This window comes from Chrysoperla carnea, chromosome 3, assembly GCF_905475395.1.
Source record: "Chrysoperla carnea chromosome 3, inChrCarn1.1, whole genome shotgun sequence".
Classification (NCBI taxonomy): domain Eukaryota; kingdom Metazoa; phylum Arthropoda; class Insecta; order Neuroptera; family Chrysopidae; genus Chrysoperla; species Chrysoperla carnea.
Genome location: NC_058339.1, coordinates 4,106,412 through 4,250,590, shown reverse-complemented (window position 1 = coordinate 4,250,590; position 144,179 = coordinate 4,106,412). Strand labels below are relative to the sequence as shown.

Here is a 144,179-nt window from a genome sequence, read left to right as displayed (position 1 = left end):
TGTACCTTATTTTCTACTTTGATGATGAATTTTTTAACTTCACAAATGTAAACAAAAAATGAGACTAAAATTTTTCGATATATGCCTTGGGTTTTGTCCATCTATCGTTTCTCCATAAGAACAATGTTAAATATGCTGCATTTATGTTGTCCCAGGGCATTTAAAAATAAGTATTTAATTTCAAGATGGGTATGGGTATGGAGGTTAGCGGGTCATTCTCGAGCATCGCGCCTCGAAGCAATGGTTCAGAGCACCTAGCCAAATAGACCCTTGTACTCTATCCCCGCTACGCTTTTCAGTGGCTATTATAACCAACAGATGTACTGAAACCCAGGATCTGCCTAGCGCTGAGTTTCCTAATTTCTTCTGGTTCGACTATGGCCGGACCAAACCATTTCCTTCGCTGCTGTATGAGCGCCGGGCAGTAACAGAGAAAGTGGATCGATGTTTCTTCTGAATTTTCTCCGCATCTGTCACACGCGGGAGATTGTCTTTTTCCAATCTGATGTTGGAACTTGTTCAGGTTATCATGCCCTGTGAGTAACTCTACGATGACACTAATATCAGCTCTGTTTAGTTTCAAGATCTCCTCTGCTCTGTTACCGAGCGAGTTTCGTTCACCCAACAGGCTTTTGGCGATTCGCCCTCCCTCGTAGCTGGTCCATGCCTTTAATTGTTGGTTTTTCAGATTATCTTCTAATCTGTTAAGACCTTCTTGGTATGGCATCCTCGCAAGCTTTTCTTGATTGGGAGCCATGGTGGTTCCCAGTTTGGCCAGCTTGTCTGCTCGCTCATTACCGTTCCAACCAGAGTTCCGGGGATCCAGGTAATATTGACATTTAAAAATGAGTATTTAATTTCAAGATAAAATAATTGGAAAAAAATTTCAATAACTAACGTTCATAGTTACTTCATATTTTTAAAAACTTTTAAATGTGGCGCCATGCTTATCACGCGATTGTGGAAGGGTTAATTCAAACATTCAAACTATAGTAGGTATAAATGATTTACCACAATATGTAGAATAATAATTATGAAAGTCATTACAAAAGAAATTATAAAAACAGTAAAACTACACAACCATTAACGACGACACATTTACTCAAACGAAGTGCAAAAAAATAAAAAAAAACTAAGAAACTATGGGTATATAATTATAATTATAATTATACAAACAATTTGCCAGTAAGTTATCTTTTAATTTTATTTTTTTTATAGTTCTTTTTATTTGTAAATATTCTTTACTAGCTTGATCCCCGCAAGCTTCACTGGGCTTAAAAGCTAAAACCATCACTTTATAGCGATCGAAGGGATTTAGTTGGACACAGCTAAAATATATGCAGTTTTCAGTTTTTCTAAAGTGTAAAATAGTCAGAATTCATTGAGTATATCAGAAAAGAAGGCCATGAATTGTTTGAAATTTACTATTATTTATAAGTTTCTACAAAAATCTTTAATTTATGGTTTAAAATGATAATCATAGATGTAGCAGTAAATTGTCAGAATTAATTTAATTTATTTAATTTAAAAAACAAATATATCTTTATAAATTATAGTTCATGTGTTAGTCTGATGTATAAGCTATATTGTTGTACAGTTTCGTTTAAATCCATCCGCTAGTTTTTGTGTAAGAGTGTAACAAACAACGAAACAAACAAACAAACATGCTTTCTTTCACTTTTATAATACATGGGATGTAAGTTTCAAAAAAAATATATTTGTTCGGACAAACAATCCTTTATCTCTTCATCTTTTTTATACAGTGTGTTGCATTTAAGATGAAGACACCCTCCATCTTCATCGCGTTTTCTAAGGATCATATTTAAATTGCATGATCATGAATGCCTTTTATAAGCTATTTAAGTTTGCGTTTTTATTATGTAATTCCTATTTTGAAGTGCTTTTAAAGGTATGCTTTATTATGTCACAAGGCTAATTTGAAAAAGATTAATTTGAAAAAATAATATTCACTAGTTAAAAGCACTACAAATATGTATTTTCCTATCAAGAAAATTATAACAAGCGACATTCTTCAATAAGTATTATTTATTTTATGAGTGATTTTCTCTAAATCTTTAGACATCAATTTCTTAAAAACTTTGGTATTTGCCCAAACATTTTACTCTTAATTTTCGTTTAATTCTCCCAAGTTTTAACAGAACCCACTTTCCAAATTTAAGTCTTAAATATTTTCATATATTCGTATAAAAGTTTCAGGAACGTTTAGACTAATAATATGAACTACTCATACTAAATAAACAAAAAGAATGAAAAATAAAAACGATATTTGTATGAAGTCAGTCTTCAAACATCCTATTATAGATAATATAAAAAAACAAGTGAAAACAAACAATTGACTAAGTTAATTGTTGAAATACCATGCATAGTCAGTGTTGAATTCTTTATCACATAACACATACAAACATGTGACACATACATAACTGATAATCAAGTATAGTACATATTATAAAATTTCCGCCTAATTGGCGCCTTCACAGGTAAACAGTGATGTTTACGAAAAAATGTTTCAAACAAAAGTAGTTTAATTTTTAATAAGGAACATTTTTTATATTTAAACTTTTGTTCTATCTCTAACGGTTTACAAGATGGGTCCTACGGACCCAAGACCCAATTGACCTACGATGCTCATTTGACCTCACTTTTTACGTACTTAGTACGCTGTAAAAATTTCAGCTCGATATCTTTTTTCGTTTTTGAGTTATCGTGTCCACAGACGGACGGACAACCGGAAATGGACTAATTAGGTGATTTTATGAACACCTATGACAAAATTTTTTTTCTAGCATCATTATTTTTAAGCGTTACAAACATGGGACTAAACTTAATATACTATGTATATTTCATATATACATGGTATAAAAATACCACAAAAGTGATTGTATTATAATCTTAATTTTACACCAAAAAAATTCAAACACACATTTGATGCTATTTAAAAAAAAAGTCATCTAAAAACTTCATTTGAATATTATTCTGTGAAAACAATATGAAAACTAGGTCATTGCAGAGTATGAATGCAGATAATGGATATTTTCATTACTTTTTTTTTGAAAAAAAAAATTTAACGATTCTAAATATTTGTTCTTTTTTATGTGGATTTATTGAATTTATTGAACAAAAAACTGGTGTGAACGTTACTCACTATTTATATTCCCACGCAAGAAAAGTGTACAAAAGTGAATTTTTAATTTTTTCGAAATTTCAAAAAAGTTTATCTGATCGAAAAATGATTGTCCAACAAAGTAAAATAGACATCTTTCACATTAAACTACTGTATCTCCTCAAATAATGACTTTACAGAAATAAAGCTAAACTCAACTACGATAAAAGATACAACTTGAAAAACTTTAGTCATAAATAACATATGACTAAAGTGAAATTATCAGCTCGCATGATATTTCTTCCAATTCAATATAATATAATTGTATTATTGAATGCTTATTATATGAACCAACACATATACAGATATGAATATTTCAATTTTCGTCTTTTTAGGCGTATTTTTATGAAAATATAGACTTATGGTCATTTTATTCTTTCTTCTAGCTATATTAGCAATAGATATGACGTTGGCAATAACAGCCCAACCAAACCAAACCCAACCCAACCCAACCTACATTAGAGTTGGGACATTAGAGTTGCATAGAAATAGATGAGAAGTATCTAGTAAATTTGATGAAATTTGATAAATCTCCGATAAAAAAGTTCACAACTTTGAGTTGACTGAACTGGTTTTCATGTATCACCTTGCCCTTTCATTTGACATCAGACTTGGGTATATTTGAAAATATTCTATTTTTCAGTCTTACACTCACGACCCACCTTTCCACTTTACGAAGGATAAAAATGGATAAAAAATTTGTCTATAAAACTACGTGGGTTTTCAATCTAGATAAAAACTATGCTCAAAGCAATTGAGCTCAACCGATGCAGAACTTTTTGAGTCTATAAGCAATACACAACAAACGAACAAAAAAATTTACAGATTTCAAATTTCCATAGAACTAAACTAGACTGACACTACCATCACTTTTCACTGCAAAATAGTTGTATTTTAAAAGAAACCTTCAAAACCATTTTAAAGATATAAAAATATACTAAAATGCTATTTTTAAAAACTTAAAATTTACGAAGAAAAAGTATTAATTATGTACCTAAGATACTGAAAGCTGAAAGTACTACAGTGTTCGCTCGATACCAAAGCATTTTTACCATGGTACACTTTTTCATGGAATCACCCAGAAGACAAATATTTCCCATTTTAATACAAAGCATTTATGAGTAAAAAAACTTTAAATGAGGGAGAAATATGACTTTAATGATGGAATTCTGTTACTCAGAATTTTTTCCTATAATATTATTGCTTCCAGTGAGCTTTCGAAATAACCACACACAAAAAAATCAAATAAATCTTAATAATGTGTTTCTTTCGGATGTTTATAGAAAGGAAAGTATATATATATACCTGTATTCGAAATGCACATGTACTAATATACCGCAATTTAACTCACTAGGGATTCTCACCGCTATTCTAATAAAATTTTACCAAAGGTATATAATATTATGTGCTATGTGATTTATAATTCTATCACTGTTGTGCTGTGTGAGTGTGTGTACACATTTAGGTCATCGGCTCGACTTTATTTGCAGTAGGTACATGTTTATACGTACCTATGGACGTGCATTTCACAACGCAAGTATATACAATAGCAAATCGATATGATCGAAGATCACACATGAGTGTAAAATATAGTAAAATACGAATTACGATTTTATAATTCTCATTTGCTGTCGGAGCTACTAAATAAATAAACAATTGACTGAGTTAATTGTTGAAATACCCTGTAAAGAAAGTGTTGTCTATGTTGGATTTTAATGCTGTTTATGTCTAATAGATAGAGTGATGTGGACTGAAGACTTTGACCTATGTTGCTCATTGACGAACTCAAACTCACTGATTATGTCCTGAGCAAGCATTAAAAATTTTACCTTGATATGTTTTTTGATTGACAGAGAGGCAGGCAAACAGTTGAACAACCGGGAAAAGACTGTATAGGTTATTTAAACGCCTATACCAAACTTTTGTTCGTAATATCAATTATTTTAACTATTAAAAATTTGGGACTTAACTAATCCTTGATGAACCTCAAGTTTGGATGGATGGACGATGTTTGTCACTCTTTCACGCAAAAACTATCGAACGTAGTTGGATAAAATTTAGCATAGATTATAGATTACAGTCTGGAATAGCACATATACACATATGCTTTTATCCCGGTAAAATATATGGTTCCTGTTGGATAGATTTATTTTAATTTTTCATGGAGCAAAGGATCGGCGTGATTTTTGCATAAGTAGTGGTAGTTAAGGGGTTAAAAAATGACATACGCTAATTTTTATCCCAAAAAAAATGTACTGTTTCTATGGAATAGCATACAGGAAGTGTGCTTTTTAAAGAGTTTTGGTCATTGGTCTTATGGGAAAACGGTAGAAGGATGATATGTTTTCATACATTTCTCCAAAACCAGTCGCAGGATATTAAATAAAAAAGTATCATCATCAAAATTGAAAGTAAGGTACAAATAATTTCATACATAAGTCTAAACATACTTTGGCGCGTGAACTACCTTAAGAAGAAGTAACTATGAAAGTAATTTGTATCAATCGTAAGTGATATAATTAGAAATTCATGAGTATTATGGATACAAATATAAAAATAAAACAAAGAAAACCAATAATAAATATATCATTGAATTCGGATAGTTAAATTTCTATGTGTTTCTACAATGATTATACCATTCACTATCACATCATACATATTAATGCTGTTATATTCTTATTCTTTTTTGTTTCTGTACGATGGTTTTGTATCCAAAAAATCTCATTTGTAGAGGCTTTTTATGTATACGTGATTTGTATTGTTATTACAAATTTTAGTCTATTTTCATAGAACTGTTATTGAGTTGTTAATTCTATAAAGGTAGTAACGTTGAACCAGGGAGATACCTAGTAATAACTTAATTTTTGTGTCGTTCTAATTCCCAAAGAAGTAACAGATTTAAGAAAATGAAATATAATGTTAAATTTTAGCTAAAACCTGATGGAATGTGTTTCTTAGGTGTCAAATATCATTCGTAAACCTAACTCATGGTTTACGAATGATATTTGAGTCACATTCTATCCCAATTGCATTAAATGTCGAATTTTGAAGTTTGAGAACAATTGTTCCCTTTGAGAACAGGTCTATTTGACTTTACGGAAAAATGTGTCAACGAATTTTTTTGGGAACAGAAAAGAATACGCTTAGAAAAATTTACAAAAGTATCCGTCCACATTTACAACTAGTATCAAGCACTTTTATTTACAGATGTGCATTTCGTTCGAACACACAGATAACATTAAAAATATCCAAATATTTTAGCTAGACTAATAAAAAAGTTGTTGTTTTGGTAACGAGCTCTTATACTACAGTTTAGAAGAGATTTGTTAAACAAAGTTTCAAACTCCACTATTATCAATTTAATAATGTTGTTATTCACTTATTTTTTGTAAATTTTTCTAAAAAACAATATCGTCATCGTTTTACAACATTTTAAGTTATAAAGCTTGTAAACAACTTTTATTATTAAGGAAAGTTGTCAAGATAGGTCCATCACAATTTATTAAGTGTATACCAAAGTTTTAAATTTATTTATCTTTTTTAAAAAGTACCACCTAAAACAATAACGAATATTTGCATATCAAATATTAATATTGCATCACATATGTGGTGGCTACTTTGTTGCATACAAAACATCAAAGAACTTCGTCACATATGTGAGATATATAACAAATATTTGTTATCAGACCAGTATTCGTCATAAAAAACAAATATTTGTCATATACGAATTCTTTTATATTAGTATTCTTCGATATCATATCGGTATTTTCAATAAACAGTGAAGTAAATGAATCTATACCATTAGTTCGATTTATATCTAGGCATATAACTATCACAAGTGTGACAGAGTACATGCGTTAAGCAGTGCATTTAAGTAAGAGGTATTATAGATGTTGTATAAAATTGCAGGAGTCACTTGAATCGTGGCTTCGATGTCTTTTAAGCTACACAACAGTTCTTCTGTTGTCTGCCTGCAGAGAGTAGGGGTCAACACATGTATATAATTCCTCTCCCTTAGATGCATTGCTTAACGCATGTATTCTGTCATACTCGTGATATTCTGTCATACTCTTGATATATGCCTAGATGTAAATCGACTAGTGGTATATATATAAAAATGAACCCCTATTTCTTGAGTTAATCGAATCATGCTTGAATGGATGGGATAATTTCGCTAATTCTTTTTTCTTTGTGTTAATTATTGTCAGGAGACGGTTGGAATGAAAGAAAAAATTGAGGAAATTGAGCGGAACATTAGAAAATTAACAAAAACAAGTGAAAACAAACAATTGACTGACTTAATTGTTGAAATATCATGCATAGTCAGTGTTGATTTCTTTATCACATAACACATACATACATGTGACACATACATAACTGATAATCAAGTATGGTACATATTATAAAATTTCCGCCTAATTGGCGCCTTCACAGGTAAACAGTGATGTTTACGAAAAAATGTTTCAAACAAAAGTTGTTTAATTTTTGATAAGGAACATTTTTTATATTTAAACTTTTGTTCTATCTCTAACGGTTTACAAGATGGATCCTACGGACCCAAGACCCAATTGACCTATGATGCTCATTTACGAACTTGATCTCACTTTTTACGTCCTGAGTACGCTGTAAAAATTTCAGCTCGATATCTTTTTTCGTTTTTGAGTTATCGTGTCCACAGACGGACGGACGGACAACCGGAAATGGACTAATTAGGTGATTTTATGAACACCTATGACAATGCTTTTTCCTAGCATCATTATTTTTAAGCGTTACAAACTTGGGACTAAACTTAATATACTATGTATATTTCATATATACATAGTATAAATATATAATGCAATAAATGGTGGAAACGCATATAACAAAGGCATTATATTACATATTACTATGTTATATGTATTTATTTGCGCTCCCACCATATTTATCTAATATTATGAACAGGTATTTGAATAGTATTGAGGAATTATTCCTTTCCCTCGAAAACTTTGCAACAACAACAATGTGTTTGATTTTTCCAAATTCCACAAAAAATAACCGATCTTAACAACCTTCCCATAGCTATATTATTTTGAAGTAATATATGTTTTAAAGGGCCGATGTTGTTATGATGAAAATGTACATAATACATATACGTGTGTCAATATTTTCTGTATTACAAACATATTTTCCGTAAAGAAAATGTAAAAATTACTCATTGGAAAAACAATTTATGTTTTCTAAAATTAAATTGAGAGGTTCAGGAATAAAATGCGGAAAAGGTTTAAAATGTTTCATAAACGTAATATGTAATGTTTTATTATAAGTATCGTCTATAATAAAAATCTTTTATTATTTATTAAACATTTCTTTGTAGGTATAAAGTTCAAAAAAAAACTTTTTTTTCATGAAGAAACACTTAAGGAAAAAAAATGAGTGTGTGAAAATATTAAAGACTTATATTTCTAATTTTGAAGGTGGATTCTGAGACAACATTCAGCTTATTCCATTAGATTCCGAAGTTCACTCTTTTTTTTTGACAAAGATGATCGGGTTATTACATTATTTATTGTAGCTTGTAGTCAATCTCTTTAAAATTTCATAAAGCTTTTAAACTTCGGACTTAATCAACTTCGGCTTCGATCAGAAATCGACTTTCGATCGGACACTAATAATATTTTAATAGTTTTAACAGAACAAATGATATTGTCAATAAATTCAATTTAAGCATTCCATTTTCAAATACAGAAAATAACTTCTTAAATAATTTTCAGTTTATATAAATTATATAAATGACAATATAATTAAATAGGATATGTTAAATCCGGAAATGTTAAAATTTGGGTATAGTTTGCCATTTTGATAATATATTAAAACTTATAGTACAATATATTTTATATTATTATACAATGTGTTGCATTTAAGACGAAAACAGTATCATATTTTCGTATACTTAACCGAAATCAGAACTTTAAACTCAGCCTAATACAAATTGACAAATGGGTCCGATTCTTAATATTTTGCCTAACGTCAGAAAAGGTTGGAATTATCGAAAAAATTATTAGAGACAGTTGCTTCGAATATTTTATCGATTTTCATGACAAAATTTGTATGGGTATAAAAATATATTCTAAAGAACTTTTTTTAATGATTTTTTTCTAAAATATTAACAATGGGGCCGCTATATTTGTCAATTTGTAGTAGTCTGAGTTTAAAGTTCAGATTTCGGTTAAATATTTTAAAAAATTATCCTGTATGACTGCGCAAAATTTCAAATCGATATCCCTTTAAATAACGAAAATATGAGGGTGTCTTCATCTTGAATGTGACACCTTGTATAACTTACATGAAGGAAATATGATCATTATCACGATTTTCTGTTTATTGTGACATTTCAAATAGCTATTTATTATTATGGAACATTATTTTCAAGGCAATTGTTATTTGGTATTTGCAACAGACTTAATATTAAACGTGGATTAGTATTGGCAGGTAGCACGGTAGGTGGAGGGACAACTAAATCGATCGCAGCGATGTTATCTTATAAAATTTTGTAACAAAACGCGCGATATGAGTAATTTTTTGTTTAAATAATTACTTATTTAAAATAAAACACGAGAAAAAATTTTCAGATTATTGAAATATACATTTTTATACCATGTATATATGAAATATACATAGTATATTAAGTTTAGTCATAGGTGTTCATAAAATCACCTAATTAGTTCATTTCCAGTTGTCCGTCCGTCCGTCCGTCTGTGGACACGATAACTCAAAAACGAAAAAAGATATAAGGCTGAATTTTTTAGCGTACTCAGGACGTAAAAAGTGAGGTCAAGTTTGTAAATGAGCATCATAAGTCAATTGGGTCTTGGGTCCGTAGGACTCACCTTGTAAACCGTTAGAGATAGAACAAAAGTTTAAATGTAAAAAATGTTCCTTAACTAAAATTAAACAACTTTTGTTCGAAACATTTTTTCGTAAACATCACTGTTTACCCGTGAGGGCGCCAATTAGTCGGAAATTTTATAATATGTACTATACTTGATTATCAGTTATATATGTGTCACATGTTTGCATGTGTAATGTGATAAAGAAATCAACACTGACTATGCATGGTATTTCAACAATTAACTCAGTCAATTGTTTGTTTTCACTTGTTTAACATGCAATTAACCCACCATATCTTTTTCAGACGCGCTCGAGTTAATTCACCTTTCGCATGTTCTCTTTTATTAATCTGATCGTTTGACCTACGAGCGGATCCCTATATTTAGGGCTTTTATTTGGTGGAGGTACTAAGGAAGGTCCTGACGAGCTCGTGTTAGTACACATATCCCTTCTTGGGTTTCCCCTATTATTATTACTTTAGCCTGTTTTTAGCCTCGGATACTGATTCGGTAGAACTAATAATTTTAATTTGCCATGTTCAAAAGACTTTAAAGGTTTTATTTTTATCAAGAAGACTTTATTAAATACTTGATAAAAATTTCTTTATTTTATTTTATCTTTTTAAAATAAACCAAATTATATGCATAGTTGTCGCGCATGTTACTATAAAATCGACATTTATGTTAATTTACATATTTGAGATCGAATAAATATACATACATACTAAAACCCATCCAAGCTTTTTATGTAGGTACCAGATACCAAGATACCAAGATACCAACCAACGAACCTATAACATTGAAGATAATAAGACTTGACAAGGACTAAGACTTACTTATACAAAATACGTCATCATACCTTTCGTATCGTAGCTTTAGGTAGTAGGTAGTAGGTACCTTTCATCCATCCATCCATTCAACATTCATTTGAAGAACATCTTGTTCCACTCTTGTTCTTCATATAAATTATTTAAATTGTGCTCATTTAAATAAAAACCGTCTGTCACATTACTTTTTATTTGTTATTTTTTGGTATATTTTTATTAGATTAAAATTGTACTCAATAAACTAGAAAATTAAATTTGTATTATCTTATTGTATGTTAAATAGTCTGGTGAAGTTACTTTTTATACCATATATATGAAATATACTAAGGTATACTAAGTTGAGTCCCAAGTTTGTAATGCTTAAAAATATTGATGTTATGAACAAAATTTTGGTATAGGTGTTCATAAAATCACCTAATTAGTCCATTTCCGGTTGTCCTGTCTGTCTGTCTGTCTATTGTCTGTCGTCTGTCTGTCGTCTGTCTGTCGTCTGTCTGTCGCCTGTCTGTTGTCTGCCTATCGTCTGTCTGTCGTCTGTTTGTCGTCAGTTTGTCGTCTGTCTGTCGTCTGTCTTTCATCTGTTTGCCGTTTGTGTCGTTGGAGGACGTAAAAAGTGAGGTCGAGTTCGTAAATGTGCAACATAGGTTAATTGAGTCTCCTTAAAATGTTCCTTATCAAAAAATAAACAACTTATCTTTGAAACATATTTTCGTAAACATCACTGTTTACCCGTGAGAGCGCAATTTGAATAGTATGTATAATATGGGAATATCAATTATATATGTGTGACATGTATATATGTGTAATGTGACAGAGTAATCAAAATTATCTATACATGGTATTTCAACAATTAACTCAGTCAATTGTCTGTTTTCACTTGTTTTTCAAAGAAAATTTATAATAGACAAAGACCCGGTTAAAAATGAAGATTCCAGATTCCCTCGGGGTCCTCGATATTCGTTATTAGTGACTCCAAAAACACCCAAGTAACAAGTTTGGAATGAATTTTATCACTATTAATCGAATTGTGAATTTAGTATTTACGGTTTATTTAAAATGCATATTATTTATGCAAATTTTTAATTTTTTATAAATCAATTTAGGTCACAAAATTTGCTGGCGCTCTAATGAATCGAATGGCGAAAATCACATTCAAATCCGACTTAGGTACTGATAATATTTTTCGAGCTTTGACCGTTTTTAGTAAATCTTTTCTGTGACTATCTATGTGATATTTGAATATAACTTTCTAAGCTGTTTCCTTCACAAATATACATAAATTTGCTCCCAATGCATACCACATAAGTACATAGATTAATTAAGAATTCCACAATTTTTGGCACTGATAATATTCTTGATATATTAACGAATACAAATGCATGCCTCAAGTGATCAAATTGTAGTTTTGGATGAAAATCAAAGAGATAATGATACCATAGAGCTGTATAAACTTAGAAAACGCAATAAGTGAACTCTGGCCCGCAGAGAAAAAGACCCTCTTCGCTCTGCAAGCAAAAATGTTTGCAATTACAATCAAACGCGCAAACTACAACACATATTTTGTACATAATATTATGGAATTGTTATACTTTATATTTTAAAATATTTTATTTTAAAATACATTAACAAAGCTGTAAAATAAATTTAATTGATATCGCAAGTTTATTTTTCGTGTTCAAGCATAATTTGTGAAAAATAAAAAAAAGTACAATACTCTGTGTCATAAAAAACGTGCCATTGATTATCCATATATGTATTATAATACTAAAAATTCTTAAGTTTTCTTGATAGGTGTATATATATATCACTAAATAGTTGTGATACTTTTGAAGTAGTTTAAAAGAATTCTAGAATGCATCTTTTTTTTTCTTTCTATTTTACGTGACTAAACGTGTTCCAAATGCATTTTTAGCGTAATCACAATTTTATAACAAAATATGAGTGTGTCTTAAAATATGAGTGTGTGGTAATCTTTCAGAAATCATACGAACGAAATAATTCACTTATGTGGTCACTCGACACGAACAGATAGATACGTTTATTTTAAGCAACAACACTATAAGATATATTTTTTAAGGAAATGTTAAGGCGTGCGTTTATTATGACACAGAGTATACATCGTAAATATCCTAAATATGTTTGTTTTTAATTTACTTGATGATGTTAACGTTTTTTTTTTTTTTTTTTTTTTTGTAAATGATTTAATTTATTATCCTACAACAAAAAAGCGTAGGGTAAGTACGTAATCATATTACAAACATTACAGGAACTGAAATATTGTATTTTTACAGTTTTTGATTTGTTTTAAAATGTGTTAAAAATGAGAATTATAGGTATATAAGGCGTAACAAGTAAAAAAATTTACAAAATTTAAAAAACCCCGGACAAATTTTACGGGTACAGAATCCTAAACTTGTACTTTAAATAAGTACCTTTCAAAAGAAACAAAAAATAGTCTGAGATATACGCTTTTTTATGATATAACAACAATATTAAAACGACACCAAGGACCTATTTTCAACCTTAAACTAAAATTATAAATAATGGAGATAGACTTCCGGAGTTTTTTATTGGAAATTTACACCTTTTTAAGAATATATTTAGAAAAACGAAATACTTTTTTTCATCTTTAATTTTTTACACCTTTTGCAATTTTTGATGTGCTGAAAAATGCTTTTGACACATTTTTCTATACATCGTTCTGAATTCAACGAGTTATCAAACGTATTTTCACGGCCAGTATTTCTGTATTCACCAATCTGAACTAGCTGCTTGGACTTTATAAGTAATACAAACTTTTGCGCAACTTACTCATGGTTAAAGAATGATATTTGACACCTAAGAAACACATTTCACCGGGTTTAAGCAAAAAGTGAGCTGAGTTTATACTTCATTTTTCCTTAATTAACTGATTTTTGTTATATCTTTTACTATTCTATCAGATTCGTTTGTTTGTTTGCAAATACTTAATACTCATCTTGAAAGTATTTCATTTACACATTTACTTGTAAACTTAAAAGTAAACAGGTTTTTGCGGATAACTCGGAATATAATACCTACCTATCTTTTTGCTAATTACGGTGTACGTATGTCTATATTTGATGTAAACAACAAACATCGAACATAAATGAAATAATGCAAATACAGATGTTTTTCAGTGGTGTAACAAGGTTTTGTTGCAGTTTAAAATATTGAGGACAAAACCAGGAGCTAAAACTATACTATAGTAGTAACTACAACTGTAGTACTGTAGTACTATGGTACTGTGGTTCTTGTTCGCATTATTTGATTCAGGGCAGTAGCAGAATAGGTAACCTAGTTTAGTATTATCATAAAGTCTAGAATTTTGTATGTACTATTATGCTAGAGGTATGTTACTACGTACGTAGTAACAGTAGTACATACAAATTATACTATAAATATTTGTTTGCGCGGCCTGCGTTCGTTTCATTTGATTATATTACACGTATATAACACATCCATAATACAAGGAGACATTTTCTTTGAAACATTTGGGTATGGGTATGGGTATGGAGGTTAGCGGGCCATGCTCGAGCATCGTTTCTCGAAGCAATGGTTCAGCGCACCTAGCCAAATAGACCCTTGTACTCTATCCTTGCTACGCTTTTCAGTGGCTATTATAACCAACTGATGTCCTGAATTCCAGGATCTGCCTAGCACTGAGTTTCCTAATGTCTTCTGGTTCGACTATGGCCGGACCAAACCATTTCCTTCGATGTTTCTTCTGAATTTTCTCCGCATCTGTCACACGCGGGAGATTGTCTTTTTCCAATCTGATGTTGGAACTTGTTCAGGTTATCATGCCCTGTGAGTAACTCTACTCACAGGGATGACCCTAATATCAGCTCTGTTTAGTTTCAAGATCTCCTCGGCTCTGTTACCGAGCGGTTTTCCTTCACCCAACAGGCTTTTGGCGATTCGCCCTCCCTCGTAGCTGGTCCATGCCTTTGAAACATTTACAACATGTCAACGTAAAACCGGCATCTATGTTGTCGGGTATCTAATACCGCTTTAACTTTAAAACAAAGTAAGCGCGTTATTTGCCGCTCACAGTAGCAGTCAGTATATTGCGTGCAGGTAAGTCATACCCGGCCACAATGGCTACGTAACATGAATATAGAATGTCTACTTAAGTTGTCTACATATAGAAAACTTGTTTATTATAATTTTTACGAAAAAAAGTTATTTTTTATAAAAATCTCTATTTTCGAAATTATTACCATTCAGCTATTCACTTTTGACATCAAATGTACAGTGTGGCCACAAATTGAGAAAGTTTCATAAGAATCACTACCGCGATTTGTAGGAATGTTTAATCTATGTGTAAAAAGATTGTATGCCAAAATAAGCATATTATCTAAGGTGTTTCGATACCAAAAACGAAAATGTTACCGACAAACTGAAATTTTGTGTGTCAGTTGAGTATTTTATACGCCTTCTATACGGTTTACGAGAGATTAATTATTAAAAACAGCCCTTAAGTGCTTTTAAAAATGTTTTACCTTTTACATAAAAAAAACTTTTATCAATATTCCTGAATTTTTAAGCTTTAAAATTAACCCAAAATTAAGAACTGTGCATAAAAATGAATAACTTTTTTTTGGTAAAAACACCGACTTTGATAGTTTATTTCTCTTAAACCGTTCAGAGAATCAATAAGAATTTTTCACAAAAGACTTATAATATGATGATTAATTGATAAATAAAATTTAAAATTTCTTAGATCTCTGTTCTTACAAAGTGGGACAATAATAATTTCAAGAAAAATTCATCGTGTACTTATATGCGATGATTCGTTAACAACTCATATACTATTTGTGTCGTGTAATGGTGTAATTTCTCTCCCATCATTTACAAAGGAAAAACAAAACTATATCTACATATTGTGTTAGGTGTATGTATATTCATATTTGTACACAGTGTTTGAGCACGATGAATAAAACTTACTTACCTATCCAGTGAACACATACACACACATCATTTGAATGAGTTAGAATACTTCACGTTTAAAAGAATGTGTAAACTCTACTTTGTGTGATACAAAATAATAGTAAAGCAATAGTGGAAGTAATATACAGAACGTAGCAATTAAGATTATTTCTCTCTACTAATTTTACTACAAATAATATATATTAAACAAAATTTTCCACGCGAAAAATGTCCTAAATTGTTCTGTTTTCGATTTTCTGAAATTCTTAAACAATTATAATAGACCCATTGGATCCCCGGACACTCTGGTTGGAACGGTAATGAGAGAGCAGACAAAGTGGCCAAACTGGGAACCACCATGGCACCCACTCAAGAAAAGCTTGCGAGGATGTAATACCAAGAAGGTCTTAACAGATTAGGAGATAATCTGACAAACCAACAATTAAAGGCATGGACCAGCTACGAGGGAGGGCGAATCCCCAAAAGCCTGTTGGTTGAAGGAAACTCGCTCGGTAACAGCGCCGAGGAGATCTTGAAACTAAACAGAACTGATATTAGAGTCATCGTAGAGTTACTCACAGGGCATGATAACCTGAACAAGTTCCAACATCAGATTGGAAAAAGGCAATCTCCCGCATGTGACAGATGCGGAGAAAATTCAGAAGAAACATCGATCCACTTTCTCTGTTACTGCCCGGCGCTCATACACCACCGAAGGAAATGGTTTGGTCCGGCCATTGTCCGACCGAACCAGAAGAAATTAGGAAGCTCAGCGCTAGACAAATCCTGGGTTTCAGTACATCAGTTGGTTATAATAGCCACTGAAAAGCGTAGCGGGGATAGAGTACAAGAGTCTATTTGGCTAGGTGCTCTGAACCATTGCTTCGAGGCGCGATGCTCGAGCATGGCCCGCTAACCTCCATACCCATACCCCATACCCATAATAGACCCATAGAATAACGAAAAAAGATATGGTTTAGGTGTTGTTTTCGGTTACAGGACAGAAGTTGTTTTAATCTCTGGAGGGGAGTACTCACACAATAGACCTGCCAAGTCCACTCACCCGGGACCTGGAGACTGCAGTTATTAAACAAATTCGGCTGGAAATGTTGTTTTGCTTCCTTGCAAGCGATATAACTCGATTAAAACAACTTCTAACCAAAAACAACACGTACAATCCGTAGCTCTATAGATATACAACTTTTTATAGGCATAGATTTTTCGGAAACCCTATCAAATTTGATTCGTTTTTTAACCGAGAAAGCTTTAAGGTCACATTTAACAGAAATATTATATCCAAAAACACATACAGAGTAGGCCATTTTAATCTATACAGCTAAATATCTCGTTGTAGCTAATTAATAAAAAAATAACTTAAACAAAAGTTCTAGAGTTTGATCATGTTTTGACATCAGATCTAGTATCTAGTTTTTCGAGTTTATTTAATAGCCAATTTAAAACGGTAAGAATTAGAACAATACTTTAAATTAGAAAGTTAGAAAGCAACCTGAAGAACTAAGTCCAATCTGATGTCAGAACATGATGTCCTCAATCATATTTTGCAACTTTTTCGAGCTATTAGCCATACTTAAATGAAAATGGTCCATCTTATTTAGAATTTTACAATCCTATTATGTATCCAATAATTATTTAGATTTTCTATGTAATTAATATTGTTAAATCATACATACAAACCCATCAAGCCATCTGGTGATATAAAATACAAGTAAAGAAACATGTAAAGCGTATACCCAGATGTATACATGTACTTTCCATCTTAAACAAATCAATAATAATTATACAGCATGTTTAGTATAAGTTTAGATAAAGTAAACATTAATAAAACCCAATTATTATTAATTAAACATATTTTCATTTGCTTAAAATCCACGTTATTTTAAGATCTTTTTTGGTCTAAGATCGTTAAAATTATTCCTTAAAAAAGACATAAGCAAATAAATATAGATAAAAAAATCACAAAAAATTCCTGGGTCATCGGTTCAAAGTTGGCTGAAAGAAAAAATCCTTTCCAATTCGATATTTCTATATCAAAAAATCTAGAGAGTGTGATAAAACTATCTAAAATATTTAGACAATCTTGTAGTCTATAATAATACCATCAAAATATAAGATTGCCGATGAAATAAAAACAAAATTTTAATTTAATTATGAGTTTATCGAAGATCCATCATTTGATGAACAGAGACGACTATAGTTAGAGTATTGATGATTGAAGAGCGACATCTGTATTATCAAATTTATAAGCACCACTTACACACAATATATTATATATTTTTGTAGTTCTGTAGTATTGTAAAGCTAAAATTAACACATTATTTGACAACAAAGCATGTATTTGGTTTATATGTATGTACCGTTCAATAAAGCAAAACTCTTTTACAATACTGAAGGTTTACAATCACCTTAAATATCTGAAAAAAACAAGTGAAAACAAACAATTGACTGAGTTAATTGTTGAAATACCATGCATAGTCAGTGTTGATTTCTTTATCACATTACACAAACATGTGACACATGCATAACTGATAATGAAGTATAGTACATATTATAAAATTTCCGCCTAATTGGCACCCTTACGGGTAAGCAGTGATGTTTACGAAAAAATGTTTCAAACAAAAGTTTGTTTAATTTTTGATAAGGAACATTTTTTACGTTTAAACTTTTGTTCTATCTCTAACGGTTTACAAGATGGGTCCTACGGACCCAAGACCCAATTGATCTATGATGCTCATTTACGAACTTGACCTCACTTTCTACGTCCTGAGTAGGCTGTAAAAATTTCAGCTCGGTATCTTTTTTCGTTTTTGAGTTATCGTGTCCACAGACGGACGGACGGACAACCGGAAATGGGGTAATTAGGTGATTTTATGAACACCTATGACAAAATTTTTTTCTTAGCATCATTATTTTTAAGCGTTACAAACTTGGGACTAAACTTAATATACTATGTATATTTCATATATACATGGTATAAAAATTTACAACGAAACAAATTTATGTTACGCATAAAAAAAATTAAAATTTATAACTATTTCATCAACGCATAAAAAAAACCCCATACAAACAATTTTAAAACGGACATATTTCATACAAAAAAAAAATTAATTAAATTTTAATATTTTTAAAAGTTAAAAAGATATTAAATTTTATTATATCAAATATAATATGTTTTTCAACACTCAGATTTTACTGTGTTAGTGGGTATACAAAAAATAAAGTGAATGCCTATCATTTTACATAATGTAGTAGATACCTTTCCAACAATCTCATTCAACCTTTGTTCCTGCATTAAATAAATTGATGTGCCAAAAATAAAAAAAAGATATGCAACGAACAAAAAGGGAAAAAATAATCTTTCTGTAAAAAAAAAATAAAAGCATGCAATATTTGCTATCAAAAAAAATAAATTTTAAAAGATGTTGGGTATTTAGGCGTACATCTTACACAAATATTAAACTTGACCTTGACTTTCAAGCTCAATGAAAAGCTTACTTTACTCCATAACTGGTAATCGATAGATGAAAACTTTAAATTTTAAATTTGTTATTGATTTAACAAGTAACATTTACAAAATTTGAAAAGCCCCCGACAAATTTTTCGGGTACGAAACCCTAAACTCGGATATGAAACATATCATAGAACACTCTCCATTAAATTGAATTTTTCCTTAAAGCCTTTTCCAAAAGCCTTTTTAGTTTTTTCGAGTACGTAACCCTAAATGGATGAATCGATTTTGATTTTTTTGGTTTTATTTGAAAGATAATTAAACAGAGAGTGTCCTTAGGGTTTCCATACCCAAAAAAACTAAAAAATTGGCGATGATCTTCAAAATCGATTCAGTTTGTAAAAGGCATGACATATAATTTTAACATATAAATAATTACTATGGAAATGAATGGTCAAATATACCTGACTTAATTCATTTTCAAAGTGAAATGCTAAAATAATTACGTAATTTGAAACAATAATTCAAAAGAACAAACTCAACTCAAATATCTCAATTTCAATTAAAATATTTTCAAAAATTTGTCCCAAAAAATGATAGCTTTCTAAGTATCCGTTTCATCTCATCTGATGTCCTTGACCATCACCTTGATATTGATTTAAGAAGGAGTGCTATAAGTCTTAAGTGTTTATCTGAGCGTTTGTGTGTTTCTCAGTGGCATCGTAGCCCCTAAACGGTCGAACCGACTCGATCCAAAGATCGGTTAACAAGGAATAAATGAACGCATTTGTCAGGGGTTTTTTTAAATTTTGTAATTTGTGTACCGTGTACATATTATTACTACGGCCACATAAATTGAAATGCTTGATTTTTTTTACTTTTCTAAATAGAATTTAGTAAAGTTTTTGTATCGAACATATGCAAGCATTGTTATGATGTTACCGATCATATAAATATATAACGTGTCGCTTGTTATAGGTAAAAGTAGCTGTCATACATTTTATATACATTTGTGAATGATATCAGTTTGACATGCCATGTTACATAACAACCAAACCGTCTACTGCTAAAATATATATCAAACGGATGTCAGTTTTGTTCCTTCCGTATATAGAATCACCTATGACCAAACTGTGACAGCTAAATAAAGTGTACAGTCACGAATATATTGAGGACCTAGAGCTTATCTTCATATATGTCACATCACTATAAAATGGATATACCTACCTCTAAATAGGTGTATTGAAATGGTATAAAGGTTGTTACCATAAACTCTTTAAAGATAAATAAATTTGGTCTGTCCATAATATATTAAAAAATCATTACTATATAGGGTGAACCAATTTAATAAATTAATAGATCGTTTTATAGTTAAAAAACCCCCGATAAATGCGATTTATTCCTTGTAAACCGATTTTTGAAAACTTAAATAAAATCTTCTCAATCAAGTCGGTTCGACCATTTAAGGGCTACGATGCCACTGAGAAACACTATAACACTCCTTCTTAAATCAATATCAAAGTGATAGTCAAGGACATCAGATGAGATGAAAAGGATACTTAGAGAGCTATCATTTTTTGGGACAAATTTTTGGAAATATTTTAATTGAAATTGAAATATTTGAGTTGACTTTGTTTTTTTGAATTATTGTTTTGAATTATCGAATTATTTTACCATTTCACTTTTCGAAATTAATTGAGCCATCTTATATATTTAAACGAGTAATTCTTGGGGTCATCATTGGCCATGTTATCTTATTTATATTTTATTTTGTAAGTTTAAAATCTGTATAGAGTTTAAAAATAGATGATGCAATGTTTTATGTCACTATATGTATAAAATCTGTATACATTTTAAAATTTATTTTTACAGTTAACTGTCTATGAATTATCGATGCGTATTCGATGAGCATGACTTTGGGGCGCGGTGCATTTATTTTATCAATCGCCAACATATATTGCCTATATATTTGAAAACAACACATTAAACTCTTTCGTAACATAATAAACAAATTATCCAATCAGGTTAAAATACACATAAAGGGTTTGAATATAGTTAGTAATCGTTTTATATAATCAAAGTGTATGAATTCTTTACCCTCATTATTGTAAAATTATTATTACATAAAGGAATACACAAATTAATTAACCAACCCTTGTATTTACATAACTATCTTACAGTAGACAGTTTTCCCTTATCTATACGCATATTTAAAAATAACATTATAACTAAAAAAACTTTTACCGATTCAGTTACAATAAACAAATGCTTAATCAATGGGCTTGTTCAATATAGTCTAATCAACAAGTTCAAATTGATGAAATACTGGTCGTAAAAATACGTGTGATAGCAGTGGCGTAGTTAGGGGGAGTAAGGAGGTGCGATTATGTCCCGGGCACTACCCATAAAGGTCGCCAAATGGTCTGCAAAAAAAATTGCTGATTAATTTTTATTATAATTAATTTCTGGGAAATATATTTTAAAATTTTCGTAAATAAAAATGAAAAAAGGAACACTTATAGTATATATCAAACTGTAATAATATATTCATAATAGAAATGGCAAGACTTTTCTACTGACAGGGCTGATTCGATCTGAGCCTGTCAGCCTTATGGCATCTACGATGTATGGTTACATAAATTATTTCCTTTCTTGATTTGTCTGATAAAGTAGAATGTTAGATTCGACCTTGAATCATTAGCAACTGAACTAACCGAAATTCGAGACAAGCTCTGTGAAGATGCATTTGTGGAGTTCTTCGACCGGTTTCATTCTTCGTGAACACACTGTATATAAATGAGTAGGATATTGTACATAATATGGTATTGGATTTTGTTGCATTTATTATTATTAATTATTATTAAATTATGAAACTATCAATCACTTTGATGTTCAAGTATAATTACGTAACAGGAATTTAATAAAATATTATAATTATTGAACTTATAGTTCAATAAAAAAAGTGTAGTCATTAACACTTTTCGATAGGCAAGCTATCATAACAGTGAATAAAATTTAAAAAAAATATGTGTCGCATCTGATTATCAGATAAATGAAGTTTGAAGTTTTTATACCGTGTCAGGTACTAGTAGGTCTTAAAATGATTTTGGAGGTTTGAAAATGATTTTTGAAGGCTTTAACCAAAAGAAGAGAGACGTGTTTTTGAATGACGTATGATTTAAAAAAGAAAATAATTTGGCGCATTGGAAAGAGAAAGAGTTTATACATAAATTTCAACAAATGGAGGACACATAGTACATTAAAACAGTTATGCTTGACTTTGCTCTTAGAAATAAAAGTTTTAAAATATAAACTAAATACGAACCATCAATATCAAGTGTCATAATACAATATGAGTATAATACAATATTGTATATGTCACCGTAATATTGTAATTTCCTTCAATAAACTGACTAGTACACAATAGTAAACGTCAAAGCCTTTCGGTTAAAAGTGATGTTTATTTATGATACAGTGGCGTAAACTATGAAGACAAATAATTTGTGGAGTAATCTTAATTAAACAGAATGGAAAAAATTACACTGTGTGCTTAGAGCTTGTATGGCTGAAATGGCCTAGGAGCTTTACATGAATCCAAGAAGTCCGGATTCGATTCCGATGCAAGCGTTATTTTTCAACCCTCGTTAATTAAACAGAAGAATTATACTGTGTGCTTAGAGCTCGTATGGTTGATATAGCCTAGGAGCTTTACATGAATCCAAGAGGTCCAGATTTGATTCCGATGCAAGCGTTATTTTTCAACCCTCGTTAATCATGACTAGTAAAATTGTGAATTTGACTTCGAAAACATGGTAAAAAAACCACCTCAATTCGTGCTAACTCGACCCAGATCAACTAAAAATAACAAAATGAGTAGATTTTTGCTAACAGATATTAACTTTCCGTTAGTTAGATTGGTTTATTGTATTCAGTTTGCAATCAGATGGAAATTATAATATTACGGCAACATATAAATTACCATAAAATAGACTACCTACATCTTGTGTAAAGAGAGCATAGTTCAGCGTTACTGTTATCCGTGTGCTGTCAGTTGGAGAGCTAAATAAGTTTCGTCTCGATACACGTTTCATTATTTGAGAAGTTGGCTATGAATATGTTACACCATGGATGATGATCCTTCGATGCAATAATCTATATTCATCTACAGAATGTACCATTCAATCTAGCAGTCTTTTATATTTAGGTAAAAACGAGCAGTACAGATAGCCTCGAAAAATATATATTGATGGACAAAATCAGCCTTGCTAACAACACACAAAATAATTTTTTTTTATAAAAGATAAGGATTATTATTATTTTAATAAAATTTTAGTAAAATTAGATATTCAGTCACGTGACAGCAAAGATCATTTGGAAAGTATTATGTCACGCCATATTAAACGATATGTAAACAACATTTCATTTTAATAGAACGAAGCAAGTTATTTGATTACAACTACTTCAATTTGCATAGACAAAAATGATTTTTCGAAGTAAATTTGAATTGGTTTTAGAAAATGCAAAATACATCATGCAAATAGTTTTTCTTCAATAATACTTTTTTGATGTAAATCAGAAACCAGTGTAACGTATAACCAATTTTTCAGAACAGAAGCGTATTGTAGTACTTTGTGAAGTTTATTTTAGAACACTTGGTATCTATTGTTGGTATTTTAATAGTGGTGTGGTAGGTAGAATCTATTGATGGTGAATAACCGGACCTCTTTCTTATGATAAGCAGAGTTATCAATGTATTCAGTAACACTTCGTAAATGTCGGTAATATTATCATCATCAAATTTTCATTGAATATTTAGGGTAAGTATAATATACATCAAGTATAGATTTCAATATAAACATTCATTCAATATTCTCAACTATAGACGATATCCAACATAGTTACAATATACAATATTATACAAATCACTCTTATTATTAGCCTTAATTAAGAGACAGATATCAATCAAGATTGTATTAAACAACTTTATTGGTGTTTTAATGCAATATAGGGTGTTTCAAAATGTGACTGACACTACATGTTATCCAAAATGCCACATCTAAAACAATAATATAATTTTTTTCCATTCAAGTAAACTTTTTCATGGAATCACCCATATGTAAAAAATAGTGCATATTATATTAGAATATAACATTTTTATTAAACCCAGATATGTAAATGCATTAAGTAAGGTATGTTAAAAGGTATGTAGCGACTCGGAGTGCTGTATACATGACTGTTTGATGTTCTTCTGTTATTGTGATCTAGAGGCTCATCAGTGGTTTTGTTTTTAACGTTCCTTTTCAAATATACAATTATTATTCGCTCTGTGCATGAGTTTTATTTCAGGAAGTTACCAGACTAACGACATACTATTTTATTAATATAATTGTATGGATGGACATTTAAGTCTATGTATTGTCTATATGCCTTACATTGCAAAAATACAATTTTCTTTTTCCAATTTATGCAATTCCATCTTTTATTATCACAATTTTTAATGCAACAAGATTAATTAGGTAGTTGTAATTTTTTCATCATTTTAATTTGACATTGACTAGATACTATTTACATGTAAATAATTGAAAAATAATCATATTTTAAATAAAACGAACGATTTTTGGCAAGTTTTATAAGATAAGAGCGCTGCAGTCGATTTAGCAGTTCTTTTATACTCCCTGCCAATAGATTACATTTACCTACATTATATAGTTACTTCCATATATAAGTACAATATGTGCCAAGCTATTGGGCAAGTTGAATTTTTGAAAGTTTTATACAGCTTTTAGACAAATATTACGCGGCTATTTCTCGAGAGTGATCTTAAACGAATTCTCTTTTTTCCCACTATTCTGAAATGATCCATGTAAAAGTTGACTTAAAAAATTAATAAATAGGCAACTTTTATCACGTAAATGTAAGTGTTTGTCAAATAATCGAAAATCAATGTACATATTACAACATATACGTAATACAAGTTGCCTATTCCATTTAATAAACAATTTACGGAAATAGAAACATTTGTCCAATTAACTCATAGTTGACGCATGATAATTAACATATAAAAAATGTATTCCATGAAGTTTTAGCTGTAAGTGAGCAGTTTCTTTTTCTTTTCCTAAATCTGTTACATCTTTGACTGTACTATTGACAAAGCACACACAAAAATATTTGAAATTGAACACTCAGTACCCCCAACCACAATATTGTAAATAAATATTAAAGTTATATTATTTTGTTTATAATATAACGAACCACAACCAAGTTAAAAGTAAGCTCAACTACTACCGCATTGAGATTGGATGCACATCGACATTTATTGTCATTGATAATAGTTGTTTTTAGTAATAATAATAATAAAACTTATTTGTTAGTAGTTTTTCCACAAATTAATTCTATCAATGAAAAAGTAGACCTTTACATATCGTACAACTTTAACAGTACAAAATTAAAAAAAACTCACTAAACAAAAACTTATGGTCAGTATAGAATAAGTTTAAAAACATTTCATTGATTGGTTGCAATTTTTAGCAAATTGCCGACGGAAAATGGAGCTATTGCTTTCGTACTGATGATGGAATTTTGAAGGGGTCTCTTTGCCAGTTCTCTAGAAACATAGAAACATAACCATCGACCAGAATTTTTATTTTGGTATCGGTAAGTGTCATTTTCAAAAGTCTATTGTGCATAACTTGCGCATAATTTCAAAACTATGTCCCCTTTCGAAGTATATTAATCTTTTCTATTGTTAATATCATTTATAAATAAATTTTACCTGCATCGTTTAACTTTATATACCAAGTTTTTTGTCTGTTCATTGGTATACAAAATCATTGTGAAAGAAGTGTACTTTTGGGAAACACAATGAATAAATTTAATTTATATTTAAAGAAACAGTTGTAATACTATTAAGTTAATTAGCCTCCTGAGAAATATATAATTCAACTAAGTACCTATCTTGTCTGCTCAGATGTATATAACTAAGATTACAATGTACCTACGTATGTATTTTTGTTTAAACTACAACTTCTTGACAGATATTGCTATATGCTTCATATAAGATAGCAATACGAAATATTCATAATTTTTTGCTCAATTATGAAATAAACAGCCGAGAAGAATTGTTTTTCGAAAAACTATAAAAACCATAAAAAGATAAAAGCCATTAAATGTTTTTAAACAGAATCTAGCATGGAGTTCTTATGGCAAACATAGTATATGACGTCACATTCTATCTCCGATCTCTCTGTAAAATATCAGTTTTATTATACCATGCATATATGTAACGCTTAAAAATATTGATGCTACCAACAAAATTTTGATATAGGTGTTCATAAAATCACCTAATTAGTCCATTTCCGGTTGTCCGTCCGTCCGTCCGTCCGTCCGTCCGTCCGTCTGTGGACACGATAACTCAAAAACGAAAAAAAGGTATCGAGCTGAAATTTTTACAGCGTACTCAGGACGTAAAAAGTGAGGTCAAGTTCGTAAATGAGCATCATAGGTCAACTGGGTCTTGGGTCCGTAGGACCCATCTTGTAAACCGTTAGAGATAGAACAAAAGTTTAATGTAATAAATGTTCCTTATCAAAAATTAAACAACTTTTGTTTGAAACATTTTTTTGTAAACATCACTGTTTACCTTTGAAGGCGCCAAGTAGGCGGAAATTTTATAATATGTACTATACTTGATTATCAGTTATGTATGTGTCACATGTATGTATGTGTTATGTGATAAAGAAATCAACACTGACTATGCATGTTATTTCAACAATTAATTCAGTCAATTGTTTGTTTTCACTTGTTTTTAGTTTAAAATGCTTATATCATCTGTATTTCTTGGCTGGTTATAATTTTAATTTCACTTTTTGAAATTTTTTTTATGTTATATTCATATTTTGTTATACATTGCGGCAAAAACTTCATAAATATTCCCTACTCATTAAAAAATTCATAGCGCAGGAGCTGCGTTAGCTAAGCGAATACTCTATTGGTTTTCCAATTTTTTATTTCGAAAGCAAAGTGCCAAAGGAGAAAATCGCCAAGAGTATTTTTTGCTTAGAACTGATTAAAAAAAAATTTATTATTTGTTTTTTTCATTAGGGAACTTGACCATGATACCAAATTTGTTCAAATCAATGCATATGTATACAAACACATATTCCAAAATGGCCATAAATTTTAGTAAAGTTAATAAACTTAAGAAAAATTATTATCACTTTAGTTTGTTGATAAATATTATTCAATTAAGCAATAATAAATAACATATCAAAGACAATTTATTTTAATAACATAAAGAATACTTTATCAGTTTGACATATGGCTAGCTGTGTCTGTGTCTACACTCAAAAATAGTTTTCTAACAAACTCAAAATGAAACGTTTGTTTGTAATTTTATGTGTGTTATGTCTAACGATTTTAATTGAGTCAAGAAATCTACATAAAAAATATTCTACGGTCAATAAATATGGTAAGAATTCATTTAAAATAAACTTTTGAGTCAGATAAAATAATTTAATCATTTAAAATAAAGTTTTTTTTTTTAATCAATAACAACTTTGAAATTAAAAGTGTCCATCTTTCGATAACCAGTTATGGAGTATAGAGTGAGCTTTTCATTGAGCATGAGTAGAGTAAGCTTTCATTGAGTGGAACAAGGGAATCGAGAGAACCGTTCTCGAGTTATGATGAAGAAAAGTTTAAGAAAAGTTTTGAGAAAAATGCGACTGAACTTGCCAATATCTGTTTCTTCTAACTGCTGTGTCTTTATAACGACTACGAATTAAAAAAAAACACTTTACTAATAATTCGACCCTTATTAAGAAATGAATATATATAATTTTTGAACCCATCATACAGGGAACCCTCCTTAAATAAATTATGAAAAACAAACTAATAATTATTTATTTATTTTTAGAGATAATTCGAAAAACAGATTGTACATCAAATGCAAGAGGTTCTGTATTTCATAATCCAGAAAATAGTTGTGAACTGTGTCATTGTTTCAAAGATGGATTGGCAAAATGTTTTGTAATTCATCGTTTATGTGGTCGTTTAAAATATAAAATATTATTAAATGATAAGGATAAATATGAAACATAAAGCATATTGTTTAAGTAAAATGTCAAATGTTATCTATTTCAATTTTTTATTCAAAAATTTAAAATAAAAATTATATATTTTAATAGTTTATTATTTATTTTTCATCTGATGCATCTATTTATGAATTTTCTACGTCGTTAGTATTAAAAAAAAAAAAAAACGTCTCGATTATTTTTCTACCATGTATATGAAATATATATCAAGGTATACTAAGTTTAGTCCCAAGTTTGTAACTGGTATATAAGTGTTCATAAAATCACCTAACCACGATAACTCAAAAACGAAAAGAGATATTAGGCTGAAATTTTTATAGCGTGCTCGGCGCGTAAAAATGAGGCCGTGTTCGTAAATAAGTACCATAGGTCAACTGGGTCTTGGGTCCCAACTTCCCAGCTGATAATAGAGTCATCGTAGAGTTACTCACAGCATGATAACCTGAACAAGTTCCAACATCAGATTGGAAAAAGACAATTTCTCGCGTGTGACAGATGCGGAGAAAATTCAGAAGAAACATCGATCCACTTTCTCTGTTACTGCCCGGCGCTCATACAGCAGCGAAGGAAATGGTTTGGTCCGGCCATAGTCGAACCAGAAGAAATTAGGAAACTCAGCGCTAGGCAAATCCTGGATTTTAGTACATCAGTTGGTTATAATAGCCACTGAAAAGCGTAGCGAGGACAGAGTACAAGGGTCTATTTGGCTAGGTGCTCTGAACCATTGCTTTGAGGCGCGATGCTCGAGCATGGCCCGCTAACCTCCATACCCATACTGAGTTTAGTCCCAAGTTAGTAACTGGTATAAGTGTTCATAAAATCACCTAAACTACGATAACTCAAAAACGAAAAGAGATATTAGGCTGAAATTTTTATAGCGTGCTCGGTGCGTAAAAATGAGGCCGTGTTCGTAAATAAGCACCATAGGTCAACTGGGTCTTGGGTCCCATTTTGTTAGCCGTTCGTAAAAAAAAATAATATTGGAAATTTGCTTTCTAAATATTTTTTTTTTTTTGGAAACTTTTTAACCTGAAAATGCTTGAAATCAGGTAACAAAAATTGTGCTCTAGGAAAAACGAAAATTTGCTCTAAAAATATGCAGAAGAATCATTTGAAAAAATATTTGATCAAGACTATGCCACCCATATAAAAAAAAACTAAATACAATACATTCACTCCGATAAGAATGTGCTGATACTTTTTTTGGTATTTTTTGTTTTTCCGTTTCATTTTCAAAATATTAGGGTGTACAATTTTCTTAAATCACCCTACATACTAATTATCAATATTGCAATTAAAATTATTACAATTATAATGAAATACAACTGAAAATGTATATGCATTCATTCAATTGCCAATGTTTTTTTTTTAATTATTCATTAGTATTTTTACTAATTTATTTATCATGTACAATTATTTATTGTAATTAAATTTTAATTAAACGAATAAAGTGGGTGTGATACAATTGAATGATTATGCAAATATTTTTTCTATTACTTTATTTAGCATATGTTCGCTTAAGGCAATTTTTGTAATAATACAGTACAGGGTTTTTTTTTTTTTAAATTTGCTGTGATTTGTTTTATAAAATTAATGAGCCTCGTATAACCGAGGAGTTCGAATTATTTGAAACTAGCCAACCCGTTAGGAATTTCGCAGTGTGGTTCCGTTGCTAAATAGATTAGAGAAATAATATACAAGTGATACAAAATAGCAATTGTAGTTTACTTACTTTTTTAATGTGTAATGTGTATAGGCAATTTTATTACAGATGTGATATACAAATTACATACTAAACAAAATTATGTCTTAAAAACCAAATTATGAGATTAAATTGTTTCAACAATTTGGCATTTCAACAATTAATTCAGTCAGTTGTTTGCTTTCACTTGTTTTGTTAATAAAATTGAACGTAAGAGTTAGTTATATCAATTCTACTTATATGAAATTTAAGTCGAAAAACAATAACAGCTACACAAACTACGTAAAAAAAAAGTTTTTGTTTTTAGAATCGACATGTATCCAATCAATCATGACCATTCTAACATATAACCAACCAGTTTAGTTTGTTGTTGCTTGACGAAGCTCATGGTCTATTAATCTTTATTTCTTGTTTCATTATAGATTACCATTTCGTTGATGTTATGTTCGTTCAAATAAGAATACATACATACATATAGAATGTTAAAATTTCCTTCGATTTTTATTTTGTTAGCTTTCGAACTTGTTTTTACTACGTTCTTATTTTCGCTATAAATAAACTTTTTTTTTTAAAAACAACTACGTAATTTATTTGTAATTGTGCAGTTTGGAACAAAATTTATCGAAAAACAAGTGAAAACAAACAATTGACTGAGTTAATTGTTGAAATACCATGCATAGTCAGTGTTGATTTCTGTATCACATTACACATACAAACATGTGACACATACATAACTGATAATCAAGTATAGTACATATTATAAAATTTCCGCCTAATTGGCGCCCTCACGGGTAAACAGTGATGTTTACGAAAAAATGTTTCAAACAAAAGTTGTTTAATTTTTGATTTTTTTACATTTAAACTTTTGTTCTATCTCTAACGGTTTACAAGATGGGTCCTACGGATCCAAGACCCAGTTGACCTATGATGCTCATTTACGAACTTGACCTCACTTTTTACGTCCTGAGTACGCTGTAAAAATTTCAGCTCGATATCTTTTTTCGTTTTTGACAACCGGAAATGGACTAATAAGGTGATTTTATGAACACCTATGACAAAATTTTTTTCCTGACATCATTATTTTTAATCGTTTAAACTTGGGACTAAACTTAATATACTATGTAGGTATATTTCATATATACATGGTATAATAATATGTTTTTGTGTTGAAACAAATATTTAACGATCAAATCCAAAGTTTACAACATATATTTTCGCCGTTTTTTTGGAACTATGTTCCTTGACGCACGTTAAAATTTGTTTGCGAGTTGGGAGAGAATTACCAATTCAGAATTACCAATTCCGACGATGTTATCTAGGAAACTAAAACTTTTTTAATCGATTCACCTTGGCATGAATTTTGAGAATATTTTGAAAATAATTTACAATCTGTCAATTTATATTTTTTGTCCAAAGTTTATGTTTTTCATTCAAAACAATGAGTTGTGAGTTATCAGAAGAAGTTAAACATAATAAACATATTTTAAAGTAAGAACAACGTAATTTTATGTTATATCATATTAAATATCTTGATCAAGCCAAATGAAGGTAGGTAATGTACGCGCATATTGGGTTGACTACTAAATCAGAAGTATGTCTTTTTAAAACTAATTTTACAATTAATTCATAAAGTATAGAGTTAAAGTAGCTTTAATATTTAATTCTATAAACAATTAAAAATTCAAATTCAAATTTTCAGAATTACCAATGCACAGAAACGCAATCATTATGGTGAGAGAAAAAAAAACCATTAGACTAAACCTGCAAGGTAACGTAGCAGTAAACTAATATTTATAATTAATAACTAATACAGTAATTTGTATTTCCAAATAATTTTTATCGTGTTGTGTATTTTTCATTTTTATGAAATTGTGTTTTTTTTATAGTAAATCGATTACAAATCACACTGACTATTTAAAAAAATAGACTGAAGAAAATAGCAAAAAATAATCTTACAAAATTGAACATGTGCATAACCAATCATTCAAACCAAGAAAAAAATCAAATCATACCTGACTAAAACAGTAAGCGCTACATTTATAATATACAAAGATGCGATATGAACATAGTTCCTACCGGGTGCCCCACGACACATCTTTTTTTTTAAAAATGTTTTTAACAAAATCATAATACCCATTCACTTTTAAAAGCTTCGATTTATATATAATTTTTAACGAAATTCTACATGTATGAAATCGTGTTAGTTTTTTTTACCAAAATTCTGTCTATGACGTCGAATGGTTTATGGTTAAAATTGTATTTTATGTCATATAGATAGGTAGGTACTCATTATCTTTTGTTTTTCAAATATCTGTTTTCATATTTTATTACATGTTATAATTACAATAATTCTACCCATCTATATATATATATATATCTATCTGACGCAATGTGAAATGCTTTTATCATAAATATTTTTTAATAAATTTACAGTGAATGTCATTTGTAACGTTAAATTGTTTATTATGTGGGCTACCAAAGTTAATGACTGATATAACAACTTCCATATAACGTCAAAATCATGCATAGATTTTATCTATAATCAAATTTGACTCTTCTGAGATCGAGTCACACTTTTTTCCAACATGTTTTTTGTTGTTGCGGAAAATGGTTCCTAATCCACATGAGAATGACGCCACGGGTAAATAGTGATGCAAACGAAAAAAATATTTCAAACAAAAGTTTTTTTATAAGAAAATTTTCTTAGATTTAAACTTTTGTTCTATACCTAACAGCGTAAAAGATGGGTCCTATTAACTCAAGACCTTGATCTAAGTTGCTCATTTACGAACTCGATCTCACTTTTTATGCCCTGAATACGCTATAACAATTTTAGCTAGATATCACTTTCCATTTTTTAGTTATAGTGTCGACAGGAAGACAGACGGATGGACAACCAAAAATAGGCTAATTAGGACATTTTATGAACAGCTATACCAAGATTTTGGTCATAGAATCAATAATTTTTAGTGTTATACTTGTCGTAAAAATTATTATTTGATTCCGCCAATATTCCGATAGAATATTCCTTATGATGTACTTGTTACAGGGCGAAATTTTTGTACTTGTAGATGGAGAAAAAAATGCGACATTTTGCTTCCATCAGATATATTTGGTGGCATTATTGTGTATTTTTCAACCACCCAATATATCTGATGTACAGCAAAGTGTCGCATTTTTTTGTACACAAGACACATACGTTTATTTTTGTTTTCGTTTTGGTATTTTATTTTGATTTTAGTTTTAAGGATTTAGTGCTACTGAAAAGGATTGCCAAAGCAATCGAAAGCGGTCTATCATATTAATAATAAATTTAGCCAAATTTTTTACGGTGGGTCCTCAAATGGACTGGTATATTTTATCAAAATTAACAAGTTTGATTAATTATTTTTACATGGAAAATTAGAATTGATGGCATGCACTGCATTATACACAATCAATGGTAACAAATAATGTGTTAATGGACATACAATATATAATTATACATTAATATATATTTGTATTTATATGTACATGTGTGTTATCATTCTGACAGACATAAATTCTGTATAACATTTGTTAACTATATTTTTGTTTTTATCCATCCATCCTCTATGTATAATATTACGTTTAAGGATGTATGAGCATGGTAGTGGGGGCACAAATTAGATATATTCAATTTTGATGATAAATTTTTGATAATAGATATTTTCAATTTTGATGATAAATTTATATTATTACTTGACGATATAAGACGAAAAGTAGGAATAAAATTTTTCGATATCTGGCTTAATTTTAAAAATATCGAAAATTGAAAATTTTGTTTAATTATTTAGCTTTCGATATTTCGAAAACCAAGACACATATCGAAAAATTTTATATTTATTTTTCGTCTACATTCATGAAGTAATAACAAATTTCATCATCAAAGTTGAAAATAAGATAAAAATAATTTCAACCCTTAATCTACCCTGCTCTTACATCCCTTATATGGACGGTGACACTTAGCTTTTTTCTTTTCTAATTCATTGCTAATATGTTTACTTTCTATTAAAAAGTTTTTTTAAAATTTGTTTTCATTCATTCCAAATGAAAATTATCAAAAACTTCCAAAATATGTCGGTTTTTGAGATTCCTCCATAAGAGCCAATGTATTTTATATCGATTTTTAATGACTTTTTTCTTAAAAATTTGCACGGATACCTAAGCTGTAATTTTAACCACATATTCTTTGAGTAAAAGACTACCTACAAACAAATTTTGAGCCTTTAAATCAAACATTGTTGTCATGCTCATACATCCTTAACAGAATTATAGGCCTACGATTATATTATTTTGAATTTTTTTTTTGGCGTTTTATAAATTAGTATAGAAATTATTTATTCAAAACTTTTGCTCCATATTTGGTGTAATAATAAAACCTATGGTGTTGACCAATTTTGATTACAATGTGGATGTTGGAAAAAAAAAATTTGTCTTTTTTTTGACAAAAATGGAAAAATCATATATAAGTTTTATAACAAAAGTGTTTTTATTTTTTATTTTTTCACGATAATTTTAAAGTTACAGACTCTTTTAAAAGAACTTTTCGAAAGAGAAACGAAAACACCCCACAAAAAAATGTTCGTAAAACATCGTTGTGACGTAATAATGTTAATTAAATAGTATATTATTAATTATTATTATGACGTTACACAATCTTTTACGAACATTTTTTTTAGGGCGTTTTCGTTTCACGTTTGAAAAGTTCTTTTAAAACTGTCTGTAACTTTAAAATTATCATGAAAAAATAAAAAATAAATACAATTTTGTTACAAAACTTATATATGTTCTTTCCATTTTTGTCAACAACAAAAATTTGGTTCATAATCCCAATTCACGTCGAATTTTAAGCTTAATTAGAATCACGAAGGTGTCTTCTTCGGTGACATACAAGTATTCATTCCCAACTTCAGATGAAGTGTGCCGATTAATGAGATTATTTCTGTATATGGAGGTTATATAGAGTGTTTCTCCCAGATTATACTTTTACGTTTTAGGTTACAGATGATATAGGGGATGTAAATGAAATGGTTTTAAGTTTGCTTGGTTGGTTGTTTTGGAATGTTTGGTTATTATTGATTATTGATATCCAATTAATACACTGTAAACAACTAACTACACTACTCATATATGATGTATTTAGTTTATATTTTTATGTATACATATCATATTTTATGGTTATTTATTGGTTTACATTCGCTATATAAAGATTTTTATAGATTTATGATGTTTGGTTATGTTGTATAATGTTTATCACATTAACTGACCGCTATCGTTATTAATTTATTTAAAAGCAAAATATAATTGATAGACTTTTATATGAATGTAAGAACACGTTAAAAAAGCACGAGAGGTATCGTGGGACTCTCGATAGGAACTATGTTCCTTTCGTACCATCGAACATTATAAACGTAGCGCTTACTTTATTTATATACAAGATATTTTCTGAAAATTTAAGATAATTAATTAAGATTTAATAAAAATCTTTAAGAAATTTAAATTTATAGCTTCTTTAACTTCTTACTGTATGAATTAATTGTAATAATAGTTTAAAACAGACATACTTCTTTAGTAGTCAACCCAATAAGTGCGTATATTACCTACATTTGGTTTGATCAGAATATTTATTATCACATAGCACAAAATTTCCTTGTACTTACTTTGAATTATCTCTATTACCTTTAACTTCTGATAACTCACTTTCACAATTAATCTTTTTATACCATGTATATATATGAAATATACATAGTATTATAAGTTTAGTCCCAAGTTTGTAACGCCTAAAAATATTGATGCTACAAAAAAAAAATTGGCATAGGTGTTCATAAAATCACCTAATTAATCCATTTCCGGTTGTCCGTCCGTCCGTCCGTCCGTCCGTCTGTGGACACGATTACTCAAAAACGAAAAGAGATATCAAGCTGAAATTTTTACAGCGTGCTTAGGACGTAAAAAGTGAGGTCAAGTTCGTAAATTAGCAACATGGGTCAATTGGGTCATGGGTCCGTAGTACCCATCTTGTAAACCGTTAGAGATAGAATAAAAGTTTAAATCTAAAAAATGTTCCTTATCAAAAATTAAACAACTTTTGTTTGAAACATTTTTTCGTAAACATCACTGTTTACCCGTGAGGGTGACAATTAGGGCAGAAATTTTATAATATGTACTATACTTGATTATCAGTTATGTATGTGTCACATGTTGGTATATGTAATGTGATAAAGAAATCAACACTGACTATACATGGTATTTCAACAATTAACTCAGTCAATTGTTTGTTTTCACTTGTTTTTAAATTAAAAAACATAAAATTTATTAAAAAAATACAAATTGACAAATATTTTTGCATATTCTCAAAATTCATGGCAAAGTGTGAAAAGATTAATTTCGCGAATAAGTAAAATCAGATTTAAGGTTTCCAAACAACCCCCTATCGAATGAATGAATAAAAAAAGTGTCACAAGCTTTTGGGTTAGTCCGTATGTGCACTGGACTAATAAGATAAGCACAAATATGGCGAAATACAAAATGAATATGAATATATAAACTTTTACAAAATATGGTTGATGGTATGACCCACGGCAGGCAAGCAAATAAAAAATAAGTGAAAAGAAACAAGTGACTGAGTTAATTGTTGAAATACCATGTATACCCAGTGTTGATTACGCAATGGTTTGAATGACAGTATAGAAAGTGTCAGTTTTTGCATTATTTTGTTATAAATTAGAATAGTTTAAAAAACCAACACAATTATGGTAGCCTTTCGCCTGCTATTTATTTGATTTTTGTAAAGTTCAAAATCTTTTGTAAGTATTTTCTAAAATTTTTTGCCCCGTTTTTCGAGAACTTTTCACAAGACCTCTAGTTAAAGCCACCGGCAAATTTTTAACTTCCTATCTCTTATAGTTTTGGAGAAAATGGACAATAAATGTTTGTCCTAACTTGCACCATCGCGGGTAAACAGTGATGAATGATGAAAACTGTTTGTTTGAATGTCAAAATTTGTTTATTCTTTGCGCTTAAGAATTTATAATAAATAATTATTAATAAACATTTTTTGCGCTTAAACTATTGTTTTATCTCTCGCGGTTACAAGATGGGTCCTGCATACACTTTATATCACAAAGAACACAGAGAGACAGAGTGACACAGAGTATACAAAAGACCCAATTGACGACGTATGTTGCTCATTTACGAACTTACTTTTTACGTCCTGAGTACGGCATACAAACTTCAACTTCATATCTCTTTTCGTTTTTGAGTTATCCTGTCGACGTGAAATGAACTAATTAGATAATTTCTAAACACCGTTACCTTTTTTCGTATCGTTAAAATTTCTCAGTATTACAAAGTTGGGACTAAAATTAGTATACCATGATATATATTTCATATATACAGAGTATAACAACATAAAGGACAAGAAATTAATTCGACAAAACTCATATCTGTCTACTACGAATATTTCTTGAAGGTTTACATATAGAAACACCAGATGTTTTTCCAAGTTTTCAATTCACTCTAAGACAGCATACACAGATGTTCTAAATTTTTTTTTTGTATATTACATGCTCTTGTTCCATTTTGTCTTCGTGGAAATGTCGAGCTTCTCTTCACAAAACTTCTTATACATAAATGTTTTTTTTTTCTGTTTTACAAAGTAGTGATATGTCTCAATAAAGATAATGGATTACATTTTAATCATGTGTATAAAATTTATAAATCGATCGATATTATTCTGTTAAATTATTTTTTGCAATCTATCAATATAGGCCAATAAAAGGTTTCTTGAGAGTCGAGCATGAGTGCAGCATATACAGAGTGAGTCATTTTAATCAATTTACCTAAATATCTTGTAGTTAACCAATCAAAAAATAACAAAAGCTGCACAGTTTGATGGGAAACATCAATTTCTGATATAAGATTGGACCTAGTTTTTCAGAATTCCTTTATAGCTAATTTAGATTCTAAGTCGATAAGAGATAGAATTAACACTTTAAATAAGAAAGTTGATCCTCATAAAAAAACTAACAATTTTTGTTTAAAACCTTTTTTCGGAAAAAGTTAGCTTTCGGATAAAATGCCACTTAAAAATATATCAATTTTGCATTTAATCGAAAAAAAAAACAGCTTTCGAAAATTATTTTAGATAAAAATTATCAAAGACAAGTAAAGTTATTTTTCTGTATTAATAACTTTTTAGTCCAGGTAAATTTTCAAGATCATTTTCAGATCAAGGTCCAATGATCTTGAAACTAGAATTTTCGGTCCAAAGTTATGGCCACACTTGAATGTCCTCTATTTCCTTTGACAAATTTTAGCTAAAAAATTTTTCTAAAACTAGTGTATTTTCTTTCGATAAAATTCAAAAATGATATATTTTTAAGTGTTGACTACTCAATTGACTATTAAATTTACCGGGAAAACTAGATTCAAATCAATTTTCATGGACGAATGTAAGGGAAAAATTTCCAATTTTCAAGGAATCACACGCCAAATGCAAAAAAAACTGCATCTCTCTAGAATATCAAGAAGTTTTATTAGAATTTATTTAGATAAATCAGTCAGGTAGTCATATTCATTTAGGGTTATGTATCTGACCTATCTTAAAATAAAGATATCAATAGAGTCGCAAAGGATTCCTGCCACCAAATGTATATAGAGCTAACATGTTCTTATTAATTAAACTAATTTGATTTCCAAGTTGGTTTTACAAAAGTTTTACAGTTAAAAAAGAAAAAGAAAAGACGAAATTAAAAAATCGAAATTAACTTTGTTGTAATAACGCTGACACAATACACTCTACTAAAATGTAAGTATATAGTAATCTAGTACTATTAGTACGGTCAAAATGTGTTTCTTAGGTGTCAAATATCATTCGTAAACCATGAGTTAGTTGCGTCAATGTTTGTATTTGTTATTAAATTGTTAATTAAATGGAACAGCCCATGTAAAAGTTGACTTAAAAAAAGTTAATAGATAGGCAACTTGTATTACGTATATGTTATACATGTATAATATTGTTTTTGTCATAGCTGTAATGACGATTTTACTTATTATAACAATTTCAGATGTAAATATTTTCTTATTTTAACACTTTCTTTTTGAACTTTATTTCATTTTCCTTAATTAGTCGATTTTATAACATTTTTACTGTGTAGACTAAGTTTTATAAAATACTCGTATAGTAAGTAAATAAGTAATTCTTGAATGTCAAATATATTTCATTCATTAAATTTAAATTAATGACTAGTAATTTTAATTACGTTTATGTCTTTTATTATTTAAAAAGAATAATAATACTCATCAATTTACATTCTAATAAATGTACAATGAATGTATATGTACATAATTTATTAAGTACTAGCTTATACTCGATGCATTTGTTGCCATAGAAGAAAGAATTGTGAAAGTTTGAAAGAGTTAAAGAAAGTTTAATTAGGAATAATAGAAGGAATTAAATAATATAAAGAAGAAGAATAAATGATATTTATTTTATTTTTTTGACTTTATTAAATTCGCTCCGTGCATTAGTTTTATTTCAGGGAGTTACAAAAATAACGACACACTATTCTATTAATATAGTTATATGGATGGATATATAAGTCTATGAATTGTATATATGGTTTACATTGAACATTTAATGATTTTTAACAAATTTTTTTGCTCTGGTTTTCAAAAGATTTTTTTTATTTTAAGGCTAAATATGAACCAGTTGACTAACAAAATTTTTTACTTGTTTCAGGTATGATGGAAATTTTAGTTTGAAGAATTTCTATACAATGGGAAATAGACGAGTAAATAAATCAGGAAATACTATAAAGTGTGTCGAAAGCCGGTCGAACAACATTCAATTTAAGAAATTTATCTTCTACACGTGTTCCTCTGACCTTCAGAAATAATTACCACCACTAACTTCAACATTAATTTGGAAATTGGGAGAGTTTCAACATTTTCAAACCACCTCCCAACAAGATAATATTTATGGAGGCTTTTTTGGGAGTTGATCACGAATCCTGAGATAATAAAATTCAGAGTTTTTTCTATTGCTATAGTTTTTAGCAAATTTTATTTTATTTCGAAGTATTTTAATTGATAGTAGGTAATTCAAAGGATGTTGCACTTTTTACGCTATCAAAGATGGTTCTAGCAAATTTTAAGAGAGGTGCGAAATATCTTTGTGATGCCCTGTTAGACAATATATAGGTACTAATTCATAATTAGCTCATTAGTGTATTGATGTATGAAGATCGGCATTTTAATTGTAAATGAAATAACCAAAAAGTTATCATTAGTCGTGGAACACCTGGTAAAAACTATGTTCCTATTGTAACTTCGTATATGATTGATGTTTTACTCAGATTTGCTTTGATTTTTTTGCTGATTTGAAAGATTGATTATGCATATGTTCAATTTTGTAAGATTATTTTGTTCTTTTTTATATTTTTTAATATATTTACTGCGATTTGTAGTCGATTTGATATAAGTTGGCTTTCAAATTCAATATCTATTTGAGAATTAGATTTAAATTCATTAAAAATATACCATAAAAATAAAATCAATACAAATGAAATGTATGTACCTATGTAGTTAAATTGAATTGTACCTACGTATCGATAGTATTATTAAATATTGGTATACCTATCTATATCTATCCTTTACGAGCGATGGTTACAATTCTACAAACTAAAATCACTAAATTCTAATTTAAATTTTACCCACACAATCTATTCATCTACATATATCAAAGTAAAGAAGTATTATACGATATGTATTATATACCTACAAAGATTTTGTACCAAAGTCGTCAATGTTATACCTACAGCTACGTACCAAGTGTCAATAAAATTTGAACATAAAACAATAATTTAGTTTGTTTAATTGTAGTGAGATTTCATTTGTGGAAATCTATTTTAATATTGTTAGGTGTTGAAAAATAATGTTTACAGCAATTAAGCCCACTTTATTTTAAATTATATTGACATGTGTTTTGAGTTTTATTCCATTTTCGAAATGTTTAGGTAATTTGTATCACAGAAACAGCTCTTATAAGTATACTAAAATTTTGGTCTTTATTTTAAAAACAACTGGACGACCAGTTTTCAAGATAATTCCAGAAATTGATACAAGAGATCGTTTTTTTCGAAAACTATCCGCCCAATCGTTACATGAACCCTATTTTTGAATTTTTTGGGTCAAAATGACCTTATAAAATGAATTTTACCAAATTCCGAAACAGAAAATTTTTCATGATTTTTTCGATTTTTTTCTAAGGTACCCCTTAAGAAAATTGCAAAAAATCGAACCAAATTTTTGGTTTCTGATTTCGATAAAACTCAGTATATAAGGTAAGTTTGACCCAAAAAAAAAAAAAAAAAAAAAAAAAAAAAAAAAATTGGGTTCATTTAACGATTGGGCCAGTAGATTTCAAGATAATTCCTTAAACAAGTCACTTAAAGATATAAAATTTTCCCAGATTTTAGTTTAAAAGGATGACACAAATGACCAATTTTGTCCACTTACGAACTTTGAAGTGACTTTTTTGGGTCTACACGTAGGTACTTTATTTCTATTATCAATATTTTTTATCGTTAAAAAGTTTAGACTATACTTAAAATACCTCTTATATAAAAAATATATAAAAAAACCTGGAGCTATTTTGTAATTGTAACATGGTATAATGAAGAGATATTATAAGTTCTTATATTTTCCAAAGATGTGATTTACATTCAACTGATATCGTAAACGGGAGCTTAATTTACTTTTTTTTTTAATATACAATAATAACTGTCATCTAAAAAGGGGTCTATAGAAATTTACTTTCATTTCAATTTTATTTTAATCAGAAAAAATACACTGTGATAAATTCAACGAAAAAAGCCACCCATTTGTTCATTACAGACATTACAAAAAAAAATTATTATATGTTAAAGGTATTGTGGTTAACAAGGGCGTCATCAGCCCTTGGCCAAGGGGAGGGGGAGTTCATTTATGGAGAATGGGAAAATGAATTCTAGGTCAAGTAAATGAAACTCAAGTAAAAAAATTGAAGAAAAAACGCAAAATTTATTTTTTATTTTGAAATTTGTACCTATTGTACCATCAATTTAGCTGAAAACAAGCGTGGATCTAGAGTTAATAATATTAAGGAGGTAAAAGGGGTCAACTTTCGAAGGAAAATTTTTTGGTAAAAAATTCGTGGGTGCTTTGAACCATTTTTTTTAATCTCAACAGCCCCTACCTTTCCCCCTCTGGTGACGCCCATGCTGGTCGATATTTTCCAGGTATTTTTTTCGCTACTAAACTTTTATATTAAAGCTTGAAAATAAAGCGAACAGTTTTTACTTTGATGCATTGAATTGCTTGTTTTTTATTCAAATTTTAAAAAGTCTATACAGGGCAAATAAGTACAACACATTTTTGAATCAATTAAATAATTTAATTATATGAAAATATACATTCATTATTTGGTTATAATTAAATATTACAACTAATTTATTTATCTTTCATAGTTAATTATAAATAATGATATAGAAAATATGAATTTCATAACCACAATAGCCTCTAGAATATCAAATATAGTTAGTTATTTAATCATCAGTTGACGTTGTTGTATTCTACACTGTGTTAGAAAAGTATCTAAAAACAGATCAACTCGAATAAATTGATTTTAGAAAACAATTTGTATTCAAAAGTTACACAGAGTTCTATAACTTTTTTTACTAAAAATTACTAAGAAAAATAAATTTATTTGTTCAAAAATTAATAATAGGTTCTAAACCATAATAATTCAACCGACAGTGACGTCTACATATCGTCTAAGTAGCGCCACCGTACGAAGTATTGATAAAATAACATGCACAATAATAAATGGTTTGTATCTCAACTTGATTTCACTATAATAAAACGTAATTTTTCATAGAAACAAGCCGAAAGATGTGAATTTTGATTGGCTCACAAAAACAATCAATTCAAAATTATAACTATTTTTTACTAATAACTGATAAAAAAATGGAATTATTACTTTAAAAAAAATTACTTAAATATACTTTAGATTAATTATTCTTTCATTTAAATATGAATTCGTGGCCAAAAAATCTTTGGGGTGGTCTGAATTTTTGAATAAAAGTAGATTTTAAAGTTGAATTTGAAGAAATTGAAAATGTAAAACACTGTATCTTTCTAGCATGTATAGAAATCAAAAGGGCGTGTTTTTCCAATGTCAAGAGGTTGTGATGTGAAATCCACAACAATTCTGTGATTGTTGGTTCACGTCGAATGGAAAAAATTCCATCTTTCAAGCAGGGTTCAATCTTAAAAACATAATTTTGAGAAGTGTTTTTCCGATTTTCGCATTTACATACTTTTAAAAATATCGTTTCGCATCGTATAATATTATTAATAATATAAAATATAAACATTTTAAACATTAATAAACAATATTTACATTTTCATTTTATTAAATATTACACAAAAGGAAATGTATGTAATATTTCGTAACATATTTTCTGTCGCCAATACATTTTCTAAAATATTTAATTAAATTTTAGTCACATACACAGAATGCTTTTACTTTTATTATAAATATTAAGTACAATACAAGTATATACACAAACGTTAACAAAGTTAATTCTTCGACTTTAACTAATTTACATTATTTCTTGCGTACAAAAATTTGTATCTAATAAACCATAAATACTTTTACTTATGAGTAACAAAAGATGTCATACATTTTTTAAATTCATACAATTTTTAAAGAAATTTTCAGAAGTTATTGAACCCATCAGCACTCGCATTGTAAGCATTTTAGCCATGCTCGATTTAAGACATAAATTCATATTAGTTATGAAAGTTTTTATTTTATATGCCATATAACCCTAGTAGCTCAGTCGGTGAAGGGGTAATAAATTCCGTTAGCGGTATGTCTAGGGTAGCGGGTTCGATTATTTGCCAGTCTCTGATAGTAATTGAGGAGCTTAGAAATGCAATAATCAGCGGAAAAGATGGTAAAATACATATAGTTTATCACAATGGGCTTTAGAGCCTAAGTGTGTCCTTCGTGGACAGCCAATACATGCTAACCTATGTTGCATATAGTTTAATTTTATTTTTAGCTTCGAAATTCCAATAATTAATTAAATGCTATAATAAAAAATTTTAATAATTAATTAAATGCTATTTGAGATAATTTATATCAAATTAATAAATTTTTAATTAAAAAGCATCATATTTAATAAAAACTAGTAATTATTAATACAATAAATAATTATTTATTGATATTATATCATAATACATTTACACTAAAAATCTGTATATATAAAAATAAATTGCTGTGCGTCAGTCTCGCTAAAACTCAAAAACGGCTGGACCGATATTCAAAATTTTTTTATTTGTTTTGTTCGCTATAGTTCAGGGATGGTTTAGAAAAAAAAGCATTTTCATTTTAAAAATTGATTACCTTTTGTTTCGGACAGTTTCTTAAAAAACTAATGTAATAAAATGAATAACAAATATCTTGGGTCTTTGCCCAACTTATTACTGTGTGTCCGAAACAGTAATGAATCGTAATTGAAATGAAAAGGACAATTTCGGAATAATTAGATTCAATGCGGAATAATTTCAGAGACTGAACGGAATGAAAATGTTAGCTCTACAGTCAGATTCATAAAATATCTCGAAAATTACTCATTTAATGGTCAAATAAAGACGATCTTTGTAATTTTCGGGTCAAAATTACCTTATAAACTTAGTTTTATCGAAATCGGAAACAAAAACTTTTTTTACACTTTTTGCAATTTGTAAAAATCGAAAAAATCATAAAAAATTCAAAAAAACACAATTTTTGTAATTTTTGGTTGGGTTGGGTTGGGTTAGGTTGGGTTAGGTTGGGTTAGGTTGGGTTAGGTTGGGTTAGGTTGGGTTAGGCTGGGTTAGGTTGGGTTAGGCTGGGTTAGGCTGGGTTAGGCTGGGTTAGGTTGGGTTAGGCTGGGTTAGATTGGGTTAGGTTGGGTTGGGTTGAGTGTGGGTGTGGGTGTGGGTGTGGGTGTGGGTGTGGGTGTGGGTGTGGGTGTGGGTGTGGGTGTGGGTGGGGGTGTGGGTGGGGGTGTGGGTGTGGGTGTGGGCGTGGTTGTGGGTGTGGGTGTGGGTTGGGTTGGTTTTTTTTTTCAATTTTATTGATCTGTTCAATAATAAATAGCAACACAAATAATTAATGAAACTATCGGTAACAGGTAAATCTGTATTTTCGGACACAATGTAGGAATTTTTGATGATTAGAAGCTATTCCATTGGGTGAAATGGTAAAATAATTAAGTAATTCAAAACTATAATTCAAAAGAACAAAGTCAACTCAAATATTTCAATTTCAATTAAATTAGTCCCAAAAATGATAGGTCTCTAAGTATCGTTTTCATCACACCTAATGTCCTTGACCACCACTTTGATATTGATTTAAGAAGGAGTGTTATAAGTTTAAAGTGTTTATGTGTGCGTCTGTGTGTTTCTCAGTGGTATCGTAGCCCCTAAATAGTCGAACCGACTCGATTGAGAACATTTTATAGCTTCCAAAAATCGGTTTACAAGGAATAAATCGCATTTGCCGGGTGTTTTTTAAATTTTGTAAATTCCACTTGTTAGGATCTAAATTGACTATTACAACGACCCGGAGAACTAGATCTAACCTGAGATCAGAACAGGAGGTCCCCATCAAACTCTGCGAATTTTCTTTAAGTAATTTTTTGATAGGTTAACCACAAAACAAGCTATTACCCATAATAGATTAAAATGACACACCCTGTATTTGTCTTCTATCATTGGCAGACTCTAGGAAATTGAATATTTTTTTCTGTCACTATCTAACAGTCTAATATAGAATGATTCCATCGATACACACTCATTATACATACAAGTAGTATAATGTACTTAACTAATTATTATTTATAATCGTATTTTATCGATATTATTTGTGCTTTAATGTGTAAAATAATATGCTTATATGCTTTTATGCCTTGCTTCTATGATGCTTTGTCTATGTTTAGTTGGTTATTTGGTGCACACCCGTACCACTAAAATTATATATTAAATACAATATACTGAACATATTTGTGGCGTTAAAACAATATTACTATAAATAATTAATTTCAATACATGATCATATAAAATTTACATTATATTATATACAAATAGCACAAAGTCTGCCAAACTTTGATCGTAAGTTGTACATCTGCAGGAGCTTTTCAAATAGGAATTTAAACTTTATTAACGTATTTTTTTGAATCAATCTTACCGATATACCGCGCTGCACAGTAGAGTCCAAGAAATTCCCGGAAAAAAGTCAGAAAACTCAACTTTTTTGCATTAAAAGTCATTCCGTTTTTTGGTGTGGTTATCAGGGTAATGGAGTTACCTTAATCTCGCCCCCCCCGCCCCGCCTGTTTTGTAAACCACTTTTTGAATCAATTTCGAGCATAAGTATCCATTTATTATATTTGGTTCGGAAATTTGGTATAAATACTTCACTGTGCGCCGCATCAATTCATCACAGCCAGTATCCCGCCAGATGACTCAGTGAGTTAATGTGTGCTAGCACTTTTTTCCAGGTAGCGTATAATTTTACTTTCATAAACTTTTGGTTGGCTATATATAGTATTATCGACTAATTGAAGTTTGCCATATTTTATTTGGTTTTTAAATTTACTTATTGGAACTATCTTTACTTATCGCACGGTATTTGTTTACTGATTGAGAGTTAAAACCAAAAAAAGTAGGATACTTTGTCAAAATTTTATGTTTATCATTGAAAAAAAATTAAACTGTGAAAGTTATCATAAGTTAAAGAAAATAGACATAAATTATAATGCAATTATTATGCTATGTCATAATAAATATCCTGATCAAGCCAAACATAATGTACTCACATGTTGGGTTGACTACCACATCAGAAGTATGTCTCTTTTAAACTAATACTACAATTATTTCATACCGTAAAAACTAAAAGTAGGTATACAATTAAAATCTTTAAAGAATCAAACAAGTTTTGACTTCTAAAATTAAAACCTTCAATTTTCAGCAGAATATCTGTAGTAAAACCCAAAATCAAAATTTTATAGTACAATCAAACGGTTGGTCCGGAACTTATTGGCCGCTAGTATCTCAGTGATATTAATTTGTTTAGAATTACTTTCGACTGAATCACTGAATAAGTATTAATATTATATATATATATATGTTTAATAAATACTTGATAATAATTGATGGTTAATAAAACCTCCCGTATCATTATTGTAGATTTGCCAAATGGTTTTTTGCCAAATTTTTACAAAAATTAATGCATTGGCACTTCGTAAATTTCGTAGTTTCTATCAAAATTTCATTTTACTAGTTCAATAAAGTGAAAATCAATTAATTCATTCAAATTTCATTTTTAAGCTTCAGCAAATAATAATAGAATTCAATTTTAGAATCATAGACCATCTTTCTTAACCTCAAAAAGTAGTGGATCATTTAACTTGTCATTTAATTGCAATTGAATTTTCAAGAAGTTTCAACATATCTTTTTTATGTCAATTAAGAATGTAATATAGAAGGATATTAATGGCTTTTGGAAAATGATTTTCTACCTTTAACCATCTGTAACGTAAATATAATCAAACTTACATGCTTTGTAACTATATAAAGTCTGGATAACCTTTAAACATCTCTAGAATCTGTAGTACTCCTCGATCCAGTAAATATATAGAAGTTAGCTAGTGAAGTCGGTACTTGTGTATCATATTTTATACTTTATTGGGTTCGGATTAATATTTTTTATCATTTTATGATGGTTCTTAAGGATGTACGACCCCCAAGGCAATTTTAATGCATGATTGTTTTACCCGACTGGGTAACGCAAAGGAGTGGGTAATGTGTTGATCAGTATATATATGAATGTGTGATCCAATATGGCACACTAGACACCAAACGCGTGGGCCGATTTGGATGATTCTTACGTCAATCGATTTGTCTTAACCTTGCGAGTGCTACTGTAGATACGACAGTAAAATTCAATATGTTGACCAGCAGATGCCATATTGTGAAAAATAGTGTATGTGCGTTCTTATGTGGCTCTACAGATCAAAAGCGAGGACCTTTTTTGATGATTTTTACGTCAATCAATTTATCTTGACCTTGCAAGTGCTACTGAAGATATGGCAATAATAAAAATTTAAAATGGTCACCACCAGACGCCATATTGTGAAAAAGAAAAAAATGAAAGTCGGCAAACTATGTCAAGTGGGGTATCATTGAATAGCTGTTAAGTAGACGTGTTTGTTCTCTAGAGCTATTCAACGGACCAAGCATACATTCAAAGGCTGAAAGTCAACAAATTATGGTAAATGGGGTATCATTGAATTAATAGGTATTTGGAAATTTTAACTAAAAAATAGATAAAATTGTATGAAAATAGGAAAAATTTCCACCATATATACCATTTTAAAGCGCTGGCGGATTGAAATTCGAGATCATAGTAGATTTTTAAAATAATAATATTATGAATCCGAACACTGTAAAATTTACAAATATACAAAGTGCCTGTATACAATGTTCTATCATGTAAATGACATGAAGCTCTCAGCGTTACTGTTGGTTACCTGTAAAAGAGTTCTCAAACGAAATACGTTGAAAAAACACACAAAACTCGATCCTCTGTACTATACAACTCTATAGCTTAGTATAGTATGTAAATGAATGTACACGGTAAGAAATACATGGCGTTTATTACAATGCTACTATGGTATATTGGCAGATTCTCAAAAAGTATCTATTTATACCCTATATTGTCGCAAGATTCATAGCTATGGCGTTATTTACAATGCTGTATGGTACAAAAATTTTGACACCACTAACATTAGTAAATAATAAGGTCAACACGGCAGTATTGTCTTGAGTCCTATACTACATTAAAGATGTCGCAAAACTATTTGTTTCTCCCGCTATGATTTTTGGCACGTTTATCAATTTGCAGTATAGATGTAAACGCTATGTTTGTTGTCACACTGCTCGATACTCCATTATTCTTAAATCTATTTTATCATTTTAGTAAATATTTCTGGTATTCCATTAGTAGCAACAATGATATTACAGTTTTAAATAGTACTATTCGCCAGAAGTATTGTGGACCATCAGTCAGCCTTGGCCTGACACCCATACTGTCATCGGTTCATGCGCCGTTACTGGTCGCAGAATCGAAGCAATGAAGTTCGAAAAATTTGAAAGGTAAGACGGATTTGAATGCAGTTTTCGGAATTCGATTCGTTAGAGCGTCAAGAAATTTTGTGATGTAAATTATATTTGCATAGTATAGATATCAGCAAAAAATTTCTTACCGTGTACAAACGTATGTACGTAAATAAGCTACGTAGTGGATACATAGTAGTACTTGTCGGTACCATGGTGGTATAAGTACTTGATGTTGATAGACTAAAAGTACCTATCCGTTCTACATGCATAAATACGCTTATATACCATCTATAGTACTCGTATAATGTGCATTATTGAATATTAAAGTTAACTTTTAATCAATACATTTTCATTTAAAGTATAAAAAGTTTTCTCAGGAAAAAGTTTTCGGGCGTAATCATAAATTTTTTTTAACTTTTCTAAAAAAATGTACACCAATGTTCAATTTTCCTTGTATTATGTAATATAAAACTATATAATAACTTTTTATAAATTAGAAAAGTTTAAAAAACCAACACAATTGTGGATGCCATTTATTTGGTTTTTGAGAATTTTGAAAATGTGCGAAAGTATTTTCTAGAATACTTTTTCGGATTGCTCCAAAAAGCCTCAAAAGAATATTTACGATACGACGGGTGTTAAAGATTCTAGAACTGATTTCAGTTTTTCTCTAAATTATTAGGCGGTTTTCGGATAAATTATTTTTGGATATGAAATTATTTACGGGACACCTTATAAGTATACTTTAGTAGGTACGTGCTTCTTTTTAAACGAAATAAAAACTAAAGGTACATAAATTACAACCTTTTTACAAGATCTTTTTATTTTTTTAATAAAATCGGACTGAAAGCGGTAACGTATGATCTAATAAATTTATAACATACCATGCTTATGTAATAAATTATATTATTATGGACGTTGTACGATGTATTACAAGTTACAAAACATATTAAAGTACACATGATGATGTATAAGCACTTTTTTTTTTATTATAAAACTAAGTGTTGTTTCAATTCAAGTGCAAGGTTTTTAACACACTCCATGCAAAGCAATTCATGCATGCGTCTACTGTTTTTTTTTTAAATAAATGTAATGAAAGTTTTTTGTAAAAATAAGTTTATATATATACATCCATCACAAAAATACAAATTATTTTTGTTAATTATATTTTGAGTACGTATGTTTAAAAAAAAATGAAAACCTCTTCTCGAACTTTGAATACATTATGGTGGATGCTTAACTAACATTTTGCGCATTCAGCATTTTATTTAATCTGATATATTCCTGTTTTTACAAGCGTTTATATTAAATTTTCCTTTTTTTTTGAATTGTTTTAGTATAGTACAGTAAAAGATGTGACAAAAATCGGCTAATGCTCGCATTTTGCTAAAACCTCATGGAGAGTGTTTTGTAGGTGTCAAATATTATAATTAGTAACGCATGACTAAGTGGCGTAAGTGTTTCTATTAGTTAATAAACAATAAATTATTAATGCAATGGAACGATCAATGTTAAAGCTCACTTAAAAAAAATAATAATTAGGCAACTTGTATGACGTAAATGTTAAGTGTTTGTCAAATAATCGAAAACTATTATACATGTATAACGTATACGTAATTCAAGTTGCCTATTTATTAATTTTGAAAGTCAACTTTAATATTAACCGTTTTATTCAATTAACAATTTATTGTTTATTAACAAATAGAAACATTTGTCCCACTAACTCATGCGTAACTAATGATATTTGACACCTAAGACGCAGACTTGATTATTAACCCAAAATTTGTTTTTTTTTTGCGTAACAGAACCCTAAAATTTTGTTTCTTAAAACTGTATTTCATTATAAATGTACTTAAAGGTTTCAAAAATACATGAATATCTACTACGATGTCTGTGTACAAAATCTTATCATCTTCGCAATATACGAGACTCGTAAGAAGATTATGAAACAAATGACACTTTTCACAACATTTACGAAGCAAGCACAAGCAAGCAAGCCAAGCATTACTTACTACATTATTTTTTATCTAAAAAAGTAAGGAAAATATTTTTATGAAAAAGTGTAATTCTTGGAAACTAAAATACATTTATAAATAATAGTATAAAAATGAAAATAAATTTCAGTATTTGTCTTAATGTTTTTCACTTGTTTTTTGGTTTAATTTCAATTCTTACAAAACATAAAATAGATAAAATGTTGCTCCACTCTTGTTGCCAACATTACTGGAGCAAACACGGATAATTTTATAAAATATTATTGTAAGCACTATATATTGTCTTAATTTTAAGGATGTAGTTAGCGTGTATGATCAAGTAATTTCAGAGAAAAAATTTTAAAAATATGCAATTATCATTTTTTGATAGGGAATTATGATATATCTTAACGATATAAGAGGAAAAGTAAAAATTAAATTTTTCGATATCTGGTGTAATTTTCAAATAATTAAAAATTAAAAATTATTGAGCTTTCGATATTTCGAAAAATGCTATTTTTAATTTTCGTCTAAATTCGTGAAGTTTTCCATAAAATACATCATCAAATTTAAAAATAAGATACAAAAATTTCAACCCTAAATCTACCCTCGTACATCCCTTAAAAGGATGAAGATACTTTAGTTTTTCCTTTCTATATCATAAATATATTTCTAGTAAAAATATTTTTGAGATTTGTTTTCATTGGTTCCAAGAGAAAATTATATCAAAAACTATCAAAATATGTCGTTCTTTGAGAATTCTCTATACAAGAACTATGTATTTTATATCGATTTTCAATTAATTTTAATTTAAAATTTGTGTTAATAGGCTAAGCTGAAGTTTTAACACATACTCTTTGTGTACATTCTACCTATAAAAATTTTTGAGCCTCTAAATTAAACATTATTGTCATGCATCCTTGAAAAAATGAAAAATATTCAACTATCCCATTATTTACAATATTAAATGAATCTGAGGGGATATTTACTTGTAACTAGCTGTGCCCAGCATGCATTGTAGTACCAAATAAAATGAAACAGTGTTTGCATATCATAATTCGGTCCACTACAAAATGTTTTTGAGGGTTTGCATCAAAAAATTAATACCTTTTTGAAATAAATGGTGGAAACGCATATAAATAAGGCATTATATTAGATGTTACTATGTTATATGTATTTATTTGCGCTTCCACATATTTATCTAGAATTATGAAAAGGTATTTGAAGTATTATTGAGATTGTATTAATTATTATTCAGGAACTGTAAATAAATAATTAATAAGAGCACAGTAAACTCCACTGCCGAAAAGCTTCAAGAAGTAGGAATATTTGTAGAGTATGTTTTGTATGTACAAAATAAGTTTTACATTTTACAAATTATTTTCAAAATTTTTAACTAAGTGGGATCATATCAGATTTTCGTATTTAACCCGTCAGTTCCGATAAATTCCGAAGTAAATATTATTTTTAACACCTTTACTTTCGTGATAAGAGAAATTATTTCAATTTCTGAAGGACTTGAGCAAAATATATTTTTAAAAACTGTAGATAGATTGAATAAATCTGAAAAATTCATAAAAATAGATAAAATTATAAGAATTGGTAGAAAAAATTTCAAAATGTTTTTAATTGAGTATGATCAAAATACATAAAACGCGAGTACTGAAGGGTTAAGATGTCCGCCCACATCAAATGTTTTATGAAATTATGAACATTTGAATGCGTGATAGGTTACAGCAAAACTATAATTTGTTTGCGAATATGAAAATATGTAATTATATAAAAATGAAATTTGTATATCAAAAATTCTATAAATTGATAAATGTCAGAGTTGTCGAAAAACAATTGTTAATATCAATTGGATTATTTCTATGAAGCTAATCATTCCCCCATGGCAATTAATTCAGCTTTTGTTTTGTTCTACTTTTTTTGATAATGTATACATATTCATTCACTAATGCTTTCACTATATACGTATGTTTTCTTCAAATCTGTATGCAAAGTAAGTAGCTCATATGAGCTCGAGTTATTTGTACAACTAATGCATTCGTGTATTCGTATCAAGATGAATAAAATACTTTTATTATTATTATAAATATGATCTACTCTCTTATCTATTTAAATTTAAAACTATTTTTATTCTTCTAACAGATAGATCATATTTTATGACGAATGAACAGATTTACTTCTACTTCAGTTTTTTAAAGCTAATCACTATGTTATCGGAATAAAATTTTTTGCCTTTTTCTTTGCTAGAATTTACACTAAGTACATTTTCGATTACTTTTTAAAAAAAAAATTAATGTAATATTTTAAAAAAATCAAGTGAAGGCAAACAATTGACTTTATTTTCGTTTTGAGGTATCGTTTTGACAGGCAGACAGACAGACAGGTGGACAAACAACCAAAAATGGACTAATTAGATGATTTTACTTTTAGGCGATACAAACTTGGGCTAAACTTAGTTTTTATACCTTGATATATTTCATACATACATGGTATAAAAATAAATTTTTTTTTTGTATACGCTCTGTAGAAAAACGCTAAAATTTGGCGTTCCACAACTAAAACTAATTGCAGTTTTTTATACCATGCATATATGTAATATGCAAGGTATACTAAGTTTAGTCCCAAGTTTGTAACGCTTAAAAATATTGATGCTATGCACAAAATTTTGCTATTCGCTCCGAGCGTGAATTTCGTTTCCATGACAACGATACACTACTTTAATTATAGAATTAATGGATGCATATATAATTGTGTGGATTGCATTGAAAACTTACATTTAAAATTTAATATTCTTGTTTCACAAATTTAAATAAATAATTACGATAATTAACATTTGAAAAATAATATTTGTACAATTTGATTTCTTATTTTCACAATTTTTAATGCATTAAGTTTAATTAATTAGTGTTTTTCAATCATTTTAATTTGACAGTTTCTAAATCATTAACATGTAAATAATTGCAAATTAGTCATAACAGCCCACTTTATCTCCAAAATTTTTCACTTAAAGCGCTGGCATCGATTTTATTATCCCCACCATGACTACGCACACAACGAATAGGTGTTCATAGAATCACCTAATTAGTCCATTTCCGGCTGTCCGTCCGTCCGTCTGTGGACACGATAACTCAAAAACGAAAAAAGAGATCGAGTTGAAATTTTTACAGCGTACTCAGGACGTAAAAATTGAGGTCAAGTTCGTAAATGAACATCATAGGTCAATTGGGTCTTGGATTCGTAGGACCCATCATGTAAACCGTTAGAGATAGAACAGAAGTTTAAATGTAAAAAATGTTCCTTATCAAAACATAAACAACTTTTGTATGAAACATTTTTTCGTAAACATCACTGTTTACCCGTGAGGGTGCCAATTAGGCGGAAATTTTATAGTATGTACCATACTTGAATATCAGTTATGTATGTGTCACATGTATGTATGTGTTATGTGATAAAGAAATCAACACTGACTATGCATGGTATTTCAGCAATTAACTCAGTCAATTGTTTGTTTTCACTTGTTTTTCTTCTAAAATTATATTTTTTCATTAGGGCACAATTTCTCCTTTCAGAATATATAAAAAAACATCAAATCGTTTGACTATCTTTGTTTCGTTATTCAGAAGAGAAAATAATGTCATATCGATACCCCCCTAGTCATTCATTCTAACCTATACCATCCAATTCGATCAGGAATATCAGCGTGTTGACAGAATGACTGTAGTAACAAAGCCACTAGCTTGGGCATAATACCATGATGTGTGTATGAATGTATACAGATCCTAATAAAAATAACATACATGTTTAAGCCCTATGTTATTATTACACATACATGAATTCATTTTGAATTATTAAAAAGTTAAAATGAAATTAAAAAACTCAACCCAACAGTATTGTTTCAACCAGTGGCGGGTTTTTGTATTTTTATTAAACAATTATTGTACTATCGACGTCGTTTTGTGATTATTTTTAACCCGGTGTAATTGCTAATATCTGGTTTCGTAGTTTACCAATCAATAAATAACTTAAAAGAAAGTTCCAGGTTTTGATAGGGGACATCATGCTCTGAAATCAAATTGGACCTAGTTCTCCTAGGGATGCTTTAATTATCAATTTAGATCCTAAAAATCCAAATTTAAGAACTGTAAAGTGTAATTCTACCTCTTACCTTTAAAGATATAAATTGACTGATAAAGAAACCCATAGAAGAAGGTTCAATTTGATGTCGGAACATGATGTTCCCTACTAACTCAGCAAGTTATTTTTGGATAGGTTAACTACAAAAAAAAAGAGTGTCAGGTGATACACCAAAACAAACTTACCGACCCTTTTCCCGTCAAACTAAACCGTCAAAACTGGTGTAAAACAGGGCTGCTTACTTTCTCCCCTCCTATTCCTAATAGTGCTTGACAAAGTGATGCGAAAGGTCAATGAAAACAGACGCAGAGGTATCAGGTGGAAGATGACAGAACGACTAGAAGATATTGATTATGCTGATGATCTTTGCATTATGTCACATAATATCAATGACATTAAAGGCAAAATAAACGACCTAGTCGAAGAAGGTAACAAGATGGAACTGAAAATCAACGAAGGAAAAACCAAAGAGTTGAGAATAAACAACGCCAAGATGTAGAACAAAGAATCAGAAAAGCCAAGGCAGCGTTTGCAAAACTTCGACCCATCTGGATATCACACCAACTCAGAAGACACACTAAATTGAAAATTTACTGAAGAAGGCAAATCCTGGGGAGAAGTCAAGTCCATGGCACAGAATCGAGTTCGTTGGCGAGCATTTGTTGAGGCCCTACGTCCCCCTCGGGATCGTAGGACATAAATATAAATATATAACTACAAAACGAGCTACTATTAGAATAATAATGGTCCACCCTGAATATTCAAGAATGGTAGAACGAAATTAATACAAACTCGTAATTGGGAGTACTAAGCTACAAATGTTTTTATTAAAGCTGTCTAATTTGTTATAGTAGATTTTTATAAACGATCAATGACTGACTATTTTTGTAAACACATTTTTGTAGTAGTAATATTAGTTGGATTAAATTGTCTATTTTCTGTTGTCGTCCCTCTGATGATATAACAAATCCTATATTTATTATTTGTGTGTTGATAACAACATATATTTCCCTTTTTATTTATTTAACATTATATAATAATATCTATCAACAAAGTAAAATTATTCTATAATATAAGTATACAGTAAATTCGATTAAGTATGAACAAATACGTTATACAAGGTAGTTTATTGTCCTACTTGTCAAGAGATAAGCTTGGCGTGAATTATTTAGCCTATATTAAACTCGTCAACACTCGCGTTAAAAGCATTTTTCACAGTATTTAAAACATAAATAACTTTTAGTAACTCCCGAACTAAAAAAAAGGAGTCTGTGGCGTCGTAGCGCCTAATAGCGAAGGTACTTTAACGGAGAGTGTTCTTAGCTATGTTTCAAGCGAGTTTAGGGTTACATACCCGAAAAAACTGAAAAATTGGCAATGATCTTCAAAATCAATTCAGTTTGAAGCACGCATGACATATAATTTTAACATATAAATAATTACTATGGAAATGAATGGTCAAATAAACCTGGCTCAATTCATTTCGAAAAGTGAAATGGTAAAATAATTAGGTAATTTAAAACAATAATTCAAAAGAACAAAATCAACTCACATATTTCAATTAAAATATTTCCAAAAATTGGTCCCAAAAAATTATAGCTCTCTAAGTATCCATTTTATCTCATCTGATGTCATTGACCAAAACTTTGATATTGATTTAAGAAGAAGTGTTATAAGTTTAAAGTGTTTATGTGTGCGTCTATGTGTTTCTCAGTGGCATCGTAGCCCCTTAACGGTTGAACTGACTTGATTGAGAACATTTTATAGCTAAGTTTTCAAAAATCGCTTTGCAAGACTTCATGAGAACAATGAGAAAAATCGACAGATAAACAACATATTTTTTGATCATTTTTAAGCAAAAATGTATTTATGTTTTCTCTAGACGCTTAGTTTTCGAAATAAAAATTTTGGAAAAATTAAAAATGCAATATTCGATTTTGAAGAAAAATGTGTTATTTTTCAGTCTCTGAAGGAATTCGTTTAGCTAACGCAGCACCTGTCATTTCAACCGAAAATTTGTCTGTTACAGATTTTTTCAAAGTTTCTAATACAAAATGGTTCTTTTGAAAATTGGTACGGATTAATAAAATAAAAAAATGTATATAATACTACTCTCACAATACGGATAATATCTATCATAATAAAACATCATATTATATTTTGTAATTTGAGTGTACTGTATTACTACTGTATGTAATGGTATCATGGTATCATGGTAACATGGTATCATCATGATTACAATTCAATTATAAAAATTACTAAACGGATTATAAATGTTTTTAATATTTTGACATGTTATTATTAAGAATTTAATATGAGTATATATGTCACAGTCAAAACTATTAACCCGTCAAAAGTACTTTTAACTAAAATAAAACTCCAGCAAAAGTACATTTGACTGCAGAAGTTGGTCAAAAGTAGCATTGTCTGAAAATTATCGATTAAGGTAGTACGAGCGCCAAGACAACTTTAGACTTGTGGTTGAAATTATTTGTACCTTATTTTCAACTTTGGTGATGAATTTTGTTAGAACTTCATGAATGTAGACGAAAAATAGAATAAAATGTTAAATATACCTATTTTTGAAGTAATTAATTTATTTAAATAATTGGGTAACGACCCCTAAAATTTGCCGAATTTAATATCAAAAATTGCCCTAGCGCTCGTACATCCTTAATAGTGCTTTAAATTACATAAAAACCACGCGACACAAAAACAACTCGGTGCCAAAACAACTTCAATCAAAACAACACGCGTTAACCCTGCGACAGATTCGGGTTCATTCACAGATTCACGGGTTGGCAATTCCTTTAATTAAGTCGAATTAACACTAGTCTGCGGGTTTTTTGACACTTCCGTTCGCCCTGTGATTGCTCGTTAATTTACTGATCCACTAGATGATTTTGCCTTTAATGAGATCGAGTTATATTAAACGAGTTTGCGAGTTTTTTTGTTTTTTGATTTTGTTGGTTGAGTAGCTATGTGGTCATTCTGTTTCGGTGGATAACAAGTGTACTGTGTGCTGGTTGAAGTCAGTTTCAAACAATAGATGCTTTGTCGATAGCACTCAAGTATACAATTTATTCACACGCATTATTATTGTGCACTATAAATATAACGGGGTCATTCGGTCATGAGATTTTACTCCTTGTATTTTTTTCATACTGGGCGCCTAGTTCGTAAATCAATTCTTAACGAGTAAACTCCAAAACGTTAAATTTGTTTGGAAATTTTTCTTACTCTTATACCGTTTTATGGTACACTATTTAAACAGCTACATGGTGAAATAAATGTATATTTGAAGTAGAGTTGTAAGAAAGAAACTTCTTAAAATCACCTAGAGGGCTTTGTGTTGTTTGGTGGTGTTGTTTGGTGGTGATATATGATGACTGCAACTGAAAACAGAGGTGAAATGTTGTAACAAACGACTTACACACGAAACTATATCTACACACTTATACACACTAGGGGCATTATGAAAATGTTCTCTCTTAAGTTTCATCTCAACTCAACAGTTTTGTTTGTAAAGCGAGGGTGTTTGTACAACAAACAACTAAGCAATTTTTGAAAATTCCATTAAAGTAGTCCGGTTGTTAGAGAGCTATTACTTTGAATGTTCATTTTTTTTTGCGGTAAATGATAGTTCAAAGTGCCTTGAACACACTAAACACAATTGGGGGCCTCTGGCGGGGCAAAAGAAATTTTTGAATTATTTCATTTTAAAATTGTGAACAAAAATTGAAAGATCACATTTAAGTTTTATAACAAAACTGAATTTATTTATTATTTACAGTTATTTACAGTTACAGACAATTTTAAAAGAACTTTTCATAAGAGAAACGAAAAATCCCCGACAAAAATAATGTTCGTAAAAGATCGTGTAACGTCATAATGTTAATTAATAATTGTATATAGTGTAAAAGTACTATTCAATTAACATTTTTACGTCACAACGATAATTTACGAACATTTTTGCTGTCGGGCATTTTCGATTCTCTTTTGAAAAGCTCTTTGAAAACTGTTTGTAACTTTAAAATTATCATGAAAAAATGAAAAATAAAAACATTTTTGTTATGAAATCCTAATTGAAAATTGGTCATATTTAAAATAAAACGCATGATTTATTTCAAACTTTATAAGATAACAGCGCTGTAATCGATTTAACTGTACCCTCCACCTTACTATAATGCTCTCTACCAATAGATAACCAGAAAGCAATTGCAATAGCCCTTCAAACATGGTTATAATCGTATCTATTGTAGAGGTATATTGTGAAGGTATAATAATATGTGAATGCTTTTTGTTTCAGGAGGATTAATGACGGCCACAACAGTGATGATCGTAGTAGTGACATCATCATGGTGGTGGTTTCTGGTTGTATCATCGACAGCACTATCCACATTAAGTACAACACCAGCATGTCGATTGTCTGAATATTTCTGTGATAATGGTCGCTGTGTACCGCTCAATCGTTATTGTGATAATATTGATGATTGTGGTGATTCATCTGATGAACCTCGATATTGTACAAGTGAGTACCTTTATCTATCTATCTACCTATTATTGTTACATTATACCATGTGTGTTTGTACCATCTAGGCATATAGATATCTGTAGTATGACAGAATACATCCGTTTAGTAATGCATCTAAGCGAGAGGTATTATATACACGTATTGTAAGACTACAGATACGATACGACAGATCTTCTGTTGTATGCATGCAGAGAGTGGGAGTTTTGTGCATACAAATATTAACAAATAAAACTCCCACTCTCCAAGCGTCTTCCAACGAATGTTCAATACATGTATATAATACCTCTCGCTTAGATGCATTACTAAACGGATGTATTCTGTCATACTACAGATATGTATATGCCTAGATGGTACAAACACTCATGGTATATCTATATCTATCATCTTTTATATAACATATTATTACATTCATTACCTGTCAACAGCTCTTTGTACCCCCTGTACGTACAGTGTCAAAGGTGAATAATCTACTAAACTTTGTGAACCATGCGTATCCTAAGCTAATCATCTCTGTTGTTCGAAATAGAGCTAGTGCCACATATAATAAACTAGCTGTGAACTACCCGCTTCGCTAGGCAATTTCAATAGGATACTTTCGGTAGTGAAAAATAACAAATTTCCGGTTGCCTGTCTGTCTGTCCATCTAACAACACGATAAATCAAAAACTAAAAGAGATATCAAGCTAAAAATTGTTACAGCGCGCTAAGGACTTAAAAAGTGAGGTTGAGTTCGTAAATGAGCAACATAGGTCAAGGTCTTGGGCTCGTAAAACTTATCTTGTAAACCGTTAGAGGTAGAACAAAAGTTTAAAAGTAAAAAATGTTCCTTATAAATAATCTACTTTTGTATAATACATTTTTTCATAAACATCACTGTTTTCCCAAGAGGACGCAAATTGTATAGTATGTATTGTATGGGAATACCAGTTATATATGTGTGACATGTATGTACGTGTAATGTGACAGTGTAATCAACACTGTCTTTACATGGTATTTCAACAATTAATTCAGTCAATTGTTTGTTTTCACTTGTTCTTATAAATTAGAAGAGCTTAAAAAATCAACACAATTAAAGGTCACCATTTATTTGGTTTTCGAAAATTTAGAAAAGTATTTTCTAGAACTTTTCTTATTTTTCGAGAATCTTTTATAAAACTACTAGTTGCTGTTACCTGCAAACTTTTAATACCCTATCTTTAATGGTTTTCAGACAAAATGGACACTTTTGTCTAAACTTTTTTTATTATAAAAAAGGGTTTCGACGTATAAAAGTACTCAAATAAAAATTATGTAATGGTCGTATAGCTGGACATAAAAAAAATATTGTACAACGATGAAATTACGTTTCAATAATTAATTATGGAAAATGTGCGGGTACATAAAACAGACATGAAACAATTCATTAATTATTTATATAGTTCATTAAAGTAGTCCGGCCGTCACATAACTAATCAAGTGTAGTCAACTGGGCAATTTGTATAACGGAAATATATGAAAATTCCCTAGAAATATCGTAAACTAGGCAATTTGTATGGCGTTAATGTAATAAAATGCTCTAAAAATATTGTAAAAGCGTCAAAAACCAAAGTTTTTTTTTGGAAAGCGCCGTAAAGCAAAGCTTTTTTTTGCATAAACCGAATCTGTGATAAATTTTCTTTATTCGCCGATTAATTTTTGTACAATTTACATTATTGTGAGTTCTTTTATATGTTAAAAATCACAATTTTAAAATGAAATAATTCAAAATTTTGTTTAAAACAGTGTTTACTGTGATCAAGAGATATTGAACTGCTATCTATGGCAAAATACATTAACATTCATCGGACTTGCTCAAACAGCCGGACTACTTTAATCCTATACTTACACAGTATTTTCTAAATGAGTTTTAATTGTTAATTATATTTACAGTTTATTTTTATATTTACATTGCAAATAAAATCATTAAAATTATATAAATATAGTGTTATTTAATTGAAAAATATATTTATTTTAATGAAAGACATACATTCATGAGACTTGTTAATAGACAAATAAAAAAAAATTATGATTATATTAAATATTTAATGATTTCGAATAATTTAAGAAAAAAAATTATACAGTTATCAAATTAAATTGCGTTAATACAGTACAACCTCGATATAACGAATCTGAAGGGAACCAGTAAATATTCGTTATACAGTGCAACCTCGATATGACGAATCTGAAGGGAACCAGTAAATATTCGTTATATCAAGTAATTCGTTAAACTGAGGTTTGTTATATTGAGGTTAAGTTGGTCTAAAATTCGTTATAAAGAGGAAAAAAGTGTCGGAACCTCTCGCGACATGAATTACATACTATGGAGCATACTAACTGTCATATATTGGTGGGACTTTATACGTTATATAAAGGTTTTGAATTGACGAATTTCGTTATTTAGAGGTATTTAAATTTTGTATGTAGTTGAAAATTCGTTATAAAAAGGCTGTTCGCAAAAAATATTCGTAATGTAGAGGTATATTTTATATTGACTCTTATGGACAATTCAAGGGGATTGCGAAAAATTCGTTAAATCGAGGAATTCGTTATATTGAGGTTCGTTATATTAAGGTTACACTGTATTATGAAAATTTTTATTCTACACGTAAAAAGATAAAACTCGGCATATAATAGGTGTGGCATTGCCTCCTGGAAATATGAAACAGCTAATTTGATGGGATTATATTTGATATCAGATTAGTTATTATGAGACTATATAAATAATTGATTCCATTTGTATAGTAAACAGTGCAGTGTAACCGCTCTCCATGGTTTAAGTTTAGATATCACCATCCAGCATACCTATCTAAACTGATAACTCCACTTTGTTACCTGCCAATTTGTATTTATGTATAAAAGATACGAACGTGATAGATAATAATGGTCTTCGTTTAAACTTTATATTGGCACAAGTTTACTGTTTCATTATTGTAATCCAGGGTGTCACTGGAGTAACGGACACCTTATTGTTGTATTAGGTAAAATCCTCTTCCATTTTTTGACCAGCGTAAGGTTGAAGGTCTCGTATCTGACTCTCGCAGTTTCTCAGTATTTCCCACTAGCTGTCTATTTTAATTAATAGCTAATTATCCGTTCATCGGATCAAAAACTGGGAGAGGACTTTTCGTCTTAGAATTTTATTTTCAACCTGTTGCAATAAGGGGGTCTGTTACTCTTGGAACACCTTGTATATGAAATGAAGATGGGATTGAATAAAGTTTGGTTAGATCAAACATAAAAGACAAGGCAAATAAATGGTTTTTCTGAGAGTATCAGTGGTTAATTGCACTTAGACACGTGTGATAAGTACTAATACAACAATCTTAATGTATTCTATAAAGAGTTTAGAAAGAATCATAGGAGGAATTACTTTTCTATTAAGAGTTTAGAAAGCATCGTAAGAGGAATTACTTTCAATCAATAAATTTTGTAGGGAAATAGAATTATCATAATTTAAAAAAATTATAACTTTCTCTGTTACAAATTTCGAAACCTTTGAGTTGGAGTGTATCAAACCTCCAAGGGAAAAACATTATGATCCTTTCTCATGTATCGTATTAAAAATCAAAATATAACAAAATATTTGAAAAAACTACTGACAAATTGACAGTTTCGTCCATGCTATAATATCTGAGCTGTATAAATAGGCTCTAGACATTTTATCTACAATAGCACAGCACACACATATTTGATGTATTTATTTATTATATGATGAAAGTTGGTACTATTTTCATTCTACTCTCTGTTCCATTTATTCGTAAATTCCATTTTATAATAAATAATAATAATATCAATATACAATTTAAAAGTTGTAGTGTTAGTATTGAACTTTAAATGAGTGTCGAATATTGATATAGAAATTGTGTCAAGTCACCAACACTTCATAATAAATTAAATTAACACCATCATCAGCTTTTATCATAAATCTAAAACGGTCGATTTAATAAATTACATTTAAGAGTGTCTTTATATGAAATTATTTATTTTAAATTGTTAACATTTTATTAATACTTTTAAAGTGTTTTTAGTTGTTCTCAAAAAATGGAGATTTTTCTTTAATGTATTAATTGTATTTTTGGTGTGAATAAAATTATTTTAATAGTACCGAGCTCTACTCAGAATTTTTTGAGTTTAAAGGCAAAAATTTTATCACTAATAAAAGAACCATTTAAATGTCTCCATACAAATGCCAATATGAACGTCCCAGTAATGTACTTTATTTCGTCGCCAATAGATGCCATTAAGAGTCATACTTTGATGTCAATGTTAAGTTTTTTCTGAAAACGCGGATAAAACGATGTTTTCTAAAAATAAAACCTAGCTAGAATTGTTGGAGCTGTTTAATTCTTCGCATGTTCTTTGCTCGATGCCAGTAGGAATCTTATATATTTTTTACTGTAGCAAATTTTTTTCTGTCATACCCTTCCCTATTCCTTTAACAAATTCTATGATTCACCTCTCATTTTCAAGCATATTATGTCTAAGCTTAATGAAAAACATACTCTCGGTCTAAAATGTACTGCTTAGGAAAAAACACGCTAGACAAATAGTTTGAATGAAAAAATGTCATAAGTTTATTAGGCAAACATGTTAGTTTTTGCAGATGCTCTCCTAATACTCAAGAAGTATGATTACTATTTTTATTACATGTTCTCCTAGTATTAATTTTAGAATTACTTATTATTGTTGTTCACATTTAATCATGCACACAATATTTACATCATGGTCCGTTCGACTAATTTTGATATATAATATGTTACATACATTCGTAAACTAATTATTGACAAATACTTGCCTAGTAATTTTTAATTAAAGAGAGAATTGAGAATTGAGAACTTTTGACTTTTTTTACCACTTTTCGGGTAACTACGAGAACGTAATTCTTGACGGGTCGAGCTAGTATTATAACAATATAATTTTCAGTCATTGATTTGCCAGGATTTAAGTTATTTGATGTTTATATATGTGGGTATATTATGGCGGTACGTATTTAATACGTATACGTTATTGTTAGCTAGATGGTATTGACAATCAGGACCAACACTACTCTCTAACCGTGAAACATTATGTTGGGCTTCCGCCAAATGAATGGAAACTAGGTCACGTGACAAAAACATTCAACACGGAACATATTCTTCTTATGAACAACAACAGCTACATAAACATTTTGGTATAGTTTGTGTTCTTTCTAAATGTTATACCGATTTTAAGCCATCTCGTTAGCCATATAAAATACATGAAATAATAGTACAATTACAAATAAAATAAAAGAAACCACTCGCAAGCGTGTTACTGTGTGTGATTGGTGTTATATGTGTACACACATATAATCTCTCTTTGTTTTATAAACAAGAACGTTCATAAGAACTCTTCTTACTTCATATAACATAAATGGCTTACGATATGGTTTACAAACAGTACCTATATCACCATCAATACCATCAACATCCAATACCACTCAACTTTAATAGTTGTTGTAAAATAACAATAAACTTGGTACATTGTTATTACTTAAGTCTTAAACTTTATCGTGTTCGTACTTGCAAAGAGGAATCTTGAACCTGGTCCCAGTTTTTAGTTCATCGGTGAAAAGAAGAGAAAAACTAACACCACAGATGAAAAGTATGACCCAAAGTTAGTGGATTTCAAAAAAAATTTCATTAAAATCGGATCGAAATTCACTATGTTTTCAAAAAATTTGATTTTTTCAACTTAATGACGTCATCAAAATCCAAAAAATTTAATTTTGCTCTATCGCATCTAAAATTTATCCAATTTTGATAAAACAAGAATGTAATTCTACTAAATTTGAGTCATACGTTTCAAATTTGTTAAATGTGGCCTAGCCTTTATAGGTTTCAAGAGTGTGAGGTCCTTTTCCCGAATTTTAGCTCATAGAAGAATAGTAGCAAAAAACTAACATCACAGATGGAAAGAATGAAACAAAGTTAGTGGAAATCAAAAAAAATTTCGTTAAAATCGAATCAAAATTGGCAGTCTCACAAAAAAAAAATCGATTTTTTGAACTTAATGACGTCATCGAAATCCAAAAAATTTTATTTTGTTCTATTACATTGAAATTTTATCCAATTTTGATCAATTTAGCATGTAATTTTACTTTTGGGTCACACTTTTCAAATTTGTGGTCTAATTTAAGCTAGCATTTACCGTCAATCTTGAAGGTAGAACATATTCAGAAGAAAATCTAATCGACTGTTAATTTGTTAATTCAGTAGGAAAAATCGATGTTAAAGCTTTGGGAACAATAACAAATTTTACGACTATCGGGAAAGTAGAAAAGTATAAAAGAAAATGTTATAAAGTCTTTGAATTTGAAGATAAACTTATTTAAAAACAAAAAGAAGCAGATAAAACACATTAAACAATAAATAAAAAGTATATTAATTCATATTTTGCTAATAACACTGTTTTTATAAAAGATGCGTATCAGATTTCATTATATTTTTATGTATACAAAGATTACGTTAAAATAAAATCAATAACCAATTAAACTTTATGTCGTTTAATGTATAAAAAAATTATTGTAAAACTTAATAATATAGTTACAAAATAGCTGATTTGACTGAAGATTAAATCTATTTTGAATGTAAAAACGATTATTATTTTATTATATTATGAAAAAAAAATACATATACAGGATGTTTACTTAAGTTGGCTACATATGGAAGACTTTTTTATTATAAAGTTTACGAAAAAAAATTATTCCATATAAAAACTCTGCTTTCGAAAATATTAACATTCAGCTATTCACTTTTGATATCGAGTGTCCACAAATGGTCGTTTCGAAATGTGGGTATGGGTATGGAGGTTAGCGGGCCATGCTCAAGGATCGCGCCTCGAAGCAATGGTTCAGAGCACCTAGCCAAGTAGACCCTTGTACTCTAACCCCGCTACGCTTTTCAGAGGCTATTATAACCAACTGATGAGTTTCCTAATTTCTTCTGGTTCGAATATGGCTGGACCAAACCATTTCCTTCGCTGTTGTATGAGCGCCGGGCAGTAACAGAGAAAGTGGATCGATGTTTCTTCTGAATTTTCTCCGCATTTGTCACATGCGGGAGCTTGTCTTTTTCCAATCTGATGTTGGAACTTGTTCAGGTTATCATGCCCTGTGAGTAACTCTACGATGACTCTAATATCAGCTCTGTTTAGTTTCAAGATCTCCTGGGCTCTGTTAACGAGCGAGTTTCCTTCACCCAACAGGCTTTTGGCGATTCGCCCTCCCTCGTAGCTGGTCCATGCCTTTAATTGTTGGTTTTTCAGATTATCTGCTAATCTGTTAAGACCTTCTTGGTATGGCATCCTCGCAAGCTTTTCTTGAGTGGGGGCCATGGTGGTTCCCAGTTTGACCAGCTTGTCTGCTCTCTCATTACCGTTCCAACCAGAGTGTCCGGGGATCCAGGATCAAAAAATATATAATATATATATATATATATATATATTTTTTTTTTTTTTTTTTTTGATATCAAGAGGGGGAAATGCATGGCTGCACTGACCGGGAAGTCTCCTTCTCAGGGGACATCCGGCACGGTGCGGGGCTCGGACTAGTGTGTCAAGTCTAGAACATACCCGCTAAAACCTAACCACTTGAGGATACTCCTTTGTACCCCGCGCGGAACCGCCGTCAGGCATTACTTCGCCCGGGGAGGACTGGCTTATTGCTGCCTACTTCACTGTTGCCTACTTCGCTGTGGGCGTCTTCTTGGTCGATCTCCCTGGAGGATCTTCATCATTTTGGCCGCTGCATCGGCCACTGCCTTCCAGTTTTCCTCGCAACGAACCATCAGGCCAACGAGGTTTTCTGGCGTTCCATGGCACTGGAGAATAGAATCCAGTTCCGCTCTCTCTGCGGCGAAGCGGGGGCACGAGAAGAAAATGTGCTCCGCCGTTTCATCTTCATTTGGGCAACGTGGACATGATGGTTCGAGGTTCAAACCGAACCTGCTGAGGTAGGCTCGGTAGTTGCCATGTCCGGTCAGCAACTGCGTGACATAGAAGTCCACTTCTCCGTGTTTTCTGCTGAGCCACATCGCGATGTCTGGGATCAGACGGTATGTCCATCTCCCGTTTTCCGAGGCTTCCCAGCGACGTTGCCACATTTCTATCGTGCGGCTTCTCTCTTCTGCTGCAGGTGACCTGGTGTCGTCAATGTCACTCTGCCTTCGTTGGTAGATTCTTCGTCGCTCGTCCGCCAAGATGTCAATTGGCGGGAGACCAGCCACAACACACACAGCATCATAGGACACTGTGCGGTAAGCGCATGCGACGCGCAGTGCACTTCTTCTGTATACGCTGATCATTGGGCAAGCGTAGGAAGCAGTTTCCATAGCTGGCGCAATGACTGGCGCTGCGTATAGCAGAATGGAGCTGCTGACCGTGGAGAGGAGCTGTCTTCGGCTCTGTCCTGGACCTCCTGTGTTCGGCATTATCCAGGTCAATGCGTTCACCACCTTGGATGCTTTCTGGCTAGTTATTAGAAGATGTTCGTTGAACCGTAGCTTAGCGTCGATCTGGACGCCCAGGTATCTCAGCGACTTTTGAGATTCAATCTCGCAATCTCCGATGGAGAGGGTGATGGATTCCTTTATTTTCCTGCCTGTTACTAGGACGACTTCTGTCTTGTGGTCGGCGAGTTGCAGTTCAACGGATGTAAGCCACTGGCGTACGCGAGACACTGCCCTGTTTGCTTTCCACGTGATCTCGTCTAGATATTTGCCGACTACTACCACTGCCACATCGTCTGCAAAACCGACTGTTGTACAATCTTCAGGCATGGGCAGGTTCAGCACAGCGTCGTACATGATGTTCCACAGGAGAGGCCCAAGGACTGAACCCTGCGGGACACCACCGGTGACGTTGTACGATTGTTTTCCCGATTCCGTGTCATAAAAAAGGACACGGTTCGAGAAATAACTGCCGATGATTCGCAGCAAATATGCTGGAACGTGCATCTGCTGGAGAGCGTTCAAGATACAGTCCCATCTGGCCGAGTTGAACGCATTCTTGACGTCGAGGGTCACAATTGCGCAGTATTTTTTCGTGCCTGTGGTCCAACTTCTTCCGGAGATCGCCTCTCTGGCGATGCCAACGACCTTTTCCACGGCATCGACTGTGGATCTGGCTTTGCGAAAGCCGTATTGGTTCTCAGAGAGGCCCTGGTCACTCTCACTGAAGACTTCTAGATGGTTAGCAATGATCCTCTCTAGTACCTTACCTCCTGTGTCCAATAGGCAGATCGGGCGATAGGATGAAGGCTCATTCGGTGGTTTGTCACCCTTTGGTATCAGGACCAAGTGCTGTCTCTTCCAGCAGTCTGGAAAGTTACCTTCTCCGATGCAAGCGTTGTAGACATTGAGGAACATATCTGGCCTTTGCTTGATGGCGGCTTTGAGAGCTATGTTTGGGATACCGTCCGGTCCGGGAGCTTTCGTGGCCCCGATCTTCTGGCCGGCTCTCTTCAGTTCTTCCAACGTCACTGGTGGCACGTCGCGGATATCGTCTTCGGTCGAATCTGTCCTCGCCGTATGGACTCCTGGTTGTAGGGGAAATAGCGTCCTAACTATCCTGTCTAGAAACTCCGGGTTTGATGGTGTCCCAGATCCTTGTCTACGCAGCTTAGCCATGACCAACTTGTAGGGTCTCCCCCAAGTGTCCTGGTCAACCTCACGGTGCAGTGACTGTACTGACTGCAATTTGCTCTTTCTGATGGCTTTGCTCAGGTTTCTGCGAGCATCAGCATACTGATTTCTCAGTTCAGCGAAGGATGCGCGACCTCGGGCTCTCTGAGCTCGTCTTCGAGAACGAAGGCATACTTTTCTAAGATCAGCGATCTCATCGTTCCACCAATATGCTGGCCTTCTGCGGTTATTCGCTCGCCTCGTCATTGACGCATCACACGCCCTGGTCAGGGTAGCCATGAGGTATGCGACCTTTGCAACCGATGATCCTTCTGGCACCTTGGCTTCTTCCAGCATCACTTCGAAAGTCTCTCGATCGAACGAGCGTGGGTTCCAGGTTCTCCGTCCAAGATCACCCGGGTCTCGCTGCATACGAGAGGATGCTACTTCAAAGATGATGGCCTGATGGTCGCTATGCGTGTAGTGGTCGCTGACCTTCCACGATACGACTCGTGGTACCAGGCTCTCACTTCCGAATGTTACGTCGATGATTGAGTTGTTGCCGTTCTTCGAGAATGTTGGAGTCGACCCTTTGTTCAAAATGACCAAGTCCAGCGTGGAGAAATTGTCAAGGACGTCTGCTCCTCTCTGGTTGGTCACTCTGCTGCCCCAGTCAGTGGCCCATGCATTGAAGTCACCAGCAATGATTGCTGGTCTTCTTCCTCGCAGTTCTCCTACTATCTCGTCAAGCAGACGCAGAAATTCGGTGTGAGAGGCACTCGGCCGGGCGTATACACTGCAGATATACGTGTCCGATACCTTAGCCCACACGAATCCTTCCCGCTCCGTTGCTTGGATCTCCTGGACAAAGAGGCCCTTGCGAAACCAGAGAGCGGCCTTGCCAGAGCTATCTCGGAGCCATGATCTCGTACCTTGAATGTCTCGGTATTGCTCGCAGAGAATCGCAGCGTCGATGTTCTCGTGAACCGACTGCCAGAAGAGATCTTGAGCTGCCTCACAGTGGTTGAGGTTGAGTTGCAAAAACCTCATCTTCTTTTTCGATTGGACTCTTTGACGGCCCGTTGGTAGGCAGGGCAGGAGTAAGTGCCTGTTTTGTGGGTCATCGCTGTTTCTCCTTCGCACACGATGCACCTGTACAATTTCTCTGTACAGGCCTTGGCAGTATGGGTCTCACTACCGCATCTGAAGCACTGTTTTGAACGGTCTGGGCCTTGGCAGGACCGTGCCAAATGGCCAAAGTCCAAGCACTTGTAGCACCTCGGGATGACATCTTTTTCTCTTGCTCTGCTGTACACCCATCCTACCCGCAGTTTGCCTTTCAGCAAAATAGCTTTCGCAAGCTTTGCTTGCAGAACCAGTACAGCGGTCTGTGTTCCTCTGTACGCTTTCCGGATGGACTTTACAGCACTTACGTCCACTTTCTCTGCTTCATCGATCTGCGACTTGATGGCTTCGCAGATATCTTCAGCCGTCGTCAGCTCGTCTAAGTCCTTCAATTCGATGGCCATCATATCGGTCCGACTAATGACTTCTGCTGTGTCCTGGAGTTTCCTCTCGACTGTTGAGCGTAGTTCGCTCATTTTGTCGTGCGCCTTCTTGTCTAAAACCAGCACCAGGTTTTCCTTCGTGTCTTTGTAAACCTTGGTCACGCTATCTCCAAGTTCCTTCAGTTCTGAGTCGTTCTTCAGCGACTTAAGGATGGCAGCGTACGAATTTCCCTCCTTGGCCTTTACGACTAGAGTGTCGGGTCGTATTGGTCTCGCTACTTTGCGTTGACGAGTCTTCGGCTTCTTCTGCTCCTTGGGTTTTTCGGACACAGCTTTGGTTGCCTGGGGCGTGCCTGCCCCATGCAGCTTCGGTTGTTTAACCTTTTGCCTTCTCGCCTTCTTGAATTGCCTCGAGGGCAGGCGGAAATCATCCGTCGCAGGGGATTCTGCGAGCGATCTCTTCTTGTTCTGAGACGCTGCCGAATCCTTTTGCTCGATCTCTGGTACCAGGTATGACTCACCTGGTTTTGGAGACCATTGACTCTCCGAATCTCGTGTCATGCTCGATGGCTCTCGGTTCTGGATTTCCGGCTTCTCAATCAGAGAAATAGCCAGTTCCGCCATGTCGAAGGTATTCTCCAGGGTTTTCATCTTCCGGACTAATTCCTTGCTCACATTCGACTTCGAGTATGTGAGGGCTGTGAGGTCATCTAAGACATTCCTCAGTCGATGAAGTGCAGCTACACTCTTATCCATCTCCTTGCTAGTTACATCGGGCGCCACGCTGATGCTCTTGCTCCAGTTCCATGGTGAGGCGACTCTATCAGTCACGATCCCCCTTTTCGGCGTGTTCGTCTCCTTCTGGAAGGACTGCTGTCCTTCAGTATTTTGTTGGTTGATTTGATGATCCATCTTGTTTGCCAGCGCTTCGTGCGTAAGGGAGCGGGCCGAAATAATTGGGAGCGGGTATACCCTCGGCCTGGCAACGACCTACCCCAGTTCCCTGAGGCCCAACCTTCGCTTAACCAATCCCGGAAAACACGTACGGACTAGCACTCGCTCGGGGCGCCACGGATTCCGATCTCCGTGGTCAATACGCACTTCCTAATCAAGGCCCGAAGGGGCTGGCCACTGGTCCCTCGCCACAGAATCATATCGGCAGTGCAAGCACACATCAGCCTCAGGCACCATCCCCAAGGCACTCCCAATGATTCCGCGGCGTGACCGATCCGGGTTTTATTTCGGACTTTAACCATGTCCTAGCCTTTGGGAGCTCCAATCCCTACCTGCAAGGCAACAGTGGTTTTCTTATGAGGTGTCCTTCCTCAGCCTGTTTGGACCGCGGGAGATATTTTATTTCTCTCCTACCCTCTATATCTAGCGAGCATTCCCCTATCCGCCACCTGGGGACGCGTCACGTGTGGGTTACGGGCTCCCTTACCGTGAATATATATATATATATATATATATATATATATATATATATATATATACATTCCATTAAAATCGGGTAAAATTTGGCTGCGTTATCAAAAAAAATCGAATTTTTGAACTTAATGACGTCATAAAACTCAAAAAAATTTAATTTTATTCTATCGCATTCGAATTTTATCCAATTTTGATAAACCAAGTTCTTGGTCCGGGTTTTGAACTCATAGATGAATAGTAGCGAAAAAGTTGGAAAAGTGTGTCCTAAAGTTAGTCGGTTTCAAAAAAATTCGCTAAGATCGCTAAGAAAAAATTGATTTGATGGCTAAAACCTCGATTCAATTAAAATCATCCTTCAAAAATTTATTCCTTTTGACTCATTGTGTTTTTTTTTTATTATTTCGTATTAAAAAAAGAATAATTAATTAATTTAATTAAATATAATAATAATAAAATTAAATATAATAATAAATAACTTTAAATATGATTTTGCATTTCTCATTAAAAATTAATTTTTAAATAAATTCAGATTCAAAGTTAATTTCATAATAAATTTACATTTTTTAGGTTAATTATTATTTGTTATATATATAGTAGGTCAGATTGAAAGAAAAATATAATGTGCCCTAATAGCATTTTAATCACCATTATAATTATTATGTTTTACCAACAGTGGGTGTGGTAAAAAGGTTACGAATTCATTTTAACTCTTATTCGCGCTTTCCCGTTTTTTTTTTTTTTTGTAATACAGTTATAGAACTTTTCATTTTAAAATCACGATTCATTTTTATTTCGGATTAAATAATTTGTATACCATGTATATGAAATATATCAAGGTATACTAAGTTTAGTCCCAAGTTTGTAACGCTGAAAAATATTGATGCTACCAACAAAATTTTGGTATAGGTGTTCATAAAATCACCTAATAAGTCCATTTTCGGTTGTCTGTCTGGCAATGTGATAGCTCAAAAACGAAAAAAGATATCAAACTGAAATTCTTATAGTGTGCTCAGGACATAAAAGTGAGGTCCAGTTCGTTAATGAGCAACAAAGGGCAATTGGGTCTTGGGTCCGTAGAACCCATCTTATAAACCGCTAGAGATAGAACAAGAGTTTAAATATAAAAACTATTCAGAAGTAAATTTTTCAAAACTGTTCAAAAGTTAAGTTTTCGAAAACATTTAGCGAAGGAGACTGCGATAAATGGGCTTCCTCGATAAATGGGCTATCAAACAATAATATAATTTTTCAATTCAAGCAAGTAGTTTTTGAGTTTAGTGCGTTCAACCAAAACAAACAAATAAACTTTTCAGCTTTATTATATTAGTTAAGAGAATGTGCTTTTGAACACAGAGAGATTAAAAAGTTTTATCGTATTGAAGTGAGTGATTCGTCGGTTGTTGTTTGCATATATCAATTCATCTCATTCTCTTTCGTTTAACCAAAACCACTAAATTTTAAGTTATATAATATTGTTTGTTAGTATTTGTTCAAATTATTTTAATGGTTTTCTACATGAGATTGAAAACATTATTATATTTATATTACAGGGTGTTTAGCTTAGTTGGCTACCCATGGAAAACTTTTGTATTATAAGGTTAACGCAAAAAAAGGTATTCTTTCTATAAATCTCTACTTTCAAAAATATTAACATTCAGCTATTCACTTTTGACATCGAATGTACAGAGTGAAATTGATTGAAGTGCGATAGATCGTTTTGAAAAGTAGACCATTTTGAATAGATAATAAGGGAAGCGATTCAAGAAATCACTCCCGAGATATGTAGGAGTATATTTAAAAAATTTTGTTAAAGAACAATTACATTTATGGAACGAAATTTTATCCTGTAATTTGTGTGTTTGATGATTTCACAAGAGATTTAAAATTAATAAATAATTAATTTCACCTTTAAACATTCGATAAAGAATTTTCAACATATACATATTACCACTTTTGGTTAAACTTTTCAATTAAATATAATTTTATTTAATTAGCCATAGTTTTATAGAACGTTTTCATTGTAATATAACCGAGGGAATCATTTATAAAGTAAGTGTATCAATTTAATAAATTAGATTTTACCACATTTTAAACATTTGATATACACATATGGTACTAGTCGAGTGTTTATGGTAACAAATGTCACTTATTAATTACTATATTGTAAAGTAACATCAATTTTTAATGCCTAAATAATCGAAAAAGCTTATGACCTGTAATTTCTGTATATATTTTATATATATATATATATATATATATATATATATATATATATATATATATATATATATATATCAAGGTATACTAAGTTTAATCTCAAGTTTGTAACGCATAAACATATTGATGCTACAAACAAAATTTTCTATAGGTGTTAATAAACTCGCCTAATCAGTTTATTTCCAGTTGTCTCTTCATTTGTCCGTCCGTCTGTCTGTAAAACTCTTTACTTACAAAAATAAATGGCGAAAAATGTAATTTTTTCTAATTATTACATTGAAAAACCGAACGAGTTATGGATGTACAAGCGCCAAGGCAACGTTGGTTAAAAACCTTGATTTAGTTGGACTAAGTCTGAATTCTAATAAATCCTGAAAATTTTAGGAGTGGTTGCCCGATTATTTAAATAAATAAATGACTTCAAAAGTAGACATATTTGAACATTGGTTTTATGGGAAAACTGTAAATGGATGATCTGTTTTCATAGATTTCTCCAAAACTAATCCATAGAAAGTTTAAATAAACTATTCAAATTAAAGTTAAAACTTTAATAAATAATTTAAAAGAATAAAAAAGGCAGATATCGAAAAATTTTATTATTATTTTTCGTCTACATTCATAAAGTTCATAACAAATTTCATCCTCAAAGTTGAAAATAAGATACAAATAATTTCAACTACATGTCTAAACTTGTCTTGGCGCTCGTACTACCTTAATTTTTTTTAATAGAAAAATTCTCAGTTTGTATTAAAGTAGATGACGAATAACATGTAAATTTCAAAAAAAAAAGTTTATAGATAAAATAATTTATTTTTATTGCAGGAAGTAATTTTGCTTGAAAATGAAAAACAGTGAATAGCTGAACGTTTATGTATTATTATACTATTATACATCAATTTAAAGAAAATTCTATTTCAAATAAGTATTCATTCAGAATTACTTTTGAAACTTTTTAGAAAGTTTAACAATTTTTAAAACTTTATGTTTTACGCGTGTTTTTATTTATGTTTTTTTTTTTATATTAAAAGTGCTATTTTTTTTACAAGGTGTTCTATAATTGATTTCAGAACTTTTTTTGTCATTCGTTCCATGTAAAAATTATCAAAAACTTTTAAAATATGTCATATTTTGAGATATCTCCATAAGAGCAATGTAATTTATATCGATTTTCAATGTTCTTTTAACCCCCGAACTAAAAAGAAGGGTGTTATAAATTGGCCACTATGTGTGTGTGTCTGTCAGTTTGCTATGTTCAAGCGCTGGCTTAGAGTTCCGTTCTCGAAAAAAATAAAAATTGGCGATGATATTCAAAAATCGATGCAGTTTGGAAAAGGCAGGACATATAATTTTGACATATAAATATATTCAAAAGAACAAAGTCAACTCAAATATTTCAATTTTAATTAAAATATTTCCAAAAATTTATCCCAAAAAATGATATATATTATAAGTTTAAAGTGTTTATTTGTGCGTCTGTATTCTTCTCAGTGGCATTGTAGCCCGTAAACGGTCGAACCGATTTGATTGAGAACATTTTATAACTAAGTTTCCAAAACTCGGTTTACAAGGACTAAATCGAATTGGTCGGGGGTTTTTTAAATTTTGTAAATTTCACTTGTTTTCTTAAAAATGTGCATGAATGCCTAAATTTAAACCACATATTTTTGAGTAAAAGTCTACCTATACAAAATTTTGAGTCTTTAAATCTCACAATGCTGTCATGCTCATGCATTCTTAAATATGACAAGTTTATAAAATTTGTAATAATAGTGAATGAGTTAATTATTTTACTCATAGCTTGTTTTAAAAAATATTATTTTAGAGAATTTACGGTGCTTTGAAGTTAAGTGATCCTTATATGGTTCCACTACCAACCTGAGAATATTTTATATATGTATATAGTGAGGTTTTACAAATAAATGAGAACTTAATATTTAGAAGATGACACATTTAATAATGCTAGGTAGGTATATAAAATCACTAGAGTGATACTCACCCGCTTCGCTGAGTTTAAAAGTAAAGATTGATTAAAGATTGCTCTCACTTATCCCCTTTCTATAACACTCGAAATAATGGTAAGGATTGTTTTACACAGTCTAAATGTATAATAGTAATTATTCATTGAGTATATCAGAAAAGATGGTCGTAAAATATTTTATATTGACTATTTTTACAGAAATCTGTAATTTATGGTAATGTCAAATGACTACTTTTACAGAAATCTGTAAGTTATGGTAATGTCAAATTAAATTAATTAAAATTTTTTTTTAAAATTTAATATATACTTATAAATTATATCTCATGTGTTATTCTGAAGTATGAGCTATATTGCTGTATAGTTTCATTTAAAACTAATAGTTAGTTTTAGCGTGAAAGCGTAACAAACAAACAAACAAACAAACATGCTTACTTTCGCATTTTTAATATATAGAGATTAAAATGTTACTTAAATAATATATACAACGTGTGAAAATCTACTTTTAATATTAAATAAAGGATGTATTCTAGAGGCATTCAAGTAAATTATGCAAATTTCAAGTGTTATAGTTTAAATATATAACATACATACCAAAATACATACATACATACATATAGAATAGAATATATAACATGTTAGTTAATTGTTTGACTATTAAATATCAAGAACTTTGACATCTCCTATAATTATAGAAGTACTTTTAATTATATATTACTTATCTACCTAAATAAGTACAACCTAAATAGTAAGTAGTGTACCAAATTATTATTAAATTTCATTTTATCTACAAAAATTTGAAGTAAACACTATACGACCTCAATAATCAAACTTTGAACAGATAGTCCGCGGAACAGCACCCTTTTTAACCGACTTCAAACAAAAAAGGAGGAGGTTATCAATTCGTCTGTATTTATTCTATTTTTTTATGTTTGTTACCGCAGAACTTTCGACTGGGTGAACCGATTTTGATAATTCTTTATCTATTTGAAAGCTGGTGCTTCCCGTGTGGTTCCATTTCATTTTGGTCAAGTTCCGACAACGGCATCCATGAGAAAACCAAAAAAGTCTTAAATTTGCATCAAGTATGCATGACAAGAGGACGAATAACTCAATATCACGCCAACCAATTTCGACGATTCTTTTTTTAGTGAAAAATTAGTTAGTGTACTTCAGATTCACTAAAAATCACAAAATAAAAAAAACTTTTAACAAAAAGAAAACCGACTTCAAAAGAAAAACTTTTCCAAAACAAAATAATATGCACTAAAAAGTAAAAAAATAACGATAATATAATGTAGTTAAAATTATTGTTATTTTTGGAGTCAGTGTCATCCAAGCTAATGTAGCAAACTGTTCTGCCAGAGTTGTTTCCTTGGCTGACACCGACTCCAAAAATAACGATAATTTTAACTACATTATATTATCGTTATTTTTTTACTTTTTAGTGCATATTAGTTTGTTTTGGAAAAGTTTTTCTTTTGAGGTCGGTTTTCTTTTTGTTAAAAGTTTTTTTATTGTTTCTACCAAATTTTTTCTCTTCAACTTTTTTTGAAAGTGCTGCGTTTTCAAAGGAACATGATAACGTCATATTTAAACTATCGTACCGAAAAAGTGCAGCAGGATATTTCAGAGAATTTAGGCAAGTTTAGACTTTTGGTTGAAATTATTTGTACCTCAATTTCAACTTTAATGATGAACTTTGTTGAATATACGAATACAATTTTTCGATATCTGCATTGGTTTTCGAAATATTGAAAGCTAAATAATTTAACAAAATTTTCAATTTTTGATAGTAGTCAATTATTCAGAAAGTTACTAATTTAAGATTTTAAAGTTATTAATTACAATGTATTATAGGAAAATGACGGTTAACTCAGTTATTTAAGGTTCGTATCTCGTAAAATCCAGAACTGATAGCTTCACCAAAAAACAATCACAGTTATTTATGAAAGGATTATAAATAATTGTATCCATTTACAAAACATTCCTGTATTCAGTTTTTGAGTTAATTAACAAAAATTATTACAAAATGTATGAAATATATATATATAATTATAATTATATTACGCTTGGAAACGGTGTACATTTGTTGAAGATATGCAATTGCATTGTCCAAAAATAATTTGATTAAAATTATTAATTTAATATAAAATAATTAAAATAATTTTCAACCTGAACAAGTTCCAACATCAGATTGGAAAAAGACAATCTCCCGCGTGTGACAAATGCGGAGAAAATTCAGAAGAAACATCGATCCACTTTCTCTGTTACTGCCCGGCGCTCATACAGCAGCGAAGGAAATGGTTTGGTCCGGCCATAGTCGAACCAGAAGAAATTAGGAAACTCAGCGCTAGGCAAATCTTGGATTGCAGTACATCAGTTGGTTATAATAGCCACTGAAAAGTGTAGCCGGTATAGAATACAAGGGTCTATTTGGCTAGGTGCTCTGAACCATTGCTTCGAGACGCGATGCTCGAGCATGGCCCGCTAACCACCATACCATACCATACCATACCAACACAATTATGGTAGTCTTTTGCCTGCGCCATTTATTTGGTTTACAAAAATTTCGAAAGTTCTCGAAAATATTTCTCAAAAAGCTCTTATTATTAAAATTAATTGAAGCTAAATCTCGAAATGTAATAGTAAAATTTTTGTTCTTTTTGCAGGATGTAACCGAACGTATTATGGTGATGTAGGAAAAACATACAGTATTGAATTACATCGACCGAAAGAAGATCGCCTTCCATTTATATGCCATTTGACATTTAAAGCTGGTGGAAATGATTTAGGTGACATTGTACAGGTTAGTCTTTATTCAATTTATTTTTTAATATTTTATACTAAACAGTTGCCGTGTAATCCAGAATACCCAGAATCCCTGAGTAATGAGTTTGGGTTGATTATATAACGAATTTCGCGAAAACTCTTGGAGACGACGGGGATTTCGTATACTATGAGCACCAGGTACCTCAGAGACAAACTCTGATGAATTTCGTGTTCTGTAACTTTCGAACTTTGACCGTTTTTAGTGTTTCGCTTCTGCGACCAAAGTATTTAGCTCTTTTCGTTAGATTCCCAGGTAAAAAGGTGATTGGCTATGGGCACCAGGTAGTCTTCAGAGACCAACTCTGATGATATTCGTGTCCAACAACCTCAAAAATTAACGAATCGAATGCCGGAAACCGCGTTCAAATCCGACTAATTGACTATTATTTCGAACTTTGACTATTTGAACTATTCAGCTCTTTTCGTTAGATTAACAGGTAAAACTTGAGAGTCATCGTAGGTGATTGGACTAATAAATAATATTTAAATTTATATAAATCCATCGTTATCGTCATTTTGTTGTTAATATGTAGGTAGTTATCCTGTAATCATACACAGTAAATAATAATAACAATAAATAATTAGTTTTAGTATTAATATCTATGATTGCGAGGCGATCGAATGTGATGCGATCCTCCGTTGCGTTCAATAAACTATAATTACATTCATGTTTAAACGTTATATGTTACATAGGTATAGTTTAATATCGAATGTATTTAGTATATTTAAAGTACTCCGGTCGCGGTTGTTTGAACAAGTACGATTAATGTTCAATTTTGTTTGTGATAAATGATAGTTCAAAGCCCTTTGATCACAATAAACACAGTTTTGGTGCCTCTTGTTAGGCCAAACTTTGTCTTATTTCGAGTTAAAATTGTGATTTTTATACCATGCATATATGAAATATACATAGTATATTAAGTTTAGTCCCAAGTTTGTAACGCTTAAAAATAATGATGCTAGGAAAAAAAATTTGTCATAGGTGTTCATAGAATCACCTAATTAGTCCATTTCCGGTTGTCCGTCCGTCCGTCCGTTCGTCTGTGGACACGATAACTCAAAAACGAAAAAAGATATCGAGCTGAAATTTTTACAGCGTACTCAGGACGTAAAAAGTGAGGTCAAGTTCGTAAATGAGCATCATAGGTCAATTGGGTCTTGAGTCCGTAGGACCCATCTTGTAAACCGTTAGAGATAGAACAAAAGTTTAAATGTAAAAAAATCAAAAATTAAACAACTTTTGTTTGAAACATTTTTTCGTAAACATCACTGTTTACCCGTGAGGGCGCCAATTAGACGGAAATTTTATAATATGTACTATACTTGATTATCAGTTATGTATGTGTCACATGTTTGTATGTGTTATGTGATAAAGAAATCAACACTGACTATGCATGGTATTTCAACAATTAACTCAGTCAATTGTTTGTTTTCACTTGTTTGATGTTAAAATTGTGATTTTTAACACAGTACCTTATGGGAGAACTCAGAATAATGTTAACTATACAATAATTAAACGGTGATTAAGCTTCAAAAAAGTTTTTGCCATGAATAAAATTTTATCACAGATTCTGTTTATGCACAAAAAAAAAATTACCTTACTTTTACGATATTTTTCGAAAATTTTATTACATTAACGTCATACAAATATGCCTAGTTGACTACACAACAACCGGACTACTTTAATGCTACTATAACTGAACACTAAATTAATCCATGTCCAATATACATATTTTATTGATTTAAAAGATTTTGTTAAATGTTTAATGTTATATGAAGTGTTTGAAACTATCCAATTCCATAGGCAATCAATTTATTACCGTTAATTTTAATGATTAATTAATGACGGAGTATACTTAGTGAAGATTCAGTTTCATTTTATATGACGAATAAATATATCAACGAACTAAAAATGTTTTACCCAAAATTGTTTTTTCGTATGCCTTCTATGGAAATTAGGCCCTTTTCGAGAAAAAAAGTTCCAATAAAAGTGGTTTGTTTTTCTATAAACACCATTTTTTTGTTCAAATTGAATGGAAACACGCGCATGACATGTAGTTTCTTCTATGGTTTTAGGTATAGGGTATTTTTGCTCTCAATTACCGTCTAAACTATTCGCTTTACAAAAAAATGTTTAAAGCCAAAAATGTTTGCTTGTTTATGAAGAACAACTTTTTAATGTGTTCGGCTAATGTTTGTCAGTTATGAATTAGAATGTGGTTTTAATTGAACTGGAAAACTTAGTTTGAAGAATTTTCGGCGATTAAACTTAGTTTTCGAGTTTTGTAGGGCAACTGTGGTAACAGCAACAACTTTCTTAAAAACAAATGTAATTTTGAAATACTATAGAATTATCTAGAATTCTAGGCAATTATCCAGAATTCTAGACAATTCTAAAAAGAAAAAAACAATATCTTTTTATATTACTCAAACAGAGATAGAAAACATATACAAGTAAAATATATGCATTAGATTTCACGTGAATATTCTAGAATTTGCTAGACTCTATGGTAATAATTGACTGTAACTATATAAACGACGCACAGCGTGCGATACAGTCAGATAACAATACAGACTCTTCAAGTTAACTACAGTACAATATATAAGTTCGTTTTAATCAAGTTAACAATCAAAATTAGTGCAAGCTCTTGTGAATCAATTATTGTAGTGAAATATGTTAAACGTCGTTTTTTTTTTTTTGTGATATAAATTGTTCACTACAGTTTCACGCATTTGTCAAGTTAAAAAAGGGCCCTGTATTTCAAATTAATCTATTTTTCTAATATTAATTTAAGAACTTCTGATTATTTTCACCACTTTTCAAGGAAATTTGTTATTGTTAGTATTTGTCACGAAATTCCTAACGGGTCGAACTAGTAACAAATTAATCTACCTTAAACAAAAATAATGATAAAACACAAGGGAAGAAAAACAAGGGAAGAAAAACAATGCAAGAAAACATTTGTAAATAGAGACATTTTCACATACAAACACATTTAGATAAACAGCAATAAACAACAAGACATGCACAATTTCTGTTTTAGACGTGGAACATAATTTAAAAAACCAACAAAAATAAATGTTAAAAATATATGAAAATATAATATTTTTAAAGTAACCATATTTATTTTTATATAAAAGTGCCATCATAGAAAGAAAAACAATAAGAAATGATTTATTTTTTTTTAAGAAAAAATAAAAAACATCTTCTTTCTTTAAATCTACACTCAATTAAATTAGTTTTTGAGAATATTTGCGGTTATTTGTATCTAAAATTATTGTTCCTTATCGTACGATATTTGTTTGCTGGTTGGGAATTAAAACTCAAAAAACTGCAACAGATATCTAGAGTTCTGCTATACATCAGTTAAAAGAACCGACATCTAGGTTACCTAGGAAACTAAACCTTCAGATCGATTCAGGTTGCCATACATTTTAAGAAAATGTAAAAATATTGTCAATTTGTATTTTTATCAAATCATTTAAAATTTTCTTGTTTATATAAATATTAGAAGAAATATCGATCAACTAATCAATAAAGTAGTCGTTATAGTCGTATAAGTCATAAACGGTTAGTGGTTATACAAAAAAATATATAAGACAGAAAATTTTGGATCTAAATCGCGCCGTTATGAAGATATATACCAGAAACGTTTTTCCTTCAAATGGAGGCACTTCCCATGCCTAATTTTTTACCGATTTTGTACTTTTTCATTCAAGTGAAAACAAACAATTGACTGAGTTAATTGTTGAAATACCATGCATAGTCAGTGTTGATTTCTTTATCACATTACACATACATACATGTAACACATACATAACTGATAATCAAGTATAGTACATATTATAAAATTTCCGCCTAATTGACGCCCTCACGGGTAAACAGTGATGTTTACGAAAAAATTGTTTCAAACAAAAGTTGTTTAATTTTTGATAAGGAACATTTTTTTACATTTAAACTTTTGTTCTATCTCTAACGGTTTACAAGATGGACCCAATTGACCTATGATGCTCATTTACGAACTTGACCTCACTTTTTACGCCCTGAGTACGCTGTAAAAATTTCAGCTCGATATCTTTTTTCGTTTTTGAGATATCTCGCCACAGACGGACGGACGGACGGACAACCGGAAATGAACTAATTAGGTGATTCTTTGAACACCTATAGCAAAATTTTGTTACAAACTTTGGACTAAACTTAATATATTATGTATATTTCATATATACATGGTATAATAACTCTGCTGTATTAATATCATCACATACTAATTTCAATTTTAAATTTTTTACGTAAGTTATGATTTTAAACGCAGATTTGCAAAAGATTTAGCTGAGAATATTGTTCAATAAAAAAATAACAAAAAACAAAAAAAGATTTGACGTTAGAAGTTTTCATAAAAATAAGTTATAATAGAACATAAAAAAAAGAAAAAAACAAATTGACATCTTACTACGACAGCATATATTTTATTATTAATTTTTCTATACATTTTTCTTCCAGCTTAAAACTTTCCAATAAAAAAGAAACATTTCAGCAATACAAACAAACAAACAATATGTTTACGATGTAAACATATTAAGTTTTGAATATGTACAGGTTGGACAATTTTAATGCATTATGACTGATAACTCGTGGAGTTAATATTTAAAAAAAAACAGTAAACGTAAATTGAATAACACGGTAAATCGAGAGCAACAAGAATAATAACATCCGTAAGAGCAGATTGAGGCTTACAAAACAGGCGGGTGGTGAGGTTAAGTTAACTCAAGTGACCTCTCTGAGTTATGTTGTGGAGTTAATAATAAAAAAAAAATTCGTCTGCATCATATTTGTCATCGAATCCAATTGTTTGAGTTTCTACTTTAATTTTTTTTGCTTTCGAGCCACGTTTTGTATTTTTGGAATTTTAAGTAACAAATTTTCATTGGGGCTTGCTTCTTTCTTTGACTTTATCCTTACTGTATCCTTACTTTAGTCTTAAAAGAAAAAGGCGCAAGTTCTCGCAAGATTTTTTTTTCATAAGCATGTTATAGAATACTATGGCACGCCATTTTACTATTTATTGGCTAACTTTTATCGAGAAAAAAATTAATTAATTATTTTTTTTCAATCAGAAATTTTATATTTTATATTTTATATTTTGTAAAATAAATCTTAGTAAAAGAGAGATTGATATAAGATAAGATGAGAAAAGAGAGATGAGAATTAAAATTATGATGATAACATAATAAAAAATCATATTATTATTATGATGATACATAATGAAAATACATTTTTATTATGTTATCATCATAATAAAAATGTATTATTATTATGATGATACATAATAATAAATCAGTTAATTTTATTTGAATTAGATTAAAAAAAATGATTGAATTAAAATTATGTACATAATGGAAATAGAGAATTAAAATTATGTACATAATAAAAATGATTGAATTAAAATTATGTACATAATGGAAATAGAGAATTAAAATTATGTACAAAATAAAAATGATTGAATTAAAATTATGTACATAATGGAAATATATGGCACGCCGTTTTACTATTTAATATGAATTAAAATTATGTACAATATCTGGATGACCGAGCTTTGCTCGGTTATTCGCCAATAGATGTCAGCAAGAGTCATATTTTTCACTTTAGACTACTCAAACGCCTCCTTTTTGTTATGTTATAATTTGCATTGTATTTCATTAACTACGTTATACACCAATAGATGTCTGATGAATTTTTAATGAAAAGGCGGATAAAACGATATTTCTGATAAATGAAACCTAGCTAGATCGACTTATCGCCCCAAAAAACCCCAACATACTCATTTTCATGAAAATCGTTGGAGCCATTTCCAAGATCGTTGATATATATATATATATATATATATATATATATATATATATATATATATATATATATATATATATATATATATATATATATATATATATATACAAGAATTGCTCGTTTAAATATATAAGATAATAAAAATGATTGAATTAAAATTATGTACATAATAAAAATGATTGAATTAAAATTATGTACATAATGAAAATGATTATTATTATGATGATAACATAATAATAATGTATTATTATTACGATCATTTTTTTCGGACATTAAATAGTAAAATGGCGTGCCATAGAATACTGAAAACATGGCCTGTTACGAAAATTTTACCGGTCAAAAAAGGACACATAACCAAATGATTAGAAGTTGATAAATTTAATGAAAAAAAGTTAACTTTTTTAACAGCAAACCACAAATATTTAATTATATTTGTGGTATTAAATATTTTGGGTTGGGTTAGGTTAGGTTGGATTCTTAGGACTCTGATTGTCCTAACAAACACAGTAAACGTAAATTGAATAACACGGTAAATCGAGAGCAACAAGAATAATAACATCCGTAAGAGCAAATTGAGGCTTACAAAACAGTCGGGAGGTGAGGTTAAGGTAACTCAAGTGACCTCTCTGAGTTAAGCTTTCTGACTTCTGTCCGGAAATTTAGTACATAAACTCCACTGTGAGACGTATAAAAGTATTTTTAAAATAATTTGGATCATTTCCATTTTTACGATATCGAACTTTAACTAAGCATGCTGTATATAGTAAATATAAGACTGTAAATATATATTTTGTAAAAATTCATGAATTTCATTATGAAAGAAACGATAAAATAGTAAAAAAGTTTACTTTGGTAGGTACTTTTAAAACTTCGAAAAAGTTAGTTATTCATATACAAAGATTTATAATATTATACTTACTATAAGAATACCAACCTAACATATACAAATAAGCTAATAGCTTTTGTTGTTATTTGGTGTTACCTATTCCTTTATTAGTTCCTACAATGAAACTAAATGTCTTAAAAGAAAAAATTAATGCATCTTGTAAAAAGGAATAAAGATTGTAAAAACTTTGGAAAAAAAAGTCGATCTCTTTTTTTCCTCATTCAATCAAATAAAAAAGTATCAATCTTGTAAGCCGTTAGAGATAGAACAAAAGTTAAAATATAAAAGTTATTTCTTATAAAAAAATTAACAACTTTTATTTGAAACTTTTTTCGTAAACATCCATGTTGACTCGTAAGGACGCTAATTGGAAGAAAACTTTGATGTACATTTTCTCCAAAACTATAAAAAATAGGCAGTTGCAAATTTGTAGGTAACTTCAAATAGTGGGATATAGTGAAACAGTCTCGAAAAACAAAGAAAATTCTAGAAAATACTTTCGAAAATCAGAAGAAATGAAATTGTTTTGGTTTTTTAAACTCTTTTAATTTAAAAATATAAGGCAAGCACATTCAACACTTTCTACACAGAGTATTTCCACAATTAACTCAGTCAATTGTATATTTTCCCTTGTTTTATTCATATCAGTCTAACAATTGAAGTTTCTTCTCATATGTAGGATTTTAAAATAGAACACCAACTAACCAGAAAAGAGTTAAAATATATAAAGACAATTTTATTTGAATGGCTCATTTCACTTAGAGACAAGAATAATGTAGAAATATTACGGATCATTAACAAACTAGTGAAATCTGAAAGGTTGAACGTACTCCTTTCACGCCATCAATTTTCATAATATAATATGATCCCACTATCATTTAAATTTATGTTGAAAATTATACCATACTAGCTAGACCCGAGTGGAATTCCACTCCCGTAGATCCCGTAACTCGTGGCTACAAACAACAAATAACAAATTTCCTAGAAAAATGGTGAAAAAATCAAAAATTATTAAGTTAACTAACATGTTTCCCTAATAAACTTCTTATTTAAATTTACATTTTTTCCTTCAAATTATTTTTCTAGCGTGTTTTTTCTTTCCATAGCGGTACATTTTTAGACGTTGAGTATGTTTTTCGTCTTGAAAATGAGGGGTGAATAATGAAATTTGATAAAGGAATAAGGAAGGTAAGGCTAGGACAGAAAAAAACTTGCTAGAGTAATAATATATAAGATAACAATATTTTGTAAAGATTTTAAAATAATCAAATGTTTGACAAATAAAATTATATATTTGCATGGATGCTATTTAAGTATATTTACACATGATATGAAACTTTTCCGACTTGGTACACATCTACCATCATGTTAATACCATCATATTCAAACACTTTCCACCCGTCTTAATGATTTTCCCATTCTCAGCAAGTCTTACAAAATGAAAATGTTTTAAAGTGGTACGGCTGTCACGTGTCACGTAAACTAGGCAATTTGTATGACGTAAATGTAAAAAAAATGGTCTAAAAATATCGAAAAAGCGTCAAAAACCCAAGTATTTTTATGTTTTCTTTTCTATGAAAACTTTTTTGAAACTCCTTCACCGATTAATTTTGTACAGTTAACATTATTGTTAGAGTTCTTCCGTAAGGTACTGTATTAAAAATCACAATTTTAAAATGAAACATTTCAAAATTTTGCCTCGCAAGAGGCCCTCAAACTGTGTTTATTGTGATCAAGAGAATTTACGGCAAGAAAATGAACATTTCACCGTACTTGCTCGAACAGCCGAACTACTTTTAAAATGATTAAAGTGTGGATCATGCGTGAGTCGTAATTACTTTTGTTTACCTATCTGTGTTGGCTAAATATACGTAGCTTTTATAAATGATGTTTTTAAACAAACTTTAAAAAAGAAATAAGTAAGAAAAAAAAGTTAAATTAATTACAAATATTACTCTTATAATCATAATCATAATAACAATAAGAATATGGCAATAAAAACTTAAATTTAGTCGTATTCTTATCCTGCATATAAGTTTTTACAAAAACCTGTTTAAGGATGTATGAGCGACAAAAAAATATATAAATAAATTTTCAATTTTGAATGTGAATTTATATTATAACTTGACAATATAATACGAAAAGATAATAGAGCCTAAATAGCCGAGCGGTCTAAGGCGTCGTCTTAGAACGTTGGACTATTTAGTTTGCGGGTTCGAATCCAGCGGAAGTGTGAACATTTTATAATTAATGGGAGTGCAGAATTGATCACATGAATAAGAGCAATATATTTTAAATAGAGTTTTTTCTAAAAATTTGCCATGGCTACCTAAACTGAAATTTTAACCACAATTTTGAGCCTTAAAATCAAACATTTTAGCCATGCTCAAACATCCTTAATAAAAATATTATCAGAAAAGAAACTAATCAAAACATGTAAAAAAAAAAAAATTCCCGATGGCTTCTGACAAGAATACAATGTTTAAATTGTATGTTGTGTTCCTTAAGGGCATTATCTGTTTTCAGTGTATTCAAACACTCTTCACATTCTACTTAATTTTTTTGTCTGTATTCTAACATTATCCATCCGTAGATACTATGATATAGTAATTTTTTTTTCATCATATAAGAGAAAAAAAAATTTCCGGGATTTTTTTCTCATTCTTCGATAAATACAATTATTTGTTCTATGTTCAATCATTTTTATATAGACAATCTCTTTATTTCTCGATCATTTTTCAAGTTTTATGTAAACATATTTACATTTTACAATCAAATTTAACCTATCATCGATCGCGTGGCAAACGCGGTGCCGCTTTTAGAAGATTTTTTTCAAGTGCAATACATATTTTAATTCCTGGTTAGGACAAGGCATTAACACAAATTTTTAGAAGAAAAATGTGTGCATGTGTGTGTGTGTGTGTATGTACGTAGGTAAGATTTGGTTATATTGGCTGTCCACGAAGGACACACTCAGGCTATAGAGCCCATTGTGATACCATATATGTGTTTTACCACCTTTCCACTGATAATTTCATTTATCAGATCCTCATTTTCAAGGGCTGAGTGCACCTCCTTCATGCATATAGCCTAATCATATCGCGGACGGAATTGGTTACGCCTTAATCAACTGAGCTAATAGGGCGACTAATAGGGGTAATGGATTTAAATTTTATAACTTTTTATTATACTGAGAAGAAGTCTTAAAGGTTGCAACACGGCTTGTTTATATTTTAAATTGAGGGTGAGTTAAATGCTATTAAGGCGAGTGCTGACGGGTTAAATTAAATAAGCTATTCATTTGAAAAATGTTTTTGATAGTTGAGAAGAAATAAATATAAATACATTAAATATAATTAATAATATAATTAAAATTTAATGCAATAATATAAAACAATTGTTAATCCGATCACGATACCATAATTTTAAAACAATAAATATCTGTATATATATAGGCCATACCATTCTATTTAAGTTAGGTCAACTGTATAATTTGGAATATTATGATGATATAATTGGTCATTACATCGTTTTATCATCCATTTTGATATGAAAAACAGATACAATTAGCTCATTATTTTCCATTTCAGAGAGAAAATACTAAAAATAATACAATGACCCGCGTTTGCTAGTGGATCCCATGATAGATAATGTTTTGTACTTTTAATCTTTACTATCTTGGTGCTACCAAAAGTTTACGAATGTACAAGAAATTAGCCAGCTCATAGCTAGAGATCTGCCCCCACACAAAATATTCCTAGCTGTATTTTTTGCCATAAAAATCAAAAATGAACAAAATAGTCCGAGCAGTCTAATGTATTTGCAACTGAGAAGTCCGCAAAATAAGACGAAAAATTTAACGAAAATAGTCTATCAAAGCCAATATGTTAAATGGAATAATTCCTGATAGGTACAATAAAGTCAATATTACTTGGATCCCCGGACACTCTGGTTGGAACGGTAATAAGAGAGCAGACAAGCTTGCAAGGATGCCATACCAAGAAGGTCTTAACAGCTTAGAAGATAATCTGAAAAACCAACAATTAAAGGCATGGACCAGCTACGAGGGAGGGCGAATCGCCAAAAGCCTGTTGGGTGAAGGAAACTTGCTCGGTAACAGAGCCGAGGAGATCTTGAAACTAAACAGAGCTGATATTAGAGTCATCGTAGAGTTACTCACAGGGCATGATAACCTGAACAAGTTCCAACAGCAGATTGGAAAAAGACAACCTCCCGCGTGTGACAGATGCGGAGAAAATTCAGAAGAAACATCGATCCACTTTCTCTGTTACTGTACTTCAGTACATCAGTTGGTTATAATAGCCACTGACAAGTGTAGCGGGGATAGAGTACAAGGGTCTATTTGGCTAGGTGCTCTGAACCATTGCTTCGAGGCGCGATGCTCGAGCATGGCCCGCTAACCTCCATACCATACCATACCATACCAAACTCTGCAACTTTTGATAAGTTAACTACAAAACGAGCTCAGATTTGAATGGTCCATCTTGTATAGTAAGTAAATGTTCACCACTTAAGCGATACCATTGAAATGAATTTGTCATGTAATTCATAAAATGGCTAGACTCAAAACAATATTATAAATTTGAAGATTTGACTGCAATTTATATCTACGGACTGACCCATTCATTGAAATATGAATGGTTGGACAAAGAGACGCCAAACAACACATAGCTCTAAAGCTCTGCAATGTATATAACACGAACACAGAATATAATGCACAAGCAAACAGTAGTATTATGCCCCATTTCAACCCATCTATCCTTGTCTAATGTCCTGTAAGTTTACAATACATATTCACGTCCATGTATGTATGTATGTATGTATGTATGCATTTATGAAACGTGCACATGTGTCTGTGACATTTCTATGTATTTCAAAACCAGTCGTAATAGTACAGTAAAAATCGAATCGATTTTATCGAAAGTTATCGTCAGGGCCGGATTTAAATTTCTGCCGCCCTGGGGCACTGAAGAAAATGCCGCCCTATGACTGAAATTTTATTTAATAGTTTTGATATCTTATTTTTTAAGAATTAGAATAGCTAATTAATTGCAGAAAAAAGAACCGGTTCATAACGAGCTGACCATCTGGTTGCAGATAAAGTTTTTAACGCAATTCTTTTTTCAGTATGAGACTGTAAGACTTCCCAGCGATGCGTCGATGCAGTAAAAAAGTTGTATAAAGTTTGTACTGTATGAAAGAATGAAATCCCTGATACATTATTCGCGTTATCATATGACTGACTTCGACAATCTGAGAGATCAAGATCAAAAAACTGAAGAACAGATAATACAGCAACTAGCAAATCTTCAGCTTTATGTCCAGAGTTCTCAATAAACATGAGGAAAAAAAATTTTTGTAATTCTTCAAAAAAAACTATATTAATTTACCAATTTCAGAAAAAAAAAGTATCAAATTTTATTTGTTCAAACCTTTATGGAAATAAATTAATTTTATTTTCATAGTTTTCACTTAAATTTAATATATTATAATATACAAAATTTTAATTTGATACATAATGCATAAATTATATTTCTTGAAAGATAAAATCTTTTTTTAAAAGAATTAGTTAATTATATATTGTATAGAAAATGTTTTCTCACTTTCAAAATTTTTCCGCCCTAGAAAATTTGCCGCCCTGGGCACTAGCCCCGAAAGCCCCTAGTGTAAATCCAGCACTGGTTATCGTTCTGATTTGTTTGCGGTTGGGAAGGAAAACTTAAAAATGTTTTTTCAAACCATTTTCACACTAGGTCACCTCGGAAAAGTTTATGCTTTTTCATTTAAAAAAAATGATGAGAAGTAAAAGATAATAGAGATAATTTAAAGTAAGTGCAAGGAAATTGTATGTTCTGTCATAATATGCTGATCAAATCAAATGAAGGTAATGTACGCACATATGAGGTTGACTACTAAATCAGAAATATTCATGTGAAGGGTTTTGGGAGCGAAAAATCGATCTAGCTAGGTTTTATTTCTAGACAACGTCGTTTTATCAATGTTTTCAGGAAGAATTGAAATATAAACTACAAAATATGACTCTTCCTGACATCTGTTTGCGAATGTATACATTGTACGTGGTTTGTTTCGTTTGTATTGTATAGTGTGCGGTTCGTGTGTGGCTATGTCAGCTTTGGTAGATAGCTGGTATATCGTAGTTAACGAAATAAGCAGGGTTGCCAGATTGGGCGATTAATCGCAAATTGGGCGATTTTTTTCATGGATACACTCCTTTTTTTGAGTTTGGGCGACAAGTCGCAAATTAGGCGCTTTTCATTCCTCAGGTGAAACCTAAAAAAATGTATTTAATACATAAAAATTCTGCATGAAAATCTGCTGTACTCTGTATTTTTTAGTGTGAAAAGTAATAAATTTCACTTATTTAAATAAAGATATATATCAAATTCATATTCTTGAGTTTTCCATTGACTCTATATTATAAAAGAGTATACAAAAATTTATTTTAGTTCTTCTCAGCATTTTTATTTAGAAAAAATCAATTTCTTTTGCGACTTTTGCGAATATTTTGCGACTTTCGATCACAGATGGGGCGACATGAATGAAAACTTTCTGGCAACCCTGGAAATAAGGGACAATCAAATTGTGGTATTTGAATGGAGACATTTAAAACCATTTTTATATTAGTAATAAAACTTGTGTCTTATCAACTAAAGAACTACCGACCAAAGCTTGGTCATCCAGGTATTCAATTTATTGTTTATTAACAAATAGAAACATTTTCGCAAGTAACTCATGGTTTTTGATACCTAAGAATCACTTTCCACCAGATTTTTACCAAAAACTGATCTCATTTTATATCATTTTCCTTAATTTCTTACATGTTTGATTGTACTATACCTATGCTATATAGAATATATTCACTGTGAGTCGTGTGTCATGAATATTCATATCGCATTGATAACATTTGCTCAGAAAAGATATAGTTTATGTAGCTAGTTAGGATAAAATGCTGAATGCTGAGTGTAAATATTACCATAATCTGAAATTATAATGAAAATATCATTTACGCATCCATTATACCTACTATAAAATACAATATTTATATGTTTGAAATTTCTTTTCGACCTCTGTATACAGCTCAGTTTGGTCAAACCTCCTAGCCCCCCCTCCCCAATGATCAACAAATTATCTTTTCACACCATTATGCTCCAGTCAAAAGTAGATTTGTTAATGGATTTAAGGATATACGAACGTCAGGGAAATTTTGGATTTTGGAAATGCTTGAGTATTTTAAGCATTTTTACGAAAGTCGTTAGCTTTCGGAAATAAAAATAAGAGAAATCGAAAATAAATACGGTAGTAACAGAATAGGGCTTCAGTAAAATTGCCAATGGCAATAGAAGACATTCGCCTGTGTGTAGGTACATGAATTTGAAATGAAATTCAAGTTTCAAGGTCATTAGACCTTGTTAACTTTCAAGATCATTTGAAGATCAAGGTCAAATGATCTTGAAAGTTAACACAGACGGACTGAAACAATCTCTGGACTGAAAAGTTATTAACACAGACGAATAATTTTATTATCCTTGATGACTTTTGCCCACAAAATTTTCCAAAAACTTGTGTATTTTCTTTCGATTAAATGCAAAAATGTCACTCACTAATCTTGTATATAGATGTTGTATGGCGTTGACATACGATATATTTTCTTAAACAGTGGTATAATATGCATATATTATTTCACTTTTCGAACTGAACGATTGAATGGAAAACTCTTTTTTGAATTCATTTGCATAATTGGGTTCATAAACTATATAAATTGTCCGTTTTATTACAACATTTGTAGGTAATTGCACTTTGTTTTATATTTTTTAATTCTATTTTTATGTAATTGAAGAGTTTTTTTTTTTTAAAAAAAAGAAGCACTTGGAAAATTATTATAAAAGGATTATATCATAAAGTCTACCTACTAGCAGCTACCCGAACGCTTCGTAGTACAAAGACAACTTTATACATAAACATCTCTTGATAATAATATGGATCATAAAAGCAACATCGATCCAAAACCCATAAATTTTTTCGGGAGGATTTAAACTTTTTCCTAGTTCGATTAAAATAGCTTCTATTCTTTTGTTCATTATTTTTCTCGAGTTGTAATTTTCAAGAATTTTCAACAGATTTCACCGAATGAAAAGTTTGAAGAAAGAAGTTGCTGTTTAACAAAGGCAAATTAATTTTTTTTTTCGGTGAATGATAGTTCAAAGTCCCTTGATCACAATAAACACAGTTTTGGGGCGTCTTTTTGGGGCAAGATTTTCAATTATTTCATTTTAAAATTGTGATTTTTAACACAGTATCTTATGGAAGAAGTCACAATAATGTTAATTATACAAAAAAGTTTTCATCATGAAGAAAATTTATCACAGATTCTGTTTATGCAAAAAAGTGTTACCTTACGGCGTTTTCCAAAAAGAAAACATAAAAAAACTTTGGTTTTCTACGCTTTTTCGATATTTTTAGAGCATTTTTTTACATTTGCGTGATACAAATTGCCTAGTTGACTAGTTACGTTACAGCCGAACCACTTTAAATCATTTTTTGGGAAAACTTATGGAATAAATCTCCAGCGAAAAATATTGGATATGCTTCGACTGTTTTTATTAACAAATTGTATGTTCGAATGTTCAAATGTGAATTTATTTACAAGAACGCGACGTATATTTCAATAGTTTAAAGAACAAATTTAAAACTTTTTTTTACTATCAATAAAAATACATAATTAATGTAATATATATATATCAAGTAGTTTTTGAAAAACACTCGTAAAGTATTAGAGATAGATTTAAAACTTTGTACTTTCATTTGTGAAACTTTTCAAACAAACCGTCCTTTTATATAAATAAAAAGAAAAAATAAAGTTTTCGATTTTTTAACAAATCGTATAATGTAAATCTTATAGATAAAAACAAGTGAAAACAAACAATTGACTGAGTTAATTGTTGAAATACCATGCATAGTCAGTGATGATTTCTTTATCACATTACACATACAAACATGTGACACATACATAACTGATAATCAAGTATAGTACATATTATAAAATTTCCGCCTAATTGGCGCCCTCACGGGTAAACAGTGATATTTACGAAAAAATGTTTCAAACAAAAGTTGTTTAATTTTTGATAAGGAACATTTTTTACATTCAAACTTTTGTTCTATCTCTAACGGTTTACAAGATGGGTTCTACGGACCCAAGACCCAATTGACCTATGATGCTCATTTACGAACTTGACCTCACTTTTTATGCCCTGAGTACGCTGTAAAAATTTCAGCTCGATATCTTTTTTCGTTTTTGAGTTATCCTGTCCACAGACGGACGGACGGACAACCGGAAATGGACAAATTAGGTGATTTTATGAACACCTATGACAAATTTTTTTTCCTAGCATCATTATTTTTAAGCGTTACAAACTTGGGACTAAACTTAATATACTATGTATATTTCATATAAACATGGTATAAAACAAGTGAAAACAAACAATTGACTGAATTAACTGTTGAAATACCATATATACAACGTGTTCTGTTATTAACTGCAGAAACCTAACTTCCCAAAATAAGCTCATCAAGAGCAACAAAAAAACTCTTTTCCAAATTTGGATCTGAGCCTTAGTTTGGGAGCTACAGGTATGACAAAAATTGATAAATTTGATTATTCACTGGCTATCATTCGATAAGCAGTAGCCAATGATATTTAGAAGATATTAGTAAATTTTTTTAAATAACATTCAACTGAGGTAGGGATTTTTAAAAATTATAACATGGTTTGATTGGATTAAATTGTTTTGAAAAAACATTAAATTATTGTACGTAAACAAAAAAACTATGTGACAATGGGTGTGGTTTGTTTGCTTAGATCCAATGATAAGTTGTTTACTTATAATTATTATTATTTTTCTCAGAATAATAGAATAAAAATATTAAAAGTGGGACAGTTTAATAATTTTATACATTTTTTATTCTATTATTCTGAGAAAAATAATAATAATTATAAGTAAACAACTTATCATTGGATCTAAGCAAACAAACCACACCCATTGTCACATAGTTTTTTTGTTTACGTACAATAATTTAATGTTTTTTCAAAACAATTTAATCCAATCAAACCATGTTATAATTTTTAAAAATCCCTACCTCAGTTGAATGTTATTTAAAAAAATTTACTAATATCTTCTAAATATCATTGGCTACTGCTTATCGAATGATAGCCAGTGAATAATCAAATTTATCAATTTTTGTCATACCTGTAGCTCCCAAACTAAGGCTCAGATCCAAATTTGGAAAAGAGTTTTTTTGTTGCTCTTGATGAGCTTATTTTGGGAAGTTAGGTTTCTGCAGTTAATAACAGAACACGTTGTATATAGACATAATAAATTGTTTATTTACAAATTGAACCATTTCGTTAATTAAATGAAATGGTTCAAGTGAAAGTGGATTAAAAAAATTAATAAATAGGCAACTTGAATTACGTATATGTGAGTGTCTGTCAAATGATTGAAAAGTTTTTATACAAGTATTACATATACATACTACAAGTTGGCTATTTATTAATTTTTTAAGTCAACTCATGATTTACGAACGATATTTGACACCTTCAGAAACATATTCTACTAGGTTATAGCACAATGCGAGTGGTTGGTTCATTTCATTTTCCTTAATCTGTCACATCTTTGACTGTACTATATTTTAAAATGTATTCAATGCTTTAAAATCTACTTACTGCTGCTAAAAGCGCTTTGACTGTGGATATAGAGCAATACAAAAAAAAAAAAGATCAAAGAGAAAACAGTATTCACAAAACATGCGAGCAATATTTCCATATTTCCGATAAAAACAAATACATAAGTATATGAAATGAAATGAAACACACAAAAAAGCAAAAATGAAGTATCTATCCATGTTCGAACGTATAATATGATATCTACAAATTGTGAGCATTTTCAAAATGACTAATGTAAACATTACAATTCTATTTACATGCAATATAATGATAAGGGAAGACAGATTCGTAGACACAGGTTCGATTACTGTAACCCAATAAGTTTGTAAAATATTCAAAGCGGAGCTGTATATATCAAAGGACCCTAGGTGATAAGATGTCAAATTTCGAAGCTCAATTGGTTATGCGTTAGTTTTGATCATGCTAATTAAAAGTTTTTATGAGTTCAACCCTCAAAAAACCCTTCCCTTTTGAATCCTTCATGTAGGCATAACCTTAGAAGGGCCGAAGTTCGAAAAGGAAAGGTTTTTGAGAGGTGAGTCCATAATAACCTTGACCTGTGTTGCTCATTTACGAAATCGTTCTCACTTTTTACGTCCTGAGCACGCCATAAAAACTTCAGCTTGATATCTCTATTCGTTTTTTAGTTATCGTGTTTTCAGACAGGCAAACAGACACACAGACAACCGGACATGGACTAATTAGGTGATTTTATACTAAAATTTTGTTTGTAGCATCAATATCTTAAGTGTTATATTTAAAGCGTTATATTTCAATAAACATGGTATCAAAATTAATCATTTTTAAACAAATTGAAATAATTCCCCTCAAAAATTTACCAAACTTTCTGTATCTAGGTATTATTTGGGTACAATATAGGATCGGTATAAGTATAACAATAATTCTATTGTTTTTATTGGTTGTTCGCGTATATTTGATAGCTCATTTATCTTATGTGATTGACAGAATGATTGTAAATTTGTATTTTGTTCGCACGAAGGAAAGGAAAATGAAACTGAATTGATATGTTTGTCTTTTTGATAAAAAGAATAAATACCTATCGTTTGACATTTGTTTGAATTTAAAAAAAGGAACCTCATCAGATACCAACTGAATATATATTTATTTTTCTCACCTCCGTGCAGAAAGTTTCAACTTTCATTCCACTGTGCAAAAGAAAGTTGCAACTTCCTGCCTTCGACGGGGAGAAAAATAGTATATCCACCACGGGAGTAAGTAAAGAATATCTCAGATCTCTTAGGTTTGTCTTAGGTACCTCACGTAAGACAGAAAACCATTAGCTGTTATTAAGGTTCTTTTTAACTTCATGAGGCTTATAATATTTACAAAAGCGAATTCTAAATTATTCTTCTCACAAGTAGTATGTGAGAAATGTTCTTTATAGCACGAAAATCTGGAACTGAATTTAGGTAATCGTTGTAAAGAAAATTCGAAACAATGGTTATAAAACTTCTAACTAATCAGTCAATCATTGTAAGAATAATTCTACCTGATCAGTCAGTGTTTCGTTTCACATCTGCCAGACGTCCAGCGAAGGCTCACAATTTTTTTGAATCATTAAATCCATATCTAATAATATATATTAATAAATCTCTTAGACTATTACGATCTAGATATTACAATAAGATTTTTTTAATTCATTTCATTTTTTTTATTTTAAACCATTTCCAGAAAGAATGTTTCATAATAAATCTTGAAGACATTAGTGTATAACTTGCTGGAGCTTCTTGCTTTTAGCTTTAAAAATATGTATTTAATTTTTCATCAAGATTGTCAACGTAATGCATTAATCAAACTTGTAGCAAAAAAAAATCTGTAGTGAATAAAAAATTATACTCATGAAAATTTTGTTAAAACTTTCTTCAACTTTTTTATAATATAAGGAAAATGTATCTTAGTAATGGAAAATAGTAGATTAGTCCAATAAAATGAAGATTTAAACTACCCTCAAAACGGAAACCTATACACTTTTTCTACGCCTGAATTAAAATTAAAGTTGAAAAGAAAACAAATCAAGTCTACTAGTTTACATAGTGACTTTAACAGTTGAGACCCATGATTGGGAAGATTTGAGTCGGTCTATAGATTTTAATGGGTCCCGATTGTTAAAGTCGCTATGTGAAGAACTATACTTTTTTTTCTTTTCGCAAAACGCAATCAATTTATAATAAATTTATTAATAAATATTTAATAAACTTAAACATAATAAATTCTTCGTCTAAAAGTAAATATATACTTATTTATGAATGTTCAAACAAAATAATATACAGAGTGTTAAGTTTGCTACTTATGGAAAACTTTTTTATTATAAGGTTTACGAAAATAAATTATTCTTTATAAAAATCTCTGTTTTCAAAAATATTAACATTCAGCTATTCACTTTCGACATCGAATGAAAAGGGTCCCACCAATTCAGAAAGTTCGATAGTTATGTTCGTTTAGAAATGTAAAAATAAAAAATTTTTCCATATGTAGCCAACTTAAGTTGACACTCTGTATATTATGATGTATATGACAATAATATATATGTATATATTTATATATATTGTATAAAATATAAATATATATAAAGAAGGAGACTATCTACCCTGAAACACACTAACTATAGGTAAACTTTTGAATATTCTTCTATACTTTTTTTTTTCAATTTAAGTGTTTTTCATTTCACTGACAGTAAACAACTAAACAACACAAAAGACATACAATATGACAAATACAAATAACAAATAATATGGTTTGCTTTTAAAAGTCTTCATAAAATTATTTATTCTACATTATATTTATATAAATACAAAGTATATGTCTTTAACTTATATCAGCAACACTCTTGGTCCAGAGAAATAAGACAATAAAAAGTCGATCTGCTTAAAAAATCCAAATGAAGTATTATCAACGCGATTATCTTTATTTGGATGTAAGAAAGGACATATGAAAAAATCACTGCATAATCATGTGCGCAAAAATAAAAACATATAGAGGTCAAAGGTCGCGAAAATAGGTTGTTTTCCAAATATTAAGTTTATCGGAAAGTGTTCTGTACAAAACATCTGTAGAAGTTATAATTCTCAAAATATTTGGCTGACAAGTGAAATTTACAAAATTTAAAAAACCCCGAAAAAATTTTCGGGTACAGAACCCTAAACTCGCTCTCGAAACATATGTTAGAACTCTATCTATTAAATTAGCTCCCACTCAAGAAAAGCTTGCGAGGATGCCATACCAAGAAGGTCTTAACAGATTAGGAGATAATCTGAAAAACGAACAATTAAAGGCATGGACCAGCTACGAGGGAGAGTGAATCGCCAAAAGCCTGTTGGGTGAAGGAAACTCACTCGGTAACAGAGCCGAGGAGATCTTGAAACTAAACAGAGCTGATATTAGAGTCATTGTAGAGTTACTCACAGGGCATGATAACCTCAACAAGTTCCAACATCAGGTTGGAAAAAGACAATTTCTCGCGTGTGACAGATGCGGAGAAAATTCAGAAGAAATATCGATCCACTTTCTCTGTTACTGCCCGGCGCTCATACAGCAGCGAAGGAAATCGTTTGGTCCGGCCATAGTCGAACCAGAAGAAATTAGGAAACTCAGCGCTAGGCAAATCCTGGGTTTCAGTACATCAGTTGGTTATAATAGCCACTGACAAGTGTAGCGGGGATAGAGTACAAGGGTCTATTTGGCTAGGTGCTCTGAGCTATTGCTTCGAGGCCCGATGCTCGAGCATGGCCCGCTAACCTCCATATCCTTACCCATACCCATCTATTAAATTACATGTTTCCTTAAAGCAATTTCCAAACTGAGCCGATTTTGACAATCATCGCCAATTTTTAGTTTTTTTTGGGTACGAAACCCTAAACTCGAGCTTGAAACATAGCTAAAAACAATATCCATTAAATTAGCTTTCATACGAAACAAAAAAAATTAAAATCGGTTCATCCGTTTAGACTACAATGCCTCATACAGACAGAGACACACACACATATAGCCGCCAATCTTATAACACCTTTTTTTTTTGTTCGGAGGTTAAACAAATATCATATTAAATAAATAAGATATTTAAAAAAAATATTAAAATATTTTAAATTTTTGGAGTAGAACGTTAAAAACTGGTCACCCGGTATACGGTAAACAATATTATATACCAGAAAAAAGAAAAATTAAAATATGAAAAAACAAAACTTTGTTTTATCCTTATATTTTTTTCTTAATGAAGAAACTTTTGCCATATATTTTCTACAGCCATGGATAAAACATAAATTTGTTTTCTTATATTTATGTATAAAAAATTGAATTTTTATTTTATTTATGTTATTTAAATCATAGTGGATTAAAAAAGTGTACGATTGGGAGAAAAATTTAGTTTGCAAAGGACAAAAAAATCATTTTTCATAGACATTTGTTTTATTCATAATCATAAGTGAAAACAAAATTTTAAAAATCCGCGACAAATTTCTCGGTTACGGTCTCGGTTCTTTTTTTCAATTTTTTTCAAGTTCGGAACCCTAAATTCGCACTGAAAACATAGCTAAGAACATTTTCCATTAAATTACCTTTCAAACGAAACAAAATCTGAAGCACAAGTTTTTTTGGTTCGAGCGTTAATTAAATAATAAAATTTAACGATGGTATATTCGAAAAAGTTTTGGTAAGGTAAAATCATTAAAAGACAATAATGATTTACTAAGAACAAAACACGATCGTTATTTAGAGACTGATTATAGAATTTCTGTGTAAGTCTTACCCCAACCAACCAATAAACCGCCCGCCGCTGAAGTGGGTTCGTGTGTATATAATATATATGTATGTATTAGCAAGGAGCATACCAGGTGGAAAGAATCGAGCTAAATCGATCGCGCAGCGGTGTTATATTGTGGTGGTGTTATAAAATTTGCAATAAATCATTCGCTTTATTTCTATTTTCAAATAGTATAAATAGAAATTGTGAAAATTAGAGACGAATTTAAAGATCTCTTAACTTGAACAGTGTTTTCCAACATGGGTCAAGCAACTTCTTAAAAAAACGTTCCCTTAAGTAGAGCGATGATTAAAGAAAGGGGACAAGATTTCGCGAGAAGGCTCGATATTCATAATTTTTTGCATTTTGGCCTCTATTAATGGAACCCTCTGTAAATGAGACACATACTTATTTATACTTAAATATCTGAGACACTGTGTAAGTTTAATACATCTAACCAGGTTTCAATGTATTATTAAATTTTCAATGTAAAACTTATATACAATCTATAAACTTATATATCCATGCGTACAATTATATCAAGAAAGTAGTATGTCGATACTATGGTAACTCCTTGAAATAAAACTCATGCAGGTAGCGAATATCATATACTATTCTTATTATGATTAAGAGATGATGTTTTAATAATGTAGTAAAACGATTCATTTTAGTTTCTTCATACAAGCGTTATGAAATGAGTTTCATACAAAAACCTTTCGTATAATAATAATAACAATAATAATAGACAGCTATCGTTTGAAGATAATACTTTAGACGAATAGAACGTGGAACGACAGACTTACATAGAGTCAGCCGCCGTATTGTATAAGAATCATCCGTTTTGTTTAAAAGTGATATTCTGTTCTTTGAAAGTTATACCGTTCTCATTCAGGAGAAAGTAGTGAAGGTCTTTCTACTGAAATTTATTTTAGTTATGATGAAAATTACTTATTTATTATTGGTGTTTGTTTACTCTCTTGTACACAAATTTATTTATGGGGTAACATTTGGGCCATGGGCATCGTCAAGGGGATTGCAGGTAGGAGCAGCTTGTTGAAATCTATTGAGCCGTTTGCAGGTAATAACGAAATTTACAAACTAAAATACATACATACAATATACGGGCGAAAAACATAACCGCTCCTTGACAGTCGGGTAAAAAGAAGATTAACAATGACAGCAAATATTAAATTATTTGTAGAAATTTTATTTTAAACCATTAACAACATCAAACCAATTTTATTAAAGCTTTATTTTTCTCAAAGAAAAATGTATCTCTGAATCAAACGAATTGAACACACATTGAACAAAAAAAAACTAAAAAGGCCTTAATTTTCATCCAGCGGTGTATATAGTGATGCGGAAATGCTTTGTAAGTAAAGGGCAGGTGTTTGTTATTAAAACGATTTTCTACGTTTTTCCATATTTGTCTGTAATTTTCTCGGAAACTATGCATTTTGGAGAAAAAATAAGTCTGTCCAAACCTGTCGTGGGTAAAATTTTTGAACAATTTTCCGTATTTTTGCTAGTTTTTTTTAATTTTTCTTAAAAACCGTGCATTTTAGGAAAAAAAAAAATCAAAAAAGCCTAAATGAAAAAAAAATTCCTTATAAGAAAATTAATAACTTTTGTCTGAAACATTTTTTCGTAAAAATCACTGTTTACCCTTGAGACCGCAAATTAGGCGCAAATTATATAGTATGTATTATATGAGAATATCATTTCTGCGTGGCTATCTAAGAGTGGCTATCTTTCTTTACTTATATGACGTAAAAAACAAACGATTCCCTAATCAACACTGTCTATACATGGTTTTTCAACACTTAACTCAGTCAATTTTTTTTATTTATTTTAGTATACAATATTTTATTGTGGTATTTATTTGTTACTTTATTAACTAGATCTCTATTCGAAGTTGACAAAAGATTCATTCGAATAATTTCAGAGGTATTCAGGTATAATTACATTGTATTGAATTGGAATGTACATACAAATATAAATGGGAATAATGTATATTATTATATGCAGACTACCATCGTACAAAAAGCAAGTAAAATTTATAATATTAGTGCTTTTAAAAAGTAGGAAACAATGGTACTATACTCACTCAGTCACTCACACTGCAAACCCATTCAATATACTATAAAAATAATTTCAGTCAGCCATATTTATAAAGCTGTTTTAATACATTAAAAAATATGAATATATTATAAATGAGAAAGTAAGGATGTTTGTTTGTTTGTTTGTTTTTTAAATATGGCTATAATTTAATAGCACATGAGCTATAATTTATAAAGATATATTTTTAAAAAATTATAAAAATTAAATTTAATATGGCATTTCCTATTCTAAATTTTCACAGAAATCTTTAATTTGTGGTTCAAAATGATGATGGAGCAGATCTACGATCTTCATTTTGAGCCATAAATTAAAGATTTCTGTAAAAATTTAAAATAGTAAATGTCAAACAATTCATGGCTACCTTTTCTGATATACTCCATGAATAATGATACCTTTTAGCTGTGTAAAACAATCCCTTCAAGTGTTATGGAAGGGGTAAATGTGAGATTAAGAGAGGTGGAGGCTATAAAGCGGTGGTTTATACTTTTAAGCCTAGCAAAGCGTGCGGGTATGAAGCTAGTATGGATATAAAATATCCCTATACAGTGCGTTTATTTCAAAAGTATCCACCCTTAATAACTCTTGATCTGATGTGATCATTGTTTTAGTGAAAACTTCGATTTAGATATCGAAGAGGAAGTTCCGAAATGGTACCTAGAGAAATTTAGGCCTCATTCCTTCACCCCCACCTACCCCGACTTTGAAACTTCAAATAGCATCTCCTATGATAACAATTTTAATATTTCCAGCATTCAAGAAGTAAATTAGTTTGTTCGTACAGCCATTAAAATGTATCTAATTATTCTGATAATTATTATCAACAAGTTTTAAATAAAGTTACTTAAATTCGATTAAGAAAGTTAATAAACACAGAATATAATATAGGAAAACTTGTCAAGTGCGTGTTGAACTCACATAAAGAAGGTTCCGTCATGAATCATCTCCTAAGCTCTCAAAATCTCACCCAAAAGATGCGCTAGAATAGACTACAAGCCCATGCTTAAATTTTACCCACTAGTTAAATCATGTTGAAAAAGATGCTCATATAAAAATAAGTTTAAGTAAGATGACTTCAGTTTTGCGCGGTCACAAGTACAAATGGGAAGTTACAGTGAAATATTTTTGTACGGTTTTCTTTGGTGTGCTAGAAACTTATAAAATAAAACGGGAAAACCTAGTACCGTCAATTTTCGAAGCCCTACGTGGTTTACTTCTGAACGGCATTCATGTAATTCGATTCAAATACTTATGCAGAGTTAGTATCTAGTAACGCCGTACGAATTTACCGGTGCAGAGGTGAGACACCAGCATTCGCCTGTACCGCGCCGACGCCATGGTGCTTAAACTTACTTTTACATTTAGCAGCATACAGGAACATTATACCTGGTAGGTTATTTCACCCGAAAATCTTAGCATGGGCGCGACAAACTCATGCAACATAAGTAAGCTATAATGATCGGAATTACTGTTCATTATTTGTGTGGCGGCCATTTTGGAATTATCCATTTATATTATCATTTTATAGCGGCAATAGTTATACACATTCTGTCAAAATTTCAGCTATCTATCTATTGCATTTTACGAGATAGAGCTTGATATAGAAAACGATAATCCATTTTTTGGAAATCCGAGATAAAGAGAGTAATGGTCAATTTTACTAACTTAATCACCTAATCAAAACTCGATTGTTTATAGATCCATGATGTGGTCACCAAACCCAATATAAATACCAAATTTTTGGTAATTTGGAAAGACAAATAGACGGAAAGACGCCGGAGTAATCATCATATGGTTCCTTTTTTCATTTTTCATGGATGAATGGAACCCTAAATAATAAATAAGAAATAAGAAAAAGTAATCATCATTATTTCACAATGAAACATGACAAGTAGTGAATACTTGTTGACGTGGAATATATAATTAAATTTCTATCTTGTTTATAAAAGAAAATAACAAAAATAAAAACAACATAGTATTATTATTTATATATTACAATGCATTTATATGTATATATCTTGGAAAAACAAAACAAAATTATATAAAACTTCATCCTTCGCGTCGTCGTACGTCTTCACACATTATATACTTAACTCACAAGACTTTTTTTACTCAATCCTGATTGATGAAATATATACTTTACTTTTATAATATGGTAGAAGATACAAATCTTGTTATACTTTCCAATTCTATGATTCTATGAAACAAAAACCATACAAAATGTACAGAGTGAATCAACTTCTGATGCCATAATCATGATGTCATCATAAATGATAACAAATCAAAAATGAAATCATCAGTGTTTAATCATTAATTTTTATTAATTTTATACCTTCAGTCAACTTTAATATTGATCGTTGCATTGAATTAACAATTTATTGTATATTAACAAATAGAAACATTTGCACCATTAACTCATGCCTTATTAATGATATTTGACGTCTAAGAAATACAGTTTACCAGGTTTTAGCAAAAACTGAGCCATGAATTATTTCATTTTCCTTTATTAGCTGATTTTTGTAGCATTATTGTACCATTAGTACAATTAAACTAAATATCTAAAAGGAAAACAAATTAATGCATCTTTGAAATTTTCCACTATTTTTTATTAGGGAGTACACACTTCGTAAGAATAGTCGACCTATCAGAGGCGTACTTAACTCCCTTTTTTGAGGAGTAGTTGGGGGGGTTTTAATCAGTTTTATATCAGAAGTTATATTTATGGAAAGATCTATTTGTGCACATTTTCCTTTTTTTCGACTTGCCAGCTACAAAATTGACTGAGATATGCCAATTTTAAAATGAAATTTATTTGCTCATTCAATCAAATGAAGAACTATCTTGCATATCGTTTGGAATAGAACAAAAGTTTAAATGTAAAAGTTATTCCTTATAAAAATATTAATAACTTTTATTTGAATCATTCTTTCGTAAACATTACTGTTTACCCGTGTGGGTGAAACTTCGGTGTCCATTTTCTCCAAAATTATAAAAAAAATGTATTGATTTTTATCAGGTTAAGTTCAACTTGTGGTTTTGTGAAAAATTCTAGAACAATAAATTTTTTTAATGAAATTTTTTATCAATAGAATTTTCAAAGGAGCTACTTGTTCTCAAATGCTTTTGATACACTCTATACGAACATAAAAAAAGAATTTGCGTCCTTTTATTTCTAGAAAACCGTAAACTAGACGTAAATAGATCAGAGGATTGTAATAGTTCAATAATACAAATTGCGTTATAAAACTATATATATATATATATATATATATATATATATATATATATATATATATATATATATATATATATATATATATATATATATTATTTGTTTTGAAATCATATCAATTGAAAAGTTGTTTATAAATCACAGTTTAGAGTAGAAAACAGACTTAGTTTTTTTATTTTTTTTCATTTGTACATCATTAATATCTATTTAATAGTTTTATTTAAAGAAAATTAGTTTAAAAAAAGTGACGGAATACGTCAGGCCTATGCCTAGAGCGGTATTTTAGGGCCGAAAAAATTTTAAAAGGGGAATCCGAATTTTTTTAATAAATGATGTAGAATAATCAAATTTTATTGGATCAAATATATATAAAACTGCGTAATCTTATTTTAATAATGTTTTATTGTACACTACACAAAAATAACATTATTTTTGTTATCTGTATATATAAAAATAAATTGCTGTGCGTTAGTCTCGCTAAAACTCAAAAACGGCTGGTCCGATTTTCAAAATTTTTTTTTTGTTTTGTTCGCTATAGTTCAGGGATGAATTAGAAAAAAAAATTGATTACCTTTTGTTTCGGACAGTTTCTTAAAAAACTAATGTAATAAAATGAATAACAAATATCTTGGGTCTTTGTCCAACTTATTACTGTGTGTCCGAAACAGTAATGAATCGTAATTGAAATGAAAAGGACAATTTCGGAATAATTAGATTCAATGCGGAATAATTTCAGAGACTGAACGGAATGAAAATGTTGGCTCTACAGTCAGATTCATAAAATATCTCGAAAATTTCTCATTTAATGGTCAAATAAACACGATTTTTGTAATTTTCGGGTCAAAATTACCTCATAAACTTAGTTTTATCGAAATCGGAAACAAAAACTTTTGTTACACTTTTTGCAATTTGTAAAAATCGAAAAAGTCACAAAAAATTCAAAAAAACACAATGTTGGGGCGATGGTCGCTGGTTTAAGAAAACTAAATTATTTCCCAACAATTAGCGAATTTTAAGAACGTTTCAGAATTATGGACTGTATGAAAAATAATATATGTACTCACCAGTTTTTTATCCAGGTTGACACTAGTTAGAATAAATAGTTGATATTTAAAGGTTTGACAGGATAAATTCAGGAGAAAGGAATTTAGGATAATTTATCAAACCTTTACGTTGAATTTGTTCACGCTTTTGCTACTGTTGGTTATTGACTTTTAATTGATGAAAATTGCAATATGCGTTAAATCACCTCAATGGCGGGAAAAGTAGAAAATGTTAAGTTCACTACACTAAATCACATATGGTTCACTTGTAATTATCAATACGAATTCAAAATTAAAATTGATTATCAAGATAAAAATCGATTAGAAATTAAACTTTAACACATTGTTAAATAGAAAATAAAATGTTGAAGGCCATGCGCTTCAACATTGAAAAAAGTTGAAAAATTGAAACTTTTGAAGATGAAAACAGAATCACTGACTCGACAACGTTTTAATTATATTTTAGATTGATTAATTAAATCAACCGAAAGAAAAAGATCCATTCAGATCGAGAAACGAATTAATAATAATTGAAAAAAGTAAAAAATTATGAACTCAAACCGGTCGACCCAAAGGGCCGACCGATTCAAATGTGTGTACAATAACAACTACCGCATAACGAAGGCTGTTATTGGCGGACGTTTGACAAAGTCAGTTGGTACCAACTTAGTATTAATTAAAATCACTAAAGAAAAAAAGTAAAAACAGTAACTTTGTGAAATGGCCCTAACACACAATTTTTGGTTGGGTTGGGTTGGGTTAGGTTGGGTTAGGTTGGGTTAGGCTGGGTTAGGCTGGGTTAGGCTGGGTTAGGCTGGGTTAGGCTGGGTTAGGTTGGGTTGGGTTGGGTTAGGTTGGGTTGGGTTGGGTTGAGTATGGGTGTGGGTGTGGGTGTGGGTTGAGTTGGGTTTTTTTTCAATTTTATTGATCTGTATATATAAAAATAAATTGCTGTGCGTTAGTCTCGCTAAAACTCAAAAACGGCTGGACCGATTTTCAAATTTTTTTTTTTGTTTTGTTCGCTATAAGTTAGGGATGGTTTAGAAAAAACTAAACGGAGCTGATATTAGAGTCATTGTAGAGTTACTCACAGGGCATGATAACCTGAACAAGTTCCAACATCAGATTGGAAAAGACTATCTCCCGCGTGTGACAGATGCGGAGAAAATTCAGAAGAAACATCGATCCACTTTCTCTGTTACTGCCCGGCGCTCATACAGCAGCGAAGGAAATGGTTTGGTTCGGCCATAGTCGAACTAGAAGAAATTAAGAAACTCAGCGCTAGGAAAATCCTGGGTTTCAGTACATCAGTTGGTTTATAATAGCCACTGAAAAGCGTAGCGGGGACAGAGTGCAAGGGTCTATTTGGCGATGCTAGAGCATGGTCCGCTAACTTCCATACCCATACCCCATAGATGAAATTTGCCAATCACATTATTTTTCATAAACATTGGTTTGGCTGTTGATTTAGGGGCTTGCTCCAGGACTGCCAGATGGAATAATTGGATACAAAAAGGGAATAATTTTGTAATTCTCTGTATTCAGCTAGTTTTATATAATAAATTTATACATTCCGCTTTTATTCTATATAGAATATCTTTAGTACACAGTAAAATGTGTAACAGATTTAGGAAAATGTATTTATACTACTCCCTTTTTTGCTAAACTTGTTAATAAACTTGACTTAAAAATATTGATAGACAACTTGTATTACGTATATGTTATAGTAATCAAAAAAATCTTATACCTCTATAGCATATACGCAATACAAGATGCCTATTTTTTAAGTCAACTTTAACATGAACCATTGCGTTTAATTAAGAAATATTTTCGCTGCTAACTCGCGATTTACGAATAATATTAGTTATCTAAGAAACAAATTCGACCAGGTTTTAGCAAAAACCGAACGGTACTAAATTGATTATTCAGATATTTTAAGCTCTATCAAGCTGAAATTTTCATAGCGTGTTCAGGACGTAGAAAGTGAGTTCGAGTTCGTAAATGATCAACATATTTCAACAGGGTCTTGAGTCCATAGGACCCATCCTTTAAGCCGTTAGAGATAAAACAAAAGTTTAAATATAAAATATGTTCATTATAAGAAAATCAACAAACATTTTTTCGTAAACATCACTATTTACCCTTGAGGGCACAAATTATATAGTATGTATTATATGGGAATATCAGTCCTGTGTGGCTATCTAAGAGTGGCTATCTTCCTTTACTTACATTACGTAAAAAACAAACGATACCGTAATCAACACTCAGTCAATTGCTTGTTTTCACTTGTTTAAACCTTTTTTTTTTTTAGTTAAGAGGAGCGTTATTTTTTGTACACTCTATATCACACACATGTTTCGAAAAAACTTGTACATTCTACACTGTGCCATATTACTTAAGTACCTAAACTTTATTGATTTTATTTTGTACCGTCAGCTTGTTAACTATACTTGACCCTTTTTGAAAAAGATCGTTCTGTAAATATGTAACATTTAAATTGATAATACAAATATTTTACAATATGGATACAAAAAAGTTGAACTCATTTGCATTCGAAAAAAAATAAATATAATATGTATATTATCCTTATTTATACCAAAAAAACTAAACAACTTGAAAACCAGTTCATAATCTAGAACCGTCTATATTATAATAATAGTGCAGCATATCACAAGTAAAGTTTACAAATATGATAAACACCCGAAAAACTTTTCGGGTGCGTCATCATGGCCTATTTATTAGTTGATCCGGGTACGGAACCCTAAACTCACTCTTGAAACATAGCTAAGAACACACTCCATTAAATTACCTTTCAAACGAAACAAACAAAATCAAAATCGGTTCATCCGCTTAGGTGATACAATTATAGGCAAACTAGGCAATTTGTATGACGTAAATGTAAAAAAATTGCCCCAAAAACATCATAATATAGGCAATTTGTATAACGTAAATGTATTAAAATGCTCTAAAAATATCGTAAAAGCGTCAAAAACCAAAGTTGACGGATTAATTTTTGTACAATTAACATTATTGTGAATTCTTTCATAAGGTACTGTATTAAAAATCACAATTTTAAAATGAGTAGCAAAAACTGTGCTTATTGTGATCAAGGGACTTGGAAATGAATATTCGCTGTACGTGCTCAAACAGCCGAACCACTTTAATTGAAATATTCTTTCATTTATAAATGAATTTGTGACAAAAAAAAATTAAAGCAACTTCTTAATTCAATTTGTTGGTGTTCAAAATATGTTGAACCAAACTTCATAAATAATACACGATTGAAGGTCTAAAAGCATTCTATAATAGTATAAATGGATAAGAATCCTGGGAGGTAACGGATCAGGAAATATGATAGAGAAACTATTAGTTAACAGATTTGTGAGCTTTAGCACAACGATGAATGGTGTATCTGTATGCTGCATAGTAGTAATCTTTAGCCTTCTTTCATTTTTTCCCTTCACGAAAGTTTATGTGTTTCATATATATGTGTGTAGGTGACACTTCAGTTGTTTCTCTCTGAAATATAAAAGTTTGAACTGATTATAATGAATAGGTATCGATAAAATCTTGATAATCAAAGTATTTTTTCTCTTTATGAAAAAAAATCAATATATATATATTATAAATGTGAAAGTAAGAATGTTAGTTTGTTTGTTTGTTACGCTTTCGCGCAGAAATTACCGAACAGATTTGAATGAAACTGTACAACAATGTAGCTCATACATCAGAATAACACATGAGCTATAATTTATGAAACGGTGGTCTTTACTTTTAAACCTAGTAAAGCGGGCGGGTATCATGCTAGTAACCTAAGGATTATACCAAATTTCACGTTTTCTGAATTGTGGTGGTACATTAATTGATGAACTAATCAATATTCGAATGCCTAGGGACCCCGGAAAAGGTCAAAAGAGAAAGTTACAAATTTGTAGGACAAGGACTTGGTTTACTAAGGGGAAATTTACCAAAATAAAAAAAAGCGGTTCAAAGAAAAATTTTATGCTTAGGTATGCACTCAAGGGGGCTCCAAGTTGACTTACGACCAAGCGGCCGTCTCATTTTCACATTATCTAGGGGCTCTGGAGGAATATAATTAGAATTGCATTAAGCCCCGGCATTAGATAATCCGGGACTGGTTGTGTACATTTAGGGGTTTTTAATTGAGCAATCGAAGTTATGGACAATGGCATTCATTATTCGTTCAATAATTTCAATATATTTTTAAAAAAAGTGGTAAACGAGTCATATAAACGATGGACGAGTCTATTAAACGGGAAACATTTCTGATGTAAAATATGTAACATATTCCGATGCTATTGAACGTATTATATGTACGCATCGAAAACGTAATGGACCAAGTTAATAGATTGAAAAATCAATGGTCCAATATGCAATGCGAATGATAAGAAAAGTTATCTACGTAAAAAATAACTGTATTATGATTTTTTTTTATTATCAGGTATCGCCATTTCAAATTGAATTTCGAAATCAAATTTAAATTGAAGGCAAAAACAAACTGACGATAACTGTTTAGGAATGAAACTGCTTTTTGAGAGTATATTGGAAACATGTCTCTGCAAACGCTGTAATGAAAACTAACGTTACCGTTTTCCGTTGCAGATTTCCTTTTGAAATTCGACGCAACGTCTAAGACTTTTAATAACTATACTGTCAATATACTACTTACATTTTCTTCAAATTAGCAAATACATGACAATGTAAGGATCTACCAATAGGAAACCTTAAATAAAAAGGAAATGTAGAAAAATTTGTGCTTCATTAAAACTATAAATTCTATAAAAAAAAATATTGAAAAAATTGACATCGGTATGAAATTATCCACAATGTCGTCACAGCTGTTTCACTTATCCCAATACCGTATTTTTCGTCAACATATGTGTGAAAAAAAATGATGTCATTTATTATAAAAACTATAGGAATTTTCGCGACAATTTTTTATCTTGTTTTCAGATAAAATGATTTCTTTTTTTCTTTTGTTAAATTATTTTTGTTATTTTTAGGATTTAGTATGGTTTATAAAAAGATTACTTTTCGTAATTCAGTTTCGAAATGCCATAATTTTGATAATCATTTTAGTTACAAAATGAGTAAAAATTATGTATGTAGACCCAATTCTTTCCGAGATAAAGCCTTTCAAAGTTTTTCATTTTCACGAGATTTGCAATTTTTTGAAAATATTCAGTCGTTCTGAATGAATTTTGTCCTTAATTCTTCGTAAATCCTTGTAAATCGGAAACAAATTGCAAAAGAATCAGATTTAAAATTCATTCGAAACGGCAAAATATTATACAAAATTTCAAAGTTCGAAAATAAAGATAAACGTAGAAAGTATTTGGTAAACAGAGACAGTTCTAGTCTAATTTAAAAACATCTGAAAAAGTTACTGTCAAAAACTAGTCCTTTAGGGTTATAATCGCCAAAATCTGAAAAAAAAACCGAAATTTTCATTGACAGCCCAATATCCCGTACTTTCAGACGACAAGGTTACTGGATTATGCTTAAATATTCAAAAATTTTACCAAAATTATTCTATAATTTTTTTTTAATTCGATATATAATTATTTTCTCTTTTTTTTTCAGTTAACATTTGACAGTTTTACAATTGGACGTTTTGTATCGTTTACACGAGATGGATGTCCAGATGGCTCATTGCAAATATCAGAAGGGGATCGTCCACAAGTGGGTGGCTCATGGTGTGGCAGCTCATGGGGGCCAGTTATATATTACAGTGAAACAAATAGTATAACAATTTCATTACGCTTATTACGCTTATCAAAAGATCAGAATGGTTATAATTTTGATTTTCGAATGGAATATAAAGTATTAAGGAAAGATGATGCCATTGTCAGATATGGAGGAATTTTACCAACAGGTAAATACTTTTATTCTAACTATTATTACACTAAAAAAAATGATTAAAATAATGGCAACCTCATTCCGAAGTTGTCCGTTTCATTTCGAAGTTGTCCGTTGAAATAAAGTAGAAGTACTTTCAAACAATTTCCTAATGATTGGAACAAGTACAGCTTAATATTTGTATTTACAATAGAATGGGATTGAATTTAAAATATGAATTCATTGATACAAAATCATTAAAATTAAATAAACAAAATCATTATTTCTCAGAAAGAGATTGATTTTAGTTTAAAGTCATTTTGATGGAAAATAAAATTGTGTAAATGAACATACCTTTAAGTTTGCTTTAAATATAGGATTTGTAGTTGCTACAAACACATATCTAGTCATGTCTAGTCTGTATGTGGTTGGCTCAACTACATGAAGATTGTTGTTACTAACTTATAGAGATTTTGAAATAAACTTATTGATCATTTTTATTATATATAACATATTTTGATTCATATATTACAACCATTAGTACCACCAGCGGGTTTTTGTGTTAAAAAAAAAATGTTCCTTGAATACTTTTGGTTGAGTATATTATGTTGATACTTCCTGTATATGGATGCAAGCTTTTTAGTTCAATAAAATAAAAGCTTAAAAATCCAATTTGTTTAATTTAAAAATGTTTCGATTCGATTGTATGATATATATATTTCATAAGCGCATAAATATCTATTTGATATTCTTAAACACTTCGTACGTTCTTTGGTTGGGTTTGCTTTGGTTTGGTTATCACGTTTAGATATATAGATATAAATTTATTTCATACATGTTCCTCATAAATACGTTGTTACATTTATACTGGGGTAATACCAACTATACGCCAATAGCTAGACCAAAAAAAAGTTGCTTCAATTTTCAACTGAACTGAATTTTTTTTATTGGTAAATGTTCAGTGGAGTCTCCAGAATGTAATGCACCATCTTGGAAAACAAATTTTATCTTCTTAAGATAGGCTACCCAGAAAATGAAATTCGTACCTTCTGTATATTATGTGTAGTTTATCTTAAGAATCAATCGACCGATTTCTTTTTAACCATGATTGAAGAGAGATTTGTATGCCCTGTCAAATCAGATATCACAAGGTAGGGCACCCCTTTGAAATTTCAAAGACAGAGTGTAATGGTGGGGGTGAAGAGATGAACCAAAAATTCTCGAGGTACCATTTTTGAACTTCCCCGTCGATATCTAAATCGAAGTGTTTTCAGTCAAAACAATAATCATATCAGGTCAAGAGTTACTAAGGGTGAATAGTTTTGAAATGAACGCACTATAAAGAAATATTGATCCCCTATTTCTTCTAGTCACTTGAGAACGAAAATTAAGGAAATTGAGTGCAAGAAATTTAAGACAAAATATTTAATGCAATAAATGGTGGAAACGCATATAAATAAGGCATTATATTAGATGTTACGATGTACAATGTATTTATTTGCGCTCCCACCATATTTGTCTAGAATTGTGAATACGTATTTGAATAGTGAACGGACTTAGCGGACTGTCTAAGCATAGTATAGCTACATTAATGAATAGGAACTGCAGGTTAATAAAACGCTAATCAATAGTACTAATTAAATAAATTGTAAGTGAAACGAAGTTCATCTTATTATCTAGTTTCTTAAAAAAAAAATGTTATTATCTACAGAAAAAGATCTCCAATATTTTTATACCATGCATATATGTAATATGCATGGTATACTAAGTTTAGTTCCAAGTTTGTAACGCTTAAAAATATTGATGCCACGCAGAAAATTTTGCTATAGGTGTTCATAGAATCACCTAATTAGTCCATTTCCGGTTGTTCGTCCGTCCGTCTGTGGACACGATAACTCAAAAACGAAAAAAGATATCGAGCTGAAATTTTTACAGCGTACTCAGAACGTAAAAAGTGAGGTCAAGTTCGTAAATCAGCATCATAGGTCAATTGGGTCTTGGGTCCGTAGGATCCATCTTGTAAACCGTTAGAGATAGAACAAAAGTTTAAATGTAAAAAATGTTCCTTATCAAAAAATAAATAAACAACTTTTGCTTGAAACATTTTTACGTAAACATCATTGTTTACCCGTAATGGTGCCAATTAGACGGAAATTTTATAGTATGTACCATACTTGAATATCAATTACGTATGTGTCACATGTATGTATGTGTTATGTGATAAAGAAATCAACACTGACTATGTATAGTATTTCAACAATTAATTCAGTCAATTGTTTGTTTTCACTTGTTGTTGCATGGTTTACGACGTATTTGATAAAACATGTTTACCAAGATACAGTTGAACTAGGATTTTGATTCGGAGACACTACTGAAGATGTTTCAACAAGAAAATCAGTTCAGTAGAAAATTGTAGAAAAAAATTCGGCCGGCTATTGGTCTACTTCACATTTTATTCAGTTGCCTTGTGTGTATGAATAATTCCATATAGTTTTATACATTACTTACATTACATGTAGTTTTAATATTACATTACTAATATTACTTTATTTGAACATACATTTGAATGAGATTTACAACTGCAAATATTCATTCTAATATATCATCAATGCGCTATAAATTTAAGTAACAAAAATAATATCATATTTTAAGATTTTATTTCTTTTATGTTATGTTATTTACTGCCAGGAAAATTACTCTAAGTATATTAATATCGAAAGGACCTCGCAATATTATAAGATAAGAAAAAAGAGCTTTCTGTGAAGCTTTTTCTAATCTACCCTAAAATGATCATTGAATCATTCTAATCAAAAGCTTTCACGGTCACAAAAATTTTTAACAAGCAGTTTTTGAGCTACGAATATCTTAAAGATGGATTTCCGTGAAACTTTTACAAACCGCCCAAAAAATGTTCTTCAGATCATTTTGATCAAAAACTGTTCCGGTTACATAAATTTTTAACGAGTAGTTTTTGAGCTACGGGTGATCAAAGCTTCACATATATTAATTGTTTTAGTAATTAACTAGCAAAATGGCTTTCTGTGATACTTTTCCAAACTACCCCCAAAATTGCCAAACGTGACAGAGCGTGAGTCAAATGCTCATAGCGCCAGTGTTGACGGGTTAACAACACACGAAAATTTCTCTGCTGCTTGAAAATATCATCATTGGCCATATGTCAACGAAATAATCTAAAATAATAAAGCATAAAAAGTCATTCTTATATAAACATTATTATAAAACCTTTCTTTAAAATAAAATTACAAGAAAACAAGTGAAAACAAACAATTGACCGAGTCAATTGTTGAAATACCATGTATAGACAGTGTTTGCAAAGACACATTCATAAGTGATATTCCCATGTAATACATAATATAAAAGTTGCACCTAATTTGCGCCCTCGTGGCTAACAGTGATGTTTACAAAAAAAATGTTTCAAACAAAAGTTGTTTATTTTTTATAAGGAAAATTTTTTACATTTAAACTTTTGTTCTATCTCTCAGTTTACTAGATGAGTACTACGAACCCATTTCCGAGACCCAATTGACCTATATTGCTCATTTACGAATTATACATCACTTTTTACATCCTAAGCGCGCTATAAAAATATCAGCTTGATATCTCTTCTCGTTTTTGAATTTCGTGCTTACAGACAGACAGACGGACAGATGGACAGACAGGCAGACAACCGGAAATGGAAAAATTTTGTTGGTAGTATCAATATTTTTAAGCGTTACCTACAAACTTGGGACTAAACTTCGTATACCTTGATATATATTTCATATATACATGGTATAAAAAATGTAGGTTAGCATTTGAATACACTTTATGACCAATGCAAACAGAACAGATTGCACAACTAAAAGTTTAACCAGTCGTAAACCAACATAATCCAATATACATAAACATTTTTATCTAACCATGTACATCCAAAAATCCTTTAATATATAAGATAGTTTTCTATTTTCTTGGTTATGTTTACGATAGATCTCATAATTTAATTTTAACACATGTTATAATAAACTACTTCAACCTTCAACTATTTTAGAGTTATTTTGGTGTTGCAAAAAATATTGAATTTACTTCAATGTTCCACAAAAAATGTGGTTTGGATTGTGTTTTAAAACTCATTAGGGTTTTAAATCTAGATTAAAATAATTAAAATAAAAAAACATATTGATAGAAATTGATTGCAATTATAATTTTTTAATAATTTTTATTTCCATTAAGCGCCTAGAGGAAAAATCATAAAAGTACATTTTTGCTTAGAACTGATCAAAAAATACAAAAATATTTATTATTTTAAAAAAATTCAAAATTTTGTACTTTGCGCACCCCCACTACTTTTTCTTGAAAATTCAATTACCAAAACCCTTCTCGATACCAAATTTTATTGAAATTGGACTTAAATTGCGATTGCTAGAGAGTTTAAAGACACATAAACGTATCGAAAGTTTACAGACACATAAATTTTAACGACGGTCATTTTTAACATCTATTAGATGGTATTTTTCAAAATTCCATCATCAGTACAAAAGCAAAAGTTCCATTTCCTCATTCGCTCATAATTCAAAAACATGCAACAGACTTTCATTTATCTAAATATCGATATTTCGAGTATGCAACTTAATCATCGTCAGTAGCTAAATTTACAAGAACACTATAACCTACACGATTTAAGGATGATCGTAAGAAAACGTGATTTTCTGGGAACGTCCTTGAGATATTTGGTATTTCTTACGATATTAAAGAATCAAATATATATAGGTCATTTGTATTTATCATAGAGAGAGACTTTCTTTCACATTACACAGTATTTGTTCAGTAATTTTCTTCGTGTATCCGTTTGAATTAAAAACTTTTTTTTTCTTTATTGCGTGACAAATTCTTCCATTTTAATTTCATTTCCTTTCAAAAGGAGCAAATAACTTTTTGACATGTAATATAAATGTATAAAAAAAACATTTGTTTGAAACACGTTAAGAAATTTTTATAGCGTATAGGTAATTAGTTTTATTTGATAGTAGATATTGAAATAGTTTTCGTTGCTCAAAAGATTCATCGTCGATATCCCGCGAAAAAAAATTGATATCGACATCGTTGAGGTATCGATCAATGCATATTAAACGCAATATGATCGACCCACTTCGAGTCGGGCTAGCTTTTTCTTAAATTTTATCCTGACCGATATCCCCTCAACAAAAAATGATATTGTCTTCGTTGAGAAGTCTATCGAAGCGTATTAACGGCAAAATAATTCGAAAATAATTTCATAACATTCGATCGAGTCGTTTCGAGGCGGTCGAGTATATATTTGTTTTGTTTTTTTATAACTTTTTATTATACTTAGAAGTTCTTCGTGTGCCCTCAAGCCTTTTATCCAAAATTGCCTTGGCGCTCATACATCCTTAAATCAACTAGTTTTGGCATAAAATAACTAACACCAAATAATAAAAAATAAAAAGTATATATTACTGATTCGAGCAACAAAATCTCATTACGAAAAGTTTTATTGTAATATTCAGAACTTACATGCATAAAGAATGGTGACAATGAGTTAGCTCATGTCACATAAAGTTGTTGCAACTGTATTAGTTGGTGATGTTTTGAGTCTTTACAAAAATTTATCACAACAAAATTTTGTATAAGAAAACTTCATCTTTACTAATATGCATATGGTGTATATATATATATATATATATATATATATATAGTGCTGGGTAAATAATGAATGCGAAAGTTAGTTATTTGATTTGTTTGTTTGTCTCGCTTTCACGCAAAAACTACTGGATTAATTTGAATGAAACTTTACAATAATACACCTCAAACATCAAAATAAAGTAAAGGTGATAATTTATAAAGATACTCACAGTTACCCGCTCGCTTCACCGGAAAATTTCTATTTTAAAAGCAAAGATTAAATAGTTTGAATTCATTTTACAGAGTATTTCGAATGTTATGGCACCGGGATACGTGAGATCAAGGGAGGTACAAGCTATAACGCAGTGATCTTTACTTTTAAAATTGAAATTGCCCAGCGGGTCAGACGGGTATTATGCTAGTATAGTTTCATATACTTAAATAGTTATAATTTTAGTTTTGAAACAAACTTGGTAACATACATATATTATTTTGTTGGTAGTTCTGTTTTTAATATTAAAACTTACAAAACTAAAATACCCTGATCATTTTTAAATGGCACCAAAACACTGTACAGAGTGTTTCAGTCTACAAAGTGTTTCTACACAAGCATTAGCTCTTGGGGGTCCTTAGAAACACAACAGGTACCTTAGAACTCACAATAATGTTAATTGTACAAAAATTAATCGGTGCATTAGCTTCAAAAAAGTTTTCATCATGAAGAAAATTTATCACAGATTCTGTTTATATAAAAACATTACCTTACGGCTCTTTTCAAAAAGAAAACATTAAAAAACTTTAGTTTTTGACGCTTTTTCGATATTTTTAGAGCATTTTTTTTACATGTACGTCGTACAAATTGCCTAGTTTACAATATTCTTAGGGTATTTTTTTACATTTACGTCGTACAAATTGCCTAGTTCACTAATTGACTAGTCATGTGATAGTCGAACCACTTTAATATTATCCATAAATTGATGAATTAACCAATTTTTTTGTCAAACTTGTTTCAGATTCTATAGACGATTCAAACGCATTACCAAAAAACTTTACACATTCAAATAAAATCAATACAACACATCAACATTACGAATCATCTCAACAAACTCAACAAGCATCACGCGAACAAAATAATAATCTTGAATCATCGTTAGTTTCTTCAGCATCATCATCATATGAAACACATAATAATCCGATGCCACGTGAAAAACAAAACTTATTCAATAATAATTTATATCATAATTCAACATTTATCAATTATAATCATACATTTTATAAATTAAATAATAAAATCAATAATAATAATAATAATAAAATCAATAATAATGATACGTCTTCAACATCTGAATATTATTTAGGTGATTTAATCGCTGGAACATATTGTTCACGGATATATAGTGACTGTGATAGAAAAAAATGTCGTTTACAATCACCAAACTTCCCCGGTGTTTATCCACGGAATTTAACATGTTATTATGCGGTGCGTCAACATGAAATACCGGTTGGTAAACATGCGTTGATTACGGTCCGTCAACCGAAAGGGCAATTAGTGGCGATACGTAGTGAATCAGCGTTATATGGGAATCAACAGCAACAACATCAGACAAGGGAATTGAAGGTAAGATCTAGCAAAAATTCAATTAAAGAGCATGACTGATTATTTTAACTTCAAAATTTACCACTATTTTTGAAAAAGTACTTCAAAATGTTGATTTTGCTAATAAAAAGCCATCAAAAATTTATTTCGGAAAAATACACACGCTTTCTTGCCAAAAACTTTAATTTTAAACTGTTAAAAACGCGGGCATTCAATTTGATGACGTAATATGGGTATCATTATACGAAATAACATAAATAAGTTTGACAGATATATTCATAGACATCTGATTATAATAAATATAAATACTTATTATCTACGTATATATTATACCCAGCTGTCTACACTGAACTAATTGATGGTCTATGACTCATATCGATATGACATCACAGCAGGACTTACCCGCGTTTTAGTTCACGTGATATACAGTTTATAAATTACGAGTTTTAATTTTAATATTTTAAAAGAAATATGTGCTTTTATGACTCGAAATCAGAATATTTAAGTATATTTTTACATAAATTTTAACTTTTTTCAAATTTTATGATTTATTTTTGACTAACGATAATAAACTATTATTTAATGTTATAAGTCGCATCAATGAATGTTTTTACTCAGGAGTCCTCAATAAAAGCTCCGATTTTGATGATTTTTTTTTTCAAAATGATTCTTTTTGTATATTTTTATGATTGATTCTACATTTATCACTCTGTAGTAAAACATGTGCTTTGAAAACTTTATGATATATGAATGAAAGTCGCGTTCGAGAGTGTTTTTAAACTTTGAATATCTTCCACTATGCAGGATTTATGATTTAAAATTGTATCTGAAGTCAAATTATATAAAACAAATTATTGAAAAATGGTGAAATAAAAAACCTTAGTATTTTAGAATCAAATTTATTAGAAAAACAAATCGTGACTGGCACTACCGTCAGTTTTGATTGAAAAATAGTTGTATTTTAAAAGAAACTTAATAAATAGTATAATAGTTTATATAATAGTATAATAGTATAATAGTATAATAGTTTGCCTTCTGTAATAAATTAATATTACAGAAGGCAAAATAGGAACTTGAAAACCATTTTAAAGGTTTAAAATTGTATACTAAAATACTATTTTTAAATACAATTAATAAGAATCAAAAAGTCATAAATATAATTTAAAATAACTGAAATTTTAACGTTCTTATAAACATAAATACTGAAATAATGAAAACTTTTACGAAAAAAAATATTATTTTGGTACTGCATGCTAAAAGTCCTACAGTGTTGGTTCCATAATATTTTTACCATAAAAAACAATCTTTTTTTTTCCATTCATGGTACAATTTTTCATAGAATCACCAAGCTATAGCTCCAAAATAATCGCTTCAAAAAAAATTTTATAATAATTTTTTTTCGATCCAAAATTAATGATAAAATGTAAAATTAATAAATAATGAATGATGAAACGTTCACAGAACGTAAATGGTACATAACGCAAACTATAAACTTGATTGCCAAAGAATCTTCATAATTTTCTTCTGTAAAAAAAAAAATTTTGTTCAAAATCCCAACTACACAAATAACTTCTTCAATTTCTTCTTCGTGGTGTAATTCGAACTTGATGGCCTCCAAGGAGTTTTAATGACAATGCAAATTCATGTTCTAATTTATTTACATCTACATCTGTATGGAATTTATAGCGAGTCAATAATGTCGCTAACACTACTTTCATAAACATCCAAGCATATCGAATACCTGAAATTAATTATTATTTGAATCTTTCTTTTATTTAATTTGTTATTTGTATAAACCCATCAAGTCAAATGAAATTGCCTGAAATTTTGGATACAGCGATGCCAATTTTTAACTTTGCATAGTTTTCGAGTAAATTGCAAAAAATTGTGGTAAAACGTGAAAAATCGTTCATTTCTCCGAAATCCGAAATCACCCATTCTTTTTTAGGTGGCATTGCTGTACCCAAGAACCCAAAACTTCAGTAGGAAACTTCATCTAGCTTGATGGGACTAGTAATAATTTCCCTTACCAACACAATTTCGAGGTCCAGCGCTAAATGGTAAAAATGCATAAGGATGTCGATTTTTTGAATTTTCTGGTGTAAATCGTTCTGGATCGAATTTCAGTGGATCTTTCCATATATTCTCATTACGATGTAAACAAATTATCGGAATAACGACAGTTGTTCCATCAGGAACTAAATATTCATCTGGAAAACAAATTATATATTAGAAACATATATTAGACTTGAGCAATGCCTGCATCCCTAGGCACCTCAACTTTGAAATTTCCAATAACACTCCCTTTGTATAGAGTTTTTATACGCACCGAATTTTATATCTCTGGTAATTTTTCTGACAATTAATGGAATTGTTGGATGTAATCTCATGGATTCTTTTATAACCATTTCCATATATTTTAATTGTGGCAAATCATCTAAATGGATTTTACGATCGGAATCATCAAGTACTTGAAAAAGTTCCTCACAAACTTTGTTTTGAATATCTTGATGTACCGCCAAGTTTAATAAAATATATCCCAAAGCATTTGCTGTTGTTTCAAAGCCCTGAATAATTTAGAACAAATTTTAGAAATTTGGTAATACATTTGATTTGAAATCATATAACTTACTGCAATAATCATAAATATAACTTCATCTTTCAATTGTTGGTCATCAAATAAGGGATCATTTTTAGTGACTTCAAGTAGAATATCTAATAAAGATTTCCCAGAAAGTTCTCTGTCAATGGTTTCGATATTATCCAAATTATTATCATTATTATTTATGCAGGTTTTTTGATATCGTTTCTCAGATATAATCTGAAAATAATAAAAATTAATTAATACAATTACACAATAGTTTATTAGTGTAAATATAATTATTTACAAAGAGGCATTCTGGCCTCTAATACAGTAAAATATGTACAAAAATCATTTTAATAAATGATTACATACTTTTTCAGCTAATTCTATAACGGCTTTCTTGTCCTGTAAAAATCTTTGGAAATCTTGTGACAAACGAAAGATAAAATCCAACAGTTTCCACGGGCTGTATATTCTGTCAAATGCGATATGGAACATACTGCAAAAAAATAAGAAAGAATTAGTAAAATATTTAGACCATGGGCTACTAAAACTGAACCCTACGAGAAATTTGGAAATTGGCACAGAGATACATTATAGTTTGGAATGGCACATTGGTTAATTTTTATCCCGGCAAAAATGTACGGTTCCTATGGGATCGCATACAGGAACTGCGTTTTTTACAGGGTTTTAAAAATTTTCGATACAGACATCGTCCAACCCCTCTCCAAAAACCACAAAAAATGTCCCCTGATAAAATCATTTTATTTCGAGTATCGTGTTATTTATTTCAATAACTATGTCGCAACTCGAAGGCAACAAAATTCATCCTTATTCTTTGTGTCTTTTCTTTGCTACCATAATGGCCTGTGATGCACCCCACGAAGGGCATGCAAAAGCCGTCCCGAGAGTTTTGCGAACATAACGATTACTTTATTATACGGGGTGTTCCAAACCACCCGTCCAGGCTGATTATTCTGAATAGTTTTCAAAAAAAATTGAAACGAAAAAACACGTATCAAATATTTTTTGAAACTCTATCTAACCATACCAAAAACACCCTCCACCCTCAACCCCTGTTAGGGGTAGGGGGTGTAACTTGAAAAAATCAAATGGAAACCCCTATTTTTTTCTGCAGATTTGGATTCTTCAGAAGAAAAGACAAACATTTTGTCTAAGAAATTTTTCCCGATTTTCGGTAGATCACGCTACAATCGACAAAAATCGTTCTTTTAGATTTGGCATTAGAATTGCAGTTCAAGTGAAGGCGAGAAAAGTTTTTTGAGTCGAGAATAGTTATTTTCAATTTTGTTTTTGTTTTTTTGAAGAAAAGACTATTCTGTTTTTGTTTTTCATATTTTATTATGATTTAGAAAAATTATTTTTGTAAAAATGTTTTTTTTTATTTTGGAAAGTCTGAAAAAAAAATTAAATCTAAAATGATTCATATCTAATTCTTTCTAAGAGCTTTATTTAGCATCCTCCCAATTGTCTAGTGGTTTACCTCAATTACCGCAATTCGACATTTTCGCTTCTATTTTATTTTCGTTGAATTTCTAACTTTTGTGTTGCTTTTGTTTTGTTTTTGTTTTGGTTCTGTGTGTTTGTGTTTTTATTTTTTTTTTTTACTTTTTCGTTTTGATTTTTGTCATTGAGCGCCGCAATTCTTATGCCAAATCTAAAAGAACGATTTTTGTCGATTGTAGCGCGATCTACCGAAAATCGGGAAAAATTTCTTAGACAAAATGTTTGTCTTTTCTTCTGAAGAATCCAAATCTGCAGAAAAAAATAGGGGTTTCCATTTGATTTTTTCAAGTTACACCCCCTACCCCTAACAGGGGTTGAGGGTGGAGGGTGTTTTTGGTATGGTTAGATAGAGTTTCAAAAAATATTTGATACGTGTTTTTTCGTTTCAATTTTTTTTTAAAACTATTCAGAATAATCAGCCTGGACGGGTGGTTTGGAACACCCAGTATATTCGAAAGCCATTTACATGGCAAAGTTCTTGCATCAGTATTTATTAAACGGTTATTCGGTTTTAGTTTTTTAAGGTTTGTTAATACATATTTACATGGTGGCTAAAAAACAATGTAGGTAAAATACTTCACCTTTGCATAGCACCGTAGAATGTGGATCCACTATCTTGTACGTTTACATTAACGCCCATAGTTGATCCTAAAACAAATTAAAAATGCTTTACAAATACTTTATTCATTATCCAACTCTGCAAAAAATATATATTAAGTGATTCCCTTACATTCACTTCCCAACCCCGGAATAATGTTCTAAAAGTTGATTGAAATTTGTCAAATATAGAAGGTAATAGTTCGAGAAATTTCTGATTAATTCAATTGAAAACTTGTTATAACGTCTCTATCTTAACGCCTTAATTATCAATTTTGTTACCAATTTATTAGTCTTATAACGCCGTAATTATCAATTTTATTACTTTCAAGAATATGTCGAAAAAATTACTCACTTGCTACTGAATCCATTGAAGCTTTTGATAAATATTCCAAAATATCAAATGATTTTGAATCGTTTAATTTATCTTCTAGTTTCTTAGATAACAACAAACTACTTTCGATCATTACTTTAAAATACGTTTTGAGAATATTCGGTGTAAAACCTCGAACAATTTTGCTTCGATTATGTTTCCATTTGGGCACTAAAACATATGTTCATAAATCAACTTCATTTCTTTTCAGTGTTTGCGATTCTTGAATAAAAACTGACCTTGTGCTGATAATATTGAATCGCCTGCAACGTCCACAGCAATGTGTGTCATTATCCATGGTTTTTCTAATCCATGGTGATTAGTTAAAATTTGTCGAATATATTCTGGACTTGAAACGCAAACCAATGGAATTGGACCCAAATATGCTTTTAATATAGGCGAAAATTTGTTAATTAAATCAATTACAAGCTGAGTTATTTCTGCAAAAATATGAAAATGATTATCTTTTTAAAGTTTTTAAAGAATTTTTCAAAAGAGAAACGATTACGTCCGACATAAAAATGTTCGTAAAACATCGTTGTGACGTAATAATGTTAATTGAATAGTATACACTGTATATAATTATTAATTACCATTATGACGTTACACGATCTTTTACGAATACTTTTTTTATCGGGCGTTTTCGTTTCTCTTTTAAAAAGTTCTTTTAAAACTGTCTGTAACTTTAAGATTATCATGGAAAAATAAAAAATTAAAAACTGTTTTGTTTTAAAACTTGTATATGATCTTTCCATTTTTGTCAAAGCAAAATTTGGTTCAAAATCCCAAATGTTGTATACAATTAAAACATTTAAATTACCTGCATGTGTTTTGCCGATCACCAAGTATGCAACTCCAATTATTGGATATGATTTTGGACCCGGTATTTTTGATAAATAATACACAATTCGTAAATAATTTGTATTATACATATATATTAAAACAATCACTAAAATTAATAGCACTAAACCGATTTGAGAATTATTTTGAAAACAATTTAAAAACAATTTTAAAAACATTTTTGTATTGTTGTAAAATGAACACTGTATGCAATTATTTGTTTATTAAAAGCTCTGTATGAAGTTGGAAAATATTTTAAACCAATTTTTTTAACAAGGGTTTTATTTATATTATTTATTTTGTGTAGGTATCTTACGCAAAATATATCATTCAGACGTCCGTGCACAGTATATAAAAAAATATTTATAGAGGTAGTGTGAACATGTTTCCATTCGTGTTTTATCTTTTATATTGTATTACTATAACTAGTTTTTTTCTGTCCTACCTCTTATTTTCCTTATTCCTTTATCAAATTCCAGGATTTGCTCGTCATTTTTATTATGTTTCTAAGCTAGAAACATATACCCACAGTCTAAAAATGTACCGCTTAGCAAAAAACACGCTAAGCAAAAAATTTGAACGAAAAAATATCATAAATTTATCAGGCAAACATGTTAGTTTCTATAGATCTCTCTCCGAATTAGGACCTGACAAATCGAGGCACGCAGTCTGGTGGTAGAAAAAACAAATTATTCATGGGCTACAGCCATCGAGTAAATATACATACTGTTTATATTAGCAATAAATTGTTTATAATAAATTATCAATAAATAATATTAAAAATAGAAGTTGGAATTTTTACAGAACGTGTTAAATCAAAAAAATAGAGTAATTTGTGCAGTTAGAGATTGTAAGAGTAAAGCAAATAAAATTTTAAATGTAGTTTTTCATAAATTTTTTTTTGGATTATGCGCCATTCATTTGTATCCTAATTATATGGACTTCATCCATAAAATATTTTCAAGTAGTACAATATATGGAAGTTAAATGAAGATTGGGCCAAATAGTTGTCTTTTCTTTGAATTTATAAATCAAGTAGATTTTGGGTTTTTTTTACGCGTGTATTTTAAATCCATTCATCAATTTTATTTTGGGTTTTTTGGGTTTTTATAAGGTATATATATTAATTTTGAACTTTTTCAAAATAAACATATTTTTGTATTTTTCAATCAGTTTAAAGGAAAAAAGTGCTCTTGTAACTAGAAGAATCTTCTACCTAGAAGTGAAAGGGATTAATAAACTTGAATCCACGATGTAAAAAATCGTTTCAAGCAAGTAAATTCCAAAAATAATTTACAAATATAACATTTTTTACAACATTTTGTATTTGAAATAGAATTGCAAAGAAAAAAAGATACAAAATAAAGATAAGAATTATTGTGGAATCATTTGCAACTCTATTTTTTGCTATTAATTCATATTTAAAAGATTTTAATTTCATTAATAAAATTGTTTTTTATGATTAAATTGAGTAAATGCTTTTTTTTATTATTATTGCTCAAAAAATTTAGTAAAAACAAAAAATGTAGAAATAAGATAACAAAAAAGTTTATTGCAAGCTTGCAACCTAGGTTTCTTTCCATACTCATTTCCTAATTTTTTTATTTTATTTATAATTTTAACTTTATTGAATGGATATTGGTAACTATTTTTAGACTATATATTAAAAATATAAGATAAAATTACCACTAAAAACCAAATTTAGGAAAAAACGCATCTTGTTCGCAGAATTATCGTCGCTACGTCACTAAATATGTATTTATTTATTTAAATGTCAAATGCTAATTTATTTACGCATCTCAGGAATTTACATTTGTTAAAATTATTAAAAATGAATGGAATAAAACGCATTTATAGTCTAGGCGATCCTTAGCATTTCATTTTTTCTTTCATATTTGCATATTTTCTGTGTAGTCTTAAGTGATGTTTTAAATCTTTTGAATAATTTAATAAATATTTAAATATAATCATCAACTTTTTTAATTAATTTATTCATTTAAATTTTTTTCTGGTCTATGATTATCTACTTATTAAACTATGAGGAATGATAATAAGTGAGGTAAATGGAGGCAGCCGTCCAAAGTAATTCCATTTTCAATCACATCTTGCCTTTTAATTCAATTATGTTTATTCGAACTAAACCAGTGTAACGGAAAACGATGATTAATGAATGCATAGAAAATTAATTAAAAATATTTTATTTTGACTGTTAACTAATTTTATTTACTTTTAATAAACAAGGTAATTTACATTTATGTGGTAAGTGACCTTCCAAAAGTATCTTGTTTGTGTACCTTTTTTATATTATGCTTAGTATTAATTTTTTTATTGCTGTTTTCATACTCAACTATAAACAAAAATTTTAAGCAACATTATTTCTGCTTATTAAGTGATTTCATTGTGATTTCATGTTGTAAATACCTCTAGAAAAATTACGAAACAAAACAAAATCAATCAATTTTTGAAAATATCGAGATATGGACTATAATTGTACCCTGCGTATGGACTATAATTGTATTTAGACCGAATTCGTAAAATTAAGGAATATTTTAAATGTCTTTTGATATTTAATAAAATTATGCCAAATTTTGTATTTGTTATTGAAAATGTTTTTTTTTTTACTGACTCATGATTTCTAAAAATCAATCACAAAATAAAATGAGTTTCAAAATAAGTAGATTCCAACAGATGAAAAAAAATTCCTAATTTCTTTAAACTTATTTATCACACAACAAATACAAAAATTTCGATTTCGAAAATTGGACCCATTATAATAACTTTCTATACTGAAAAGTTAGTAAAATTTATTTTCTACAACGTACATTTTTGCGTTGTAGTTCAATAACACTAAACTTTTGTTACAGACAAGGAAATATTTCAAATAATTTTTAGGGAAAATATTTCAAATAAATTTAAAAAATCGTTGGTAAAATCAAAAATGCATGTTAATGTTTTTTAATAAAAAATTTTTGGAGGATTGCGAGTTTATGGCTTTGATAATCATGTGTTGATAATAAGTTTTCGTTTAGTAATCGCTTGATCGTTTGTAGGGAAGTTTTTTTGAAGAAATAAAATATAGCTGTATCATTTAAATGTAATTTAAATTAATACTTGTATAATTTTTACTACAGATTCGATATAATTAATGATAGTCCTGCAATGGCTTATACATCAGAGACTATATCTTGTGTATAAACAATATACGTATTTAAATTTAAATTGGTTATGGAATTCCCCAGACGTTATACCAAGCAGCTTAAGAACGTTCCCAAAAAAAAAAAGTTTGCAAATATTTAAAACAACCTAAAGATTATCGAACGGTTGACGCGAGTGATGACGGTTGATGCAGGTTAAGGAAAATGAAATCAATAAATATGTTTCTTATATGTCAAATTTAATTCTTAAATGTTTCCATTTATGCATAAACAATAAATTGTTAATTGAATAAAACAGCGGATTCATGTTAAAATTGAATTAAATAAATAATAAATAGGCAACTTGTATAACGTTTGTGTAATACAAGTTGCTTTAAAAAGCGAAAATAATAAGTTTCTATTCAAGTAAGTATTCTACAATAGATATTAGATAAAACAGAACAAAACAATTTGATTAAATTCAAATCTAATATTGAACTGAACACAATAATGTATTTTTTATGATTATTACTTTTTATTGAAGTATCATATTCATTCAAATTGCATATGTAAAAAGGAAATTGCTTCTCAATTTACACCAACTTATTCAAGTACGCAAATTTATTATTATATCTTTTATATTATTACTCTAGCAAGTTTTCTTCTGTCTTATCCTTATCCTTCCTTATTCCTTTATCAAATTCCACGATTCACCACTCATTTCAAGGTTATTATGTCTAAGTTTGACCAAAAATATACTCATAGTCTTAAAATTTTACTGCTTAGGAATAAACACGCTATCATAAATTTAAATAAATTTAAAAAATAAGTTTATGTATAGGTCTAATACTCTAGATCTATACTACTCAATACATTATTAGGCAAACATGTTAGTTTTTACAGATGCTCTCCTAATTTCACCTCTATGAAATTTGTTGTTTGTTAGTTTTAGCCACGCACGAAGCTAAGGCTGCGGAATTCGGCACGGGTCGAGCTAGTTATACACATTGTTACATTTTCTTCTTATATTATATCTATCTATACTATTTGATCTTTTAGAACGTTATAGAATACCTAGTAAGTAAAGTAGTACAGTCAAATGTAACAGATTAAGGGAAATGAAATAAAACGCTCATTTTTTGATAAAATATGATGGATTGTGTTTCTAAGATGTCAAACATCGTTCGTAAACCGTGAGTTAAATGCACAAATATTTCTATTTGTTTAAAAACAATTTGTTAAATAAAACACTTCATGTTAAAGTTAAATTAAAAAATAGATAATTAGGCAACTTGTATGACATATACGTAATTTAAAGTATCTTCATTAAATTCCGGAAATGAAGTACCGTAGTTTTCGCATTTGGCATAAAGGTTAACATAAACGAATAAGTGGTCCAAAAATAAAAAAAATGACCCAACATTAGTGGGAAAAATGCATTCAAATAGGATAAAGTTTGGATAAAATATTAAAAAAATTGATTTTTTAAACTTTATGACGTATGTTTGTCATTAAATAGCATTTTCTTCATAACAACCTTAAAATAAGTCCTGGTAGAGAAAACAGATGGTAAAAGCGACATTTGACATGACTTTGCCTGTAGAAACTGCAGATTTGTTACTCTTTTACCATAGTTTAATATCCAGCGCATACAATATGTGAATGTGAAGGTCAATTATATGAAATTTTAGGAACCAAGTGATAATAAATTCTGATAAAAGTTTTATATTTGTATCCTTATAAATTATTGCCATATATTTTTTATAAATCAAGTCACGTAACAATCATACTAATATTTTACGTTGGTCCTTTACGTTACTTAAATGGACTAAACATAAACAAAACAAAAAAAAGAATGTTATCGAAATAATTATATTTATTCTACGGAATTAAAGTTTAATTTTATAATCAAACAAGTGAAAACAAACAATTGACTGAGTTAATTGTTGAAATACCATGCATAGACAGTGTTAATTACTCTATCACATTACACACACATACATGTTTATGCGCAATCGTTTGTTTTTTTGACGTCACGTAAATAACAAAAGATATTCACTTTTAAAGAGACACACACACAACTGATATTCCTATATTAATACATACTATAAAATTTGCACCTAATTAACGCCCTCGTGGGTAAACAGTGATGTTTACGAAAAAATGTTTCAAACAAAAGTTGTTTAATTTTTGATAAGAAACATTTTTTACATTTAAACTTTTGTTCTATCTCTAACGGTTTACAAGATGGATCCTACGGACCCAAGACCCAATTGACCCATGAAGCTCATTTACGAACTTGACCTCAGTTTTTACGTCCTGAGTACGCTGTAAAAATTTCAGCTCGATATCTTTTTTCGTTTTTGAGTTATCGTGTCCACAGACGGACGGACGGACGGACGGACGGACAGCCGGAAATGGATTAATTAGGTGATTTTATGAACACCTATGACAAAATTTTTTTCCTAGCATCAATATTTTTAAGCGTTACAAACTTTGGACTAAACTTAATATACTATGTATATTTCATATATGCATGGTATAAAACTAAAACTTTTATTATATAGAGTGTCTACTTAAGTTCATTACAAATGGATAACTTTTTTATTTTAAGGATTATGAAAAAAAATTATTCCTTATAAAAATCTCAGCTTTTGAAAATATTTACATTCAGCTATTCACTTTTGACATCGAATATACCGGGTGTGTCCGCAAATGGAAAAAGCTCAATAGGAATGTTAATATTCGTTTAGAAATGTTGGCCAGTTTAGAAATATTATCTTCAGTTCCTTTTTGCCTCAACATATCCACCTTTGTGTTCCATACATATAATAGGGTCTTCCACTATTTAAAAAAAAAAATACTTCAAAATGTTGATTTTACTAATAAAAAGCCACCAAAAATTTATTTCGGAAAATACACACGCTTTCTTGCCAAAAACTTAAATTAAATTTTAAACCTTTTTTAAACTGTCAAAAACGCGGGCATCCAATTTGATGACGTAATATGGGTATCACTATACGAAATAACACAAATAAGTTTGACAGATATATTCATAGACATCTGATTATAATAAATATAAATACTTATTATTTATGTATATATTATACCCAGCTGTATACACTGAACTAATTGATGGTCTATGACTCATACCGCTATGACATCACAGCAGGGCTTACCCGCGTTTTAGGTCACGTGATATACAGTTTAAAAATTACGATTTTTAATTTTAATATTTTAAAAGAAAAATGTGCTTTTATGACTCGAAATCAGAATATTTAAGTAAATTTTTTCATAAATTTTAACTTTTTTCAAATTTCATGATTTATTTTTGACTAACGATAATACCCTATTGTTCTTCTACAAAATTATTTAAATACACTCCTACATATCTTGGAAGTGATTTCTTAAACCGTTTCCCTTATTATCTGTTCACTATTTCAAAAGGACAATTAACATTCCAATCGAACTTCTTCAATTTGTCCACCCTGTACATTCGATGTCAAAAGTGAATAGCTGAATATTAATATTTTCGAAAGCAGAGCTTTTTAATAAGAATAACCTTATTATATAAAGTTTTACATACGTAGCCAACTTAAGTAGTCACTCCGTATATTAATTATAAAAACAAATATACATTTGTTTCAAATTCTTTTTTACTTTTATAAAAGTCAAAATCCCAAAAGACATGATATTTTAATAGCTTTTTCCTGTTTGCATTGGGTTATACCTCTCTAGAATTTCGATAAAGTTTTATATATCTTTATCGTTTTTTAACAAATTAAAGACGTTCGCAAAAAATAACGTTTTCTTAGGATCATCTTTAAATCGTGTATATCCATTCTCATTAATGCCTTTTGTAAGCAGCCTTTTATTGTACTAAAAAGTAGATACATGACTATTAGTAAAAGCTTGAGGTGCTCCGAATCATTGTTGATACGAATAGTCATGTATGAGTGATTTCTACAAAATTATTTTCTAATTTTTATCACAATAAAAGCTTGTCCTTTAAAAAGTATTTTTCATATAAATTTTTAATTTAAAACTAAAAAAGGCATGTATAACAAATATGGTGGAAGCGATGGTAAAATTAAGCCATTCTTTCCATAAAAAAAGCATTGTCATCCAAACTAAACATGTATACAAAAGTTCAGCTCAATCGGTTGAAGATAAAACTGCTTTAAAATTGTTACTTTATGTTTTTGTTGTTTACTTTTAATCATGCATACGATATTTTACATCATGATCTATTCGATTATATTTGATGTAATATGATATATACAGGCGTAAACTAAATATTGAGAAATGTCTTGTCTAGTAATCTTAATTAAAGATAATTGAAAAAAAATACACTCGAACCAGGACTCGCACCCAGACTTCTTGGATTCATGTCAAAATAAAAGTTGCAAGCTTTAAAATTGGGTTGCAAGATTCTATCTGAACAAACATAGATAAAAGCATGTAAAAATTAGACTGAAAATTAGTTTTTCGATGTTTTCAAAAAAGAGTTATCTTTTGACAATGAATAAATAAGTTGTTCTCTGTTTAGTAACACAATATAAACAGATAATTGACATTTACAACATCTTTTGTTGTAGGTTTGGAAAGAATGTGACGATGTACAAGATTTTGTAACAATTTACGATGGTTATACAACACGTGATCCTGTCATATTAAAGTTTTGTGGAGGTGGTGAACCTGTTCCCGAATCAATATCCAGTGGTCATGAACTTCTTGTTGAATTCACAACATCCCCATATGGTACATTTCTACATCCACAACCAGTTCAATCCCTTCATGGATTTCAATTAGAAGTTCAAGTAAGTCAACTAAAACTTTGTCGATTCTTTTAAACCGATATTTGAATATTATTCTCACATTTTAACTGATCTAAAAGTCACTGATTTATTTTAAAATATGGAAATTGTTGTCTAAAATTTATGCACATGGAGAGACATAATAATCTCTTCTTAAATCAGAATGTACTCTACACTGAAAAAAAGTTTAAATAATGATAATCTCATCCCGAAGTTGGCCGTTGCATATTGAAATAAAGTAAAAATCCTTCCAAACAATTTCCTAATGATTGGGAAAAAGTACAGCTAAATATTTGTATTTACAATAGAATGGGATTGAATTTAAAAAATGAATTCATTGATACAAAATCACTGAAGTTAAAAAAACAAAATCATTAATCTACTAAAGAGATTGATTTTAGTTTAAAGTCATGCATTCTATTGATGGAAAATTAAATTGTACTTAGTTCGAATATATAAATTAAAAGAAAATTTCTTGGGATTTGCTCTAAATAGAGGATTTGGTTAGTATGAACACATATCTGTTATATCTAGTCTATGTGTGATTGTGTCAACTACATGAAGATGGTTGTTAATAACTTAAAAAGAAATAACAAATAATAAAAAAAAATTGGTGTGGCATGGTTGCAGATAAAACATTAATATTTGTTTGAAGAAATACAATTTTATGTTTGTAGGTAAAATTTGTGGACATTTTATCACCAACATACGTAAAAAGTAAACGAGCTTGTGAATTTTGGATACGTGGTACAAATCGTGGTATTTTAGAAAGTCCACAACATTCTGTATCACCAAACACAACGTGCCTTTATCATCTGCAGGGAATTGACACATCAATATCACCAACGCATGGACCATTTCGACAAGTACCTGGACGATTTTCACCCGATGGTCAATTTACATCGACACAATATTGGCGACGGGGCGGTGTACCACGTTATCGTGTTTGGTTCTCCTTGTTAAAGTTTCATGTTACGTCCGCTATTGAGCCACAATTAATTGAAGAAGAGGCATGTGCAACCCATTTGAATGTCTGGGATGGTATGATGAAAATGCCCTCATACTGCAATGATTTATTCTGGTGAGTTATTTACTTGTTTAACGAACTAAGATGCTTTTACATATACACGATTCAAATATTTACACTATGTTAGAAAATGGTCGAATGTAATCTTATCCAAATTAACTAAGAATTTCAGCTTAGTACGTATGCTTCATTAAGTTCGGAATAGACATACAAGGTTCGGAATGGCTCGTTTTTTAGTTAACCAATCAAAATTTAAAGTGGCTCGGCAATTTATATCACGTAAATGCAAATAAAAGCTCTAAAAATATCGAAAACTAGACCATTTGTGTGGCGTAAATGTAAAAAAATGCTCTAAAAATATAGAAAAAGCGTCAAAACCCATAGTTTTTTATGTTTTCTTTTTGGAAAGCGCCGTTAGGTAAATTTTTTTTTTTTGCATAAACAGAATCTACAATAAATTTTAGTCATTATGAAAACTTTTTTGAATCTCATTCACCGATTAATTTTTGTATACAATAAACATTATTGTGAGAGCTCTCCATAAGGTACTTTTTTTTTGGTAGAATTTTGCATTTAGGTCACGCCTTCACACTTGTGTTTTATATGGTTAGGTTAGGTTAGGTAATATTGGCTGTCCACGAAGGACACACTTAGACTATAGAGCCCATCGTGATACCACATATGTGTTTTACCAGCTTTCCGATGATAATTTCATTTATCAGCTCCTCAATTTCAGAGGATGAGTGCACCTCCTTCATGCATATACCATGCACTACACCAATCCATCACAAATAAGAATTAAATTAATTTGTTTGCGACGGCGGGAATCGAACCCGCTACCCTTAGCATACCGGTTGGTATAATTGGTTACGCTTTAACCAACTGAGCAAATAGGGCGACGTTTTATTGGATGAATTTGATTTTGAGGAATGTATTTTTTATTAATTGATTATAATAAGAGTAGGATTAAATTTCGATTTTTTGCCCCAATTCCTAGATCAGTTTTTTGTATTTTTAAAATACGTATTTTCGACTACCAAGTAGTCATCATCAGTAAGAATTAGCTAGTGAATGTTACTCTTTGCTAATTTGGTGGCGGACTGCACCAAATTAGTGCAGTGCAGTCCGCCACCAAATTAGCAAAGAGTAACATTCACTAGCTAATTCTTACTGATGATGACTACTTGGTAGTCGAAAATACGTATTTTAAAAATACAAAAAACTGATCTAGGAATTGGGGCAAAAAATCGAAATTTATTTCGACATATCCTAGAGTTCTCATTTATTATCTTCGATAATATTTATATTAAGAGTAGGATAATTATCTCGTAAATAAGGCCTCAGATCCAAATTTGTTATAGAACATTTTCTTCTTTATTTTTCTCCGCTTATTCAGAAAGCGAAACTTCTACAGTGCATTATAGAACACCCTGTATAAGTATCGACTTTTGATAGCGAGTTTATTAGATTTTGTTCGTGGAGAAACTGAATGTATTTCTCAGTCTCATTAAATAGATAAATAGATTGTAACTTTGTTTGTACTTGTGTCTTGTTATTGGTTGAAATAGCTGCTTGGATATTTCAGATTACGTAATAGGTTTCAACTATTACAACATATAAATATAAGAAGAACGTTCATCATACACAGTCAGTCGTGTAGACATGTAGACATTACGTTTTAATTGCTTTTCACATTTTCGTTTAACTATGTTCGTTGAGTGAAAACTATGTTTTATACATCGATAGTTAGTTTATCCACGTCGGTCGGTACCTACATACATTGCAAATGTTCAAATAATTTCTAGTTAATGACAATTTAATATTTATTTTAAGGATGGTATGAGCATGACACAACAATATTTGATGTAAATGCTCAAAATTTTGGTGTAGGTAGACTTTTACTCAAAGAATATGGGGTTAAAAATTCCGCTTAGGTAGCCAGGCAAATTTTTAAGAAAAAAAATCATTGAAAATCGATATAAAATACATTGCTTTTTTGGAGAAATCTCAAAAAACGACAGATATGGAAAAATTTTACTCCCATTTTTCGTCTACATTCATGAGATTACAAATAATTAATTTCAACTCTAAATCTAAAATTGCCAGAGGTGCTCGTAATTACTTAAATTTTATTTACAGCAATGATAAAGAGAAAGTAATGGTTAAAAGTGCAGTATTATCACCACGTATAAATTCAATTATTGGAAACTATCCATACGGTCCAGGTGGAAGCGGTGGTGGTGTAATGCTTCGCGGTACTGGAAATAGTTCAGCATTATTGGCAAGATTTTGTAAGGATCGAGTTCCACGCAGTTGTGATCATAGTATGTTACAAAATGCTACAAGATATCCACGTCCATGTTATTTACAGGAGAGTTTTCTATCATCTGGAGATAGTTTGACGCTTGAATTAAGGATCACTGAATCAACAGCACTTAGGTTCGTAAAACATATTACTTATAGTACATGGTAAGAAATTTTTTGTGGATATCACTATATCAGGAATAGTAACATTAGCAATAGTTATGGCAGACGATTCAGTGCAGTATGGACGCTAGGACCATACTGGTTAGCGATATCCACAATACTTCTGGTGGATGCGCCACTGTATATAGCTAACCCCTGTCCTTCCTTTCGCTTAACTGACCGCAGTATGTCTGTGTACGCGCAATCTTCAAATGATCGGGTTTAGCAAATTCAGATTAAGCAAATTTTAATTTGCCATGGCTCTGCCATTATTATGTAACAAGATTTAGTTGTAACCCGGTATAAAGTGTTTATTTATAACATGTTGTTTATTTCCAGACCAGTTACATTCAAAGCTTTGTACGAGTTTGTAGATTTATATCAGGATGGTGAGCCTTTTGGTAGCGGTCCATGTTCTCGTAGATTTATCAGTCGTACACAGGATAGTAACACATTAATATCAACCCGATTTCAAGCTCCGCGGGATATTTTTTTGTATGGAAGAGGTGGAAATACAAATTTGAGGTAAAAAATATATTTTTTTTTATGTTTTTTTTTTTCTCTGTACAAAAAGTTTTATAACATTTTACATTGGAAAAGTATTTTATATGTAAATTATGCTTTTTATAAAACGTGTAGATTTACATATAATTCACTATATAGGAATTTTTTTTTCTCAATGTTACCTATTCATCAAAAGCTTAATGGATAATTTTAAACAAACGAAATTTTTCTGAAAATTCAATAGCAATAATTTTTGTTGGAAACACTTTTGAAAAATTCTACCCATGTACGAAACAACACTTGAAAAATAGAATAAAATGATGAAGTTTTATTCGATTTTTACAGAGGTAGCGTGGGACACTCGGTTGAAACTATGTTCCTATCGTATCATCGTATATTATAAATGTAGTGCTTACTTTTTACTCAGATTTGCTTTGATTTTTTTTGCTGGTTTTAATGATTGATTATGTAACTGTTCAATTTTGTAAGATCATTTTGTGCTTTTTTACCTCTGTCTATTTTTCAAAATATTCAATGTGACTTGTAGTCGATTTGCTATAAAAAAACACAATTCCAAAAAAATGATAAATATACAACAAGATAAAAAAAACTTTTAACAAATAGAAAACCGACTTCAAAAGAAAAACTTTTCCAAAAAAAATTAAAATGCACTAAAAAGTAAAAAAATAACGATAATATAATGTAGTTAAAATTATTGTTATTATTGGAGTCGGTGTCAGCCAAGGAAACAACTCTGACAGAACAGTTTGCTACATTAGCTTGGCTAACACCGACTCCACAAATAACAATAATTTTAACTACATTATATTATCGTTATTTTTTTACTTTTTAGTGCATTTTAATTTGTTTTGGAAAAGTTTTTCTTTTGAAGTCGGTTTTCTTTTTGTTAAAAGTTTTTTTTTATTTTGTGATTTTTAGTGAACTTAAAGTGCACTAACTAATTTATCACTAAAAAAAGAATCATCGAAATCGGTTGGCGTGATTTTGAGCTATTCGTCCTCTTGTCGTGCATACTTAATGCAAATTTAAGACTTTTATGATTTTCTCATGGATGTCGTTATCAGAACTCAATCAAAATGAAATGGGACCACACGGAAAGCACTAGCTTTCAAATAGATAAAGAATCATCAAAATCGGTTCACCAAGTCGAAAGTTCTGAGGTAACAAACATTAAAAAAAATCGTTTTAAAATAAACGTGAAAGAATTTCTTTATGAACCGTTCTGAAAGGTTAATAATATATATTCTTTTTGAACAGTTGTGTTTATAGATTTGAAGCACAACGAGGTGAACGAGTAAAAATCACATTATCTCGTTTAATAACCGGTGGTAGATTATGTAAAACACGTGAGGATATCGATCAAGGACGTTTCCAATGTTTTGGTAACACAACGGCAACCGTACAATTCTACGAACTACCCTGGTCTGGTGATGGTGGTACTGCAGTCCCACGAGATTGCCTATGTGCGGATGAGAGTGGTATCGTACCATTTACATTTATATCAACAGCACATATTGTTGAATTGAGATTTAACGTATTATGGATGAATTCCACCGATGATTTCACAACAATGTTCTTTGATGGTTCATGGGAATTCATTAAAAAACCAGTATGCTCGAAAAATTTACGTAAATTTGGTGCGAGTGGTGATATTTATTTTCGTTCGCCAAGTCGTACACCAGATGAGGTTTGTGCATTTACTTTCTCATACATATTATAATCCCTCAGGACACATAGCTCGTCTATATTTTTTATTTTTCTTTTCAAAATCCTTTCTTAAAACAATAATAATCATAAAAATATATATACAATATTTTTACCTCTATGTATTATTATAGTCTAAGAGCTGAGTGATATTTTGAAGCACGTGATTATTTAAGGCACCTTGGAAACTACCCTTGTGGAAATAAATCTGTTCTGGGAATACTTAGTTTGAAATTTAGAAAAAGAATATGTAAAGTAAAACTATCTCTGAAAATCATTTAATGAAATAATTCTAAAACAAAAATTTTTTTTCGATTTTCTCGATTTTTCCAAAGGGGTACCCCTTAAAAAAATTGCAAAAAATCGAAAAATTTTTTTTATCTCCAATTTCGATAAAACTCAGTATATAAGGTAATTTTGACCCAAAAAGTTCAAAAATCGGGTGCATTTGATGACTGGTCCAATAGTTTTTGAGATAATGACTATAATCGATCCAAATATTGCGATATTTCAGAAACTCAGCATCCAATCATTAAAATAACCTGATTTTTATACTTTTTGGACCAAAATTACCCCATGAACCGAGTTTCATCAAATTCCAACTCAAAATTTTTTTTTCCGATTTTTTCGATTTTTTCCAAAGGGTACCCCTTAAAAAAATTGCTAAAAATGGTACAATTTTTTTTATCTCCAATTTCGATAAAACTCGGTATATAAGGTAATTTGGACCCAAAAAGTACAAAAATCGGGTGCATTTGATGACTGGTCGAATAGTTTTTGATATACGGACTAAAATCGATCCAAATATTGCGATATCTCAGAAACTAAGCATCCAATCATTAAAATAACCTGATTTTTATACTTTTTGGACCAAAATTACCCTATGAACCGAGTTTTATCAAATTCCAACACAAAAATTTTTTTTTGATTTTCTCGATTTATTCCAAAGGGTACCCCTTAAAAAAATTGCAAAAAATCGAGAAATTTTTGTATCTCCAATTTCGATAAAACTTAGTATATAAGGTAATTTTGATCCAAAAAGTACAATAATTGGGTGCATTTGATGACTGGTCTAATAGTTTTTGAGATACGGGCTAAAATCGATCCAAATATTGCGATATTTTAGAAACTCAGCATCCAATCATAAAGTTAACACGATTTTTTTACCTTTTGGACCAAAATTACCCCTTTCACTGAGTTTCATCAAATTCCAACACAAAAATTTTTTTTCGATTTTTTCGATTTTTTCTAGAACAGATTTATTTTCACAAAGACTTCCTTGAAAAAAGATTTTCTTGTTTTTATTAACTTTATGACCTAAAATTCCAGCCCACGGATCTGGCAAAACAAAATATTAGTAATACAATTTTATATTTTAGGTGAACTGTGAAAATCACCCGTTACTAATAACGCCATCGGAAAATAAATTTCTATATGTTAAAATAAGCGGACATATTTTGAAGCCATTAGAATTATTTCGTGAAATAAATGGTACATTAATAGCAGTACGTCCATTTGACATGAGAAAACGATGTGGTACAAAAAACAGGATTACAATTTATACTGGAGTTTCAAATCGTATTATTGTTTGTCCGTATTCATCCTCGAGTTCGTCACATTCCGAAGTCGAAGCATTCTCTGAAGGTTGGACAATGGCTAAAACTATACAAGAACATCCTATTGTAGCAGACAAAGCAACGTTAGATCGACTGGCAGACGATCCACCTCGAAGTATTGTTATAGAGTTTTTAGGACGAGAATCTGGATCGTATATTGTAAATTGGTTAGAACTTTCTAGAAGGTAAAATTTTTTTTTACATTCGTCAGTTGTAACTAATTTAGACAAGGAAAAAAATGCTAATTTAAGGCTTTAAGCTTACGATGGATGACGGGGTACTAATTAACACCTTAGAAATTTCCAGCCTTTCTGGAATCCCTGATAAAAAAGTCCGATTGAATTCCGATTCAAATTTCCAATTCATTCCGATTGAATTCCAATTCAACCCAATATGAGATTTCCAATTCGATCCCATTCATGAATTGCAACCAAATGGAAATTTCCGATTAGTTCTATTTAATTGAGTTGGAATTCAACCCGATTCTTTTAAATTAAATTTCGATTCAAAATTTTAAATTGGTTTCAATTGGAATGAATGGAAACTTTTTTTACAATTGAATCCTATTCATGCCGATTGGTTGAATTGCAAATTTCCGATTCCTGAATCGGATTTTTTTATCAGGGAGGACTCTTTTTGACTACGCTTAGCCGCAAACTTTTACAATAATTTAAAATATTTTAATTTTTTTAGGAAACCATTAATTTTACCACAACCGGATCCAATAACCGGTGAAGAAATCGAACAATTTTGTATGCATCGATGTCCCGAATTAGATGCATGCATTAACGCATCATTATGGTGTGATGGTATCGATCATTGTCCATCTGGTTACGATGAAGCGCTAACACATTGCTCGATAATCTTACAATTACCAATCATGTATTTATTATCTGGTACAGCAATCATCTTAATTACAATCTGTTTATGTTGCGCATACGCATTTCAAAAGTGTAAACGAAGACGACGTTCAATTCTACAAACACGCTTAAAAAGTTTATCATCCGATACACAAATCATTGATGAGAAAGAAGTGATTTGCTGACACAGCGACAATTCTGTACGCTATGTTGAGGTTGATCGAGTGACTACAGTGTGACAACAATATACGTCACTAAGTCAATATGTGATTTATTATTGAATCCACAAACCATGTTGGTGTCTAAAATGTTTGTGCTTTTATAACATTCGAGCACATTCGAAAACTTCGAGATCTATTTCTGAATATAACAAAAAATAAGTTATAAGTAAAATTTTCTCTTTACTTATATCTAGAATGTGAAGTGATTTTATTGAGATATTTTTCAAAATGCTTCCAACGTTTCGAATTAAATTTCCTTTTTAAAAATAAAATGTGCATTTTTCTACAATCAAATAAAAATAAGGGTTGAATATTTTTGAATTTAAATTAAGGTCGAAATAAAGTTTAAAAAAAAAAAAAGATGTTCCTTCAAAATAAAGTAATTGTTTCACATTGTTAATATGCACGATATATCGTAATAAATAATGTTTATACATTTTAAGAATATTAAGAAAATGTTGAATTTCTAAATAAAAACATATTTTTCTGTGACAATTTTATAGAAAAACTTTTACTTTACGGCATAGAAATTGTAACAACTTACAAAAATTTTGTACTTATACA

At 30.4% G+C, this 144,179-nt stretch overlaps 2 protein-coding genes across 2 annotated transcripts; one reads left to right on the top strand and one right to left on the bottom strand.

Annotated features, from left to right (window-relative positions):
- Nucleotides 1-55,761: 55,761 nt before the first annotated feature.
- LOC123294959 lies at nucleotides 55,762-143,664 on the top strand. The gene is made up of 12 exons (XM_044876145.1): nucleotides 55,762-55,864; nucleotides 59,746-59,967; nucleotides 79,427-79,563; nucleotides 113,833-114,124; nucleotides 120,990-121,345; nucleotides 134,978-135,199; nucleotides 135,874-136,277; nucleotides 138,363-138,662; nucleotides 139,029-139,214; nucleotides 140,472-140,901; nucleotides 142,298-142,719; nucleotides 143,228-143,664. The coding sequence occupies exons 1-12, from the start codon at nucleotides 55,762-55,764 to the stop codon at nucleotides 143,577-143,579; spliced, it is 3,426 nt and encodes a 1,141-aa protein (XP_044732080.1). The 3' UTR covers nucleotides 143,580-143,664.
- On the bottom strand, nucleotides 122,736-127,480 carry LOC123294556 (cytochrome P450 4C1-like). The gene is made up of 9 exons (XM_044875624.1): nucleotides 127,226-127,480; nucleotides 126,645-126,845; nucleotides 126,388-126,576; nucleotides 126,017-126,083; nucleotides 124,281-124,407; nucleotides 123,957-124,145; nucleotides 123,654-123,891; nucleotides 123,355-123,534; nucleotides 122,736-123,065 (listed from the first exon to the last, which is right to left on the bottom strand). The coding sequence occupies exons 1-9, from the start codon at nucleotides 127,422-127,424 to the stop codon at nucleotides 122,899-122,901; spliced, it is 1,557 nt and encodes a 518-aa protein (XP_044731559.1). The 5' UTR covers nucleotides 127,425-127,480; the 3' UTR covers nucleotides 122,736-122,898.
- Nucleotides 143,665-144,179: the final 515 nt, after the last annotated feature.

Bases quoted from the DNA above. Each gene is read 5' to 3' on its own strand.
- LOC123294959 (XM_044876145.1), top strand. From the start codon at position 55,762: ATGACAGAACGACTAGAAGATATTGATTATGCTGATGATCTTTGCATT. The intron at 135,200-135,873 runs GTAAGTCAACTA...TTATGTTTGTAG, and splicing joins GATTTCAATTAGAAGTTCAA to GTAAAATTTGTGGACATTTT. The intron at 140,902-142,297 runs GTTTGTGCATTT...TTTATATTTTAG, and splicing joins CAAGTCGTACACCAGATGAG to GTGAACTGTGAAAATCACCC.
- LOC123294556 (XM_044875624.1), bottom strand. From the start codon at position 127,424: ATGTTTTTAAAATTGTTTTTAAATTGTTTTCAAAATAATTCTCAAATC. The intron at 123,892-123,956 runs GTAAGTTATATG...TAAATTATTCAG, and splicing joins TTATATTTATGATTATTGCA to GGCTTTGAAACAACAGCAAA. The intron at 123,535-123,653 runs GTGCGTATAAAA...TTTGTTTTCCAG, and splicing joins TACCAGAGATATAAAATTCG to ATGAATATTTAGTTCCTGAT.